A 133,810-nucleotide genomic window follows, 5' to 3' on the forward strand; every position below is an offset into this window, starting at 1 on the left:
AGGAGAGAGAAAAACAAGCATGGGTTACATTGAAGATGGAAATTGAACTTTTTCTAGAGGAGAACGAGCAGAGAATAAGGGGTTTCTTCATAAATTACCTGAAGAGGAGGAGGAGTGTTGGCGCAAGGAGAATTAGGGGGGTGGTAAAGGAAAAATTCTGGATAAGGGTGCATGATGTTTGAAGAAGATGATGATGAAGGGAAATTTTGGTGAAGTTTTTGGTGATGAAGTGTCAGAAGCGGCTAAAGCACAGGAAGGTTTTCTGTGTGATGGGGAAGATGCCAGATAGGGAAGGCAATGAATAAGGAGGTTTTTGACAAAGGTAAAGGCAATTCAATGGCAACAAAGAAATGGAGAAATGACATATTTGCAGGAGACAACCACAAAGACATGATCAATCGATAGTGAAAAAGCAAATTTTGCATAGTCAATGATAAAATTGATGTAATAGGTGTCTTTTAATGCCCTGTTGGTGTATTTGATAAAGCATAATTATTAAAAGATAGGATGTTTCTAGATGGGTTTATTATGTTTTAGAGGAGGAGGGATAAATTAGGAATTGTAAATGTAATTGGATCAAGTAAGATAGCTTTTTATGAAGCTTGTAAGTATTTATGTAATATTTTTATCTCAATAATAAATACAAAAAACTTATTACCAACCAAAAAAAACCCACTAGACACTTTTTAAAGCTTAAAAATCAGTTTAAATAAATCAAAGGAGTTCTTATGTAAAAGCTTTACAAATAATCACAATATAAATCTAATTTTGTCAAACAAAATTTATTAAATTAATAAAATTCAATAAATATTTTATATTGTTTGCATTTTAATGATTATCATTTTCATCATCATTGATATTTGTTTTATATTTATCTTTTGATAATATTATTAAAATTTTGTAATTAATGCAAAAACATGATTTTGAAGGGATCCCAAAACCCTTTACATCATTAGAGAAAAGATAAATGATAAACTCTAGATAACAATAAAAATCTAATAAAAAGCAACACAAGTCCGAGACTAAAACAACTTAATACAAAAAGACCAAAAATTATTGAACAACCAGCAGGCAACAATCAATCAACACAAAGAAAGGACAAGCAAGACATAAAACAGGGAAAATTAGACCAATTGCTCGAGGAACTCATTAGTATCCTTTTCTATATTAGAAATTTTTTGGAGGGACTCCTTGAGATTAGTCATCTCCTTAGGCTCCATGTTGGTTTTCTCTTCAAACTCAACCTAGTATGCTTTCCCATACCAACATCATGACCAACAAAAGAGTGAGTCTCTTGTTCCACATTTATCATAGTCTTATCCTATTGGAATCTCTCTAGAATAGCATGTAAATTTTTGAGGTTGATAGTGAAATCCTTCAAACCTTAATGGTTGTAAAGAAGGAGTTTTTTTTGACCCTATGCCAAGACATATTATCAATTAGTGACAAAACACATAAGTTATCCAAGAAGATCAGTTAATACTGTGAACGAGCTTTCCATCAAACAACATGTTTTAGTGTAGCCTGAATAGTTAAAGGATATACTATGTTAATCAAGCACATAGTATAAATTGAGTTATCTAAGTTCCCAATGTGAGCCAAGTTCCTAGTATGAACCGAGCTCACAGTACTCACTGAGATCTTAGTATGAACCAAGCTACTAGTTTAAGTCTGTATGCTCTAGTATCACCCAAGTACTAAAATGTTACTCGAGCATGCAGTGTACCCGAGTGCTAGAGTATCACCCAAGCTCACTATGTTACCTGAACATCAACATAACATCAATATGTATATTGTGGCCCAAGTATAAGATTTTAGCTAACTTGAAGGTATAATTTGGTTATTATGAAGATATTTCTTGTGTGAGCTGACTTGGAATAAAAATACTATTTCACAGATATATAAGGAAGGAAAATTAGTTTGTCTAAGATGTAACATATGTAATACGTGTGATATATGAATATGTGAAGATAAGAAGTGAATATGGAGTAGATTGAATAAGCAGGCTACAAAGTAGTATAAAGGGAAAAGTAGAGACTCATCCATTACACTTAGGTGATCATATTATTCAAAGGATCTATTTCAGCAAATAGAGCTACAAAGTAAAGATCAACCTATTGATTCATCCTAATAGGTGCATCAATAAAATCCTCTAACTAGGTGGACCTAATAGTCCTTTGTTGAATCTCTTAATAGATGACATACTTCATTGTATTGTAAAATCCTTTTACAAGGTGGACCCAATAGTCCTTCATACTCTAAAAAACTAGACCACTAGAAGTAATCTATTATAAGCCTTAACAGACCAACTTTATTACTGTAGTAGTGAAGCATTGTGAATGTCATCCACGCCCCATTTTTACCTTCTCCTTGGAGGGTTTTTGGGTTACCAAATATTGTTTCAGTGTGTTATGGTATTGATTTTTTTATTTCTTTATGTTCATGCATGAAAGAAAATTAGATAGTCTAAAGAAGTAAAAGGAGAAGTATTCTGAGTGGGAAAAATTTTAGAGGTTCCTGATTCACATGCCCCCCCCCCCACAAACACCCCTCAGACACTTGTTTGTCATTGCATTTCCAACAATTGGTATCAGATCAAGGTTCTCCTATCAGAGGCTTAACAGCTTGAGAGTAAAGATCTAAGGAAATAGAAGTGTACAAGTTAGAGAAAACTATTGAGAATGAAAAACTTGATCTACATATGGCTATGGATCAAGTCAAGAAACTCAAGGAGCAACTCACTCACTCTCTAAAAAGAAGAAAATAATTGGCCATATAGATGAATGACAATCTACACATGGAAGAAAGAATAGAAGACCTATGTAGAGAAAGAAGTTCAAAAGAAGCAAATGGAGCCATATAAGATTTACTAGCAAGGAATGCTACTCTAATAGAAGAAGTAAGAAAATTGAAAAGAGAACAAGAAAGTCACTTGGTCATGCTATGTGAAGTTATGGAACAAAAGAATAAAGTAGTAAAAGAAAAAGAAATGGAAAATGAAGAAAAAAGATTACTTGCTACAAGACTAGAAGGAAGGACTAATGAAAACCAACAGCTAGCAAAACATCAGGCAGACATAGAAAATTAGCTAGATGATGAAAATCAAGGAATCACCAATCTAAGAGCAAAAAATGACAGACTCTAGAATGAACAAAGAGTTGAAAAGGAACTCAATGAAAGAAGGTTGAGGTCACAAGAAAGTATGAATTAGTTTTATGAACAAACTCTGAATAGACTCAAAGGCACTACTGGCTTAGGGTATACTAATCAAGAAGAATCATCACAACAAAGAGCATAGAAGAAAAGAAGGCATTCATGTAACAATTCTAGAAAAGTGGGTCATACATCAAATGTTTGTTGGAGAAACACTTTGCAACCCAAGTTCAAAGGTCATTTCTATAATTGTAATAAATATGGACACAAGGCTAATGAATGTAGATCCAGATCAAAGTTTAAAGGGAATTGTTTCACATGTCACAAGCATGGTCATAAATCTTTAGAGTGCAGATCAAATAAATATAATTAGCACTATAGAACCAGAAAAAGTTAATTTATTGGTTGGGACTATAATACATGGGGAAGATGTCATCTATGTGGAGAATATAGTCACATTGGAGTAAATATCGTAAAAACTCACTTCATGAAGAGACATACTAATGTAAGATACTATGCATGCAAAAAGATAGGCCATTTGACAAGAAACTATATGAATAAAGCCACAACAAATTTTGGTGAGGAAAATAAAGGTTAAAGAGATCAAAACTTAGATGACTCAAAAGTGGGTAAGGAAATCAAAGGAAAACACAACGCATGACAGTGAAGCTATAATCATCCAATCTAATGAGTTGGGTGAAGCATCCACATCCAACTAAGTAGTTAAGGAGATAGTTAGAACTAAGAATTCAAGGAAGATCTTACATCAATTCTAGATATGTAAGGAAGTTCAATCCAAATCTGCATATTAAGATGCACTAGGTTAAGCAAGGGAGCTATTTTTTAACCAAGTTACAACCCAGTCGTAACCGATCTATCTATTATCTTTGAGAAAATTTAGAAATAAATTCTAACTAAGTTGTTCAATGATAAGTTAATGTCGATTTATTCTACCTACCATTATATGATACACTTATGAGGCCTTAAAATTTGAAAAAAAAATTATAAAAGGCAAATTCAAGGGTTTATTCTTCTCCTTGCATTTAGAATTTAGTTTGTGCATAGCATTTTGAGCCCCCAAGTATGAAGAGTGAATTGTCGTTGGAATCAAAGTTGCAAGAAAGGTTATTTGTTATTACAAACTCTTCATTCACCGAGCATGATGGCATCCAACTCCAATTCAAAAGTGAAGAAGGGTTCTAAGGTGTTGTTGAAGAATATAGTTTGCAAAGCACCAACATTCAAGTTCTACCCTACAATTGTTGAATAGAAAGATATGTTGGTACCCACTTAATTATTCCTCCAAAGATATTGTTGATAAATGATATCAGATCATCCTATCATCATACAATTCAAGAGTTAGGTTCATTTGAGATGAATGAAACATACAATACACTATGTGATAATGGAGTGTTGAATCTTGAACACAAACATCTAGAAGTCAAGGGTTTGAATCATGCCCTATGTATGTCATGAAATTTCCAAGTAAAGTGGATCAGATACATTCTTAGTAGGGTTCATAACATTTCCTTCTAGCTTGAGCAACTCGTGAAGATCACTAAGAATATGATTCACCGAATTATGGGTTACCCAATGTTGGACTAACCCAAGACTACCAAAACCTAGCTTGTGGTGACTTGCAAAGAAAACCCTAGCAAACTAGAATAGTAGGGGAATGAGATTGAATAACATAACTAACATGGAGATAAAATTTTGGATTAATGTCATAGCTCACAAGATCTATAGTTCAAGTAGGTAAAATAGTGTTCCCTGGGAGGTAGTTGACTTGGCATATAAAGTGGTGAAGAACAACTTATTCTTTGACCTTGTCGAGTTGTAGCTGAGCCAACTACACAAAAACATGGAGAGTGTTCAAGCATCGGAGAAAAATGTGTGTAAGTTTGGCTCTCTCCTTATATGTTTATTTTTCTATGTGAAAATGTTCTTTCCATCTAAGGGTAGTATGGTCTGGAGTAAGGATAGACTAGTTATTTACCAGATCAATGATTTCATAAATGAGTTGGGAGAAAATTTTGATGGTATAATGGATACATATTTTGAGAATTTCAAAGAAAAGATGTAGAATAGGCTCAAAATTCCTCAACAATTGGTTGAGCAGTATGCATAAGACATTTTCTTCCTAGTTGAATGTGATATCACTCACATTCAAGCAATCATACCTAGGACCACATGGGTAAAACCCTTAGGATATGAGGTGAACATTGATGATACCAAGGATATCATTGAGGCTCTTTTGAATGAGCTAGCTAACCCCAAAGAAAAATATTTTAGCACATATAACAAGGTATCTCTAGAAGTAGAGATTACTCAAGTATTGAAGAGAGGAAAGAAGAGGATGGAGACCATCAAGAAGAAACTAGATATAAAAGATGACTCTCTTCTGATCATAGAGGGAAAAGGAGTAGATTAGGGAGAAGAAGAGGAAGAAGAAGAAGAAGAAGAAGAGGAGGAGGAGGAGGAGGAGGAAGAAGAACCTCCAAAGAAGAAGGGGAAGTGATCAAATTAGCACCAAAGAAAGATACACCTAAGAAGGTAGATACCTCTATGATCACTACTACAAGGAAGCCCATAAAAAAAATGAAGCTTCAAGATGGTGATGATGAAGAAGAAAACACACTTATCATTCAACTGAATAATCCCCCACTATCCTTTGAGAAATAATGGAAAAGATTAAAGGAATGAAGTGGCATGGTAGGATTAAAATGTATCATATATGAATCTAGAGGCAAGGAGGAGCAAAAAAAATTGAAGATGCTTTGGTTGAAAAGATGGCTAAATAGAAATATGATCTTAATAAGCTAAAGAGACAAGCTCCAAATGTCCTACTCAAAGGTGTAACACAAATATGGACTAATGTTGTGAAAATAGAAAGGGAAATTAGAGATAAAACATTGAAGAGTGTCATGCCAAAATTCACAAAAGAATAAATTAAGGAGCTCATGACAAAGCATGAAAAAAAGTAGACTCCTAGATTCAAGGAATTTTATTTTTTATCAAATAATATTGAAGAGGTTGTTGAATCCACAACAAAGTTATGGAAAACCATTTTTGAGGAAGAAATTAAGATAGAAAAATATGAAGAGCCATATGTACAGGCTATAAAAGAGTCTGACACAATGATGTCAGCTACTCTAATTGTCTCTCTACCCTCCACTCCAAGCCAAGTCATTGCTTCATTAAGTGTAAAGAAAACAAAGGAGAAACAAATTCATGCATCCACTCAAGTAGCAACCAAGAAATAGTCTCTAACTACCTCTAGGATAGGCTTAACCAAGTATAAATCAAAAAAGGATGAGGACAAAGTTGACAAAGAAAGTAAAGAAGAAACTAGGAGTCAATCGAGTGGAGAAAAGAAGAAGGATGAAGGTAAAGGCAAAGAATCATAGTTTCTCCAAGTGCCAAAGGAAAGGAAAAGGAAAAGGAAAAGATCTTTGATGAGATTGACCTTGATACAAAGATTGTGATTCCAAATTGGGATCAATCCAATCTCTTAGCTAAACAGATGGAGATTTTAAGTGAGCTATTGAGGAAGAGAGCACAACAGAGGAAATTGAAAGTAGAGAGGGACAGAGGAAAGGTTCTTGAAGATAGAAAGGACATATTTTGGGTATAGTGAAAATTGAGGTAAATAATAAGGCTCCTATTATTCAGAAATTTATTGATATTGTACATAATTTCAATAAGGATGTAGATGGCTAGCATAATCTTTTGCAAAGGGCAGAAAGAAAATTTGAAAATATAGTTTTGGAGAATGTAGTAAAGAAGATTTCTATTGATCAAATGAAATTGTCCACTCTCATTGGCACATTAGAAGGAGTTGTAAATAATGTTGTTTCCTTATTTATAAAACTATGTGATACTTCAATTTTCACCAAGGAAAAAAAGGATAAACTAACTAAGATTGATGAAGACTTGAAGAACATTGCTAGTTAGTTAGCACTTGACCCGAGTTCCAGCTCCAATCATTTTGTGAAGGTCAATTTTTTTATAGATTTACAGGAAGAGTTATTGAGGAATGAAGTTAGAATTAGGGCAATAGTATCAAACATTCAAATTATGATACTTCCTCACATGGATGTGTTGCAGAAACATCTTACACATGCAAAGACACTAGTTCATGACATAAACTTCTCAGTTGCAGATCCCATGATGGAATTATTAGTTGAACTTTAGATTGAACTGCACATTTTGAAGGTATTATAAGAAAATTGGGATAAAACTATATCTCTAATTTTGAAGGTGCATAATGCTTTCCTCACTCATTTTGATTTTACCTTGTAAAGATATGTTTATGGCATTTGTAACAAAAACAAGGGCAAAATATAATAGATATTATTCAAAAGGGAATATATAGAGGAAAATGTATAGATGAATATATACAAGGTAAATGATTATGTACATATAAAATAGTTGACCAGATGTACAGATAAACACAAATAACTTTGAAAAATCCAGAATTCAATTTAGTTGTGACTGAGTCACAATTTTCAATTCAAAACTAGTTGCAGAACCAAGCACATGAAAAGGGGGAGTTTGATAGAAAAAAATTGGTTAAGAAGTTTCGAATTGCTGATAGAACTACACAAGATAAGTGTTTTGGCTAATAATGCCAAAGGGGGAGATTTTTGACCTTGTGGCAAGACATATTTTCAATTAGTGAAAAAATACTTAAATTATCTAGGAAGGTTAGTTAATACTATAACCAAGCTTTCCATCAGACAACATGTTTCAATGTAGCCTGAGAAATTCAAGAATATACTATATTAACTAAGCTCATAGTATAAATCGAGTTATCAGAGTTCCCAGTGTGAGGCAAGTTCCTAGTATGAACCGAGCTCACAATACTCACTAAGTTCTTAGTATGAACTGAGCTACTAGTTTAAGTCAGTATGCTCTAGTATCACCCGAGTACTAAAATGTTACTCGAGCATCCAGTACGACCCAAGTGCTATAGTGTCACCTGAGCTCACTAAGTTTCCCAAGCATCAACATAACATCAAGGTGTATAGTGTGGCTCGAGCATCAACTTTTAGTTGAATTGAAGGTATAATTTGGTTATTATGAAGATATTTCTTATGTGAGCTGACTTGGTATGAAAATATTGTTTGATGAATATATAAGGAAGGAAAATTAGTTTGTCTAAGATGTAACATGTGTAATATGTGAGACATATGAATATGTGAAGATACGCAGTGAATATGGAGAAGATTGAATAAGTACGCTACAAAGCAGTATAAAGGGAAAAGTAGAGACTCATCCATCACAGTCAAGTGATCATATTATTCAAAGGATCTATTTTAGAAAATAGGGTTTCAAAGAAAAGATCAACCTGTTGATTCATCCTAACAGGTGCTTCACTCAAATCTTCTAACTAGGTGGACCTAACAATCCTTTGTTGAATCTCTTAACAAAATACATACTTCATTGTACTATAAAATCCTTTTACAAGGTGGACCTAACAGTCCTTCATACTCCTAATAGAGTAGATCACTAGAAGTGATCAATTTTAAGCCCTAATAGACCAACTTTATTACTATGGTAGTGAAGCATTGCGGGTATCATCCCCACCCTAGTTTTACCTTCTCCTTGGAGGGTTTCTAGGTTACCAAATATTGTGTCAATGTGTTAATTTTTTTATTGATTTATGTTAATGCATGAAAGTAGATTAGATAATCTAAAGAAGTAAAAGTAGAAGTTTTGTAAGTGGGGAAGTTTTTAGAGGTTCCTAATTCACCCGCACCCCCCCCCCCCCCCCCCCCCCCCCCGCCCCCACCCCCTCCCCTCTCTTAGTTGCTTGTTTTTCATTACATTTCCAACCGTCTTTTGAGCATTACCTCATTCCTATCAACCTTATTTTTCAAGATCTACATATTTTATCATCCACCATCACCCTAATTGTTTGCTCCAACTCAACATTTTCTAGACCAAGATTCTCAATCTCCTCTCTACCAATACTATCATCTACCTCCTTCTCCTATTTTTTTCATTCATTCTCTTTAGAAGGTTTTGAAAATTAGTAGCAATATATCGATGTTTCAGGTAGAGGTCCTTCATTTCTTCAACCATCAATTTAACCATCCTAAAAGAGTAGATGTACCATGATTTAGAATTTTGAAGTATGTCTTTTTTCCTATCTCTTTCATCATTTAAATCCTCCAATTTGAGTGGGATGGAAGTCTCCTTCAACATATCACCACCATCTTCAGGGTGGATTTCCTTGAGGCTCTCATGATCATTAACTAGTGGAGAGGGGGGAATTTGCTTCTAATTATTCATAGAGTCTTCATAATCAACTAAAATGGCCATCTTACCTTGCTCCTCAGTGTTTCTTTTATATTTTCTTTATTGCTTCTCATTGTCCATAGAAGGGATAACATTCACCTATGATTGGTACTCACCTTGACACTCCTCAAGCTCAACCTCCTCTTTCTTAGTTCATACATCATCCTGAATCCTCTAAATTATAATAGTAACCTCGTCCTTAGGAATTTGGTTCTCTTTCTCCTTAGTAGAATTCTTACTTTCCATACCATCATCAGTCTCCTTCTCAACATTTTCATCTACAATAGAGGTAGCCTTAACCTCTTTATCTTTACTTTTAACACCAACATTATATTCCTCAATAGCCTTATCAATTGATTTATTTATTTTATATAGGAGTAGAGTCATCCACCTTAACATCATACTCATCATCTTCCATCTCCATGTCTTCAACCTCATCAAACGTAGGACTATTGGTTTGGTTTTGGGCTTCTTTACAAAAGGCAGTGTCTTCATTTTATAACTTCTCTCATTAGAGTCACTCAATTTCCTACTCCCTTTTTCCTCATTAGCCTCTATGAGAATATGCCCCATCCTAGATATATATTATCTACAATGCTTATGAATTAGATAAATGAGCCAACCATGTAAGAAAAGTTTAGTGGGGATTTTTTTATTCTCTTTGATGGAATTTTTTAGAGAAAAGAGGAGACAAAAAGAAAATAAAACACTCATTTTGTGTCTAAAGTGATTTAACAATACAAAATGGAAGTTGTGGACCACTAAGATCTGGCCATAAATAATAAATTACTCCATTATAACCTTTAAAATCTTTACCTCCTTCTTCGAGACTTTCATGTCCTTGAAAACATTCATTCTAGTCAGGGGAAGGACAATACTTTCTACAATCAGCTCCATTGTGAGCACTATCTTCTTAGCACAAAGAATAATAGTGTCATTGTTCCAACTTTTAGCAAAAAAATTTGTGATATAATTGTCAAAATCATGCAAATTCTCCAATTATGACCTTACCCCTCCCTTCTCAAGCCTACTCTAGACCTTCTCTTCTTTCTTCCATTTGCAAGAGCTAGGCTCTTCACTTTTCAAATCACCCCTCATATTGACTATAATAGTTTGAAAGCTTTGAATGCTCTTATCAAAATTAGAAGTCGATATAAAGATGAACTTTAATACCTAGAAATCTTGTGAGAGTGTAGCTTTCTTAATTATGCCTCATTCATGTGGACAATATATAGTACTATTATAATGATTACAACAACTAAATGTTATTTCCATAATTAATCAAAATCACCCCAACTTTATGGTTAATATTTTATTAGCTAATGAGGTTAATAATTTCCTCATTCATTTTCCATTCTCCTTTCCATTTAATAACATGGTCACTTTTTATGCCATAATCAAATATGCTACCAACCACTTTGTTGGTTTCACTATAATCGTGAGTTAAATAAAAATTTGAAAACCTTGGATAGTACTTGTTTATTTTTTCAATAATGTGATGAATGGACCAAGAAGATACATTATTACCTTTGATACACATGATAATATTGTCTGAGTCTCCTTTTAGCCAAATGTTCTCACAACTGAGATCTCTTTCCAACAAGGTCGTGTGCAAAGTAGTCATAGCTTCTACTATGTGGTTTGTCTAATTTCCCAAGGGAGCCACAACAACCCCAATAAAATTTCCTGAGTCATCCCTAAAAATTCCCCCACATCTAGCTTGATTAGGGTTCTCTTTATTAGTTCTATCAAAATTAGCCTTGAATAAACCCTCAAGAGGAAAAGATTAAACTATCCCTTTTATTACTTTTTTCCCTTTTTAGACCAACAATGTTCCATCTCTTCATAACTCTAAGTTCCTCATTGGATGGAAATAACTTCGAGCTTCATTACAAGATAGTTGGAGGTTTTGATTCATATTTCTAAAGATTTTTTTCCCTAAAATCATGGGAGGAGAGTGCAGATCTATAAATATACAATTTATTTGTTCTTGGCAAATATTAAAAATCGTATGGGGGATGCAAGGTTCCACAACATTCTATCTCCATTATGGGAAAGGAGACAAGACCATTGAAGATATAAATCATGTGCAGTGCTAGGTAATGTCTAATAGACATTCCACTTGTGAATTAGGTGAGCCCAAGCCTCAAGGGAATAGGAATAATGAAGAAGAAGATGAGAAGTGGATTCAACATTGTTCAAACAGAGATAACATTGGTTAGGAAGGTAGAATCCTTTTTTACATAAATTATTAGTAATTATAATTTTATTTTATAGAAATAGTCAACACAATATATTAATCTTAGGTATGAGAGACTTCACCCACGCTTTATTCCAGAAGGGACTCTCAAATTCTTTGTATAAAAATGGAAAAAATAGAAGAAACAAATTAACTTCCATCAAGGTTGTGACCCAGATTAATGTGTCTGAAAAATCATGCCTAAAAAACCAAGCCATCAGGGCATGATTGGTTGGTTCCAAAGTAGGGTTCATATCCTTAAGGTTAATCTAAGCATTGTTCCTTTAGTAATCACTTAACAAGGTTCCCACAATGTCTTTGTGATTATCAAAAAGTTGGGTAAATATTGAGTATTCATATAAAGGTTTATCCAACATCAAATAGTTATCTCAAAACTTTATCATCCTACCATTACCTAGATGCCATATTTTTCCTTTAGCAACAATAACCTTATACTCTTGAGTTGATTCCATATATGAGATCCATTTATTCAATGGTGAGAGGAGATAAAGTCTTCAAGCGTTGGTTTAGCTTAAAGGTAAATCCTTTTAATTATCGGATTTTATTCCTTATCCTCATCAAAGATTCTCCATATTTATTTTACCAACAAAGTTTGTTAACCATTCTAATCACTTTTAGACCAAGGCCACCATAATTTTTGGGTTTACAAACATTAATTCAAGACGCAAGTGGGAAGCAATGCTTTGCTTCCACTCTTAACCATAGAAATCTCTTTTGGATTCTTTCAATCATATCAACAAATATAGCATGGATTTTAAAGAGGCTTAAAGCATAGACAAGAATATTATGAAGGATCGACTTCATGAGTTGGATTTTTTCAGCTTGACTTAGCAAGGCTCCTTTCTATCTAAAAAATTTTTGGTTAAATTTATCATTAAATTCCATAAAGTTTCAAGTAGTTTAGTCCCCAGGGGAAGAACCAGATAAGACGAAGGGAGATTAGTAATGTTGCATCCTAAGATACAATATTCCAATTTTTTGGAAAGAGGAACATGGGGAAATCATCCAACTCTAGGGATTTCTCCCCTTCAAATAAAAATACAACTTCCTTAATCTCTTTTAAGGAGGGTATAACAAAAATGGATTTATTATGAGCTTCATCTAGGATAAGAGGAACAAAAGAGACAATAGCCTCTTGATCCACACTATTCAAAATAGATCAGCTGAAAGGAGGTTAGAAAAGTATTGTAATACCTCTCCTTTTCTATCATCGTAGACTTAGTTGTTAAAGTTCTGTATGAATCTTCTATAGATGTGTTAGCCTTTATTTGATATTTGAAATGCAATACCTTGATATGTTGAGTAATTGATTATGTCAGGTTGTAAAAATTTTCTACGTGTAGTGATGATGCTTTAATTTCTCTTAGTTACTTAATGAAATCACTTTTATGATGATACCATTTGACATGTCTTAGAAAGATGTTTATTATGTCCTTACGATGATGAGATATTCATGTTATAATATGATGGGATTTGCTATTATACTTACCCCATACTTGCATGTGTATGGTGTGTGTGTGTCTATTTTACATTTATGTTTGACATGTCTGATATGATTGAGGGAGGGACTCGTAGTCACATGCTAGTTAGGATCTACATGATGTACCACTCCCCACTATTACCTATTTAGTTTAGATATATATGTGCATGTACATACTCATCTTTTATACAGATTCGCATGTATTGAGCATTGCCTTCCCTGAATTGCCACAATGAGCGTGTGCTATTACAATAACTAAATGATAAGAATGGGGAGATAATGTTCAAGTTTAATCTCGGACATAACCTAATTACTTGTCCTAAGAAGGAGGACATGTGTCTAACTTTCCACCATTTTTAAACCCATGAGTTTATCTTTGTCTGTGTTATTTAATTTTGAGTTTTGGTTAGTTTTCGTAATGTTGCTTTTAGGTGGATTTAGCTATGTGATTTATTTGGTAAATGATTTAATTATAATATTTGGGTTAATCATATAATATTAAATAGTATTTGATTAAAAAGAACATATTAAAATATGAGAATATTAAAATAATTTAAAAATAATTTAATGTGTTTTAATTTAATAGACTTAATTTAGAAGTCTAATTTGGAAAATGGGTTAAAGAGAAATTAAAATATGATGATATTTAATTAATTAAATGTGTGCTTCAATTTAAAAGATTTAATTTAAGAAGTCAGATAAAAAGAGAATTAAAATATTAAAAAGATTAAAGATTTAATATTATTTTATTATAATTATTTAATTAATAATAATGAAATTAGAGTTGCATTAAATAATGAGCTTTAATTATTATTATTAACCTAAATAATAAATACTACGTATTAAATAGTACTTACACTAATTAATAAAGTGGAGGAAAAGAAAAGAAAATAATATTTAAATTAAAAAGTTCTTTAAGTATGCATGAAAGGATTAAACAATTAAAATATTAATATTTTTAATAAAATTAGTGATTTTTAGTAATGAGAGAAGAGAAACCCTAGTTAGGGTAATGGTTCTTTATTAGAGGGTTTGTAATTCATTTGAGGGACACACAGGTTTTGAGCGACAAATTTGAAATTGGAGCAAAAGAACTATAGAGGGTTTGGATTTGCATGCATTTATAGATTGTCTCATATTTTAGTTGTTGTTTTGAGGTAGGGTTTGAAAACCCATTGTAGAATTTTATTTAAAGATTTGTCTACTTTTTGTCTTCCTAGGTGCTTGCATAGTAGTTATTAGTTTATTGTATTGATTTTTGGATAAAGAATTATGTTGTAGATTTTGAAAATGAAAACTTATTGATCAAGAAAATTTGACTGAGGAAAATTATAGAAAAATTTAAAAAATTAATATAATTGTATTATTTTAAAATCCTTTCTAATATAAGGAAAATTCAATTATAGAAAATTGGAAGAAAGCAACAAATTGAATAGCTAAGATTTCAACTTTAAATTTATCATTCGAACCATGTGATTATCATGAATTATCTAAATAAAGATAAATATTTTTCTTATATCTAAAATAATTTGGCTGCAAAATTTATTTGGAAAAACAAAAGATTAATTGAAAGGAAAGCATGTTGTAACTAAAATTATACTTGCATGTATATTATGGTTGCATTATGTGAGAGATAAAAAGCATGTGAAAATACTGGTTGCATGTTTATTTTTATTTTATAAAAAATATAATATAATTTTTAGATAAAACAAAAAACATTTTTTAATGATTAATTATTAATTTGAGAAATTTTTTAAAATATATATTAAAATTTTAATTTAAACATTATTATTTATTTATTTAGAAATTAAATAAATAAATACTACTTTTTTTTTATAAGTGAGTTTTTCAATATTAATTCTTTTAAAAACTCTTAGTTGGTTATAACTTATTATATGTTTATTAATGCAAGTGGAGTTAGAAATTAATAAATATATAATTGTAATTTAGTTATATTTTAAGAGACTTTATAGTGGAGTTCATTGTATAATAGTTAGAAATTAATAAATATATAATTGTGATTTAGTTATATTTTAAGAGACTTTATAGTGGAGTTCATTGTATAATCATCTACTTATGAATATTTAATATTATGAGAGAAATTATCGATAATTAAAGGAGAATTAAATATTAATATTAAACTTAAATTGAAGCCAAATTAATATTCTAGAAATGAAATTGATATTAATATTTAATCTAATAATATACATTTATGTTATTAATTAAATCATTTATGTTATTAATTAAATCATTTATGATTTAAGATTATTTAAATTAATAACATGATAATGTTGTATGATATTTTATATGCACAAATAGATTTGACATTTAAATACTTGTTTATTTAAATAAATATATTAGCCTAATTGGTTAAGAAGGGGGATTTCTTTGATCTAGACCAGATTAAGGAAATATGGCAAGATGTATTATCTCATTTTCGTGAGTACTTCATAATGGATGGTCAGTCTAAAGGGATTCATAATTTTCACTTTGTTTTTCTGAACCATTTTAGATATAAGGATAGGTTATATTTTCCTTTTTATTTAAAGTATTCATTATTGAAAAGTCTCAAAGCTCATAGGAAGAAAGCGAGCAGACCCATCATTCATGAAGGACTTAACCTATTAATTGAAGAATATTACAAAAAAAATGTTGTGAAGCCCTCACCTTTACTGGAGAAAACGAAGAAGATTTCTAGGAAAGAGATTAATGAAAAATTAAGCACCAAGAAAATAAAAAGCCATATTGAGGAGGTGAGTAGTGAAAAATGGAAACTAAGTCGATGCCTAGTTCAGAGAGTGGGGAGAAGAAGGTCAAGAAAAAGAAATAGAAGAAATTTATTAAGGGTAAGAAGAAGTATACTAAACCTGTACAAGACTCTAAGGAGAACAAGGGCACAATGGAATCAGATCATGAAGAGGAAGAAGGGGGTGAGACAAAGAGCGAAGATCTTAGCTCAAATAATGATGGGTACTCTAAGCGTCAAGGGATCTCTTTGAAAACTGATGATGATGGGGACCTAGCAATATTAGCTCCCTAAAATCGGAGATGAAGATTCAAACTACTCTAGGGAGCCCCTATGTGGATAAGGGTATAATGAAACAAGGGAAAGTACCTACCTAAGAGGTTACTCAAGAGAAGAGGCTCTGTATTGATTCTGAAAAGGATAAAGATGATGACCATGTTATTAAGAAGTAGAATATTAAAGAGCCTACCAATTTGGGGGATATGAAACAGGGGGGTGTGGGTAAAGAGAGAGATTTGAGATTTGTTGAATTACAGGAGGATATTGTCAATCTTGAGAATTATGTTGATGAAGAGGTTAATAAGGAGCTGAAAAATAGCGGGAGGTTGACATTTCTCCATAAAGAAAAACTAAAAGTAGATTTTTCACTTTAGGTGGACTCTTGGCTTTATAATGAGATTGTTGTCCTTAAGAAAAATGTTAGGGGGCTTTAAAAAAATCTGGATGAAGAGAGGGCCGAAAGAGTTAAGCTAGAGAGTAATGTGAGCAATATCCTTGAGAGGCTAATGGCCTATGAAATGGAGCTATTTCAAGTGGTCAAGGATAGTGGCCAACGTATGGATATGGTTACCTCAAGTCTGTGTGTAGCAACGATGAGTATTAGTAGAAAGAGCAATGAGGAAATTATTGTCCAGGTGATCGGAGGCCCTAGTAGGAGGACAAGCTAGAGTACAAAGAAAGCCATTGAAGTTGTTCTAGGATTGATGGTGGAGGACATCCTTCAAGGGACTATGGACATTGGTAAGGATCTGGCTAAGGTGATTAAGGAGTTGGTTTAAGTTTCTATTGCTAATTTTTGTTGTTGGTTTGAGTAGTTGGTCTTGGTCCTATTGTTCATTTTTTTGTTTCCAACTTTTTTAAGTCTGTTGAACTATTTCTAGGTTCCAAGTCCTTGTAAAACTTGGTTTTGTTATTTTCATGATTTTTTATGTTCCAGGTCCGTGTAAAACTTGGTGTTATTTGTTTCCATGTTGGCTTTGTAGGTTTCATGTACTTGTAAAACCAAGTGGCACATTATAGTTATAACTTGTTTTTGCTTTTTGTATGGGGGTTTCGGGTCCTCACAAAACTTGTTTTTACCATAATCAAAAAATATCTATATTCTTACTTTAATGCTAAAGACATATATATGGCTAAACTAAAGAATAAAAAATGATGGAATTAAGCTATATGGCTGAAAACTATGCATTTTCTTAAATATTTTATTTATAGTCTTCTGATGTTTATTTTTGTGATGGTTTTTCTTTGTGAGTTGTTTAGTTGGCCAAGTTAAGATGTGCACTAGAGGCATTTTTTTAGATTTCTTTTATAATTATTTGACTAAATGTCATGATGTATTTTATGATTCAAATTGAGATTTATTTTATGAGATGTCTTTTGATGAGCATTTATGAGAACTTGGGTTTTGAGAACCAATGTTATTTTTGGGTTTCCTATTAAGGAACCAAATTTGATCAGTATTACTTTTGTGGTATGGGACACAGTTGTGGTTTGTGATTTTTGGGAAGATAGTCTAGGTGCATGTCTATGGGAGTGGCTTGCAATGGAGGTCAAGGCTCAAAGTGGCTGCTAGGGTAACTCATTGTAAGTTGTGTAATAAGTGATAACATAGAAATTAAAATATTTAGAAAATATTAAAAAGATAAGTTAGAGACTTTTCCTCACTTGTGCCTCGAGCGCTTGCATAGGCTAAGAATGAGAATGGAATGATACCTAGTGAGAGGTATAACTGGTTTTTCTTGTCCTTATGAGAGGGTATTATGGTTTTGCATATGTCATGTTGAGGGTCTGGGGTCTAATGAGAGACTAGTCTGGGGTAACTCAAGTAGTTTGACCATGTGATGACACTCCTATTGAAAATAATTGATCAATTATATATTGTCATTGATGCTACACAAAATGTTATATCTTTACCAGACAATGTATGCCAAGCTCACTCGGGCAATGAAGATAGTTTCATGTGTCTACCTAGCATTCCAGTATTTTCCAAGTTTAGAAGGTAATGTCTACCAAGTTCACTTGGGCATCAAAGAGAAGATCGCAAAAGTTAAGTGTTAACTGAGCTCAATTGGTAATAAAAGAGATGTTGGATGGAACCAATGTTAACCGAGCTAACTCAATTACCAAGAAAAGTTTGTGAAGATGCAATGTTAACTGAGTTCACTTGGTTAACACAAGAAAATCATTTATGAGTTAGTATCTACTGAGTAGGGATGACTAATGAAGGATTTTCTTGTTTTGGCATATTGATTTTATTGGATTTGTTTGTTGGTTCTAACTGATTAAGGAGATGAATATTAATTATTCTAAGATGTATTCAAGCCAACTTGACAATGTGTATGATATGAATATAAGGTCAAGTTGCAAATTGAATGAGTACAAGTGTATGGAAGAATAGAAGATGCTAAGAGGAAGCGAATTAGAAGGATAAGCATAATATCCTTGAGGAGATGCAAAGATACATTTGATCAGGAAGGATCAAGTATTCAAGCCAAAATTGAGATCTGAAATCAACAATACAGTTGCATCATAAATCAGGCCATCTCATTGTTACTCTCTAACCATTGTAACAATTATCTAAATCTTTTAACAGAGTTGGCTTAACAACTATTTGTAAATCCTCTAACAAGGTGACATTTCTAAATTGAAGTGTCTAAAGACCTCTAACAAGGCCATGCCTAATAGGGTGATTAAATCCTCGAACAAGGCCAAACTTAATAGTATGTTTTGTAATCTTTAACAGGGTTGGCTCCTAACAGGGCTCACTTCAGAAGAGTGAAAAATAGTAACTAGTCACAATTGATGTTTTTTCCCAAATTAAGTTTTCACATTAAATCTTGGTGTCAGTTATGTTCATGTTGTTTCTCTTATGTATAATGCCTACCCCTAGTTGACTTTTACAATTGTATTGTTGGATTATTTTAGGCATGTTTCATGTTTATGTTTATGATTATCGGTACTTGGTTACTAGATTAGATTAAATTTATTTCATACTCAGTTGATTTATGTGATGAGTTATTTAGTTATTTTAGGATTATTTTGATGATGTGTGTGTGTGTGTGTGTGTGTGTGTGTGTGTTCATTTAGTATTTTTTAGTTATCTCGTAATGATAGTAGATGGATTATTTATATGCAGTTCTATAGTTACTTACCCCATACTTGCATGTGTATGGTGTACTTGTATGTTTTACTTTATGATTGGCATTCCTAATGTGGTTGAGGGAGGGAGCCGTAATCACCTACTAGTCGGGATCTACATGATGTACCACTCCCTGCCATTGTCTATTTAGTTTAGAATATATGAGTTTGTACATGCATGGATTTTATGCAGATTGCAGGTATTGGGTATCGACTTCCCTAAATTGCTAGGATGAGTGTACCCTATTGTAATATCTCAATGGTACAAGTAGGGAGATAATTCTTGAGTCCAAACCCTAATCCCTAACCTAAGCCAATTTTCCTAGATAGTAAGACAAGTATATGAATTCGTTACCTTGACTTTGACCCTAGAGTTTGATTATGTTCTTTGTCTTTCAGTTGAGCTTTTAGATTTATTCTTGTGGGTCTGTGATGAGTCTCTGTTATAATTAAATATAATTAAAAGAGTATTTCATGATTTAATTTAATAAAAAATTTATAGAGAAAATTCAATATTTAATTATATTAAGTTAAAAGAGAAATTAATCAAATAAAAGAATTAAATTTAAAGATTTTATTAAAGCTATAATTTTGGCATATTTATATTTATTTAATTTACTAATAATTTATTTAGGAGTTTCATTTTAATAATAAAGTCTAAATAATATTATTAGTTAAATTAATAAATATTGATTTAAAATGTCTCTCGGTTTAATAAGAGAGAGAAAGCATTAATTTAATAAAGTTTATTTTAATTAAACTAAATAAAGTTTGTGCATTAAAATTAAAATAATAAAATAATAAAGACAAAAGGTTTTTCGTGTGATTGCAGAATCAAAGCCCTAAATTGGGGGAAAACTCTTTATTAGAGATTCAAAGTTCATTTCTTGATAACCGGGGGATTTCGAGGAGCAATTTCTGAGAAGAAGGGTTTTAAAAGAAAGGGGAATACTTGCATGCTCTATGTGTTTGTTGTATTAGCATCATATTCAAGTAGAATCTTGTGGGTTATTTGCACAATAGTTTTTTGTTCTTTGAATTCTTGTCTTCTTCGTGTCTAGATAAATCTATTTTCAGAATTTTAAAATTTGGTTGAAATCTTGGTGTTGAAATTTATTGTTCTCTATTCTTGAAAAGCCTTTGTAAATGAATTTAGTTTTGAAAACCTTGTTTAATGGATTGAGGGTTTGTATTTGAATGGTTAAGATCAGGATATGGGTTTAGAAAGGAAAACCCAAATTTGTTAAGTTCGGTTGTTTATCCCAGGTTTCTAAATTATATCTATCATATGAATTATTTTGGGAAAAAAAAAATTATATATAATAAAATGATAATTTTATGTATTTTAAAATGGTGTTGTTTGAAAAATTGCCAATTTGGAAGTAATTGGGCTCTACAAATGTGAATTCGTACAGGGGATGCGATTGACAAGTTTCATATTTTTTAAGAAAAAATATATTTTAAAAATATAATTTTGTAAAATTGGGCAGGGCCACCAACCCCCCACCCACCTGTGGCTACGATAGTATTGTCGCATGGCAAAAGTTTTTGCCATAGCAACAGGTATTGTCATAAGGTAGTATGTTGTTGCTACTGCTGCAGCGATGCTGCTACGACTAGTATGCCATTAGAGCCGACGGGCTACAAACATTATTAGTAGTTTTGTTTTGTTTTAAAATTTGTCTTTATAATAATTTTAATTTTTGTTTTTTAAATTATTAAATGTTTTAAATATGTTAAATTTTATTAATTATTAAACATTAAATGTGATTTTGTATTATTATTAATTATCATTTTATTATTAGATTAGTAATTATTTTATTGACAATTCAATATAAGTTATTTTATTAATAAATAACTTATTTGAGCAGGAAGGACTCTGCTCGCATAGAGGACTCTGTCAGGGTTCGAAAGGAGGATCAAATGGAAATGGAGGAAAAAGATGACAATGTTCGTTCACCCCACACAGGACTGCTGAAGATGATAGCGATTCAATGTAGAGGGATACCATGCTCACCTTCCTGCATTCTGCAAAGGATAAAGCTGACACCATGCTCAAAGTAGATTCCAGGATCTACAATGAAATGATGGGTTTGAAGAAAAAGGTGAAAATTCTCCAACATAACCTGGATACTATCAATGTTAAACTTAGCCAACTGAAAGGGCAGATGGGAGACATCCCTAATAAACTTAACAACTATGAGCAGAACCTCAGAATGCTAATCAAGGAGAGTGGCACTAAGATGGAACAGGTCACCTCGAGTATATGTGCGGCTACTGCAAGCCTAGGCAAAAGGGCTAATGAAGATATCACTTCGGCTAAGGGTCTGAGCAAAAAAACAAGGCAGGGCTCGAGGAAGAGTGCAATGAAAGTTGTTGTTGCTTCGGCTATTGACACCATTCAAGAGACTGCAACAATTGGTAAGGAAGCTACCAAAATGATCTTGGAGCTGCAATAGTGGCTCTAGGTCAGGTTCCCTGGTTTAGTTTCTGTCTGGTCTGGTTGCTGGTTGGGATCTCTGGTCCTAGTTTTTGGTTTTTCTCATTTTGACTGTTTGTGGTTCCAGGTCCCTGTAAAACCTGGGTTAGTTTGTTCTTGGACTTTTCTAGTGGTTTCAGGTCCCTATAAAACCTGATTTGATATTGTTCTACAGTTTGTTGCAAGTTTTACTTGGTTGGGCTATAATGCTTTATCTTTCTGCTTTTTGTTAAAGGGTTTCAGGGTCCCTTCAAAACCTGTTTTTACCATAATCTAAAACTTATTATTATCTTTAATAATTTAGTGATTATTGGTTTTAATTTTAATAATATTTAATTGAGATCTTGTATTATTTTATTATTAAAAGTGTGGTTATAAGGTCATCCATAAAATTTAGAAAATATAATTATACTTTTAATTAGAGAATTTTAATGGATATTGGTGTTGTTAAATTGATAGTTCTTTTTATACAAAATGAGTTTTTTATATTTTAATGACTTCTATATGAATTGTTAAGTCCTTTTGAGATTTTTGTAAACTTGAAAACCCTTAACAAATATAATACTTTGAAAAGATGAAAACTGTAATGTGCATGGTTATTGAATCTTTTGTTTTGATAACGAATTGAACTATGAAACAATGTTTAAAAGATTTTTAATAATTTGTTGAGAGTTGAGACTCATGTGGACTCGAGAATTTTAGCAAATCTGTAATACTTGCAAAATTAAAAAAAATGAAAACTTGAAACCATTCGTGAAAATTAAACTTTTGTGTTTTTAAAACCTAATGAATTATGAGATCTAATTTTGTATGTACTTTATGTGATGTGTGATTTACTGATGTTGGGTTCAGGTTGAATTAGTGTTTGACCAAATCAGGATATTTACCATAGGCTTGGGGTTTTTTTCTTTGTGATGATGTTATGGCTTATTTTGGTTACAATCTTTTATACCTGACCATGGTGATGTGTCATGTGTGTTGTATGATGAGTTTGATCAGATGTTTTGTTGTGCTTTCCAGTTTCTTGTGTAGAATTGAGGTGAATGGTATGAATTTTCTGGTAGAACCTTTGAGTCATCAATTAGTTATCTTTGGATTTCTTCCTAGTTGCTTGTATAGGACTGAGGTGATTATGTGATTTGTTTTTGGTGATGTCATGGTTTTGTATATGTGTACTTGATTTTGGGTCAGTCCTATTAAGATGATTGTATTCGTGCAATTTGTGATTTTGATTAGTGATATTTAAGTACTTTCTAGTTGCTTGTTTAAGAATTGATGTGTGGTTTATGGTCGTATGAGACATTCTTCTTTTGTTGAGCTTAGGGTAGGTTATTTGTATGTCATGTTGGGAAGTGGCTTGCAATAGAGACTAAATCATTAAGTGGTTACTTGGGTAACCCATTACAAGTTGTTTTAAAAAGTGATAACATTTCATTAAATGGGTTTAAAATGAATTAATAAGATATTAATACCACATAAAGTCACTAGGGGGTCAGAGTCCATAAAGGCTACCAAGGTAACCTTAGAGTTGACTTGTTAGTATGCCTTGTCTATACGAAAGGATATTGATGTCACATAGAGACACTAGGGAGCCAAAGTTCATAGAGGCTGCCAGGGTAACCTTAGAGTCGGCTCATGTGATGACACTTGCCCACTTACATAGTAGATTTCCTATGTGTCTTTGTTGCCTTTGGGATTAGATGATGCTTGTGTCTTGGTACCCTTTGAGGTAGTTTTCTTTCAAATTTTTCCTTGACCTAGATGTTGGTTATGCCTTGTGTTTTGGTATTCATACGAGACTTGAGTTTATCTCCTTAGTGTAGTGGGAGTGGTCCATTTAGATTCCACGAGGTCAGGTGGTAGTGCATTTTCTTGTACAATTGAGATCCAACCATTGGATGACATTGTTGGATGTGCTTGTGTGGATGTTCCTTTCTATCTGATCTTATATTTATGTTGGATGGTTATATTCTATTGTATTGCAATTGTTTATCAGAGATCTCCTTGAGATGTTTTTGAAAAGATAAACAGGTTTTACAGGGATCCTGAAACCCAAAAGTTAAAACATATCCAAGGCTGATAATCTATGTTGTATATTCTTTGAGCTTTTTGTACCCTGTGACTCATACAGTGGATGATCATGCATTCTAGTTATGACAAGTGACATCCTATGTAATTGTATCTTCTTTAAATGGATTTGTACTTGTAATTATTCTATGGCATGGACTTTGGTTATGTGTTAGATTTAATTTTATTAAACTTAATTATGATTCAACGTCATAGGACCCTTAGGAGATGTAATTCATTTATGATGGTTGTATGTATGTGAGTTATTTCTTCCATTATTTTATCTCTTGTTGTTATTGCTTCCATTGTATTATATGTTGTTGTCCATTATCTTTCAAAAAAAAATGTTTGACAAACTTAGTGAAACTTTAGGTTAATTTCTTTTAGGTTCCCTGGTGGGGCATTACATTATGTGTATGCAACTAAGTTAATTAAGGTTAATCACATATAATATCCTAAGATTTTAATTTTAAGCATTTGTCGAGTTACAGTTGTTATTTCAGTGGTTATCCAGTTACGAAATATTATCAGTAATAACTGAGTGCCTGTGTGTTTGTTGAGCTACAATATTTTTGTAGAGTTTATGTTTTATGTTGACATCTAAGGGATCTGGGATTTGTTTTAGTAGTAAATAATTCACCCCTCCCTTCTTAGTTACTCCTCTTATATATTTCTAATAACTCCCTAGTATGTAGCCTGAGCCTCCTCCATAGATTTTGTACTTGCCTCTAGTGGTGTATTTATTGGTGATGCTTTATTGTTGGATGTATTTATTGCTGATGATTTACTTTCATTGATGACCATTGGTGACCTATTGGTTGTTGTACTTTTGATATGTGACTTTTGACTTGGAGTGGATATCTTTCATTGATGTTATCTCTTCATTTTTTTATACTTGGTATTTGTATGTTGACTTGGTATGTGATGTTGGTATTGGATTGAGTGTCCTTTCAATTTTGACTATCTTTCTTCTTTAGTAGTCTGTATACCCGTGGGATATAATTGGCCATCAGGATTCCTTTCCTAGGAATTTTTTTATGGTTTGATTATCTATGCATGGATCATACATTATATCTCCTGCATGGTAGGAGTAGGAGCTTGATTAGGTGACCATGCAGTTGAGAGGTAGTGTCTTCTTACCATTTGGGTCCCCCTTAGATTTACGAATGTTGGATGCTCGTTAGTGCAATTGTACCCTTTATCATTCTTATTCATATCTTAGAGAATTATATTCAATTGATGTATTTATGTTAACATGTATCTTGTAATTGAATGTACTTATATCTATTCTCGCATACCTTGTACCATGTGCAGTGGATGTTATTTATTAGATGTATTATGTCAAATGTATTTATGATTTTCTTATGAGATGATGTATCTATTATTTCCTTGTGATCATGACACTATACTTGAGACTTAAACTAATTAACATAAAATTCTTAATGCAACTCAACGTGAAGGAACCCTCGAGGAATGAAAAATTGTATTTGTAATTTCTTATGTGTACTTGATGTGTATGTGTATATTGCTTTTGCATTGTTATCTATTGTTCTTTAAACTTTTTTTTTTTTTTTAATGTTTAGAAAACTTTGTAACATATTATATTTATTTCTTTTTGGTTCTCAAGTGGGGCATTACAAGTACCTAACTATTTTGACCCTTATATCATGGATCTTTATCAATATTTATACTCTCCAACTCATTATGGGATACTCTACTTGCTACTTTGTGTTTCAGAGTTGTCATATGAAAAAACTTGGTATTATTATCTCAAACTTCAAGCCAAAGAGCACGTGATCTTTGTCTCCAAAATACCTCTTCTTTTTAAATAATATCATGGTACTTGACTGGGATATCATTCTTTTTATTCATAAGTTCCTTAAAATATCCTTCCTTCTAGATTTGATCGTACACATGTCTTAGATCAATTTGTATCTTATACTTAGCCTAAAATATATATCCAACCACCTCCTTGTTCCAGATTATGGATCTCTCTTTAATATGTCTATGCTTTTTGGTCACTTTGAACATAGTTGTTCCTTTAATTTTGATTCTCCACTAATCTTTAATTCTACTTTCTAAGTCTAGATGGGCAAGCCACATTTTCTTGAATCTAAAGCAAAATTTTACTTTCCTGAGAAGAGATCAACCATAAAGGTAATGGGAAAATAGTCCGGTCTAAGCCAAAAAAGAGAGGAAAGAGAGTAGGTATATCTAAACATCTAATCTTGAGTTATGAGGGCCATTTCCAACCTCACTTGAATAAGATCTTTACTAACTCTCCTAGTAGTCTAGGTAAAGTTAATTCATTATAGATCAACAACAAAAAGAACTTGTTGATTGATGAATTCCATAAGGTCCATTATGCTTTCAACCAAAGAGGATAAACCTCCAAGATTTTCATTATCTTTCAAATAAGTATTCAAGTCCCCCATAATAAGAAAACTATAATCAAGAAAAGGTTTTATTGACTCCTCTAGTTATTTCCAAAATTTTATTCAATCGATCCTTAAATTTAGAGCATATATATTTAAAGAGACCAAGATTAAATAATCTCTAATATGGTGGAGTTTAACAGCTACAAGATTGTTATCAATAACAAGAGGAGTACCATTAATAAAATTTTATTTCCAAAAAATGGTCATACCTCGAGAGTCTCCTTCAAAATCGCTGACAACCTCACTATAATTAATGAAAATTTTCTCCACCTTTTCCTTAGGTGTCTTAGCTTACTAAATCATTATAATATCTCATTTATGATCCCTAATATTATTTATCAATACATCCAACTTATGGGGGTTATTAATCCCTATAATATTCCATGATATGATCTTCATTTTTTCCCAAGTGAGGTCTTGGACTAGATGGTCAGTTGTCTACCATCCATAATATTTTGTTTACTTTCTTGTTCCCTCATTTACTTAGTTGATCTCCTCCCTTAATTTTTTTTGGATTCTTTCACATCATCCTTCCTCCTCCCAGTAACAACTCCCCCCTAAAAAGAGAAGGTTTTATATTGGTTTTCACCTTTCTTACTTGATATGTTGTTATCTTCATTATTCTTCTTATTTTTGTGCTCAACTTTCATCTAAGCATTGTCCTCCAATTTGTCTGAATGTTTGTCATGTTCCAAAATTTCATCTCCCCAAAATATTTTAGGGTTAAGTGTTTTTGGGATTTCTAACCCATCTCCCCCTTGAGACTCACTTTTAAGGGGTATTCTTGGTAAAACCCTAGCCAAAATATTTTAGTCCCAAGCTTCCTCAAACACTTTTTGATCTTGGGTTCCATCATCTAAGTATCTTCCACTTAAGAAACTATAGCTCCTCTAGATTCACCATTTTCATGTAATCCAATGCTCTCATTTATTTCCCCTTCTTCGAGCTAAGGATCTATATCTATTCCTATTCCATTGTCCTTTTTCTCATACTCCTAATATTTATGGATAGCCCTTTGCTTCAAATTCTTTAAACTATTATTCTTTTGTGTTTGTGTTACTAAGACCTATTTTTGGGAACCTACACCTTCCTTTCCTATAGATTGAGTGGATTTTTCTTCCCCATTAGACTTTCCTGCCATTGCTTTCAAGGTCTCTTACTTTGCCTCTTCATTATTAGATTTTTTCTATTTCCTAACTTTTTTCTAGTATTTTTTTGCTCCTTATTGTCCTTCGTATCTTTTTGGATCTTTTTTTGACATTGATTTGCCTAATACCCCATATTTTTACAAACAAAACAAGAGAAAGATAATCATTCAAACCATAGGAGTTGTGGCCCCCTACCCATCTTTGAGAAAATATTTATTGTTTGGGGTAACTCTGTAAAGTGGTGGACATTTACATTGATTATGGTGTACATAAGTCTAGACCTAGCCACTTCCATTGGATCAATTGATAAAAGCTCACCAAACAAACTAGCTAACCTCGAAAAGACATCTTTATTCCAATATTCCAATGAAAGTCCAAGGAGCCTCACCTAAACTTGCATTGAATCAAAAAAAAATCATTTGGGTCCAAATTAGAAGCCCATTTTTTTAAGGTCATGGATGTCTTGCCAAATATCCAAGAACCATCGCACTTGACATTAGAGAGATTTTCTTCATTAGAAAGCTTGAATGAGAAGAACCCTTTAGGCATTGTTGTAGTGTCTAGCTACCCTTTTATTTGTCATTTCTTCTTTATGAAATATCTAACCACATCAATATTTGGCCTAGGGCCTGTAAATTTACATACCAGTGTTAAAGCCATTGAAAAATAGAGTGATCTATAAATGGGTAATGGAAAAATCACTTATTTTAGGATTTGAAATGTTGTTTACTTTAGGAAAAGAAAATTTGTTGATCGGTCTAACCCCAAAGAGTGAGGACCATTTATAGGAATCAATTGTCAACTTTCCTTTTTGGTCTTGGATTTTGAAAGCAAATTTTGGTGCCTTTAGGACCTCCTGGGTCAAGGAAAAGCCCACCACCCATGATTCACCCTTGTCTAGGTCTCTCTTTCCATTCACACTTTCTATTGACTTGTCTCGTTTCTATCATATACGCTTCAATGATATGAACAATCCATCACCATTATTTGCAGAACTTGCTAGACAATTCTCATTGCCAATATCCCTGCCATTTCTAGAATTCTTGCTTCCTCCCACCATTATTGTAATTACTTTACAATTTACAAATTAAATCAATATTTTAAAAATGACCTATCACTATAACATTTTTCTTTTTGTTGTATTTTTATAATAACTAAAATATATATTTCTTTTAAATTTTAAATTGTCAAATTTATTTTTAAACTATTTATTGTTCAAAATAATTGATCCATTTTCCTTATGAATAAATGTCAAAAATATTAATGATACAAGCCAAAAATATTTCACCTTCACTAAAGACAATGTGCAAATTTCATGAATATTATACCTTTATAAAATTTATTTATAATAAGATTTTCTATTTTTGAATCAAATTATATTTTATGGTCAGTTATAAGTTTTATATTTTATTAATATATAGAGATTTTTACAATAGTAAAAAGGTCCTTTTACACCTTCCCTATAGGACCTTAACTTCAACTATAAATGTTTACCTCCTAAAACCTCCATTGCATAAGATCATCTTTACAAGTTTATAAATGTAAACATCCTATATTATTTCAAATACCTAGCTTCCCTTCCTATTGACTAGACCTATTGACATCATCATCCATGTTCGTCACATTCTTCCTGATTACATAAAAACTACCAACCATTTGCATTTCCTGTTGCACAAGAGGTTTTCAAAACCACTAGCTAAAACCATCTTGAATCACCTTCCTCCTTCAACTTCTATCCTTTCTAAGTGGATCACCATCACCCCAAAAATATTAACATTTTCTTCTAGTTTTTCTTTGAATTCCTTACCCAAAAACTACACTTCCACTTACCTTTGTGCTATTACATCCTTCATTACCAAAAACATAGTTCTCTTCCATAAAAAAATGGGTTCACACCCCAAAAATTAATTAATTGGAAAAACAACATGCACCACCATCTGCTATCGATGAGGAATCACATGTCGAGGACTCTGTGTTGGGGCAACCAAAAAACCAACCACCCTACATCCATTATTTGCTTGAAACAAGAAAATCTCCTCCTTCAATTATGCTTACACTTCAATGATTTCCTTCTTATAAGCCCTTTGGTCAATTCTTTTTGGCTACCATAAAATAGAGAAGCACCATATTGCATTTCTTTCCTCTTCATTAGCAAAGTATTCACTATAGTTAAAATTAAAATTCGGGAAGGCCTATTCCAAGAGTAAATCAAGACCCACTATTAAGTCTTTTGGAAACAAAGCCTCCATCACCCAATTCACCATTGAGACTTGTCCTCATTCAACTCCAACCCCCAAGCCATTATCATGGTTCCAACATCTGCTTGAACTTTCTAGTGATGGGTTGAATCCTAGAAAGTCCTCCCTAGCATTCATTGCACAACCTTCATCACCCCTTTTGTTGGACACAAAAAGATTTGTTGATCGGTCTAATCTCGAAGAGTAAGGACCATTTATAGGAATCAATTATTGGCTTTTCTTCTTGATCTTGGATTTTGAAAGCAATTTTGGTGCCATTAGGACCTCCTAAGTCAAGGAGAGGTCCACCAACCCATGATTCTATTGGAATGTTCAAAATGGGAAGAGTACTTTTGAGAGTGGGGGGTGAATCAAAAGTACCACACTTTTAACCTTTTTCAACAATTTAAATCACATAACTGAAAAGTAAATTGCATGCATGTAAACATATAAATAAACATGAAATAAAAGCATGCATCAACACATAACACAAGAGAATTAGTGACCTAGAAACCCTCCAGGAATAAGAAGGTAAAACTGGGGTGCAGATGATACCCACAAAAATTACTATAGCAATAAATGTTCAACCACTTCTGATGGTTTGCCTTGTGAAAGGCATGCCCTATTAAAGGCTTTACACTATATCAATAGTGACCTGGTTAGAGGATTTACAAACACTTTACATGAAGTGTCACCCTATTAAAGGATTTACAATAGGCTGTTAAACCCACCTAATACATAGGATTTTCAATCACCTTCTCCAAAAAGTTCTCCTACCTAGCTGTTAAGCTAACCTATCAATATAGGATTTCAACATCTAATACAATGGCAAGAAAGTATTAGAACAATGAACTTGACTGTATACAAACTCTAATTGCTGAATTTAGGCACTTGATTTGCACTCTCTGATCTTGACCCTTGGAGATCTGATGTCTGATCGTGTTCCTTGTTCCTTATACTATTCTGATCAATTGGATATGAAATTGCTACTCTATTCCTCTAAGTCTTTCCTTCTTCACACTGAAATTTTGCTATAATCTCCCCATACACTATTCTCATCCACTTATGCAAATGGGGTATTCGACCTCCTTTTAAAGCTTGTGAAGACTTAGGGTTAGGTATGGATCTACGATCCATATTGAATCTTCAAATTCTCGCTCATACCTTGCATTTTTCTCATTGGTTGCATGCCTTCTCCATTTTTCTGATTGGCTGCATGCAGATCACATAGGGAATGTAAATGATTCATCCTTATCCTTTTTCTTTTTCAAAATCTCTCTATGTCAGCTCCAAAAATGGTTTTCATTTGAGTTTGTGAGGGCACAAACTCATATGTTGATTCTCTATTGCTCAGCACATACTAGACTACTGATGCTCGACACATTCTATCTTGGATTGCTCGGCACCTGTTACACTCAATCTCACTTGGCACATACATGATTCTGGCTCACTCAACATATACTACATTCTGGCTTGCTCGACATCAACTATGACTCAACACTTGTGTATTACTCAGCACCTATTGAAATACTAAATTGGCACACATTGTGGCTCAACATACATAGTGTACTCAGCTTCAACACAAAAAGTTCTTAAGTGTGTTGACACTCAAATGTCAAAACTATCTAAGGGCTTAACAATCTCCCCCTTTGACATGAGTGTCGAAAATACTTAACTAGACATTGTTAATCTATCCTTATGAGTACCTTATCCACAAAATTTCAAAATTGTTCATAATTATATAAGAATACCTTAACTCCCCCTAAGCTGATATGTGCCTTGTCATTTTTGCAATCAAAATTTTGTGTTGAATGTGCCTGACTCTCTTTGTCTTCTATCTTGTACCCGTGTCTTTGTATCTATTTTATCAGAGCTTATGAAATTTTTGCATTTGCATCAGAGCAATCTTCCATATGATTACCAAAATTGTATCTCCTCCTCTTGGTTATCAAAATTTATAGGTATCTTCTCCCTGTCTTATATCTTCATCAAAATGCTATATCTTCCTTAAACATATATCTCTTTCATTTTATTAATTCTCCCCCTTTTTGACACTTATGTCAAAGGGATCTAAGGAGTAATACCATACTTAGCCAAAAAAGTACTATTTACCTCCATTATTATTTTCAGAGTTGTATCCCAATTCTCCAAAGCTATGTTAAGTGACTTGTGGTGGATGGCAGTCTCTACAGAAAGGTGTACAAGTCCATCAAAGGTAGAAAGATTTGGATCTTTCTTTAAGACTATCTTAGCATGAACTTGTTCCTTGTGGAGGACTTCTAAATGAGGGGTTATAGAGGATTAGATCTACATTAATATTGCCTTAATATTTTCTTCCTCTGTTGTTTGTACAACTAACTCCCTTTGTGTGTGAAGCGATTGTGCAAAATGCTTCTCACTCTGAGCTGGATCTCTAGGTAATTGCATGCTAGATATTTTCAAGTTCCTTTCCAAGCTCACTATTCTTTGATTAGTTCCTTGTGTGAAATTTGAAAAATCACACAACTTCTATAAAATGAAAAAATGTTTTCAAGAACAATTTTGGCCTTATCTATTGTCTTGGTCAACTCTACCTGTTCAAGTGCAATACCACTTGATATCTTTTCATTAACCTTTCCTTGAAACTTTCTTTCAGACCATTCCATTAGTTTAACATTAGTGTCCTTGTCTTCATTTGTCACTTGGTCAACTATGTTTGATAGTTGCTCAATTATTGGCTTTCCTTCATCTGGTGACTGCAAGCTGAAGGCATCCATGAAGATGTCCTTGATGTCATGAAGTGCTTTCTTATGTTTAAATTCTTTCCTCAATATTTCCTACCTCATCCTTCTATCCAATGCATTTTGCATTGCAGTTAGTTGTGCCATTCTATAGTTTTGGAATCATAGGAGGGTATCACAATCTCTTCATCTAGTTCATGGTCTCCATAATGAAGTACCTTGGCCACTCTTGTTGAACTCGAGCCTGGTGCTGAAAATTGCAAGGGAATAGCATCAGTGCTCAACTTCTGAATGGTCTTAATAGGAGTGCCATTCTTTGGTAGCTCTACCAATGTCTGAATTGTGACCTGCTCCTTTTCTTTTGCTACTTCTTCCTTTTCATCTGATTTACTCTCCTCTGCACTCGACATCTAATCATTATCACTTGTTGCACTTGGTGGAGGAGGTGGTGGTAGCATCAAAACTTTAGTTCTAGTAGCAATGTATGTGAAAGGTTGTTCCTTTGGCTTCACCTTTCTGTTTGTGGTGCTGCTACTGCTCTTTGTAGTTCATCTACACTCACCAATATAGGGCTTGTGCATAATTGTGCCTATAAAGTAGATTAGTGCAGGATCTTTGAGAGATCCTCTGCAGTAAGTGGATTGATGTTCTATGCTATCTTGTTAGTAACATCCTTTATGATTATTGTCTCTGCAGGTGTAGTGGTTGTGTGAGGAGGGCTGGGAGGTGGCAATTGTGTGTCTTGCACACTTTGTTCTTCTTCTTGTTGCTCGTCATATGTTGCCATAGTTTCTTCTCCCTTAGTTGATTCCTCTTCTTTCTCCTTATTCTCTTCCTCACTTTTCTTTTCCTCCTCTTTCTTTTCTTCTACCTTCTTCTTTGTTTCCTTTGCTTCTTCTTCTCCTTTCTGCTCTTCTGCCTTATTTTTGGCACTCGTTTATGCATTATTGGTTTCCTCCACCTTATCATCAATAATCTTGTATATTGTTTTCCATATCTATGTGGATTTAGTCACAACATCTTCAACTTTATTTTGAAGAATGCAAAAAGCTTTGTATTTGGGTGCAAATTTCCCACTATGCTTCTTATTTGCCTTAGTTATTTGAGCCTTCATCATATAAGGCTTCACTTGAGCTAGGGTAGATTCTTTGATCTCCCTTTCCATTTTCAAACAATAATGCCACTTATTCTCCACTATCTCATATAGTTCCTTTGGCATAGTGTCATCAAGCTCTAGAGGTGTGTTCTTAAATTCTGCCATCATGGCATACACAGATTCCTCTATTTTATTCTGCTCTTCCCTACTAAGCTTATTAAAATTTAAAGACTTTAAATCATTCATTTTTAATCTTATTACAAAGCTTATCAATTATGGATTTTGAAGGATGGCTTACCACTTTAAATTGGCTTAAGTCCTTAGATTCTATCCTTTCATCATCTGTATCTAGTTGAGCCACATATCTTCTTCTTTTCTTGGGCTCTTCAGCTGGCTGTGCAATAGCTTTCTTCTTTTCCTTTACTGCCTCTTTGGCCTTTTGAGTTGATGCTCTTGTTGTGGCTTTGTTTTTGTTGGCTTAGGTAGATCTGGCTTGGTTTGAGCTTGTTTGGTGACCTTTTTAGGCTTTGGTTGAGCTGTAGGTTGTGTTTTCATCTTTCTCTTCTTTTTCTTGGCAAGTGTAGGTGTTTCCTTGGCTTCTTCTTCCTCAACACCCTCCTCTTCATCTTCTCCTTGGCCTTGTGTCAACTCTTCTGGCTCTTTCCCTTGCTCATCTTCTTCTTTACTATCACTTTCTACTTCTTCTTCTTCTGCTTCACCTTCAAGGTTGGCTCCAAATGTCTTCTTTATTTTTCTTACCATTCTGCCTTTCTTCTTGATAATTGAAGTAGTTTTCAATTCAGTCTCTACTTTGGATTTAACAACATCATATGTCCCAAAGTGAGGAGCCTTCTTATCAATTTCTTCTACTAGCAATGTTGTGATTGTTGCCGAGGCTTCATCAATATCTAGTTCATATCCTAATGGCCTTAGCCATCTTACCCTTGGTATTGTTGCTTGAATGTAGGTGAAATCAATATCAACCAAGAAACATATATCATTGACATATTTCTCGCCTAATGAGACTGGTATCCTCATCCTTTACTTCACAGACTTCTTGAAATCTTTAAAATAGCTTGTCATATATGCCTCAAAGTTATCTCCCATTTGATCAATGAATTCATTAATTTGGGTGACTAATGTCTTGTTAGAATTCCAGTTCACCTTCTCAATTGAAGGAAATTCTTCCATCACATAAAAGAATATGCACATGAGAACTAAGCCAAATTTGCATTGAGCACCTTTTGATCTCCTTATAGCTCCTAGGTTCTCATTGATTTGCTGCAACATGAGTTCAGCCAGATCATAGGCATGATCTTTCTTTACCAACTTATAAGCCACATCAACTGTTATGCAGGGTATGCTATTCAGTCTACTGGATTGATAGAATTTATGTGAAATTATCCTCACAACAAAGTCGAGTAGGGGTTCAATCACAATGTCAATGGTCATTCCCCTATTGTTCCATTTTGCACCAGTATTCTTTTCAATTACTTCCTTCCTGTCACTTCTTAAGGTCTTTGGCTGATCTAGGGTTGGAAGACCAGTAACCCTATGCACAATCCTCTTTGTAATCTTGACAGGTCCTATCTCTAGCCAAAGATATCCATCATGACTTCAGCTTAGAACAATACGAATCCATTCTATTTTGAACATTGTAGGGAAAACTAGGGTTTTGGTCAGACCCTTCTTCTCAACAATTTGAAATTCATCCTTCAATATTATGTTGTCACATAGCTTATCATAGGCATTGCAGATTTCTAAATTACCTATGGTGCCAATTTTGCAATTATAGCACTTTCTTACGTCTTGGACCATGACAACTTTGGGTGGAATGATAGATAATGCACTAGCTGGGTCATTTTTATAGGCAACCTCGAGTATTGGTCTAAATTCAGGTTGTTTGACTTCATTGCTAACAAGTTGAATTTCATGATCTTCCTTTGCCTTGGGGTTTCTAGAGCTAGAGGCCATTTTACCAAACTAGGGCTTTAAAATGTATTAAAAATTGTAACTCTACGTAGCTCGACACTTGATAAATACCTTTGAATCGATGAGTTCATGCTAAATTTTTGTTGTATTCGATGCAAATGGCTATAAGGTAGCTACTTGATCACCTCTTTGCTCTTCTCATCTTTGCTCTGTGTTTGAATGACATGAAAATAAACAAAATTTGACCTTATACCTATTAGAGACCTAGCATTAAATGCTTTGTGCTTACAGCTATAAAACTTGGCACTTGAAGGTTTTAGTATAACTCAACTTCCATTGTAGTTCATTTACTCAGCCTCCACTAGACTTCCACTTCACTCAACTTCAACTATCAGCTCGACAACTATTGGAAACTCGGCATCCATTAGACCTTCACTCAACATCTAAGGGTAACTCGGCAACTTCTTCAAGTTTTTTGCTTGGCATCTTCTCTCATGCAGATTTTTTCTTTGCAGTACTTCATTTGTTCTTTGGAACTGATGTATGAAATAGTTTTGTATGTCAGTTCCATATACCTATCTTGTGCTTAATTGGATGAAGTGTGATCACTTGACCTCTTAGGTGAAGTGATCCCTCCATTGGATGTGATACAATCACCTTTCTTCTTCCAAGTCTTGTTCATTTGCTCTCTCATTTGTTCAACATCAACCTTCTCTTTTCCTTTGTTGACTTATGTCTTGGGTGCTCTTGACTTTGTTGGGCAATTCCTGCTGATATGATCTATCTTCAAACAACTAAAACATGTGGTTTGGCTTAGCCATCTTTTGTATCTTCCTCTAAAATGTGTCCTTATGCAGTTCGCAGGGATGTGTCCATACCCCTGACAATAGTGACAGCTATACTTGGTGTTGTAATCCCAGTTGTAGTGATGTGCATGATTAGTTCCTCTTGCAGGCTAATTAGGTGTCCTCATAGGCTTTGATCTGCATTCAAATGTTCTATGTCCATATTTTTGGTAGTTGTAGTAGTGACCTTCAAATCTTGGTGTCCTCATAATCTTTGTTTTGCATTCATGTGCTTGATGTCCCTACTTTTTGCACTTATGACAAAAGCTTGCATTGGTGAGCTTATTATGCTGATGATTGTTCTTGCTCCTACACACATTAGAGGTGTGTCCCTTTTTACCACATAAATGACAAGTAGGTTTAGTGTTCTTACCTTTGTTATTCCTTTCTTCTGCAGTCTTGGATGATTCTCCCTGTTCAGTGCTGGTGTAGCCAAGTCTTGAGGTGTCATTACTGGCCCTTGGTAATTTCAGTAATTGTTCAAAGTACTTGATATCCTCATTAGGTTTGTTGTAGCATTCTGCTATCTCCTTTTCTCTCTTCAATTCATTTTGCAATTGTTCATTTTACATCTTCAAAGTGGAAATCTTAATGTCCTTCATGTTTAGCTCATGATGAGCATTCATCATCTAGCTTAAGGTGTCTAGCTACATGTTTGAAATTTTCTCAAACTCAATTGTTTTCTCTTCCAATCTATTGGTGAGATTTCTTTTGTCATCTTCTATCATGGCCTTATCTTCAATACCTCTTTTCTTTTGTTCAATCACTTCACAAAGCATTATAGCTTGTGATTCTTGTTCCATTTTAAGAGATCTTATCTCTTCTGCTTGAGCTTTGTTTTTCTCCATCAATTCTACTATTGCTGCATCAAATTCCTTGGAATCTCCATTGGAAAACACCCGTGTGGTATCAATCTCCTTGTAGCGTATATCATTTTCAGCTATGGCTATCTCCTTCCTTCTTTTTAAGGATTTTCTTAATTCTTCTCCGGCTTCTTCCACTTTATGTAGAGCTAATTACACATCAATCACCTGATTGTCAATAATCTTCCCAAGTTTGAAGACTTCCATCTTCAGACCTTTTCTCTTAGCTATTAAGCTCTTCCTTGTGAGAACCAAGCTCTGATACCAATTGTTGGAATGTTCAAAATGGGAAGAGTACTTCTAAGAGGAGGGGGTGAATCAGAAGTACCACACTTTTAACCTTTTTCAACAATTTAAATCACATAACTAAAAAGTAAACTGTATACATGTAAATGTATAAATAAACATGAAATGAAAGCATGCATCAACACATAACACAAGAGAATTGGTGACCTAGAAACTCACCAAGAATAAGAAGGTAAAACTGGGGTGGGGATGATACCCAAAAAAATTACTATAGCAATAAATGTTCAATCACTTATGATGGTCTACCCTGTGAAAGGCCTGCCTTGTTAAAGGCTTTACACTATGTCAATAGTAACTTGGTTAGAGGATTTAAAAACACTTTACATGAAGTATCACCCTATTAAAGGATTTACAATAGGCTGTTAAACCCACTTGATACATAGGATTTTCAATCACCTTCTCCAAAAGGTTCTCCTACCTAGTTGTTAAGCTAACCTATCAATATAGGATTTCAACATCTAATACAATGGCAAGAAAGTATTAGAACAATGAACCTGACTATATGCAAACTCTAATTGTTGAATTTAGGCACTTGATCTGCACTCTCTAATCTTGACCCTCTAAGATCTGATGTCTGATCATGTTCCTTGTTCCTTATACTATTCTGATCAACTGGATATGAAATTGTTGCTCTATTCCTCTAAGTCTTTGCTTCTTCATATTGAAATTTTGCTATAATCTCCCCATACACTATTCTCATCCACTTATGCAAATGGCATATTCGACCTCCTTTTAAAGCTTGTGAAGACTTAGGGTTAGGTATGGATCTATGACCCATATTGAATCTTCAAATTCTCGCTCATACCTTGCATTTTTCTCATTGGTTGCATGCCTTGTCCATTTTTCTAATTGGCTGCATGCAAATCCAATAGGGAATGTAAATGATTTGTCCTTATCCTTTTTCGTTTTCAAAATCTCTCTATGTCAGCTCCAAAAATAGTTTTCATTTGAGTTTGTGAGGGCACAAACTCATATGTTGATTCTGTGTTACTCAACACATACTAGACTACTTGTGCTCGACACATACTATCCTGGATTGCTTAGTGCCTGTTATACTCAGTCTCGCTCAACACATACATGATTCTGGCTCACACGACATATACTTCATTCTTGCTTTCTCAACATCAACTATGACTCGGCACCTGTGTATTACTCGACACCTATTGAAATACTAACTAGGCACACATTATGGCTCGGCATACATAGTGTACTTGGCTTCAATACAAAAAGTGCTTAAGTGTGTTGACACTCAAATGTCAAAACTATCTAAGGGCTTAACAGATTCACCCTTGTCTGGGTCTTTCTCTCCATCCACACTTTCTATTGAATTGTGTCCTTTTTATCATATACGCTTCAACAATACCAACAATCCACCACCGTTATTTGCAAAACCTAGTAGAAAATTCTTGCTTCCTCCCACCATTATTGTAATTACTTTACAATTTATAGATTAAATTAGTTAATAAAAAAATGGACTAGTCACTATAACATTTATCCTTTTGCTATATTTTTATTATAGCTAAAATATACATTTCTTTAAAATTTAAAGTGTCAAATTTATTTTTAAACTATTTATTGTTCAAAATAATTGATCCATTTTCCTTATGAATAAATGTCAAAAAATTAACAATGCAAGCCAAAAATATTTCACCTTCATTAAAGATAGTGTGTATATTTCATGAATATTATAGCTTTATAAAATTTATTTACAATAAAATTTGTTAATTTTAAATAAAATATGTGTCAGTAATTAGTTTTATATTTTATTAATGAAAAAAATTACAATAGTAAAAAGGTCCATTTATACCTTCCCTATAGGACCTTAACTTCAACTATAAACATTTATCTCCTAAAACTTCCATTACATAAGAGCCTCTTTATAAGCTTATAAACTTAAACATCCTATGTAAGTTTAAATATCCAATTGCCCTTCTTATTGACTGGACATATTGACATCATCGTCCATGCTCACAACATTCCTCCTCATTACGAAAAAATCACTACCCATCTTCATTTCTTGTTACACAAGAGGTTTTCAAAATCACCATCCAAAACCATCTTCGACCACCTTCCTTCACTGGCTTTTGTCCTTTTTGATAGGTTCACCATCACCCCAAAAATCTCAACATTCTCTTATGGTTTTTCTTTGAATTCCTTACCAAAAAAATATCCCTCCACTTACCTTTGTGTTATTACATCCTTGTCATCAACAAAAATATAGCTCTTTTTCATTAAAAAAGTGGGCTTACACCCCAGAGATGAATTGTTTCAAAAGGCAATACACACCGCCATCCTTTGCCTGAGGGGAATTACAAACCAATGACTCCAAGGTGGGGCAACCAAAAAACCCACCACCCTATGCCCATTATTCACTTGAAGCAAGCAAATCTCCTCCTTCAATTGTGCCCACACTTCAAAGATTTCATTCTTGTAAGCCCTTTAGTTAATTCTCTTTGACCACCATAAAAAAGAGAAACGCCCTATTGCATCCCCTTCCTCTTCATTAGCAAAGTATTCACTATGATTAAAATCATAACCTAAGAAGGCCCATTCAAGCAGTAAATCAAGATCCACTAGTAAATCTTTTGGAAACAAACCCTTCATCACCCAATTCACTAATGGGACCTGTTCTCATTGAACTTAAACCCCCAAGCCATTATCATGGTTGCAACATTTGCTTGAACTTTCTAGTGATGGGTCGACTCCTTAAAAAGCTCCCTTCATCACCCCTTCTATTGGACACAAGAATATTTGTTGATTAGTATAACCTCGAAGAGTGAGGACCACTTACAAGAATCAATTGTTGACTTTCCTTTTGGATCTTGGATTTTAAAAGTAATTTTGATGCCTTTAGGACCTCTCGGGTCAAGGAGAGGCCCATCACCCCATAATTCACCCTTGTTTGGGTCTTTCTCTCCATCCACACTTTCTATTGACTTGTTACCTTTCTTTTATATACGCTTCAACAATACCAACAATCCACCACCATTAGTTGCAAAACCTGGTAAACAACTACCATTGCCGAGATCCTTGCCAGTGCAGGAATTTCTACTTCATCCCACCATTATTGTAATTAATTTACAATTTATAGATTAAATTAGTTAATAAAAATAATGGACCAATCACTATAACATTTTTCTTTTTATTTTATTTTTATTATAGCTAAAATATATATTTCTTTAAATTTTAAATTGTCAAATTTATTGTTAGACTATTTATTGTTCAAAATAATTGATCCATTTATCCTTATGAATAATTGTCAAATATATTAATGATACAAGCCAAAAAAAATCACCTTCATTAAAGACAGAGTGCATATTTCATGAGTATTATAGCTTTATAAAATTTATTTATAATAAAAATTTCCAATTTTAAATCAAATTATTATTATTATGGTTGGTAATAAGTTTTATATTTTATTAATTATAAAGAATTTTATAATAGTAAAAAGTTCCATTTATACCTTCCCTCTAGGACCTTAACTTCAACTGTAAACATTTATCTCCTACAACTTTCATTACATAAGAGCCTCTTTACAGGTTTATAAATTTAAACATCTTATGTAATTTTAAATACCCAGTCATCCTTCCTATTGACTAGACCTACTGACATCATCATCCATGCTCGCAACATTCTTCCTTATTATGTGAAAACCACCAGCCATCTGCATTTCTTGTTACATAAGAGATTTCCAAAACCACCACCCAAAACCATCTTTGACCACCTTCCTCTACTGGCTTCTATCCTTTCTGACTGGTTCACCATCACCCCAAAAATCTTGACATTCTCTTATGGTTTTTCTTTGAAATCCTTACCAAAAAACTACCCTTCCACTTAACTTCGCACTATTACATCCTTTTCATCAACAAAAATATAGCTCCCTTCCGTAAAAAGGTGGGCTCGCACCCCAAAGATTAATTGTTTGGAAAGACAACATGCACTACTATCCTCCGCTAGTGGATAATCACATATCGACAACTTTGTGGTGGGGCAACCACAAAACTCACCACCCTGCGGCCATTATTCCCTTGAACCAAGTGAATCTCCTCCTTCAATTGTGCCCATACTTCAATTATTTCATTCTTATAAGACCTTTAGTCAATTCCCTTTGGCCACCATAAAAAATATAAGTTTCCCACTGCATTCCCTTCCTCTTCATTAGTAAAGTATGAACACTGTATTAAAATTGTAATCGGAGAAAGCCCATTCCAACAATAAATTGAGACCCACTATTAAGTATTTTGGAACTAAAGCTTCCATCATCCAATTCACCACCAGGACTTGTCCTCATTGAACTCTAACCTCCAAGCCATTATCATGGTTGCAACATATGCTTGAACTTTCAAGTGATGGATCGAATCCTTAAAAAGCCTACCTAGCATTCATTGCAAAACCTTCATCACCCCTTTTGTTAGACATGAAGATTTCTTGATTGGTCTAACTCCAAAGAGAAAGGATAACTTACAAGAATCAATATCGGCTTTCCTTTTTAGTCTTGAATTATGAAAGTAATTTTTGTGCCTTTAGGACCTTTCGAGTCAAGGAGAGGCCCACCACCCAATGATTCACCCTTGTCTGGGTCTTTCTCTCCATCCACACTTTTTGTTGACTTGTCTCCTTTCTATCATATATGGTTCAATGATACCAACAATCCACCACCATTATTTGTTGAACCTAGTAGACAACTACAATTTCCAAGGTCCCCACCATTACTATAATTCTTGCTTCCTCCCACCATTATTGTAATTACTTTACAACTTGTAGATTAAATTATGTATTAAAAAATGGACTAGTCACTATAACATTTTTCTTTTTGTTGTATTTTTATTATAGCTAAAATATATATTTCTTTATATTTTAAATTGTCAAAGTTATTTTTAGACTATTTATTGTTCAAAATAATTGATCCATTTTCCTTATGAAATAAATGTCAAAAATATTACTAGGCAAGAGCCTACAACACATTTGTAAATTGCAAGCCTCTCGTCAGGGAGATCTTGGGTTTGAGATTAACACATAATAATCATTAATCTAACAATAATAATAAAATTAATAGTAAATAATCTAGGCTTTGGTCGATTACCTATGAAAAGATTAAAATGTCAAAAATATTAGTAATATACAGTGCTAAAAGTATTTCACCTTCACTAAAGACAATGTGCATATTATAGCTTTATAAAATTTTGTTTTAATAAAATTTGCTAATTTAAAATAAAATCATTTTTTTTGGTCAGTAATAATTTTATATTTTACTAATATATAAATATTTTTGCATTAGTAAAAAAGTCCATTTACACCTTCCCTATAGGACCTTAACTTCAACTATAAATATTTATCTCCTAAAACTTCCATTACATAAGAGCCTCTTTACAAGCTTAAAAACTTAAACATCCTATGTAGTTTTAAATACCTAATCACCCATCCTATTGAATGGACCTACTGACATCATCATCCATGCTTGCAACATTCATCCTCATTATGTAAAAACCACCAACCATATGCATTTCCTATTACACAAGAGGTTTCAAAACCACCATCCAAAACCATCTTTGACCACCTTCCTCCACTGGCTTCTATGCTTTCTAACTGGTTCACCATCACCTCGAAAATTCGAACATTATCTTTTGGTTTTTCTTTGATTTCCTTACCAAAAAACTACCCTTCCACTTACATGTGTGCTATTACATCCTTCTCATTAGAAAAATTATAGCTCTCTTCCATATAAAAAAGTGGGCTTACACCCCAAAGAATAATTGTTTGGAAAAATAACCCACACCACCATCCTTCATTAATGGAGAATCACAGACCGATGACTCCATGTGGGGAAGGTGGAAAACCCACCACCCTATGCCATTTATTTGCTTGAAACAAGTGAAACATCTCCTTCAACTATGCCTACACTTCAAAGATTTCATTCTTATAAGCCCTTTGGTCAATTCTCTCTAGCCACCATAAAAAATAGAAGTGCCCTATTGCATTCGCTTCCTCTTTATTAGCAAAGTATTCACTTTCATTAAAATCATAAACCAGGAAGGCCCATTTGAGTGGTAAATCGAGACCCACTATTAAGTTTTTTGGAAACAAAATCTCCATCACCAAATTCACCACTACGACCTATCCTCATTGAACTCCAACCCCAAGCCATTATCATGGTTGCAACATCTGCTTGAACTTTCAAGTGATGGGTCGACTCCTAAAAAAGTCTCCCTAGTATTCATTGCATAATCTTCACTCCTTTTGTTGGACACAACAACAAAAGTTTCAAATGATTCTCTATCATAGGCCAACGAAATGCCTTCTACTTTCTACATATTCTGAAGGTAAACATTAGCTCCATGGTTGTCATTCACCCACCTTCTCAACATGAATTGCAAAACTTTACTTCCTTTGTTATTTAATGAAAATGTCATTATTATTTGATAGCCCTTTCACTATCACCATCACTTCATTCCCTTCCACCATTATTTTTTCCCAATCATAACACCACCCACTAATAAACCTTGATGTCTTTCTACTCACACAATTCATTGTCACTCCCATCTTTGCACATCTTTATGTTACCTATCACCTCTTTTTATTTTAAAGTTCAATCCCTTCTAAATTATTATTTATCATAATCAAACAAATCATTCTTAAATTATTCAAATAACAAATTCATCCAATAGTCACAAAATTCAAATTGTCCCCTACCAACCTCTTTGTAATTTGCAGCCCACTTTGACATAACATCTAGTTCCCCTTTACCTTCTCTAAAAATATGGCTTACCTTGAAATTGTAAAGCTTTGCAAATTTTCTTTGATTTCCTTTACATAATTTTCCAAGTGCCAAGCATAAATCTTGTTCAAATGAATAGCTTCTACCACCACTAGTGAATCACCTTCTAAATAAAGCCTTTGCACCCCCATCTTTCTAATAGATTTAACCGCCAACAAAGTTGCCTTCATCTCTACAATATTGTTTGACCCATCCATTAATATAATCCATCCATAGGCCAAAGTTTCCCCAAACTAATTTCTAAGTAGAGACCATCCCTTGATGGGTTTGAGTTACCCTTGGTAGCACCATCAAAATTTAGTTTCATCCACCCTTCATAAGTTGCCAACTGAGTAACCAATTTCCTTGATTCAACATTATGTTTATCCTTCTTCCTATTTCCCAAACATCTAATTCTTATGCCAAGACATTTCTTTTGAATAACTCCATCATCTTTAGTGAAACCTACTTCCTATATTTATTCCTAAAGGAAGATCCACTCATCACCTCCTCAATGGAGTGATCAATTCTCCTTAACAATATTTCAATAGTTTCTTCCTTTTCTTGAAAAATTCCCCTATTCCTCTCCTTCCAAATCTCTCATATTACAATGGAGGGAATAATCTTCCATACATTTAATTCCATTGAGTCCTTTTTAACCCTCAATTAACTAACTAAGAATTCTTTCAAAGTAGGCATACATGAACCCTGTCATCCTAATTAACCTTGCACCATTTTCCAACATGTTGATGTTGTTAGGATTAAACTTAGACATAAATAAAAGTTACACGAAAATATAACCAATACCAGAAAATAGTAGATCGCATAAAAGAGAACACAAGACACCAAGATTTAACGTGGTTCACCCAATCCCTGGGCTACGTCCACCAACAACAAGTCCAATATTATTATTATCTAGGATTAACCTCAGACAAAAATAATAGTTACATGCAAATATACAAAAAATAGTAGATTACATAAAAGAGAACACAAGACACCAAGATTTAATGTGGTTCACCCAATCCCTAGGCTACATCCACCACCAAAAAGTCCAGTACTTTTATTATCCAGTGATTACAACCTAATTATAACCCGTAATCCTTTATAGCTCAATACCACTGCAAGAAGCTACAATAACACCATTACATCATGAAATCCAATAAGAAAAATAACAGTTGATGCCTTTTATAATATAGGGGCATTTTTGGCTTCAGGGGTACTGCCCTTGAAAACCCCTGTGGGGACATTGCACCTTGACCTTGCCCTATACTGTGACAGGGAGCACACTTGGGATGTTGCCCTAGGAACCCATAGGGGTGCTGCCCCCAAACCCTCATAGAAATAATCTAGAGGGAAATCACACTGAATAATCCTCTAACTCTAATTAGGCTCCACATCATAACAGATGTCACACCATAATTCAAAAGTAAATGATCCACTATCCCTTCATGATAATAACACATAACATACCTTTCTAGGGCATGAAAACCAATTATTTTCCTCATTTCCCTTGTAAGAATCCTTCCTTGCACTGCTAGCCAACCAAAATTTCTTACCTTCGGAATCCAATCCCTATTCTGACACAAATTGCTTGCCTCAAATGTTTCTAGCCTACCCCTCGAGATCAATTCATACCTAGCTTAATTGCACACTCTCCTAAAGAAGAAGCACATCAATGAGATTTATTGTCTCTATTAATCAATTACACTTTCCTATTCTTAAATATATTTCTCAAAGAAACACGTTCTTGTTCTGACAACCAATCAACTCTCCAATCCTTCCATCTACATTCCTTCCCTAATAGGCCTTGAACCTCATTCATATAGTCTACCACCTTTACGCCCCATCTTTCAGATAAAATCTTTTTAATATTTCCATCCCTTACAACCTCCCCCCAGTCTGGATATCCATTCCATGATTCCTCCCAAAAAAATCATTCCTTCCATTTCCTACTATTTAAGAGACATGGTCTATGATCACATGCTTGCAAGACATAATAAAATTCCAAATTGTTGATCCATTCAAAGGGTTCCTTTTTGTCAAAACAAAAATTACTTCATTTGAATTCAAATATTTAGCCCTTAGAATTTTCATGCATAATTTCTTTGGGATTGTATACAAATCCAAGACTAACTTTGCTCCAACAACAATATTCATCATACTCCAGTCCCTTAACCCTGCTCCACCTTTCTCTTTTGGCTTGCATATTCTCTCACATGCTAGCAATGGAAGTTTATCTGCTTCCCCTGAACCATTCTAAAAAAATACTTCACCTTTTGTTCCATCGTTGTAATCACTTTTTGGGGGATATTAAGGCACATCATTGAAAAAATAGGGAGTGCAGACACAATAGATTTCAACATTAGAATGCATCCTGTTGAGGTTAACCATCACCCTTTCTATCCCTCCCTCCTCTTCAAATATTCTTCCACTAGTTCTTTCCATAATTCATTTGTATTCCTTCCTTGGAACAAAGGAATCCCTAAATATCCACTTGGCAAAGAGCCATTCCTAATGATTAAAATTCTACTAATGTCCCTCTATTTACATAGAGGGGTATTAAAAAAGAAGATTCCAGACTTGTGCTAGTTAATTTTTTTTGTCTTGGAGCTTTCCCATACAAATCTAAAGTATTCTTCATAACCCTAGCCTCCCTTTCAGAAGCTTCACCTATTAGAAAGCTGTCATCCACAAATTGAAGATGGGAAACTACCCCCACCCCTTTAGCAACCTTCACACCCTTCCAAGAACCATCTAGCCTTGTTCAAGTAATCAATCTTCCCAGCCCCTCTTCCATTAGAATAAATAGAAAATGGGGAAATAAGGTCCCCTTGTCTTATCCCTTTCTCCACTTCAAAAAATCCTTGAGGGCTCCCATTAATCAAAACAGATCAAAGTGTGGAGTAGAAATACATCTACTCACCCAATTCACCCATAACCAATCAAAACCAAACCTTTCTAAAACTCTCAGAGGAAAACCCCTATCCACCTCATCATAAGCCCTCTCGATGTCAAGTTTAGCCATCATTTTTTTCCAACTTCTTTAACATAATGGAATGGATCATCTCGTGTCTTATGATCAACCCTTCATAAATAGAGCACCTAGGAGAGAAACCACTTTGTTCAATTGATATCACATAATTCAAAACCAAATTTAATCCATTTTCTATTACCTTTTCTATGGTTTTATATAAAGTTTTACAAAGAGAAATGGGCCTAAAATCCTCAAAGTTAACCACACCATCCTTTTTAGGCACCAGGGCAATAAAACTATTATCCAAATCCTTCAACATAAAGCCTCTACATCTGGACTTCTCCACCACTTCCGAAATTTCACGTGCTAATAAATCCCAAAAGGATTGAAAGAATAGTGCTAGAAAGCCATCAGGACCAGTTGCCCTATCTTTTTGTAAACCCCATAAAGCCTTCTGCACTTCCTTTTTGAAGACCTTTTCCATAAGCATCTTATTTTGTTCCTCATATATCTTATTAGGAATGCAATTTAGCACTCCTTTCCCATCCACCCCATCCACCTGTTCCTTCATCCCTTTCCTTTTGAAGAAAGCCACTACTTCCTCATTAATCTCCTTTCCATCCTAGAGGAGCCCACCTTCCTCATTTTTGATAGAATTTGTTCTGTTATGTGCTCTCCTCATCTTTACCAAGTTACGCAAAAAAAATGGTATTATAATCCCCATCATTTAGCCATATCTCCCTTGGTTTTTGTCTCCAAAAAAACTCTTCCCTTGCAAGAACCTCTTCATATTCCTTACTAAGGGTTTTTTTCTTCCTCAAAATCTTCTTCCTGCATCCCACACTTAATCACCTTATCATTTAGTTTCTTCAAAGATTCCTCAAGATTAAGTTTATTGTGAAAACTATTTTGGAAATTATCTTTCAATTTTTCTTTTAAATATTGTAGCTTTAAAAAAATAATAAAAGCCTTATTCTCTTCAAAACAAGGGACAAAAAGACCACTAATCCTTTCTCAACTCCTAAAAGCCATCTTCTCTCAACCACATTGCCTTGAATTTGAAAGGGCATCTATCCAAAGAAGAATTCTCCTGCAAACGAAGATGTATCAGAAAATGATCTGAACCATGAATATGTAGGTTATTAGCTTCTAGAGTCCAACAAAAGTTGGCCCAATCCCCTGCCAACAAGAATATTTCCATCTTCTCAACAATGTTGGCAAACCCCGCTCTTCTATTTGTCTAAGTACATTCACCAATTATCAACGACAAAATTAGTAAAATCAACTTGGCTTGAGGTTCTCCAATCCCTTCCACTCCTTTTTTTCCAAAAGATTTAGGATTGCATTAAAATCACCCCCAAACACTACAATTTCCTCTTCTAACATCTATAGCAACCTTGAAAGAGATCGCCATAACACTCGTTTCTCACAATCTTGAGTGGGCCCATAAACATTTATCACATTAAACTTTGTCCCTAATTGTTTAGATCCCACCTTCATCCATTGCCAATGCTAAGATTGTTGCATAACAACCAAAGTAACTAGATCCTATTTCCACATGACACCTAAAGCTCCTAAAACTCCTTGAGCCCCCATCCATATAAAAACTTCCATATACTAAATCAACTATTCATGATATCAAAGTCCTCTTGCTTAATCTTTGTTTCCTGCAAAAGATCAACATCCAACCTCTCTTGATCAAACATACACTTGATTAAGAAAATCTTGTTAGGGGCATTGCAACCCCTAACATTCCATGATAGGAGCTTCATCTCTTTTAGGAAGAGATGTAGCATCTTCCCAATCTTAGTTTACTCTGACCCTTTACACTTCCTTCTATTTGGATCAAATATTTCTTTGTTTTGTGATCTCTCTTTTGCTTATCACCCACCTTGATCTTTGATCGTTCCCATCTGTTTGTGAGAACATCCTCTTCTCACATAGCATCACATCTTCTGAAAGACCAATAAAGTCTTCCTTGACTTCATTCTCCATTTCCATCTTTGAATCTAATTCCACTAAATCCCCACTAGAGTCTCTTATAGAGTTGAAAAAGCCCTCTAGATTTCTTATTAGAGAAATTTCAATATTACTAGTAGGAGAATCCCCTTTCCATTCTTCACTTTGCAAAGACATTTGACACCTTCCAAAACTTTCCTCATAGCACATCAAAGCCTCCTTCTCTAGATTCTCCAACTTGCCCAAGAGTGTTTCCTCTCTACTTCATTCTGCCTCAAGGTCTAAAACCTTCTTTGAGGTTCTCAGTAGACTTTCCAATATTCCATCCTCTATTTGAGTTTGGGCCTCCATCATGTTGTTTTAATTCTATCCAATCTTAACTAAACTGTCCTCACTTGGTCCCTCCTCCCTTATAGAAGTTTCCACCTACACTTTCTCCATTTTAATTTAATCTATCCACCAAGGCTTCCTCTAATTTTGAAGAGTCATCTTGAGAGTCTGAAACCTTCCTATCACCATATCCTCACCCCAAGGATCCCTCCTATCATCATCCATCTCAATATGATCTTTAATCACTATAATACATTCCCAATTTGTTGCCATCTGTAACCTTTATTTACAAAAAAACTTCCTTTTTATGTGAAAGAGATTCTGAAAGAGTTATTTCCCTCAACACAAGTTTATCCTCCTTCAACTCCTTCCCTTTCCCCAAATTATCAAAAACATCTTATTCATGATCCTCAATTAAGAAACTCACACACACCACCAACTCCTCTTCTATAGAGAGGGCTTGTCTCCAAACTCCTTCCAAAGAATGTAGTTCAGCCAACTCTGGTAAAGGGTAGCATGCATTTCATTGAATGAAAATACATGTAAACATTTGTAGAGAGACCTTATCAACCATCTCTACAACTTTTACAAAAGAACCTAATTTATTCCCTATGAGCTTATAAGAATCCTCATTCTAATACTCCTGAGGGAGATTTCACAACCCAATCCATATTGGATATGTGTGAATAACCTCCTTTGTGGGGTCAACATTTGGCTCCCACTGCTTCCAATAAAACCTTTTCCCTCCAAAAAGTAGGGGCCACTATTCAAATCCAAATTTCTATCATGAACACTGTCAACAATGACCATGCAAAACCCATTTTCCAAGGTTTTATATTCTCTAACATGTCCCCAATTCCGATCACACCAGATCTTGACCTTCCTTACAGAAAAATAGGTGTGACTTTTTAGAAAACTTACCATTTCCATCCATGAATGATTTGCTACTTTTAGGATGTTGATAGTGCATCTCACCTCTGATGGTTCAAGGATCATCTCCTCCACCTGTTTCTCCACAACCTTGGGTCTCCAGAACATTTATACCATCGTGCTAAAATCCACTTGACCACCTAGATTAGTTGAAATAAAGCATTGCACTAGGTGATTTTTCTACTGATAATTTTGACCTCTCCCAACCCCATTCTAAACGGAAACTAACCCATTTGTTTGATTCTCCCTTCTCTTCTCTAAAGCCCCATGTCACATTAAGGATTGTATACTCTGATTCAAAAAAGGCCATCGAGGCTTCCATTGAGGTGTAGGTAAACCCCTGGTGCCTTTGAAATGAGCCATGACTCACCTCTTGGAAATCCTTCTTGTAAGCACCCCGAGAAGAGCCACTATAGCCATGCTTAAACCCTAAACCTCGCCGCCCACCATCACTCATAATCTCAAACTTCTTATTGTTAATAAACTTAATCAAATTATATTTCATTTGATATTATTTGTACTTTTTCATTCAAAGACAAGTATATTACTAATAGATGTCATTATTTAATATATTTTAGATGTAATAACCCCAACTAGTTATAACTTCTTCAAACACCAAAATCTTTTATACTTCAGTTCTTTGACATTTTGTCAAACACTTTGCAAGCAAGCTCTGATATTAATGTAATATCCTCTTATAATGAACTAATATGCAAGTGCAATTCCTTTGATACTTTCAATGCATATACATAGAAACTAGATATGGAATGCATACGTACAACTAACTGACATTTTGACAAACAATTGATATACAATAATGACTACAGTAATGCCAAAATTTGATTCTAAATTATCACAACAAAATCACATGCTTATAAAGTACAATGATAACTACTCATAGTTGATAGAGGAACCTGATAATAGTGATGCCCAAGAATGGAAATGAATCAAACATAAATATTGTAGCGCGACATCGTGCATGCATACTGTAGTAGCCAAAATCTATTCTCCAATTTAAGCACAAATAAAACTCCTAAATTAAAGCTCTCCCGAATACCAAATTTAGTAGATATTTCATTGCCTCAAATGGTTGCAACACTAAAGAGTTGACATTCTCCAATGGCTGACTGAAATCAAAAATCTTAGTTTCTTATCCCAATTTAATATCAAATGCAATTCACAATAATCAGATGATAAACAATGAAGCTCTCACCTCTATTTATTCTTTTCCTTCACCCTTCTAAAATGAAATAAAATATTTATTAATTGCATTCTCTAGAAGCTTCCCCCTTTCCAATAATTAATGCGCTTCTAGAAAATTAAATTACTAGAAGCTTCCCCATTCCAATAATTAATGCACTCGCTAGAAGCTTCTCCCTTGCAATACAATAATTAATTGTTCTTCTAGAAAATTAAATTACCAGAAGCTTCCCCATTCCAATATTTAATGCACTCTCTAATAAATTAAATTAATTAAATATAAAGTCACATTTATTTTATTTTAATTTATTTAAAGACTTTATAAGAAATTAATTTAATCAATTTCTCTTATCTCTCCACTTAGCCTTCGGAGGATGTCAAGGCTAAGAACTCCACTGAGATGCCAAAAAGATGGGGACATTACATTAGGTTTTTAAACAATAATATGTATGTTAAATCATTTAAATTATTTGTCATGTTTATTAAATGGTAAAAATCTACTTATATATATATAATTTTAAAAAAAAAGATTTTATATTTATATTTTTAAGCTAATGTTAGTTTTCTTTTCATATAGTTTTTCATTTTTGCTGATGAAAAATTGCAAATTACCTTATTTTTTCTTTAAAATTCATGAGTCCTTTTGGATTTAGTTAGAAATTTCCCAATTTATGATATTATATGTCTTTAGTTGTGTTGGAAGTTTTCATTTTTGGGAGAGTTTGCAATCAACTCGGGAACAAGAAACATGTTTGTCTAATAATGAGTTGGGATTTCAAATTAAAAGCATTGTCTCTTATTTTTCTACTGTCTTGTTTGTTTTTGCAAATGGATATTATGTATGAATACACAATTTTTGATTATTTAGGGGATAAATTTTGGAGGTTATAGGATTTGGTTTGTGGTCATGTTTTCTCTACTACTTCTATCAATTGTGAGACAAATCAAATTACATGATCTCTTTCTACCCTTTTTCTCCTTCAGTTCATTATTCTTTAAAGTCTGAAGAAAAGTTTATAAATTGTTTGCATGAATTGGAAACCCTATTTTCTCTAGTTTATAGTTGCATAAGATATATTTTTTAATCAATTATTATTCTCTATCTTACATAAAATAAAATATTTCACTTTCTTGAAAATCAAAACTCCTTATTAGTACTATTGTAATCACTTTTGTATATTAGTTATTAATATTTCTTATTTCTACCAATAAGAATCAATTGTTTTTAAATACTATTATACAATTAATATTTTACAAAAGATAGATGCATATTTCTTACATTAAAAATAATTTAGCGTCATCTTATAAATGTCAATAAGCATTCTACAATGGCAGAATGGGAGTGGGATGGTGTGAGCGTGTTAATGTTAACTTTTATTCTTCTAGGTTAAATTTGACAACCATCTACATGTCAAAAATTTAAATCTTATTATAAATAGAATATACTTCCAAAAATAATTTAATAAATACCACATAAAATATCCGTTTAAATTATAATATTTGGAGATATAAATCATCCATTTTTAAAGAAATTAAAATAAAAAGCTTAAGTTAGTAAAAAACTAAACAAATGGAGATAAAGGGATTATAAATAATTTTAGATGTAGTAAATTAAATTATAATTATTTTGTAGTGGATATTTATTGACATTTCTTTAGATAGATTTATTTAAGATATCTATACTAGTTAGATAAAACATTTGGGGTCTTATACATGGATTTTTTGCAACAATTATGCCTCTTCAATTTTTTTAGGTGACTTTAAAGAGGAGGACCCAATATTTGTAGATGTTAGCTTATATAATATTTCTCTTGTTATAAATAAACACAATTTTTTTTGAATGAATTGATTATTATTAGATGGGTGTGAAACAAGTGCCACATAGTAGCATGTATTTGCTGTAATTTATAATAGCTTAATTAGATAGAGTAGTAAAGTTTAACATTTGGTAAAATTTAATATAATTTTATTAATATTATAAAATTGATTAATTTTTAATTCTTTTAAATTATACCTTTACATTAAAAATCTAATTTTTTATTTATAAAAAATATTTTAAATAAAAAATTACAATTAAAAACAATTTATAATTAAATATAAATGTCATTGTACTATTATAACTAATTAAGTTGTATCTTTAAGTATTAATATTTTATTTAAACTAAAAATGATAATATAAAATATTATTCATAAAATATAATCACAAGTTAATATAAAAGGAAAATATTTTATTAAAATAATTGTATAGTAACATATTATTGATACAATAGTTTTACATAACAAAATATTTTTACATTCTAAAATATCAGGTAGTGCTTCCTTAAAATTCACTCCTATAAGACCCAATTTATAAGCCACTGAAATTCAAGTAAAATAATTTTATTAATTTTTAAAATTAAAAATCTCATAAATTAACATTAAAAAAATTAAAAGTTAAAATTAAAATGAATAATGCTTACATCTAATTCATTTGAGATAGAAAAGTTTAATAACTAGTTAAGTATACTAATTGCAATAGTATAGCCTACGACAAATACAATAAGTAATTTTATTTTTGTCATTCTCTATTTTTTAATAATTTTAAAAAATGTTTGTCATATATTTACTTTTCAAACAATTTCAAATTTATTTTTTTTACATTATGATTATTTCAAATTAAAATTCTAAAAGAAATAGTTTATAATTAACATTTGTTACAAATTATTACAATCATAATTATTTAAAACTATTGTAAAAATAAATAAAAAATAATAAAATAATATATATATATATATATATATATATATATATATATATATATATATATATATATATATATAAAATTTAAAACTTCAATAATAATAGTTATTTAAGATTATAAATATGTTAGGAATGTTAACATGTTAATTATGTAAAAATTAATATATTTATTATTTATAATAAATATATAATAAAATTATGATTAAATTTACATAAAAAATTTAAACTATTAATTAAAAGGTAACTATTAAGTTACTAGCGATTATGATTATTATCACTTTAAAATAGATTATTATATTTGATTGATATTTAAAATTTGAAATAAAGGGGTAAATACTTTATTAAAGATTAGAAGGCACTATTACAAAGAGAACAAGGACCTAAGGTCCCGAGGAGAAACAAAAGCACAGCCCCAAACAGAGATAAAACAACCAACACCATCATCTGTCACCATTCTCAACCCTATCTTCATCAAGAATGTTCCTTAAGTCAAGATGGATCTCCTGAGGGACCAACTCCCATTCCTCAATTCTCCATCCCTCAGCATGCTCAGAAGCCCATTTTGCCAAACAATCAGCTGCCCTATTCCACTCCCTTGGAATATGGACAAAAGTCACCATTTCCATCAAAGAACTAATCTGCAAAATTTGTTGCACAATCCTAGCCAACTGCCAATTAACATCAGCCACTTTATGTTCAATAAGTAGGTTGATGAAAACCTGAGAATCAGATTCACAAACTATTCTTCTCCACCCTAAAGTGTAAGCTTTCTCAAGAGTGACAAGAATAGTCAACCCTTCAACCAAGTTAATGGTTTGAATCCCATCATAGATCGAAAAGATAATGATCACTGAGCCCAGAGAATCTCTACCAATCCCATTGATACCAACCTAACCTGGATTGCCCTTTGAAGAACCATTAGTATTGATCTTCAAGACACCATAAGAGGGAAGCTGCCATTTTCCAACCCTGTCAATTTTTTGCTTCTCATGATGTCATCCCTTAGTTCTGGTTAAGGCCAAAGAAGACCCCAAAGTCCCCAATCTCTCCACCAACGTTGTATCTCATTTCCCCAAAGGTAAATCCATTTCACACTTAGCCTCCGCTGTCTCTTGAAACATGCTCGATAACCTCTGCCAAATTTGTTGCACTAGTCTTTGTTCTCCATGAGAAATCCTTCGATCGTGCTCCAGCCAAATCTGCCACAATAAGAAGATAGGCATCACAAACCATGCTTCCTATAGAAAGGGAGCTATAGAAGGGGGCTGACCCATCCCTTGCCAAAACTCAATCAAGGAGGAAGCATGGACACAAGGAGTTGTCCAAACACCCCACCAAAATTGCTAGAGTTGTAGGGTGAAAGAGCAATGAAAGATCAAATGGGTAGAGTCCTCCTCATTAGCCCCACACATAACACAAATAGAAGGGCCATGGAATCCTCTCTTTCAAATATTATCCCAAGTCAAGCACTTATTCCAAGCCAACATCTAAATAAAACAGTTACATTTTGGCCAAGATAGCTTGTTCTAGATCGTCTTCCACCATTGCATTTCAGGCAAAACCATCTTGTGAGACATCAACCTATTGTACCCAGATGCTACCATATAGGTCCCCTTAGGATTGGGATACCAGGCAAGCACATCATCCTCCCAGAGAAGACAACATCTTCTACTGGAGAGGATATTTTGCAGCACATCACATTCCTCCTGTAGACCAACAACTGACCATTCATCTAGGGACTTCCATTTAGCCATTTCCATCTGACCGTAGGGGAAAAAGGACTTAAAGTCACTCACCCGTGACCAATCAACCTCTAAAAATCGTTGACAAAGAATCACCAAATTAGGAAACTAAGAAGTGATTGGGGGATATCCATCCCAAGAATTTGACTAGAATTGGGCCCTTGCCCCTCTCTTACAGATCCAAAATAATCCATCCTTAATAAGCTTAGCCCCTTTCTTAAGAGTATCCCAAATCACAAATCCCTTCCCCCCAAGTGGATACCTGGAAATATCGAGATGAGGGATCCTCGAGAGATATTTTTGAGAAAGAACCTTCACCCATCTCTTATCCTGCTCATTACACCACCACAGGTAAAGTTTAGTAGCCAACTCCTCCCTAGTTAAAGCTGACTACCTCAAGCCTAGTCCCCCATATTGTTTTGGACTACACACCACTTCCCATCTAACCAAACTCCATTTGGAGGTGTCCAAGCAGCCAGCCCGTAAAAATTGGCACACCACAAAATCTAGATCCTTAAGCAAGTCCATAGGAGCAACCTAGAACATGCATCTATAAATGGGCAAAGCCTGCACAACTGACTTAATCAACTAGACAAGACCAGCAAAGGATAACCAATGATGAGTCTAGTGATTAACTTTCACCCAAAATTTGTCCAAAATAATCTGCTAAGACTCCCTAGGAAGCCTACTCACTGAGATGAGAATGTCAAGATACGTCAATGAAAGATTCTCGATTTGAAATCTCAAAGTGTGAGCAATCCTTTGCTGAATAGGGCCCGAAGTATTAAAGAAGTAGATGGAAGATTTTCCCTCATTAATCTACTCACCTAAAGCCACCAAGAACACATCCAAGACCCTTCAAAGATTAGATGCCTCCCTCATTGTAGCCATCCCCGTCAAAGCAGTATCATCTACAAATTGTAAGTGAGTCTTCGGGGGTAAGGCTCCACCCCACCTCCAGCCTTGAATAAAACCAGACTCCACATTCTGTTTAATCCATCTCCCCAAGCCTTCAGGAAAAAGAATAAACAAATAAGGGAGAGAGAGGGTCTCCTTGACGAAGCCCCCTTGAAGCCCCAAAAAGCTCATAATGACTCCCATTAATAAGCACCAAGAAAGAAATTGAAGTAACACAAATCCAAACCCATTGAATCCATTCTTCCGCAAAGCCAAAAGCACTAAGAACCCGTCGAAGGAAGGACCACCTAACTCTGTCATAAGCCTTGGCCATGTCTAGTTTGATAAACATCATTTTTTCTTTTGATCTGGCCATAGAATGGATGACCTCAGTTGCAATGACAATCCCATCCAGAATTTGCCTACCAACCACAAAACCACTTTTCTCCTTAGAGATCAAATCTACAAGCCCCTTCTTCAACTTATTTGCAATAAGTTTAGAAATAATTTTGTAAATAACATTGCATAAAGAGATGGGCTGAAATTGGCTCAACCTATTAGCCCCCTCATTCTTGGGCATAAGAGCAAGAAAAGTAGCATTTAGAGCCCTTAACATTTGCTTATTGTGTTGAGACTCATGAACTACAACCAGGAGATCAAATTTGATGATATCCCTGAAATCTTGAAAAAACTCAATTGGGAAACCGTCTGGGCCTAGTGCCTTCCCCTTTTTCATATTAAACACAATCCCTTCAAGCTCTTCAAGTGAGATATCTCTCATAAGTTGCTAATTCATATCTCCAGAAACAAGAGTAGGGATACAAGAAAGAATTTGCACTTCCTCAGGAGACCCCCCTTGCGAGTCCTCTCGAAAGAGAGACTCAAAGTATTGCACTACCTCGCTAGAAATTTCTGGGAAGGAAGAAAGATGGACTCCCCTGTCATTCACCAGTCCAGAGATAGAATTGCCATGGTGCCTAGCTTTCACAGAGTTGAAGAAAAAAGTAATATTTTTGTCCCCTTCCTAGAGCCACTCAATCCGAGCCTTTTGTTTCCAATACATTTTCTCATGTAGTTCCCATTCTTCCAGCATTTTCACAGCCCGAGCCTCATCCTGAAGCAATTCAGTTGTGATCCCATCCTCCCTTATCCTCGTTGTAATGTCATCCAAATCTGCTTGAGCCAATGCCTTTGCATGGAAGACATTCCCAAAGTACGTACGATTCCACCATTTGAGCTCAAATTTAACATATTGAAGAAGCTTAGCAAAAACATACATTGATGTACCGCAAGCTGGTCTCCCCTTCCTCCACCAATCAAAGACCAAATCATTCAAAGACAGGTCTCGTAACCACATGAGTTGGAACCTAAAAGGAGGCTTATGAAGCACCCTATTTGACTCTAAAGTCAACTTGATAGGCCAATGGTCCGATCCTCTCCAATCCAAAATCTTAGAGCAAGATGACCACATCCCTCCAACCTAGTAACAAGAAACCAAAAACTAATCTAATCTTTCTACAATACAAAACTCACCAACCCGACGATTGTTCCAAGTGAATTGGCCATTGTTAGGTTTGATATCAACCAGATTCAAGGCATTGATGTTGTCTCAAAGCAGCATTGCAGAGGGCTCCAACCTTCCAATACCACCAGGCTCCTTAGCCAGCTCACAAATGGCATTGAAATCCCCAACCAAAATCCAAGGATGGAAAGGCAACATGCTATGGACCAATCTGATGTGGGACCACAAACCTTGTTTACCTTGGAAGTCAGTAGGAGCATAAATATTGGAAAATAATATGACATCCCTTGTCTCAAGGCTGGTAGCAATCATAGACATGGAGGATTTAAAGGAAATCCACCAAAGAGGCTAGATTCTTCAAGGATTCCATAAGCACACCATACCTCCCAAAGCTCCATGAGCTCCAATGCACTGACACTCCCCATTTCTCCACGACTTAGGCATCAAACCTTGCATACTCTCAACATATAACTTAGTTTCTTGCAAAAAGATGACATGAGGACCTTGCCTTCAGACTGACTCATGAACAACTTTTTGTCTAGGGCCGTTGTTCAAGCCCCTTACATTCCATGACAAAGCAATCATTTCAAGGGGCATGAAAAAATAGAATCCAGAGGCTTAACTGCCCCTAACTCCACCAAATTCTCACCGGCTAGTTTAATCTTTTCCATATCCTTTTCTCTGCCAGGTTTAACAAATTTCTCTGCCCCACCCTTCTTAATATCATTCTATAAAATGCCCAATTTGGGAGGAGGCTTAGTCTTCACTGCCAAGTCTAAACCAATGTTTTGCCCAATAGACGAAGAATCTGCTCCTACTGTAAAAACAATGGCCAAGGGTTCCTGCATCTCAGAGATTCCCCTTTGCTGATCCGCTTCCAATTGCCAACAATCATCCCCTTGTGGGTCCATAGAAGCATCAAAAGTAGGATCCTCTTGAGCTGACCCCACAAGCCCTTGATCCAAGTTGATCAATCCCAGGTTCACCTCCTGGTGGCTGAGCTCATCCAAAATCTCAAATCTGTTGAAGGTACCCTCATCATGCCTTTCTTTAAAAGGCCTCTTTTGACCCCTACTTTGATTTTGAGCCTTGACCGGGGCAAATCCATCAGAAGCCCCAACCTCATCCAGAGAAATACTCTTCCCCTTATTTGTATCAAGAAGATTACTCACAGGTTGTGAAGGTTGGGTCTCCCTAGATTTGTATCTTGGGCATCTCCGCTACAAATGGCCATATTCTTGACAAAGCCGACATTGAAAAGGAAGAGTTTCATAATCCAACTACTGCATCCAAGAATAAGAATATGCACACATCTCTATTGCATCGGGTAAAGGTCCACTAAGATCAATTTCAACACAAATGCACACAAAAGTCATTACCTTTTTACCCAATCCTCCAAAAATTGCAAGGAAACCCTCATCCCCCAAAACTTACAATATATTGAATGATGTGAATAATACTCAACATCTTCAGCAATCATCTCAATAGGAATAACCAGTTTTGGTCTCTCCTTGCACCTCTCCAGACATCCATTTGTCTTCGTAATCCTTGAGCCATTAGATAGCCCCAAATCAAAAATCCCAAAACTCGGTGCAAACAAATTGTTATCAAAGGTCTTCATCCCTTGATTTGAAGATTTTGAGCCTATCATTGCCTAGAAATCCAAGTGAGGACTCCTCACCGATGTCTCACCCCTAGAGTCTGCCATTAAGCCAAGAAAAATAAACTCCAAAGGGGTGGAGAGGGATTCCTCCCCTTACCCTTATTCAGAACCCCGCCAAAACCCACACCTTCAATCCCTCCTCCCCATGCAACAGAGAAGACACCAAGGGCATGATAATGCAGACCGCTAGTAGTAGAAAAGACACCACCCAAAGCTCAGCCACAAAAACTAGAAAAAATGCAAGTCTGACCCCGTGCACGACAAAGAAACCTGCCCTCCAACGACTGATGCAAATCCCCACTTAGCGAACACCAATCCTCCACTAACGCAGCACAGAGAGAGCCGAGATCAGATAGGGCTAGGGCACGAATGCCCTAGCATTTGATGCAAAGCTTCGCCCATCCATATTTCATAAACATCCTCTGATATTTAAAATTTAATATACTCTTTAATACCACCATTTTTTTGATAACTCTAATACGACTATATTCTATATTATAATGTGTACAATCACTAATATTCATTTTTAATTAGTAGGTCTTTAAGAATATTTTTCTTAACTAATCAATTCATTATTGTTGTGGCAAGTATTAGGGGCATTTGTTTTAGTAGTTGTCTAAATCACTTTTGATGTTAAGGTCATCAACCTAATTTTACTCCTCGTTAATATAAAAGTATATATCGCAATTGCATTATATGCTTTTTCCTCCAACCCCTAGGGTTTTGAGAATTATCCATCTACTTGTTTCACATCTCAAATAGTGAGACATGGTCCTCAATTGTACAATTAAGATTTTTACCTTTCTCTTTGTGAATCTTAAATAATTTTTTTCTAACGCACTTTTTTACTTCAATATTAGTACTTGAACACTCTCCCTATTTATGTTCTATTTGTTCAACCACTTGCTATTATTCAAGTGAATGTTAAATTGGGAATAAAATGATAGTTATTAAGGACATTGACTATGCTCAAAACACAGCAAAAGTAAAATTTATTTTTCCTCCATATTTTTCTTATTTTTTTGCTATAGATTATGAAAACAAATCTTAAAAATTTCAACAAAATCCATTATGTTATCCATTTTTTCAATTTTGATCAACACATTTTTATTTGAATAACCGCGTCCGCTATTAAGTGTATTTTGTGAGTAATTTGGTCCATTCGCTGTGGATATTGTCTAGACGTCCTCTCCATTGGGAGGAGAAGTGGAAAGGCAAAGCATGGCGAGCATGATATTGGCTGCTAACAGAAGTTGGGTGTCCAAGTCCTTACCAATCTGCAAACAGGATAATGGTCGCCTTCAACACAGGAGGAGGAAAATAAAGTTTGCAGCGGAGGCAACGAGCATTAGCAACTCTTCCGGAGAGGGCGACCTGGAACGTCCACGCTGGACTGGAGACACGCCCATCTCTCGTTTTGTGGCAGCCCTCATCGCTATTCCCCCCGTATATAAACTCATGAAGTGGGGTGCCAGACAGGTCCTCATCAGGTCACTATGCATCTACATTAATCTATATCACTCTACTGGATTTTTGCACTTGTTAAACTGTAACTTAGGCATTCTGTATTAGATATATTAGCCATGTCAAAATAAAATAGAAATCGAAGATTATAAAATTCTGTTTACAATGTTATATGCAAAGCTATTTGGAATTCTGTTCACAATGTTATATGCAAAGCTACTTGGAAACAAGCCCTCTAAGTTTTTTGGACATCGAAGTTTTGGATCACTCGGAATGATAAAATATAAAATTTCCAATTCTACTATCAATATGATACTTCAAAAAATAATTATTTCAAGCTTAACAACGGCAAGTCGCATCTTGTGAATGGTACATTGACATTTGGCTTTTTCTGCTATCTGATACGTGCCTCCTCTAAACCTGATTTAATTCTCCACCCATTAGTCTTCTTATCGAAACTTATGTTTATATGAAGAAATCCTCCAAGTTGTAGTTTGAATTCTTTCACTTTTCTATCAGCTCCAACAGCGTTGCCTGAGCTCAATCCAAAGGGTGCGGATTGTTTGCTCCAGCATTTTTCCCCCTTTTTATGGTAAACTCGTGCTCTTCATCTCCTTGAGTTGTATTTCCTGTGTTTGATTTGCTTATTCATATGTTTTCTTGCAGAGATTTAACCTTGTGATTGAAACTTCTGTTATCTAGATTTATGCATTCTTCTTCCAGGAGGGTTATTTCTGGTACAAGGGAAGGCAGAGAGAAGACATGAAATTTGTGAGCTTCTCTGTTCTTGCTTTAGAAGACTTTTTGGTGGAAAGAAGAGGACAATAGAGAGACAAACTTACATTTAGAAACTAGAAGAGGACAACGGGCATAGGGGTGGGAGGTCAGGAAAAGTACATAGGATACTTGAAGAATCTTGCATGGCATATGGTGGAAACAAATTCTTAGGTCCTCTCCCACTTTGTTGTCATTACCTAATGGATATTTACTTAGTCAATTTTAGCTTGAAGGTTGCCTTTTTCCACCTCCACATTGGGTATATCCTTAGTCAAATTTTTCTTGAAGGTTGCCTATTTCCACTTCCACATTGGGTATATCCTTAGTTAAATTTTTCTTGAAGGTTGCCTTTTTCCACCTCCACATTGGGCTTTTCTTAGTCAAATTTTGCTTGAAGGTTGCCTTTATGGTCACCACATTCCTAGAACAAGTTGATGTTCTAAAAAATCAAATATTTCTATGTTTGAGGGCCCATTGTTATTTACTAAGAGTTTTGACTAAGTTAGGTGTAAAAGTTGCAAAATTTGTATGTTCATGAACCTTGTGAAACTTTGACAAAGGAAAGTGTCAAAGTACAAGACATTACAAAGTTTATGATTAAATGAACTTTGTAAAGTTTGACGCAATTCATATGGTCACATAAGTGTGACAAAATGAACAAGGAAAGTATAAGAAGTTGTTCGAACTTTGAAGGTTAAAGAATTGCATTGTTCATGATTTTACAAAGTTTGTGATTTTGCAAATTTTGCAAAAGTGGGATGCGATTCACTAGGTTGCAAAAAGTGCATTCATGAGAACAAAGAAAGAAAGAGACAATGAACAAAGTGATGAAGTATCTCATGTTGCAAATTTTGTGGGATTGCAAACTTTGTGAAAATGCAACACAAGGTTTTGAGTTTACCAAAAATATGACATGACAAAGAAAACACAAAGAGAAGGGATGGGAATGAAAGAAAAGAAAAAGAAAGGGAGTAGGTTCAAAAGTCACAAAGATTGTGAATTTGTGAACCATGGTAAAATGCGATATGTTACTAGGTTCATTTCAAGTCTTGACTCGTGTATTTTCCCCAGTTTGCTCCTACAATATTTTTTGTTTTGCGTGGGAGGTATCCCCACGACCTAGCCCAATGCCCAACAACTTGTATCTTGAGTACTTGTGCAAGCTAGGGCGATAGATATGTTGGTTTGTCAAATTGTTGGTTAAAAACCTATGAGCCTTGCTTGCTCAATGCTGGGTAATTCAACACAATTTGGCCAACGGCTAGGATTGATACTTGATCAAGTCCTTTTCTCTTCAGGCTCTACCAACCAAGGCAGGTACCCCTTAGGAATCAACTTCCTTTAAACTGATTATCTTACTTATGCAGATTTCTTAATTGATACTCTTGAGATTGTAAGTTCTTCTCAAGGAGACATCAAAACTTTTGAATATATAGAATGCCTTAATGTCTTTGAGATTTGAAAATACAAAACACTTGAGCATAATAGAGAACTTCACCAACTTCAATCAATAACAGACCTTAATGAACTAACCAAGACCAGCTCCTTATTCCAAGTGCGTAAAATAGAGTCAGATTAGTATCAACTTCACGATTATCAAAATCCTTCAGAGAGTGTGCGCATACCATCAATTACCAGACAAACAACTTAACACAAAACCCTAGTTCAATTGTTTTTAACTTCAACACCGGAAGACCAATTGATAAAAAAACACAATGCTTGTGATTTTTGATAATCAAGAGATTGTATGAAAGTTCAATCTATTAATGGTAATATGAATCCAAGAGGACAATCTGCTGAATACTAATGAAGATTACTATGCACAACTTTTGGAACAGAAAGTAGAGTATTTAATTATTTAAAAAAAAAAGTGTACAATTGAGATGTGATTGGTTGCAATATCTACTCAAAATCTACGTAGCTCATTCACTTCTGTGCTATGCCCTGTTCTTAGATTGTATATATATATCTCTTGCAAAAATCTATCTATATCTATCCTAGGGTCCTGGTAACTCTTCTTATAGAAAACGAAGAGGTACAACAATTAGCTTCACATTCGTCAAACTAACTAACTACAACTAATTGCAACCAGGCACAAAATATTACAATAAACCTTAGTTACTTGGGTTCATTGTTTTGCCCCCAGGACCTTGCTCAGGTTTGAACTAGTTTGAAATACTGGTCTGGTTCGGCCCAAGTTCAAATAGGGTTCAATTTTCTTGGGCTGATTCATCCCACAGTCCAAGAATTCGGACCCGGGCAAATTTCAGCTGCCTGGATCAAATTTGGTGCGAACTCGGGCAAATTTCCGGCAACAAACGACTTTCAAGGCATTTTTTATAACAAATTTGATATTGTTTTGAGTTCCGCAGCCCTAAAAAGTGAATGTAAATAGGTTATTTTGGCTTCTAACATTATTTGTGGTGTGCAAATAGGTGATTGAGCAAAAATAAGTTTATGCAAGGTGGAGTTGGAAGATTGGATTGTTAGCTATATTGAACTTGTTATGATTTATGGATAATGATTTAATTTTCATGTTTTGAATCTTTGACGTTGAACTTGAAAAACAAAATATATGTATGATCTTGATTCATGATGCTGTGTTTACAACTTACATGTTTAAAGTTTATGCCTATGGTGTTTTTGCTGTTTAAATGATTAAATCATATGATTTTATGATACTCTATGCTGCTATGCTTCATATATATATATATATATATATAATTTTTACATGTTTTTGTACGAACAAACCCAAACGAACCCAAAACCGTTTTGAAAATTTTGCCATACCAACAAATTGGTTCTTCGAACACGTATTTTGAATTGAATTTGAACCTTTAACTAAGAAATAAACAAAAAAGAAAGATCTTCTTAATCATCATGGAAGAAGGCCACGAAACATGTCCAACATGTCATTCCGGTAGGCATGCTCATCTAGCTGGTTCCCATGCTCTGCTAGCATCTTCTCAATCTCCATCCTATCCTCTTCCAATTCGAGTTCATGATAGTCACTCACATAATTGGCATAAGTTTTCCTCAGCTCCCATGCAATCATGTACATGCTGTTGATGATGTCATATTTATCCTCTTCCTCTGGAGAAAGGTTTGGCTGTGTAATTGGCTTTGGCTTACTGGATGCTCCTGTACTGGTAAATCCATCTTTCTGATTGCAACTCTGCAATTGGAGAACTTTCGTAACCCTCACACTTCAAAATTTCACTATGTCACCACCTCATGCAAATGGTTTAATAAAACAATGGTTGTTAATGAGCCACTAATTCAAAAATCTTGTCGAAAATATTCCACACATGTTTGGCTCTTTCCAAGATATCCTGACAACGGTCATATGGCCTTTTAGCATGCTTATCTGCCTACCCTCTCCGAAAACTGCGATGAACATTAATGCTATTGAAGCCATTTCGCCATTTTGAGGCATATCCTAGACACTACCCGCAAACTGGTGAAGAATCGTTGTTTCCTAAGGCAGTTTGATCATGCTCACCAAAACCTTGAAAATTGCCTTATCGCAGTGACCCTAACAACATCCCACGCGAAGTTCCAAAATTTTGCCATTTTGCAAAGCCTTGTTATGTCTCTTTTCCGAAATTGCGACTTCACACTATCCACATGAAATTCCTTTTGAAATAGCGAAAATCACCTTTTTGGATCACATCTTGATTGCCCTTTGCAATCCGGTGAAAATATGCTGTTTCGCACCACCCTTCATGCTGTGCCTGCAAAGCTTTGAATTTTTGCTGTTTTGCTGACCTCTCATAGCTGTCCTTCCAAAATTTCGAAAGTCCTTCATTTATGAACTTTTAATGCCAAATTTTGGATAAATTTTGAGGGTTCTGCCAAGTAATCCCTCCATGGGTGAGATACTGTGCCCACAAGCTGCCTATTTTGGAGTGCTATAAATGATCTGATCTGATCCTGTAACTTCCAAACTGGAGTTTTCTTGCCTAGAAGTGCCTATTCACTGCAAAGACACATTTCTTAGCAGTATTAGCAGTGAAGCAGAAGACAACACATGCAATCATTAATGTACTAATTAGGTTTTCAAGGCCCAATGTCGCTTAAACCTTCCCCTAGCCATTGTTCTTATGTATTTCTGGAAATTTTTCTTGGTTTGCATAATAAGATTTGGTGGTTTTAGGTGTAAGGATAAAATGTGATTTTCTCTAACAAATTTTTTGCAATGGCTAGAACATAATCACAATTTCCATTTGTGGGGTTCACAATTCCAGCTTTGGGCGGTTTTGTTTTGTGATTCATCTTGTTACTTCTGATTAATTCGTGTCACACATCTAGAGAGGTTTTTTTTGTAGTCTTGTATAGAAGGGATGAATTTCTTCATTAGTAGAGGTCGGACTCATGAGGAGCAAAAACCCTCTGTATTGTATACTAGAGCCTTTTTTTTGTAAGAAAAACAAAAAATTCAAATTTTTTATGCAATTTGTAATGGTACAAACTTTTTGCTGATTTATATGAATGATGGGTTGATTTGCATTGTTGTCTCTGTTGTTTGGATTGTTTCTTCTTTAAGAGAAGTACAGCGTTAAGGAGGGTAGAAATATTTTATTGTACATTTGTTTCAAAATTTTTCTGTTCTAGTTAGTATGTTTTCAAGGAGGGTGACAAATATTTCTAGGAAGCAAGTGGGGCTTATTTTATTAGGAAAGTGATTATTAAGTAGTGTTGGATAACGACAACAATAAAGGATAAAACAAATCTTATCTGTATTCTTATTGCTCAGAGAAAACAGCTACAATCTTCACAGCTTTTGCTATCATAATTACAATAAGTTTGCTTCAAGGAGAAATATATATTGAATATCTTCAAGATAACAACCACCATCAAATTTAGGAAAATCAATTATTTTCTTTCAAGAAAATAAAAATCATCTCTTAAGGGAAAACAAATTATCTTTCTAAAATAAACATTAAAACAAATCAAATCTTCTAGAAAAGCAGTTTTTTCCCTAAGTGATCATTTTCTATTTTCTTGAAAGATTTATTTTTCCTTCAAAGTTTGACGATTGTTCTTATCTTTAAGATATACTATATATCTTTGTTGCCTTGAAGGTATAGTTATTGTAAGTGTAATGGAAACAACTGTAAAGATTGTAATTGTTTTTTTGAGCCATAAGAATACTAATACCTTGGCCCATGGATAATTTCTTGGCTTCTTGTCAAAATTTTACCATGAAATTTGTCTTGTGTGTTAGTTTGTTATTCTATTTTACTTTCTTCATTATCTATTCACAACTAATTTGTGCTACAGTATTTAATTTTTTTGGTTTAAGCATCCACTTCCACAACAAGAAGAATTTTGTAATCAAACTACATTTATAGGTTCATGTTGTTGTAAGGCAATGGCACTAAAAGCAAATGCTTTATTTTCTGAAACAATTGAAGAGCTCTGGTTACAACATGTTAATAGAATTATCTGAAGACTATGTTTTCTTAAAGTAGAACTGGCAAGTTAGAGAAACTATTTCTATTCCATGCAATTATTTTTGATCGAAAAACCATTAGTCGAATTATTTATTTTTGTTAATTTATTGTATTCATACATGAGCATTAAGGGTACAGGGAACACATTAATGATGTGGGGAATCTTGTGAGTCCTTGTCATGTTTGTATGAATATGTTATCTGTTGTACATTGTCATGAGCCTATTGTATCCATGTAGAATTTGGCATGTTAATAGGGTGACACCCTAAGTCTTGCAGAGTCTAAAGTGTAGGAGAGAGAATAGTTTATTCTTTTGTTTATTGGTCATCCTCCCAATAACTTTGAGTGTAGAAATGATAGCTTTCACACTAGTGTGTCCCCCTTCTTGGAGATATTTTTTTCCTTTTCTAAAATAACATTTTTAATAGAAAAATTAATGATTTAAGCCTTTGAGGGGTTCCATCTAAAAGAGTTTTTAGTTGAAGAGAGTTATATTAGACCCCCTTAGATTAAACATCCTTGGATAGAGCCCTTTAGTCTTAAATCATACCCACAATGGATCTCCTTTGCATTCACTTTCCCTTTACCTTTTAGAGGATCCAATGAAGTCACTTAGAAATTTATTTTGCAAGTATGTAGCCTTTACTATAAGCTTTTTTAAAACGTAAAATTTTGAAAATATTTAATCTGATTTTTGTTTTATGTTTAAAGAAAAATGTGAGAGGTTTGAATCCAAAATTGTTTCTTTGAGGAAAGAGTTGGAAACGACAATGGCTAAGCTAAACATGACCCTCAATTTTGAAAAGAACCTGAGATTTTGGATGATATATTAAATAAATAAAGGTCACCAACTATAAGACTGACCTTGGATATAGACAAAAACAAACGGCCAACAAAGAAGACTCCAAGAAGTGCCAAAGTTAAATGAAGTAGAACTAAAGAGTTTGTTGAAACCCTAAAAGGCCCTATCTAAAGTAAAAGTAGCGAAAAGGAAACTAAGATTCCATGCACTCCTACAAGAGTTAACAAGGATAAATTTAGAAAGTCCTTCCATCCAAGACAGTCATGTATGACCAGGCTTCGACATTCTTTTTATGGTTATAACTTATCGCTATTCTTGTGAGTGTTGGTCACAAAACAAGAGATTGTAGAGCACATGTGATGTATAATTATGGTTGGAATTAAATTAGAAGTTCTTATGAGTGGACAAATAGGAATTATAACTCATTCGCTCCATTAATAGATTATAATGTGATTTGCCACAAATGCAGCAACTATGAGCATAAAACAAGATTTTGTGGAAGTTGTCTTCTAGAACCTAAAAAACACAAGATAAAGGAAACCATCAGTAAGCCAAAGAAAAGACCTTCAAAAGTCTGGAAGAGAAAGAAGAACAAGAGAAGGAGAAATAAATACTTACACAAGCCACACTTCTTACACAAGAGGTATCACTAGGTAAATAATGAGAAGTACTAACTAGGGGGAACTAATGATTGTATTTTAGCTGCATGTGGAAGACAACTCAATAGATGAAGTCCCATGGTATATTAGAGTATACAAAGATGTTTCCTGTGATTTGTTTGTGGATGGAATTATGATGATATTGTGTGGAGTCACGTGGCTATGTTTGGCTAGAAATTGTTCTAGCATTGTAACAACAATATATTTGATGTAACAGCCATGCATGTTTTATACCAGAATCATATCAATAGGTTTTTTTTTTAATAATCACTTATTTCCTTGGAAATCTGTATCGTTTCCTTTGCATGTTGTTATTTTGCAATGAAATGAAACAAAAAAATGTGAGACAATATCCTAGATCGGGATAGTTCACGCACAAAGACAAAGAAACTTGTTGGGTGGTTATTTGTAGACACACCTTAGTCAAACCCCTATTTTGGTGTTTAGACTGCTACAACAACTAATTTGGGCAAGATGAAATGGTGATAGATAATTGTAAAGACAATAGATATGTAAAGATAAAATAACAAGAATAAGATGAAGATAATATAATATGTTCAATAGAACATAGAAAATGAAGGCGAGAAACTTCCCCTCAAGACCATGAAGCCTACACCTTGATGAAGGCAAAACAAGCAAGATAGTTGAGAAACAATGTTGTAGAGGCTAAGTGATTGTAAGTATGCTGTCCCAATACAATGAGAAGAGCCAAGCTGAATGGAAAAAAAAGAGGTGTAGCCTAGAGAGATTCAAATAGTGAGTCTATAAGACTGAATGAGGTTAAAAAATGGGAGTATAAACATGGTGAGTCGAATTTGGGTGTTGGTGAGCAGTGGAATCAGGCACTACATTGTGTTGGTTCCCAAAACCATAGATTAGAAATCCAAGAGCTTGCCAATTCTCCAACAGGATTCCACAATCAATTTTGGCCAACGAGCGAGAATCACCTTGATTCCCCTGCATTTTAGACTCCACTACATTGAGGTGGGTAGACCTTCACCTCAAATGCTGACTACTTGGTTCAAGGCTTTTTTATAGCGAATTTAAGCTTTGGTGAGTTTTCCATTTGGCAAGGTCCTCAAACTCGGTCAAAATGAAATTGAATGCTGAGTGCTTAAATTGGTTGAATGCTTTGTATAATGTTATCATTAATTGATTTGACGTTTGTAAGAATGAAGGTATAGATTTTATGACTTGAGAAAATAAACTCAATAATAATACTTCAATGATTCAAAAGACCAATGCCTTTTCTTATTCGGGCAATAGAGTCAACTACGATGAAGATTTTCACGTTCAACTTTATAAAGTTCCATGTACTTATAGTTTCAACAATTTAATAATCAAGATGCGGTAGATCAAACATATACACAATCTTAAAATAGTCCAGATTGAACTTTAACTCCTATGGTAGGGAGACAATCTGGACACAAATACAAAAACAATTCGATAAGTCACTATATCTATGATGATCATATTTAAGATGCTAAATATTTTAATGTCAGATAAGTGGACAGAGTCATTTATGGCGTTTTAAATGCGATCATAAAAAATATAGTGAAATATCTAATTGTTTCCATATCTGTCTAGTTTGTCTCTCTACCTTACGAGTTAAAGTGCAATCTGGACTAGTTGAAAATTGCATATATATATTTGATTTGTCACTTCTTGATTATTAAATATTTATAGTTTAAGTGCATAGAAATTTATAAAGTTGTATGTGATAATCTTCATTGTAGTTGACTCTCTTGCTCGGATAAGCAGAGGCACTGGTCTTTTAATTATTGAAGTAAAAAATCTATATCTTCCTTCCTACAAGCATCTAATCAACTATTGATAAATATTATATGAAAAATTAACCATTTCAAGCAAGCACATATATTCATTTTGATTGAGTTTGAAGACCTTGCCAATTGGAGAACTCACAAAGCTTAAATTTGCTATAGAAAAGCTTCGAATCAGGTGATCAGGTTTGGAGTGAAGGTTTACTCGCCTAATTGTAGCGAAGCTTAAAGTGCAAGGGAATCAAGGTGATTCTCATTCGTTGGCCAGAACTTATTGTGAATACTATTGGAGAATTGACAAGCTCTTGGATTTCCAATCTATGGTTTTGGGAACCAACAGATTAGCGACTCTACTAGGGAGAGTTGTTCACAGTAAGTATTGTGAAGTTACCTAGAGTTTCAAATTTCATAGATCAGAATCAGAGAACAGTTATATCAGTTTGTTGGAAGCAAGAACCTGAAAAATCAACACAATCAATACATTCCTCAAAAGAGGTGGCAACTATATGCAATAAAAATTCAGTTGGTAGCTCTGCTAAGGGAAAAGACTTAGAAAGAAATGATTTTTCATCTACTATGGAGAATATGTATTATGAATAGGAAGGGGATCTATGTTACACCATGGAGGGAGAAACACATACACCCCTTAGATGCATTTTTCAATTTGGAAAGATATAAAGGCGAATCCACAGCACATTTGTTTATAAGGATGATGAATATTTTTCGGGAAGTACCTTTAGACATCATGCCTCCATGCATGAAATTCATAAGAAAATTTTATGAGTTGGGAATCTCGCCATATGACTTGGATTTGAAGCTTCTCTTTTAAATATTATAAGAAGAGGATGAAAGTTAAAGTTATATATCTCCTTTGGATGCCTTTCTGAACTTAGAAAAACAAGAAGAAGAATCAATAGTACAATAGTACAATTCTTCATGAGGATGTTTAATGCCTATCAAGAAATACCTTCAGAATGCAGACCTTCATCCTTTGAACTTCTCAACAAAATGCGAGAACTAGATCTCTTATATGATACATCATTTTCTTATCTTTCTCAAATTTATGGATAATGAACTGGTTGTAGAGGAGAATGAATGTAGGACTGAAGTAACGTATGAGTCAAATGATGTTTCGGACTAGAATGGAGAAGAAATTTATGGACAGTTTGAGGAGGAATCCAATTATGATGATATTTGTATGACAACAAATGGCAGCGAATGTAAATATGAGGAAGAGGATTCTCTTAGTGTAGAAGAGATTTAAGCTTTGTTATTCATGTAATATCAGAAACATATTGAGAAAAATGGACCATTTTTTTTCTCAATTCACTGACATGAACAAGTCAATGGATCGGCGCATATGTAGGAGGTGCTAGATGAAATAGATGATGATTACGAGAAGGATCAATTTAGTAAGATATGCTACTTGCTAATAATATATGTAATGGAACATCTAAGGAGTTGGAGAAAAGCTCTCATGATAGTATGCCTGAATTTTCTATGTTTTCGAATCCCTTGTTTGATGAGGAAGTAGATAAGAATATGTCTCAGTTCTCCATGATCTTAAATCCCTTAAAACAGAAGAATTTCTATGCAATCAAATCCATCATCATCATGATGAAGATAGCAGTCCTAATTTTGAAGTTGATGAAATTCAGGATATGCATTCAGAAAATGAGACTTCTTTCAGTTCATCCTATGAGCCGGAAGTACAACAAGCATGTGAAGATGACATTAAATCAGCTAAGCACAATGAGGAGAATGATTCTGAAATTTTTCCAAGTGTCATATCTGATGGAATTCTTGATGAGAAAGAGTTAACATTTTATGAATATGAGCTATCATTAAAGCCTTTTTGTGAGGATAAACAATATCCAGAATGTGGTGGTGGATCAGATTGTGTGCAATAAGACATCCGCGTAGAAATAATTGATCTAGATGCTGGTATGACTGATCAAGTAAGTACATAGGGAGCCTCCATTCAGTAAAGAGTACAGTGCACCTGATGATCTCTCAAAGGCTAAACAAAAGTTAGATACCAAAGATGACATTGATGAAGTAGAAGTAAAGAAGCATACCATGACTAGAAGAAGCGAGTTGCTGCATGATCAGAATCGGGTGTTTGGTAGAGGAAAGAATCAATGTTAATTTTTCGGGGGTCTAGGGCCACCTGATTTCACCTTGTATCATGTTAAGCATGGATGCTTGGTCTGCTTCACCCAGAGATAGCTGGAATCTCATTATGCCCAGAGGGGGCATATGTCCCCAACAAGAGCCACTGATGAAACTATACATTTTGGCAAATTTTAGAGTCCCAAGCATAGTGGCAAAGAGAAAATCCTCTACTTATATTCAAATAATATGTTTCAAAACGCTAGAAGGAGCCTGCATAGCTGAAACTTCTTTGACTATAGATGGAATAAAGTATGTCTTATCCACCGGAGCACTATCACTGAAGGAGGTCCCAATAGAAAGATTGAATGAATATTTGCTGCAAGGTAGCCATAGTTATTGATGAAATTCATTGGAACATCAACGCATTCCTGGAAGTAGATGAGAATAAGGGAGGACAACAAAGTTATTGATGGAAATAAACAAAACTGGATATGGTGCGAGAATATTTGAAACCATTTCATCTACAATTAAGGAATTCCAAAATGCACAAACAAGTATAACTGCCCCTGATATAAACATTACAAATGAGTATGTTGTACACCAACAACAAATATGTGAATATGCTTCAAACTCTACAAATCATGTACCGTTGTAGCTTGTTGCTCAGCAGGCAAGGACTGATACAATTTTAACTTCAAACCATGCCATATATGGATGCAAGTAATGAAGTAACTGTAGGAGATTTGACATCATACTCTTGTGATTCCCAGCCTTCCACGAATGGTGATTCTTTTCTAAGCAGCAAGTTGTATGTTTCTCCAAAACACTGTAGGCTATCTTCTCCCAGCCGAGCCATATCTATCATGACAGGAATGCTAGTAGCAGGCTGATGGACTGATGCTCTTTGACAATACCCACAACATCTGTTACACTTGAAGCTTTTCAGTAAGGCACCTTGTCATCCCGAGTCGTGAACTGCTGTATCAAAACATATGTTCAAGTCACACGCTATTATTGACAAAACCCACTGATGGAATTAGCATGCTACTGGAGCACAATAATCCTGTGGTGGGAGAAACATGAAACCGAAAGCATGCTATTGGAGCATGGTAATCTTGTGGCGGGAGAAACATGAAATCAAATAAGTATGAAGTTATTAAATTAACAATGATGAAGAAATATCATATGCCAGGAAATTGAATTAGTTTGTAGACATGAGCAAAGTTTGAGCTAGAATATATTCTCAGCAAGTGGAACTCTCTGATGTTTTAGCATCATTGGGAGCAGCTTTAATTGTAATCAAAATATATTATACGCTGTCATCATGGATTCCCAGCCAATATTTGCGCTAGCAAATATAGAACAGTTGATATATTGGTAACACAAATCGATTATAATATTCGTGTCAACAACGATAACAATAACAAAGGTCTGCGGACAACAAAATATTAAACCTGAATGTGCTATATTGTTTAACGACAAACAAGATGGAGACATCATCATTATTAACACCAAAGTCATGAAGCCATCGTAAATTTTATACAAAAGGAGCCGTCGAGTATGAAGAGAGACGGAAAATATAAGAAAATGATGTGCTTTGTCTTCGATAAATATCTGATGTGGGTCCAAGCATTCCAAGGTCATCCCGATAGAATGGTTTGAATTTTCTTATCTTTTCGTGGGAGCAGTTTGCTATTTCATAATATTGGTGGATAGTAGCGGACACATCAAGAAATATGAACTGGAGACGCGTAATTAATTAAAACATTGCATCTATCACCTCATGCTTCCATGGCAAATAAAAATTCAGATGTCATTTGGTATTGCAACCTGCGATAAACAAAAGGGACATTTTTTGAATAGTTTATTGTCATGCCCGATAATGGAATGAGATAAGTGTGAATTTTTATTAACAATGACGATTATGTGGTAACTGGGTCTGAAGCGGTGCAATTACAATCTGAAGAGTTGTTTTATAAAGAGGTGACTTAAAGATGAAAAGACACGCTGTTTATATCCATGTTTATAAATAGGAGTTCCAATTAGAACAAGACACATTCAAATAAGCAATTAGAAGAAGAACATTTGTACGGAGGGATAAGGAGCTTAAAAGCATGACTTTGTAATATGAATTCAAATATTTTATTTTAATGATAAATAAAATACATTTTTGCTTTTTGTTTATTTAAAAGGCATGGAGATTGAAATTGCAGTTGATTTTGTCTTTTATAATCATCTTTAAAATTCGTAAGTACTTTAAATTTCAAAGAAGGGGACAGGGTCATTTATGGCATTTTAAACACGACCATCATTAATATAATGAAATATTATTTGTTTTTGTATCTGTGTCCAATTTGTCTCCCTATTTTTGGAGTTAAAGTGCAATCTGGACTAATTTAAAATTGCATATATATACTTGATCTGTTGCGTCTTGATTATTATACATTTATAGTTTAAGTGCATAGAATTTTGTAAAGTTGTACGTGATAATCTTCATTGTAGTTGACTCTGTTGCCCGAATAAGCAGAGGCACTAGTCTTTTTATTATTGAAGTTAGAAATCTATATCTTCCTTCCTGCAAGCATCTAATCAATTATTGATAAATATTATACAAAACATTTAGCCATTTCAAGCAAGCACATAAATTCATTTTGATTGAGTTTGAAGACCTTGCCAATCAGAGAACTCACAAAGCTTAAATTCACTATAGAAAAGCTTCGAATCAGGCGATTAGGTTTGGAGTGAAGGTTTACTCGCCTAGGTGTAGTGAAGCCTAAAGTGCATGGGAATCAAGGCAATTCTTGTCTGTTGGCCAAAATTGATTGTGGAATCCTATTAGAGAATTGGCAAGCTCTTGGATTTCCAATTTGCGGTTTTGGGAACCAACACATTGCAAGGGTGGTGATGGAGCTCAAATTTTTTGCAAAATTTAGGATCTCCATTTAAGAAATAATGTTGAGAATGATAAAAGACTGACAATGTATGAAGAAAATGGAGACTGGAAAGAATGTGCAAGATTTCAGGTATATATCAATTTGGCAAGAGCCCAGAATAATAAATTGTAAGCCTGGATGTAGTTAGAGACCCTAAGGAACAACACAGAAGTTCATCAAACTGTGCACTCTTAAGGAAGCATATATTTGTTTGCACTAATATCATCCTTCATTCTCTTGGTGTTGAAGATATTGGTCCACATCTTTTTGTCTCTTTGCACAGGTTGTGTATACAAAGCACCGTACACTGTATATGTTGTATGTAACTGAGGGGAGGCAAACAATTAGACACATTAGTAATGAATCCAGTGAAGGCTTACATCAGATAGCACTAACATGAGTGATAGTCAGTGATGTTTAGGTCTGATTTTGCAGTGACAACACACAAATACCACATGTTTATACATTAGTCTTCCTAAGAGGTGATAGAGACCAGACATTCAGGGCAGAAATATACAAAAGAAATCAAAATTTCACAATGTTTCATGGCAGAATATCCATCCGGCATAGATAGGAGAGAGACTAAACATGACAAGTTTCTAAGTGGCGAATACAGACTATATAAAATAAAATAGAGCATGTGCCGTGAAGGAGGGCTTGATGAATTAAATAAAAGAGCAAACACAATTGAAACTAAGATGGAGGTGTATATATTGCAGGCAAAGAAATCAATGAAGAAAGCAAAATGATACCCATACAAAGAGAATGGACTTGCTAAAAAGTTTCACAGATGGTAATAATAAGGAGACGATATGATAGGAGCCGTTTGGAATAGTACGACTAAGGTTCGTATGATGAAAAGGGTTGCGTAGACTCTACATCTTGATCGTTTGAAATACCATTTCCAAGTCGCATCAAGAATGGGCCTTCTTTATATTATACAAACCTTTCAGAAATACATTGCTAGGGTTATACACACAGAGATTTCAGTTCAGTGACATGCATCCACCACATCCATTCTCAATTAGTCGATACATATCAAAGTTTCAAACTATAAAATCGGTAGATATTATCATCAATTCGTATCATATTGAGGAAATAATATTGAAGTTGCATCGATAAAGTCTAATAATAATCGTTGGTGCTCATAAAGATGCAATTATATTATAAGAAAATGAGCTCGATAAATTGCAAGATTGAAGAAATAAATACATTAAAGGATAATAAACAAGATGTATAAAGTATCGATTAGTTATTAATAATGAAGTGGTGCGGTTTTAATGGAAGAGGGCAATAATATATTTTATTAAAAAAATATGACTTTTTGAAGAGTCACATTCCTATTTGCAAAGGAGTATAAATAAGGGTCAGATATTTGGAAATGAAAAAAAGGACATATCTGAACATTTTTATATTCTTTCAGAAGGAGTATTTTACATTTTATTATTGTATGGAGGAATAAGGGGTCTATTATGATTTTATAATATAGAGCCTATTATTTTATTTTTAAAATAAAATAAAAATGTCTTTTGTTTATTTTTAAATGGCGTAGAGATTTGAACTGTAGGCGAATCGTCCTTTGTAATTATATTTTAGAATTCTCTATATGATTTTGATATCAGATAAGTGGACATGGTTAGTTAGCATTTTAAATTTGATAATCATAGGTGTTGTGAAATATTAAATTGTTTCCATACCTTTGTCCAGTTTGTCTCCTCAGCGGAGTTAAAACTCAATCTGGACTAATTTAAGATTGCATTATAATTGGTTAGTCGCATCTGGATTATTAAAATTGTTGGCAATATAAGTGCATTGAACATTACGAAGTTGTACATGAAAGTTAACCAAAGTTGACTCTATCGCTCGGAAGAATATAGGCATTGGTCTTTTATTATTGAAGTCAGAAAATCTACATATTCCTTCTACAAGCATCATTTCCATTATTTACAAAATTTATGCAAAACATTCAATTATCAAATATTCGGCATCCAATTTTAGTTTCATCGAGTTCGAGGACCTTGCCAGTCGAAGAACTCCAGAAGTTTAAATTTGCTATAGAAAACCCTTGAATTGAGTAGTCAGTGTTCAAGGTGAAGGTCTACTCGCTTGGGTGTAGTGGAGCTCGAAGTGTAGGGGAATCTAAGCGATTTTCATTCGTTGGCCAAAATTTGATTGAGAGATCCTATCGGAGAAGTGGCAGGCTCTTGGATTTCCAATCTGCGGTTTTGGGAACCAACAGGTGGCAGGTTGTAATACTCTAATGACATTGCACGTCTACAGATTCATGGGACAAGTGCACAACATATGAACAACTTTGTTGTGCACACATGTCTTGGGTTGTCTAGGCTGTATGGTCTTGGATCTTAAGTATATTGGCTGGAAAATTGGCAACAGTTGGGTTCTATGTGTTTTCTGGTTACAAGTTCTAGCCTATATAGGTCTCAATCCTTATCTTTGTCTTAGATAAAGTTGAGTAGGAGGTTTCCGTACAAACACTGAAGATGAATGTTTTATTCTCACCTGTGTGATCAACTAGAGTTTCTTGTTTGTATTTGTTGGACATCTTAGAGACACTGCCGTGTACACGGAGAGTTATTTTGTGACTATTCGAGTTAGTTTGAACAATTAGTTATCACCACCTAGCAAATGACGAGTTTTTCACTTGCATCGTGTATTTTGTTCTTCATGGCATGTAATTTTTGGTGTTTTGTCTTTGGAGGAGTTTTGATATGGCACCGTGTTTTATTCTTGTGCTACCGTGTATATTTAATGGAGCATCTTAATTTATTAATGATGAGCTGGCACATGTGTATCTGCAGTTGATTCTTGCCACAGTGTTTACTTGTGCCATGATATTTGTGTAACCATTAACTGTTCATATTCATGATGCTTAGAGAGCATAAAGAAAGTGAGTTTCCATTGTTTTTTTTTGTGGTCCTATAATTTGTGTGTGCTCCTTTGCGGAGGATGAGTTTTTGGTTTTTTTTGGAGAAGCCATTTTTGGTTGGTGTTGATTGTTGTTCTTAAAAGATAGTAAGATCGTTGATAGTATCACCTTACAAAGGTGGTGAAATCGGATCAGTTAGAAGGAATTAACAGGTGCGACATTCATATCCCCTGCTTTGAATCCTTTCAATAGATTTTGAGAAATTGAGTCGGAGTTGGAGTTGAGCAGATTCGACCTCATGATTCGCCAAACAAATTAATGAGGTCTTCCTTGAGGAAATTGCGTGGTTTTTCCAACCAACAGGAGATTAATATCAAAGGCCATGATGTTTAGAGATTCCTTTTTTCCTTTCACAATTTCTAGTATTCTAGCGTATGGCAGAGTTTGCAATCTTCATAGTTATTGCCTTCATGCCGTATCCCCCTTTTGAGTGATATCGGGTTGATAGCTTGCATAGTGGTTGAATATAGCGAGATCTGAAATTTCAATCTAGACATTTTGTAGTTGTAGGGCAGCAATAATTAGTAGGAGCCATGTATGGAATTGTAGTGCTGATATTTAATATTCATGGAGGGTATCTAGGGGCTATTGTACATGGGGATCGTTCGGGCCTCTTAACAATGCCAAATTACAACAATTTATGCCAATGTGAGACTTGACGACATCAAAATGCATCTCTCTGCCACAGACTATGGCCCCTACTTGCAGAACGGGAAGGAGTTGTACAAGGAGCGTAAGACATTTTAGAGGAGGATTTCTGCTTCAGACAAGAACATATGCATAAGCTCGAGCACGAGCAAGATCATGTAGAAAAATTTGTCAAAGATTTCTCCATGTCTGGGTCGACATCCTTTTAATATTGTCGACAATTTCAGTTAACATAATATAACATGAACATTTTTTTTCTCTGAGGAAGTGAGGTGAAGATTCAAAAATTTAGCATGCAAAAGTTTATAGTAGAAGCTGTTCGATCTGTAAATGAAAGCTCATTGCTATTGTGTCACTAGTTGTGAGGATTCTTCTTCCTTGCGTCATTGGTGACATTTTCTATTAAATTAGGGATTTGCACATATTGGGAACTGACAACATGAATTTCAGGTTACCGTTCATTGTATATAAGTCGGGCTCATTCATCAACATAATAGATTCAAATTGTAGAGATGTGGTTTGGTCTTTGCATGTTCTAGTTGAAAGTTCACTTCTAAAGGGAATTGTTGTACATTTTCATCACGCTTCAACAAGACTATGTGAAATAGTCTAAAGAGCCTGTAGTAGATGATTCACACAGCTTTTGGTGTTGGCTGTATAATAGATTCAATCTTAATTGTTCTATCAGCCGACTGATAATGATGAGTTTGTACAGGTCCAAACTACTAATTTGGAAGGTGTTAGAAAGTCTGGAATGAATATTTATATTTGGCTGAGGAAATTTCAAAATGACACTCATTTGTAGAGGAGCATTATGTTGGTTCTTAAAACCACAGATTGAAAATCCAAGAGCTTTGCCAATTCTTCAATAGGATTACTCAATTAGTTTTGGCCAACGAATGGGAATGATCTCTTGACTCAATTCCCGTTCACTTTAGGCTTTGCTAAACCTAGGTGGGTATACCTTCACCTTAAACCCTGATTACTCGGTTCAAAGCTTTTCTATAGCAAATTTAAACATTATGAGTTTTTAAGTTGGCAAAATCCTTAAATTCAATTAAAATGAAAATTGTATAAATGCTTTAGGATATTTGTGGAATGAATATTTTTTAAATGAATGAAATAGTGTTTATGAGTCATGGATATGGCAGGATAGTGAATTTCAAGACCTCAAACATCAACTTTTAAAATAAATTGCAGACCAGTCCCTTATCCAGCCTTGGGCAAATAGAGTCAAACTTTCTCCAGATCCTTATATACAACCTGAGAGACAATGCTTATACCATCCACTACTTTATAGACTGAAGCTTCAATTGGCAACACAGACCTTAGTTTAAATGAATTTAATTTCTTTAGGAAAACCAATTAGACAAAATTCACATAGACAACATTTCATATGCAAATTCTGATGATCAAGGACTTGTATTGAAATTAACTTCTTCACCTTGAGTAGCAATTGACTTTAAAACCAATGATCACAGGAGATAAATCTGAACAAAATAATTTTAACTTCGATCTTCAAGATGAATAAGAAAAACAAGGCTCTTGCATTAAATTTGAAAAATGAGTACAAATAGCCTGTGCTTCATTTACAGTATTCGTTCTTCCACAACTGCAAACAACATCTATGCCCCCTTTTTTAATCTATATCTGTCTTTTTATCTTCTCTTCTCTTACTGCTTACTTTTTTAATATTTTAAATAATTCATCCCTTATATCTTTAATATAAGGGGACGTGACTTTTAGATATGAAAGGTCATATCTCAATATCATATAACATATGATTTGTTCAACTCATATCCCTTAATTACAAATCACCGATCTACAAAAAATATTATAATAAATAATAATCAGAGAATCGTTGTGGAACTTCGTTATTAACTCATTGCTAACTATTTCTGGTGGAATCATATGCACGATATAATTTTTTTTTGTAATAAATTCGTATAAGAAAACTAGCAGCATCATTGGCATTTAGCAGGGTTCCCACTTCTCCTCAATCATTACTTACTTATCATTGATGCCGACTTATTGATCGCTATCTTTCCATTGCTTTGTTCTTTTTAACTTTCATCTTTGTGTTTATTTATATCATGTTGACTTGTCCACAATATGATCTTCTTTTATTGTATCTGGCAGTCTTTCGAACCTGAGAGAGATGACATCAGCCGTAAACCAATGTTGCATCTTTTCTATTATTGTTGCTACACATCATCGCACATTTTATTTCTTCCATCCATGTACGCTTTCCAAACTCTGATGGCTCCTCTGTTTTTGCCATGTATGAAGAATTATTGCCGCGTATCATTGGGCCTGTATATTTTTCATCGCCAAATTCAATCTGTATAATTGTTATCGGGATATGTTTTGTTACTGTTTATCATTTCTATCCATGATGCTTGTGTGTGTCTTCCATTTCTGCTTTGGCTCCTGACAACAGGCTCTTGAAGTCGATTATATATTTTTGTCTATTTGACAGTATGGAAAACTTCATTTCAAATATTATTACCATCACCTGCATCCATGTAACTATATTTTATCTGCCATCTATGTGTTTATTGCTGTTTTATATATATTCATTTTATGATGATTCCATGATCTTTGAAATTTTAACATTCACGATATCTTTCATTTATTCAATTTGGTGATTTGCTTTTATTTTATTGAACTCCTCTCTTTAAATAATATGTAGTTGCTGCTTTATAGTTGCTCCTTTGTTTACCACAGTTCATTGGTCTCCGTATCTCCGTAAGTTTTCTGAAGAGTCTTTGTTATTTTTCCATAGGAAGTCTGTGTGGATCTCCTCTCTGCAATGGCCGTATATGATTGTGCAGAGTTTGATTTCCAAGGGTACACGTAACTTCTTCTTTATGGGTGAATTGCTGCTTATCCTCCTTACATTTTTAACTTATCTTCCATTCTTCTTCATTCCTCAGGATCAGGTGCATATACCATGATTTGCTGCACGACTTTTTGACTCCCCACGGATAGTCCAGTGAACACAGCAATTGTTTCATATTGCTCAATATGCTCTTATTTGTTCACTTTGACAACGTTGAAGTTTACTTGGAAGATTCTTAATGGTCTCACTAACAACTGTAGCAGCTTCCACAAACACATAGCCCCAAAGGATAGCAAGATTTGCTCCAATGCTGATCAAGGATGTATTTTCTAGAATTTTGTTGGCTTCATCATTATCCAACAAATGACAAACAGATCCAACTTCTTTTCCGGTGATGAGACTTGAATACAAAAGCCCACAGTCTGACAATATTTCTGAAAGTTGTATTATGGAAGTAGGCACCCTGGATCGATCTGTTATATTGACTCCACAGGTTCATTTCACAGAAATAATTAAGTCAATATTCTACGCCTCTTGTTATTACTGAATTATATAGTAAACAATAAGACTGAATTACACAGTCCTGTAATCAGTAAGACAGAGATATGGTTTATGCCTCGGGGCTTTCGTTGTGAAGTTTCCATAATTGACTATCTTGCAAGAAACCATTTCCTTCAGTGGATATGCTCATTGCTGTTCTCAAGCCCTATTTAAGCTCAACTTTCTCCATAGCTTCAGCATACTGTTCAACTAATTTTCCAACTCTCTCCCAAAAATCAGTAGTTAGCATATGCATCTCAGCATTTAGAGCAACGGATCCATAACCTTGACCCACAGGTTTTGCAATAAAACTTAAGGAATGATGAATGAATTTATCCAAGTTTTTAGCAGTTCATTATTTTGTTTTGCTTGCAGATCTGCTTCTGTAAAAAGTGTCCAACACCTCAGGCTTATTTTTCATAAAATAATATAATCAAATCTTCAACATTATTTCTCAAATGCAAGTCCTATTTTTTTGCAAAAAAATAGGGCTCCATCAGTGGCTCTTGTTGGGGATATATGCCCCCTGCGGGCATAATGAGATCCCAGCTATATCTGGAGAAGAAGACCATATTCAGCCTGATGCAAAGTGGAACTGGATGGCCCCAGGCCACCCAAAATGAACCTCTGTCCTTTCGTCTATCGAACACCCAATTCCTAATCATGCAACAACTCATTCCTTCTAATCATGGTATGCTTTCCCTTCATCACTTGCTTAGGATCAGAATTTGCCCTTTCCTTATCAATGTGAATATTTGAAAAGAAACAAATTCCATAATCTTTTAGCCTGAACATCTGATCCTTTGCTATATTAGGTGCATCATCCTTATGGACAATACTTACTAGTTCCACTTGATCAATGTGATCTTTGGTGTTTGACTTTTGTTTTGCCCTTGAGAGATCATCGGGTGCACTATGGTCTTTGCTGAATGGAAAGTCCCTAATGTCATGTGTTTGATCAGTTATACAAGCCTCTAGATTAATCTTCTCTGCTTGGGTGTCTTCTTGCACACAATTTGCCATATCTCCATACTCCAGATATCGTTTCTCCTCACAAAAAGTTTTTGAAGGTAACTCATATTCAGGAAATATTTCTTCTCTTTTATCAAGAATCTGATCAGATAGGACATTTGGAATTTTTTTAGAACTATTCTTCTACACATTCTCCTCATTGTGTCTTTTTAATTTCACCTCATCTTCACATGTTTGACATAATTCTTTGTCATAGGATGAAATGAAGAATGTCTCACTTTTTGAATACACTTCCCACTCATATCTTGAGTTTCAGCATCTTCAAAATTATCATTAGGCCCACTATCTTCATCATGATGCTGATGGACTTGATTGCATAGAAATTCCTCTTCAAATAATGGATTCAAGAACATAGAGAACTCAGGCATATCTTCTTTTGCTTCCTCTTCAAACAATGGATTCAAGAATATACAGAAGTCAAGCATACCTCCATGAGAGCTTTTATCTGGATCATCAGGTGTTCCATTACACAAGATATCAGCAAATTGTATACCTTTGCTAAATTGTTCCTTATGAAAACCATCATCTGTTTCATCCAATACCCCTTGAATATGCAATGATCCATTAACTTGTTTATTCCGGTGGATCGAGCATTTTTTTGGACCATTTCTCTCAACATGTTTATGATATTCCATGTCTAATAAAACTACGATTTCCTTCGAGCTAAGGAGATTTTCTTCATTTTTAAATTTATTGACATTGTTGTCACATGTGTCTCACTATGGGTGGATTCTTCTTTAATTTGGTCCAAAATTTCTTCTACGTTTGAAGCTGAAGCATCATTTGGTTCTTGCGCCCCTTCTATAACCTTCTCCCTAGATTCATTGTCTTTTGCAACTATTTCATCATATACACATTTGATCAACTAACACACCTGAGAGTCATAATAGATCCTAGCTGATACAATTTATTGCGCATTTCATAGAATGAAGGCTTAACCTCTGAACGTATCTCCCCGTAAATGTTAAACATCCTCATGAACAATTTGAGTGGAGATTCATCTTCTTATCTTTTTATTTTAAAAAATTCATCCAAGGAGACATGTAGGCTTCTTCTTCCATAATGCAACTTTGACTTTCATCTTGTTCATCGCACATGCTATCTTCCTCACTTGCATCATGAAATTCATATTAGAACCATTGTTCAAAGTCTTTCCAAGATGAAATACTTTTTGTAGGTAATGATTCATATGCTTGTCTCACATTGTCTTTTGATGTCCCGACAAATAGCTTTGTCACCTGATCTTCTGCACAAATTTCATAATTTCTATAAATATATAAAATGCATCCAAATGTTGAAGTGCCAATTCATCCCATTCTCCATGGAACTTTGGTACAAGTTGTGAAAGCTTCGAGAATTTGTTAGGTTCACAATCAAATCTTCTGAGAACCAACGACCTGATGCCATCTGGAATAAAAAGCTTTCTTTGAAATGATTGATACATTTGAAGTAAAACTATCTACCATTTCCTCCAGAGTCTTCTCTCTCAGTAGAGCTACCAACTTAAACTTTATTGAATAGAGTCGCCACCTCTTTTGAGATATATATTGATTGCTGGGTTTTTTGGGCTCTTCTTTCTAGCAGATTGGACTTTGAAAATATCTTTTGATTCTGGTATGCAAAACAAGAACCTTTGGGTAACTTCACAATACTCATTGTGAGCAACTCTTTTTAGTAGAGTTGCTAATCTGTTGGTTCCCAAAATGACAGATTGGAAATCCAAGAGCTTTGCCAATTCTCCAATAGGATTACTCTATCAGTTTTGGCCAACGAATGAGAATGATCTCCTGACTCAATTTTCCTACACCTTAGGCTTTGCTCAACCTAGGTGGGTATACCTTCACCTTAAACCTTGATCAGTCGGTTCAAACTTTATGTGTTGCACAATTCTTAAACTCAATCAAAATGAAAATTGTATGAATGCTTTAGGATAATATTTAGTTGTGGAATGAATTTTTTTTAAATGAAAGAAATAGTGTTTATGAGTAATGGATATAGCGGGATATTGAATTTCAAGACCTCAGACATCCACTTTCACAAAATAAATTACAGACCAGTCCCTTATCCAGCCTTGGGTAAATAGAGTAAAACTTTCTCCAGACCTTTATATACAACCCTAAGAGGCAGTGCTTATACCATCCTCCACTTTATAGATTGAAGCTTCAATTGGCATCATAAATATTAGTCTAGTAGAATTTAATTTCTTTAGGAAAACCAATTAGACAAAATTCACATAGACAACATTTCATACGCAAATTCCGATGATCAAAGTCTTGTATTGAAATTAATTTCTTCACTGTTAGTAGCAATTGATTTTAAAATCAATAATCACAGGGGATAAATCTGAACAAAATAATTTGAAAATTGATCTTCAAGGTGAATAAGAAAAACATGGCTCTTGCATTAAATTTGAAAAATGAGTACAAATAGTTTGTGCTTCATTTACAATATTCACTCTTCCACAACTGCAAAGAACATCTATGCCCCCTTTTTATCTATCTGTCTTTCTATCTTCTCTATTCTTAGTGTTGACTTTCTTTTTTATTTCAAATAATTCATCCCTTATTTATATCTTAAATATAAGGGGTCATGACTTTTAGATATGAAAGGTCATATCTCAATAGCATATATTTTTATAACAAATGATTTGTTCAACTCATATCCCTTAATTACAAATCACCGATCTACAATAAATATTATAATAAACAATATTTAGAGAATCATTGTGGTACTTCATTATTAACTCATTGCTAACCATTATTGGGGGAATTCATATGCACGATATAATTTGTTTTTGTAATAATTTCATATAAGAAAACTAGCGGCATCATTGGCATTTAGCAAGCAGGCTCTCACTTCTCGTCAATCACTGCTTACATATCATTGTTTTCTTTCTGTTGCTTTGTTTTTTTAAATTTTCACCTTTGTGTTTATTCGTATCATGCTGACTTGTCCACAATATGATCTTCCATTGTATCTGGCAGTCTTTTGAACCTGAGAGAGATGACATCTTCCAAAAACCAACATTGCATCGTTTATATTATAGTCGTTACACATCATCGCACAATTTTATTTCTTCCATCCATACATGTTTTCCAAACTCTGACGGCTCCTCTGTTTTTGTCGTGTATGAAGAAGTATTGCCGCGTATCTTTGGGTCCCTATATTTTTCATCGCCAAATTCAATCTGTATAGTGGTTATCAGGATATGTTTTGTTACTGTTTATCATTTAAATCCATGATGCTTGTGCATGTCTTCTATTTCTGCGTTGGCTCCTGACAATAGGTTCCTGAGTCGATTATATATTTTTGTCTTTTTGACAGTTTGGAAAACTTCATTTTAAATATTATTACCATCACCTGCATCCACGTAACTATATTTTATCTGTCGTCAATGTGTTTATTGCCATTTTATATATATTCATTTTATGATGATTCCATTGATCTTGGCAATTTTGACATTCACGATATCTTCCTGTTATTCTATTTGGTGATTTGCTTGTATTTAATTGAGCTCCTCTCTTTAAATAATATGTAGTTGCTTCTTTATAGTTGCTCCTTTGTTTACCGCAGCTCATTGGTCTCCGTATCTCCGTAAGTTTGCTGAAGGGTCTTTGTTATTTTTCCATAGGAAGTCTTCATGGATCTCCTATCTGCAATGACCGTATATGATTGTGCAGAGTTTGATTTCCAAGGGCACACATAACTTATTCTCTATGGGTGAATTGTTGCTTATCCTCCCTACATTTTCAACTAATCTTCCATTCTTCTTCGTTCCTCTGGACTGGGTGCATATACCAGGATTCACTGCACTACTTTTTGACTCCCCACGGGTTGTCCAGCGAACACAACAAGTGTTTCATTTTGTTCAATGCTCTTATTCTTTCACTTTCACAACTTTGAAGTTTATTCAGAAGACCTTAATGTTCTCACAAACAACTGTAGCAATGTCCACAAACACATTGCCCCAAAGGATAGCAGGATAGCAAGATTTGCTCCAATGTTGATCAAGGAGGTATTTTCTAGAATTTTATTGTCTTCATCATTATCCAACAAATGAGAAACAGTCGAAACTTCTTTTCCAGTGATGAGACTTGAATACGAAGCCACAGTCTGACAATATCTCTGAAAGTTGCATTATGGAAGTAGGACTCTGGATCGATCTGTTATATTGATTCCACAGGTTCATTTCACATGAATAATTAAGTCACTACTCCTACGCCTCTTCTTATTTACTGAATTATATAGTAAACAATAAGACTGAATTACGGTCTTGTAATCAGTAAGACAGAGATATGGTATATGCCTCTGGGTCTTCATTGTAAAGTTTGTATAATTGACTATCTTGCAAGTAACCATTTCCTTCAGTGGATATGATCATTGCTGTTCTCAAGCCCTGTTTAAGCTTAACTTTCTCCATACCCTCAACATATTGTTCAACTAATTTTCCAACTCCCTCCCCAAGATCGGTAGTTAGCTCATGCATCCCAGCATTTAGAACAACGGATCCATAACCTTGACCCACAGGTTTTGCTATAAAACTCAAGGAATGATGAATGAAGTTACCAAAGTTTTTAGCAATTCATTATTCTGTTTTGCTTGCAGATCTGCCTACGTAAAAAGTGTGTCTGCTAAGTCACAGGATTTGCCGAATTTCATCCATGAAGTTCGAATTCTAGCGAATTTTTACCCTTTCTGAACCTCATCCAAATTCTATGATATTTAATATGATATTGTTATTTATAATAAGATTATTTTATTTTAACAAAATATTGAGTTATTTAGTTTAATTATTTAGCAATGTCAAACTATTTTGACAATTTTGTGGATATATTACTTATAATTGAAAATTACAAGAATATATACAAGTTCAATTTAATGTCGATTTTTTTTCCGAATTTTTATTGTTGCCAAATTTCATCCGAATTTTATGACTGACAAACTCGAATTCGAATTTCAACCTTGTGACTTGGTGTGTCTGACAGCTGAGGCCTAATTTTCGTTAAATAATATCATGTAAACTTCAACATTATTTCTCAAATGGAGGTCCTAATTTTTTGCAAAAAGTAGGGCTCCATAACATTACATTTCTCGTATTCTGCTAAAGTTCATTGCCCTGGGGAAAGGTTATTGGACCAGAAAACGTTTCAGGTGACCATTTGAAGTCTCCTGAAGACACTACAAGATAATCACCTTCTTGTGGTAGTTGTGGGGGTATTTGAAGCCCAAGGAATTGCCCATAGAGTGCATTATATCAGAGTATTTACTTGGAATGTTTGGTGATGAGCTCATACAGACGTTGCAACTCAAATTTGTAGATCAATGGAGTTCTAAGTATTACAAGGATTAACGACAATATTGGAGACTTGTCATTCCTTCAGGAGCTATTCAGGGGTGCTGTGAATAAACCAACAGGTGCTGTTATCTGTTGCTATTAAAATGATTTGGAGAGAAATCAGGAAAGAGCAATTGGTGGATTGTGAGAGCTAATTATTTCATACTTTGAATAATGTTAATGAATCTCTTATGTAATTTATAATGAATCATGTATGCTTCTAGCATTGATCTTTTCCTCCAGAATAGGTTGTTTCTATGTATTATTAGCAATATCTCTTGATTACATGACCAAATCAAGGAGCATAAGGATGTTAAGTAGATTGCTATGGTTGGAAGGGTTCTATGTTAGCCCAGCTTTCTCAGGCCATGATGGTAGATTTGACAAATAGAAATGATAACGTCAATCTGAAGGTCAGCATGGATGAAACAGCCACAAGTCTAGCTCATTTTTGATGTATCATCATAAAAGAGATAAGATGAATCAAGGATCCCTGAAAGGGAGGAAGAGCTTAATACACCCTGTAAGTAGTCAAGTAGGCTAAAGTATGAAGACAGCTTGCAGTCATTGGACTGATCTGATATCTTATAAAAGGTTGCATATTTGAATGAGACTATTTTGAGCAAGTATTGAAGTTGCTGTTGGAAATCTTGTTGTCTTGTCCAGGATGCTAAAATTGTTGCAGCAGACATGTTTCAGTTTCTCTAGTAACAGATCATTAGTGCAGAGACTGAATTATCCGACTTCAGTGATCTCAAAGTTCATTTTTCGAAGGTGTCTTCTTGGTAGAAGCCTAAAGAATGAAGACCGAGACTATTTTGTGACCAGTTTCTTTTAAGAGGAGGAGATAACCCTCAAAGGTTATTCATTTCTAGAGGACTTTGTAATCTCTGAGAGAGCAGGGATCTAGAACAAGTTTTGTGTAGAAGAGAAGTTGTCAATTATGTGACATTACAGTGTTGCAAGGTCAGGTGCCAAAGTCTACAGAGAACAAACTCTCAGTTGATTTGTTTTTCTTACTTTGGTAACTTCATAATCTTATAGAATAATCTGAGAGGATATCAAGAAGGATAGTGCTGGACTCTAGCATGTAATAATGCTCAGAGGTGTGATGAAAATCATCACTCTATGGCATGCATGCAGGGAATCTTGGATAAGACTATCAGGAGGTTGTTGCAAGTACTTGAAGATTCAGAGGGAGCTTGATCATTAGAGGGAGAGTACCAAATCCTTTTGTTGAGGATCAATAGGCTTGTTTAGCATTGTGGCTGCTAAAGTCCCTTGGTTGGTCAAACTTGGAATCAACTCTCTTATTGTGAAAATCAAAGCAGCGTGTACGCTACCCCTACTGAGAGGGAGTCTCCATTCATTACAAGCAACCTTGGATGAGGAGCTTTGAAGGTTGATATTGGATTGAGAGGGACTCTTGACTGAGAACAAGTCTCAACAGTCAAATAACCTTTGTGTTTAATGCATTCCTCTCGGGGAGAAGTTTGAGGTGATAGTCCTTGTTCCACCCTTTGCGAGCAGGTATGGTGGGCCATCCTCTGTGAGTAGGCATGGCGGAAATGCATTCTTCTTTGGGATAAGTTTGAGGTGAAAACCCTTGTTCCACCCTCAACGAGTAGGTACAACGGACCACCCTCTGCGAGTAGGCATGGTGGAAAATTATTCTTCTGTGAGAGAAGTCTGAGGCAAAGATCCTCGTTCCACCCTCTGCGAGTAGGCATGGTGGAAGTAAGTGAATTCTTATCTGGAAGTCATGTGTGTGACTTCATCTTATTTGCTTATGAAGTAACTAATATGAATTATGTTATGCTGAGATAACATGTTTTCTGTGAATTTCATTGACATCTTTGGTTGCAGCTATGTGTGTCTTCTATACTAAAGATCTCTCTCTTGCTAAGAGGGAGTGTTGAAGATTGTAGCTGCGATACAAATCTTTATCTTTGCTCTTATAAAATGAAGATATGTTTGTTGTGACCGTTATGGTCCCCTGTGCAAATATTTAAGTTAATATTGTATAAAAAGACGTGTCATATGTCTTGCAAAGAGGCATGTGTATGGAAATACCGAGTGTTGAATATTTGGAAATATGAAGGGTCTTGTATTTGAAATTTGAAGAGACCCTCGTGTGTAATATGAAGAGTCTCATTTTCAATCTATATATGTGATTGCTCAGTGTATTGTACGCAATCAAGTGAAAGATTTGTATTGGAACATTTTTATCATCAATAAAAGAGATATTTTGTTGGTGTCGCTGGTTTTTTCCCTTCAAGTGGAAGGGTTTCCCTAGGATAAATGTATTGAGTCTTGTTGGTAAACAGATTTGCTACTTGAGAAATTGCCCAACGGAGTGTATGTGGCAAATTGTTTACAACAGTTGGATAGGCCCTTGATATCCGGCCTTCCTCTGCATTTAGAGGGGCAGCTCCCTCGTAAGATGAAATTTTAGATTTTTCAATAAAGATAAGAAGAACTTAGAAAATAGGAAGGAAAACCATTGATAGCGAATGCACCACACGCCTTCAACGTTTTCATAAAAATGACGTAAACTATTAATGAGAGCTATCAAGGACTACGCTTGAGAACTTTAACCAACACAATGCTAATTCAAACATCCACAAATACTCGCATCATACCATGAAAGTAATCATAGATGAATCAACACTTTAACAACCCAGATTCCTTGGAAAGAGAACGCTAAATGTACTTCCTTTTATTTCTTGCACCAAGAAAGAAAGAAATAACTGATTACACAAAAACAACAATTGTACACACTTTCCAAAAATTGCTTTATGATCAGAGCATCAGTGTTCCCCTGTCTCCAAGTCCCAAAAAGTCCCTTATTACATTGACCTCCAGGAATTTATAGCCAATCTAGAATAACCAACTTCTCGGGTTCGTAACTACCCAAAAAGTTGGAGTTTGGGCTATTTGAAGATGATTCATAACCAACTCCAACCCTTGAAGCTTAACTATGGTTAGAAAAATGAAAACTAGAGTTAATTCTAAAGTTGACCTTCTTACAAAATACATCAACGAAATTCTAAGACAACTTTGGACAAAAATACTTCTAACTTTTAATTCTTTGAATTTGCTCCTTGATCTGTAGGCGCTACCAACAACTGAGTCAAGTTTGCCTTGTATGCTTTGAATGATTTGATGACTTGAGCCAAAGTTTTGTTCTTAATGACGATTAAACTCTGCATCTTCAGCTTATACAGCTCATGCCTCTTTCTAATTTCATCCAATTCTGTAACACAACCTGACAAGTTTTGAGTACAGGAGTTCAATGCTACTGAGAGACTGCTCAATCTCATCATAACACTAGCATCTGAACTTTGTTTACTGCCAAGTTCGGTGCTGATTTTTGCCTCTATGCATTCCAAAATGGAAGATATGTCTGGATTTTGAGTGTGCTCGCTAATAGGAATACCTTCTATGATCGTCGGTATATCCCCCAAGGTTTTCTTTTTCAGTAACTTGCATGAGTTTAAGAATTGTTCTCCTTCACTCAATTGTTCATTCATACTATCATTCTTCCACCGGATATTTTCCAGCCATATATCAATTTGCTCTTCTTCTCCAGTGCTGATTAACTTTAGTGACTTGACTATATTGCTGTCCATGCCTTTAATTTCTACTAAATTGGCATCAATTTCTTTCCAGAATGTTCGTTGTTCCTTGAGAGTTGTCAATTCTTTTTGAATGCTTTGTTGTATATGATCCGCTTTGGTAAATATACCTTGAACATCTCGAAATAAGCCTGATGCCTGTTCTTTCATGCTTTGTACCCATGCTTTCACCATCTTACCATAAGTTTGGCATTCTCCTATGTTTCGAATGGTTTCTTCATCAAACATCTTCTCCGGATCTTCTATAATTTCTATGGATGAACTAGGGCCTGGAAAGGAGTCACCAACCATTGATTTGATGCATGAAGAAAGAGCTTGGACTTGACACTTGAGTTGATTCTTAACTTGCTTATCTCTCCTTGATTGCTCTATTAGGACAGCAGCTGACACTTGAAAATTGTGTTCTTTCCCTTCATGGGTAGTCCGGCCTAGATCTACTTTAGTGATGCTAAAGTAGATTCATTTGCCTCATTTATGTCCTTTTCTGTGACTGGTTGTGCAATTTCAGCAGATAAATTACCTGTAGTGGGGCTCACTGCTAGTCTGGAATCCATTTTAGTCTTCTTTATCTTTGTACTTTTGTGCATCAAGTCAGCTACAACATCTAGATTGGGCGCTTCCAATTGAATCATTCTTTTCTTCTTTCTGTCCAAACTCTGTTGTAACCAAGATGTAGAGATACTAGCAGATGGACTGATTACTGAAGGAAGTTGCAAGACTGTAGATGATAAGTTCAAGTTATGCACATTTTCTACAACTGGCTCCTCTTGGATTGCTTCTGTGCTTTCGGGAGACAATGAACGTGTAGGAGATACTATAGATTGAATCATCTCATCTACAAATGATGGTAAAGTATTCATCTCAGGAGCTTCATCAATCATTTGTTGAATTGGTTTTAAGGTCTTCTCTTCGGGTTTTGATCTCTTCTTCCTGGTAATCATGTTGAGTTCACATGCTGATGCTAGATCAACTCGTTTATCTGGATCTTCACCATCATCTCCCCCTTGTGTGCTATGCAAAGAGCTTGAGGATGTAGGAATAGAAGACGGGATGGTTGAAATTGATGTTCCTTCATGAGAGGTATTATTATTATTTACACTACTCCTTCCTGTTGACTTAGTAGTATTGGCTTCTTGGACTTTATTCTTTAACCAAGTCTCAGTTCGTTGAATCACAAAGAAAGTCCTTTCCTTGAGGTCTTTTAATTCTGGCAACGACCAATTGATATATGGCAATTCTAGTAATTGTATCCGCTCAAAGAAGTAAGGATCAATCAAGTTTGACCCGTCTTCCGTTATGCCTGTCACATCCCATCCCATTTTGTAATCAATGATTTGTTGTATTGTAAATCTCATCCAGTCCCTTTTTCTAACTTCGAAATCATTCTCACAATTAGCCCAATAATCTTCCAATGTGGGGAAATGAAGATAGCCAGGTCCAAGTGCCAAGTTATTTTTAACATACCCACTGTAATCAAATGGAAAGCGACTGTAGAAAGAGTGTAGAGTTATGTTCACCATGGATCTCTCAATATTTTGAGCATCCGAAGAAGACGAACAACTATAATGTCCAATGCCAATTGGGAAAGGGATTGATCTTTTGTTCTTGCACTTTTTGTTTACTTGACCAATTTGCCTGCAGACTTCTGAAAGTACCAACTTATCATCTACGAAGCGAGGCAACATGAGAGGACAATCTCGGAAACCTCCAATGCGGATGTAAGTGAATCGAGGATATTGTATGAAGAAGCTACCATAAATACTAATGAGATTGGCCGCTTCAGGAGAAATTCGAAGCCCTATGTCTCCTTGTAGTTCCCTGGCAGTGAGCATAGAAAAAGCGTCATTCACCCTGCGGAAGTGTGCATTGCTTTGTTTTAATTGCAGCTGGGGTTAATAGTTATAGATTTGAGTGGTTAAGCTATATTCCCCATAAGGATTTAAGCCGGGCCATGACTTCATACTTGCAATTGCGTACATTAGATATGAGGACATGTAAAATCCTTGATTTGCATTGAATCCTGTCAACTGGTAATGGAGGGCATCGCTGATCATTTCTCCCCAATCTATAAACTGTTTCCCAGTGGTGATGGTATTAATATACAAAAACATCCAATCTTGAAAATCTTCAGCCGTCTGATTTCCCACCACTCTATTGAGAACTATCATATCAGAAATGTCTTCATTAAAGATATTCCTGCGTAACATTCTGGGCAACTGCGATTGTCCTCGTCTGGGTTGATCGAGCCAACTTTTAGCAATAACATTGAGACATGTTTTCTTATTCTGATGAAAATAAGCCTGGGCACCTTCTTTAGAAATTTCTATGAACTCCTCTCTTACTGGCAGTCTGAAAGTGATGGATATAGATATGGGGTCCAATCTTGCTACGATATCACCTCCTGCAGTCTTGATGTCCCTCGAATTCTGATCATATGCCTTGATACATTCTAAAACCAATTCCACACATTGAACTGCAAGCGGATGTCCTCCTGCATGGGCCAGACCACTTTCAAGCGTTTGACGTGCCAGGGGTGATTTATCTTCTTTGCTCATCATCTTCCAGAAGTCTGCAATTTCTAAATGCCCCATCTTTGTGTCAGATATTTCGGGGAGCGTGCTCTTCAGTATTACAGGAGGTTCCTTACCTTGAAATTGATACCTCATATTGTCACCTGTCAAGGGTTGTCCTGGCAAATTGTGCGGAGTCAATAGCCACTTTTCTTTATATCAAATTGATGTTGTATCTTCTTCAATTAAAACTTCTCCAAACCTTTATTTCACTTTGAGAATTCAACTTTTAGATGCAGCAGAGGCATTTTGTCAAACAATATGAGCACGCTTGGACTTGGTATTTTGTCAAACCGTTTTCATGCACATATATTTCCATTGGACTTTTGCCAGCTATAGACTATTTCAGATTTTCCTGCTTAAAAGAATCGATTCTCCAATCTTCCCTCTTCTATGTTTCGATTGGCAATGAGTATGTGCACATTGATGTTCGTCCCAGCCGTAATGTCGTAGATGCTGTTGCTATCCTGCCTAGCGCTTGATTAATACTGTGTGAGTTTCCATACTTTGTGTTCGATCTCGATGAACATTTGGTCAAACATTAACTGCGCATGCTGTATTTTGTAGTTGATACGGAGAATGGATGCCTGATTGAATTCTTTTAGGCAATTAATCGTTCCTTGGTTTCTATCCAACCACGGGTCTGGATTTCGCATGCATGGTTGAGGATGAGTGAAGCCGCAGGTCCGTGTTACTCCGTGTCATCGTGGGACAAGGCGACTGAAAGCCCTGAAAGCAATGATCCCACCTCCGCCCTACTATTCTATGGGCAAGCAGTTGAGTTGAGCGGAATTGAAAGGCAAACACCCAAGATGCATGCAGAGTGCCGGTGCAGAAGGGACCGAAGGGACTTACTTTAGCTTCTATCTGTCCTTCTTGCTTTTGGTTGCTACCGATGAAGACCTTGGAATCGATGTAGGTTTCTGAGCTCGGAAGCTATCAACCCCCATTCTTTTCTATTATTCGGTGTGGCTGGAATAATAGAATAGAAAGGGGCGCCTTAGAAAGAATAGTAGGCTAGTTCCCCTACTATTGATGGTGGCTAGTGGTGCGTCTGCATGAATAGGGGGGTTCAGCAGATTCCCTATTGCCAAGAACAAGCTGAAATTAACCATGCGAATGTTCTTTATTTACTCTGCTTCACTATATGGTATCACCTTCAACGTTTGCGTGCTGGTCTTTGCCTGCCAACCTGCAGGTCTGGTCTTGCAAGCGTGGATGAGGATATAAAATGGATCAAACTATCCCCAGGCCTGGTCTATGTCTATGAGGCTGCAGATCGATAAAGAGGATCTTTAATGAGACAACACACCCGTCTTGCATTATCTTCTATGTTCTCACCATGCCTTTTTTTTTTTTTTTTTCCTCGCATCTGTCATTACTTTGAACAACTCGCATACCTTCCGCTAGCCATCACGGGTGGAGAAATGTCACTTAATTCACATGCATCATTACTGTTGCTGCCGTAATTATCACTATGAAACCACAGACATTTCAAAGATTAATCTCTCCATGTTTGATCATTCCCATGAAGTCGTTAGAAGTGGTGTCAAGACAAACATTTTTCGTACTCTCCTTTATCTGTGACTGTGCCTTCACTCAAATCTCATCTTACTTTGGCATCGAACATGTTTTCTTTGTGGACTCCAGCAACATGAAGTTAGAGAATTTTAGAGTTAAAGTGAAGCTAATCATATGGCCAAGGGACCCCTATAATCTTGAAATAAATTGATACCTTCATATCGGGACGTGGGTGATTGGCTTTAAAACATTCAGAGAGTATTAATTTTAGGCATTTAATCAAACAGTTTGATACTTCCCTCCATCACCTATGCGCATGTTTCTTTGTTCTGTTGGCAGGTAAATAAGTAGTGCATAGATTTTCAAGTGACCGGGGAACCATCGGCAGCAGGCTTAAGGCTAGAACATTTAGTCAAATGGATTTCATGCGGCTTGTCTGGCTGTGGGTGGCTGGGCATCCGCAACATTTCTTACTATCCAACATTAGGAAGCTGCCTCTAACCTTCTTCCTCTGTAGCTTGCAAGATATTTGACCAATCACCCAAGTGAAAACTTCTATGTTTTTGAGTTTTCATGGAATAACTAACACTGGGGAAGTTCAGGTTAGGATTAGGTTAAAAAGTTGGAGTACGGGGAGAGAGAGTATGTTAGTACGTGGAGAGAGAAAAAGTGAAACTCAAACCCAAAACCTTAACCCGTACTTCTCTCTAAAAGGTTCTAGTACGTGGAGAGAGAAAAATGGGAGGAGAGAGAGTGAAAACTCTAACTTAAAACCTTAACCCGTACTTCTCTCTAAAGTTTTAGTACGTGGAGAGAGAAAAGTATGGGAAGAGAGGAGGTTCGAATTTTCTTGAGTATTTTCTCTTCTCAATTGATTAATATAATTAAACTCTCCGTGAAAAATGTTGGGAAAACAAGTCTATTGAGTATTGTTTATGCTCTTTTTATTGCTGTTTATCGCTATTTCTGGGTTAAAAATTTAATAGAGAGATGCACTCTCGAAATCAATCTACAAATCTAAGTCTTGCTTATATTATGACATGAAATGAAGTGCAAGAAGTATAAGGGAGGAGAAGATAAGAGGTGCACTCTCGAAACCAATGTACGAATCTGAATCCATCGGTCCACAACGGTGGTTGCAATGCTACCCTATTTGGAATTGTAATGGCCCCAAAGTTCGGTGAAATAATAAATTGAATTAATTATTTTAAAATTGTCCAATTAAATTAAATATTGAAAAGATAACTTTAGTTTTAATTAATTTAATAAAATTAATACATTTAAATGTCACTTTAATTTATAAAGTTCTGTAGCTTGTTCAAGAAGTTGCTCCATCAGAGATGTTTGGAAGGTTCACCAAATCATTATAAAAGGAGGTTTTGCAATGCATTTCTGATGTTCAGATGTTATATTGGATTTGAAAAATTGAGTGGTGCTTTGCATTGGGGAATTGCAGGAGACGAAGGCCTTTAATGATGATAGGAGCTGAATGGAAGTCCAATCTTCCTGTGAGTGGATTTGCGACAAGTTCACACTTGTGCAAAATTGGACCTGTATTGAATATTGTTGCCCTGAGAAGTTGATGTGCTGGGTTTGTGAGTTTGCATGGATAACATAATGAGCCGATTAATGCTATTTTCCGTGTTTTCCCCTCTTAAGCATGATTCCTACCATTGGGAGCTTGTGATTATATTGGTGCAAATACTCGTCTCTGGTGCTTGCTATTCTTTACCCAGTGTGGCTTCTCATATTCATTACAGGATAAGTTCTAGATGCTGTTCTTGGTGCTAATCATTCAGGGATCCTATTCCCTTACCAACTTTTGGCATTCCTTGTTGGTGCGATCATTTGGTGTGAGAACTGAAACCTAGGAGTCACTTAAGCAACATCTGCATTGTAAAAATGAAGCGTTCATGCAGTTCGAATAGGGTCTGAGTATCTGATGAGCTGGGAATCAATAAGGTCTGCATATCATCCTTATACTCCAGATTTATTGGAAGTTGTTGTTGGTTTCCTTCAGACACGAATGAACAGAGTTTGCTCGTACATATGAAAAAGGTCAGAACTATTTCTCTTGGTTCAGTACTGAATAGAGGTTCGGAATGAATGTATTGGTATATGCACATCTTGAGCTAAGTTCCTTAAAAGTATTTTGCATTTTAAGGCAAATCTCTGTTAACAGAATTAGTCTGTGTCATGTGTGATGAATTTTCTCTCACTTGTCTACAAATTTATATGATGCATTTGTAAATCTGATTATAAGTAAATCTGAAGCAATCCTAGATAGCAAAAAAATCCACTGTTATTCTTCCTTCATCAATTTAGTAAACAGCTAACCAGATGATTCCCATAAAAGGACAGTGACTGCTTGTAAATCAAAGAGAGTATGCCAAGTGTTTGATGGAATTTCTCTGGAGAATAAATGTAAATTCTGGATATTACGTTCGTCCAAGTGTTTCACCAAATGCCCATTGTATGGACTTGTAAAGTGTGATGCAATTTTAGGTTTCAATTCTAGTATGGGTTCTTACGGTGGTATTAGAGCCAAGGTCCTGCCAGCCTTTGGGTCTACTACAGTTTGATGCAACCGAGTAACATCCTGACATCCAGGTCGATTGGTGTTAATCAGAGTTCAACCTCTAGCAGTATAGGGCAGATTTTGGGTATGGGAGATATAAGTGGTATTGTGGTAATAATCCACCACGAGCTGAGGAAAGAGAAGCTTGTGATATCATGTAAGGCATACAAATAGGGCAGGCACAGGTGGCTAATGTATTACAACAGCTTATTATAGCCATTCAACAGATGACTGCTGCCCCAAGGAGATCTTAGCATAGTCATAGCGATGGGGGTAGTGCAGTTTGCTCCTCACGGAGTGAAAGATCTCCCACACGCTCTTCTGACGGGCCTTTGATGCCTACTTTTGTTTTCAGTGATGATAAGGACGAAGTGAAAAATGCTGAAGCAGATGTGGCATTTTTTTGATAGTGTAATGGCTATTCATGATGAATGGAGCCTACTACGGAACATGTAAGAGCAGATTTAAATTTCATACAGTTTATAGGACAATGAAGAGTAAGCACGAGAACCAGGCAATAAAAGAAGGCCTAAAATTTAAAACAAAAACCTAAAGCATGCTACAAACAAGTTGTCACATCCTACATATGATGGCAGCAGTATGACAGCTACATGATTTTGGATGCATAAGCTAGATATTTTCTTAACACTCACGCCCTAAGTTACAGGGTTCGCCGAATTTTCTGCTCCAGGTTCAAAATTCAGCGAACCCATAAAAAAAAAAGGTTTTCTTCAAAGTTCGCCATAAATTCGTTCGACAGGAAAAAACAAAAAAGTCCTGTAGTAAAAACTATTCTTTACTACTGTTTTCTTTAGGGTTTTCGCCTATATATTTTATAAATAAATTCAGTCTTCTAATGGAATGCATCAGTCGATGACGGCGGCTAGGTCTGGAAGATTTTTGGTGTTTTTGTCTGCAGTTTAGTGACTGTGGTTGAGAAGTTTGCTGCTGCAGTGACGGTGTCTGAGAATTTGCTGCTGCAGCGGCGGCAAGTGAGATTCCTATCTGTTCGTTTGTCATTGCTGCCTGTCCGTCCGTCATTCCTGCGCGTTCATCCGTCCTTCCTGCTTCTTCATTATTCCAAATGATTTTATTTTATTTTATATGATTTTATTTTGTTTTCTAAGGTGCTCGATTATTTAGGTTTCAAAATTTATTTTAATTTATGTTTTCGTCATCTCTTTTATAAATTAAAACATTAAAATTAATTTATTATGATAGAATTTATTTTATAATTTTTTTTACAAACTATAAAATTGTTAACTATAATAAGTTATATTTTATATTGAAATCTTTCTATATATATATATTAAAACATTATATTATTAAAATATTAGAATTAATTTATTATGATAGAAGACATTTTTTAATATTATAAACTATATAATTGTTAATCGTAGCAAGTTATATTTTAATATTTTATATTGAAATCATTCCATATATATATATATTTTTATATATTAAACATCGAGAGTTCAAAATAACAAAAATTACAAAGGTATCCCAAGGGCAAACAACTAGCCCAAGAGACCAAATTGTAGAATCAATATCTTATGATATATAACACGAATATACAAAAAAGGTAGGAGCAGCCACAAGCAGCTAGGCGAGAATATCATCCCGATCATCCAACTAGGTTGTCCATCCCTGCGCTCCTTCCATCCAAACAACCTTTGTTCTGTCTAAACACTGAGCATACACATCTAGCTTGTTGTACGAAGGAGCACCGGTGCATCTAATTTTTTCAATTAGGTTGTCCAGGGCTTTATCAAAAGCACTCTTGTCCTCTAAGATATTGGCCATTTCATATCCATGCTTCATCTCGTAGATGAACATCATAGCGTGTCCATCTTTAAGGAATCTAAGCAACTTATCACGTTCCAAATTCATGATGCAACAAACCTGAGAGGCAATCTTAAAATGAGTGAATTTTCTATAAAACCTAGTAAGACTTCTATCTATGCCTTGAAACTTGGCCTCATTTCTACATTTCCAAATGAACTAAAGAATGAAAGATGAAAGAATATGCCAAAAAAGGTTAGAATCTTTTCTCAATCCTTGAATATAACCAGTAATAATTTCAATAGTATAAACATGTTTAGTAATTGAAATTCCAAACATTAACCAGATTTCTTTAACAAAATTACAGTCAAAGAAAATATGTCTCATGGTTTCAGGAACTCTGCATATAGAACAAGTGTCAAAACCAATGAGTTGATTCCTAACAAGAAGCTTATCAAGAAGGAGTTGCCATTTAAAACATTTAACTTTAGGAGGAATAGGGGACTTCCATAATTTATCAAAAGATTTCTGCCACTTAGTAGTACTGCGGTTACAATACCAAATGCTATTAATATGGTTAGTCACATAAGTATTAGAATTGAGGAACTTATATATATCTTTAGCTTTAATTTTGGTAAGCATGGTCCCATCCCTCCATCTGAAGGATAGAAAATAGCGAGAATCCACATCAGTGTTTCTAGGGAGATTCAAGGAAGCACAAGCATTCTTAATTAAATTATAAGTTCTGAGTTGAGAATTAGGGAGATCAAACCTAGAAGCTAAATTGTTCCAACTTATAAGAGAATCATGCTCCATGATATCCATCATGTATTTGATACCTTTAGAATTCCAGGCTCTCACAGAGCATCCTTTGGTAAGAGCAAGAGGCTTATCAGCATTGGTAAGGTTCCACCAAATAGAATGCTCCTCGTGAATGGAATACTGGTGATCAAAGCTAGTGTTATCGGTGAAACTTCAGATAGTCTCCTAGGCCTTCCAAATGGATCGAAAAACCTAGGTCCCTTGAACAGAAACAACAAATCGGCTAGCCACCAGGTCACAAAAAGGAAGACCCTTCCAGGATTTAGCATGCTTTGGGGCACCACACTGTATGCTGTTTCTAATGAGGACTTTCCAGGGCTCGTTACCCTCAAAGGCTTGGAAGACCCATTTGGAGGCAAGAGCAATTCCCTAAAGTCTGAGATCTTTAAGACCAAGGCCACTAGCATTTTTGTCCACATGGCACCATTTCCATTTCACCAAGTGGGCTTTTCTTTTGCCTTTACCATCTGACCAAAGGAAGCTGCGAATAAGTTTTTGAATTTCAAAGATCTGATAATTGCTAAACATCTAGGCATAAGAATAGTAAATACTATAAGAAGATAAGATTTTTTGACAAACTTGAACCTTCCCAGCAAGAGAGAGTTTTATGATTCCAATTATTAAGTTTAATGATGATATTGAAACAATATATTTATTTTTGTAAGCAGTAAATAACATATATTTTTTTGAAAATGGCGTAAGGTGAATTTAATGTCGATTTTTTTTCAAATTTTTTGACTTGTCAAATTTCATCCGAACTTCATAGTTGTTGAACTTGAACCTGAACCCAAACATTGTGACTTAGCTTACACCCACGAGGAGGCAAGCAATTAAATTTGTTACTATGCACTTAGATCGAGCAGCCTATGATTTGTAGCATCATGGACTTGTGACTCAAGGCCATGGATTGATTAATTCATATGAGTTCAATAATAAGTTAATTGCTCATTTTGATAGGAAGGATATAAAAATATACTACATGGAGTTGGCTCAGTTGAAACAGAGTGGTTTATTGGAATCTTTTATCAATGAGTTTTAGAGAATTTTAGTGATGGTTCCAGATATGTTAGAAAGAAGGAAAGTCATGTTATTTATTAAGGTTTGAGCGATAAAATCAAAAGATTTGTGAAGGTACTCAAACTCGGCTTTCTACAGGATGTAATTAAAAAAACAATGGACTTAGACACTTTATCAACTTCTGAAGAGCAGCCTAAAGGAAATTAAAAAAGTTCTAAACCCATTCAGAATATTTATGATCAGCCAAAGTCTATCCCTCCTAAGGTGGATTATGAGACAAGAAATGAGCTAACGAGAAGGGAACTATGTTTTGGTTGTAAAGAACCATTTACTCTAGAACATAGGTGCCTTGGACAAGGTAAAATACATTACATTGAGGTAGTTTGAGAGGATGAGGAAGAGCAGATTAAGGACAACAAATATGAGGACAACAATAATGAGTAGCTCTCAGTGGGAAGAAATAAACGTAGGACTGATTAGCCTAAAGTCAACATCGCTACATTGTTAGGAGTACCCTGGTACCTTCCCTTTCGATTTAAGGGACTAATCAAGTGGCAGATAGTAGTCTGTTTGTAGACAGTGGTGCTACATAGAACTTCATTGGTGAGCAGTTAGTGGCAGGATGTAGATTATAGGTTGAGAAATTCCTAGGTTTCTAGGTAATGGTTGCTAGTAATGAAACCTTGAGTTTCAAGAGTTCCTCAACTTAGTATTCAGTTGCAAGTCTATTGATATGGTTCTCGGCATGTAGTTGCTTCAATTTGTTGGTAGGATGTATATGCCCTTTTTTGGACATTAGAAAATTAAATGCCAACTTCATAGAATATTTAAAATGACTAATGGGAGTTTAATGCAAATTGGTAAAAGTCAATTTAATATTAAAAGTTTGAGGAGGGACAAAAGAGGGAGAAGATGAAAAGACAGGAGTTGGAAAACAAAGGTTCAAAGGGGTGCTCCTTAAAAGAACAAAGAGAAGCTCATTTGTATGTGCTTGGTTCATGATTTGATTATTGATTGTCTTGGACAATTTGGAACCTTCAACTTTCAACAGGTTTTGAGGATGGAAACTATCGAGCTTGGAGGTAAAACGTAGGTATCTCACTTAGTGTTTCAGGTTTCTATTTCAAGTTTCCAATCTTGTTGTAAAGTTTTGTAACTACAATTGGATTTTTGTTATTGTTCTCTTGAAGATTTAAAAGGAAAACCATTTCAGAATATATATTTCAGCTGGGTATGTACGTTGTGCGTGCAAAATTATTTGCTGAATTAGTGTGTTAAAATTGGGTATAATATCCATTGGGGATATCATATAGGTACACATTGGATCATCACAAGATGTAGTTGGAGTACTTAGAGGATGAGGAGGAGGTGGTGTTGAAGGCTTCATCAGATGGCAAGTCGAGAGTAGTGTCAACACATAGATAGAAGCTAAGTTGAGAGTCTAGAGCATCATTTTTCTTGATTTTGCATCTGTGAGAATTTGTCTTTGTTTCATATGCAGGCGTTGAGGTTGCATTTATTTCAATATCTGTTCATTCTCAAAAATTTGAAAAAATTAAGCCGTGGCACAGTTTCACCCTTTGCTATGACTATGATACAATCTATTATAGGCTCCCAACAGTCTTTATGATGGAAAATCAACATTGCAAACTATTTGTTGAATCTTAGCATGGAAGGCTTTGAATTCAAATTGGACTTCATTTTTTGTATGCTCAAGCCAGTCCGTTTTGTACACAGTATTACAATAATAGATAAGTCGTCTATTATTAGTTAATGGTGATCTACTGTAAATATCTAATAAGCTTTAGTTTGCTTTCGTTTTTTGCGTTCTCTAGAATATAATGTTTCTATTCTTTACAATCGTTTCCTAAGGAAACATTGTCTCATTCTTTTGTGTAAATCGACCTTTTGGTCTTTGTTAATAACAAGCAAGTATTTTACCAATTACTTCCATAATATGGTATCAGAGCCAATGCTTCAAATTTTTTTGAAAAGTTTATAATTTCTATTGAAATTATTTGTTAAGATTTTTTGAAATTATTTATGATCTTTCACAAAAACTCGAACTAAGGTCTGCAAATTGCGGGAAGATTTTTTGGAGTTTTCACTTGCAAGGTCTGCAAATCGCAGGAAGTTATTTTTTGCGTTTTCACTTGCAAAATCGCGATTTCCTTTTGCGTCTACTTTTGCAAATCATGTATTGAACAAAAGTCAGCAAAACGTTTGCATTTCGTGGTTGTTTTCCTCTGCAACCCATCTGTGAGGAGCTCGCATTTGATCCCTTGAAAAATCGTGGACGTTCTTTTCCTTGGAATTTTTTCCCTTCAAAAATTGTGGAAGTTCTTGGTTGATGTTTTCAAACGGCTCTGCTCCTGCCAAATCCGCATTTTTTGAGGTCAAACACAGTTGTTTTCAGACGACTCTGTGTTTTTTAATCACAACAAATACCTGCTTGCAACCTGCCACTACTAAATTGACCATTTTTTAAAAGAAAAATTGATGATTTTTGCCATTTCGACCTCCATGGCTGCTGACTGGTTTTATTTGCTCAAAACCCTAATTTTTGGGGTCAATTTTTTTTTGTTTTCAAATTCTTGGTGGGTTTTTTGAGAGCTCAACTGGGTTGTCGTCAATTTTTTCTAGGTGCCTCGTTTTTTGTGCCTCAATTTTTGATCCAGGGGATAGAAACCAACATATTCCTTCTAGGTTTTTCGAGCTCTCTTCTAGGTCACTCTCTGATTCTTCTGGGTTTTCCGTATTTTTGCCTTGAAGAAAGTGCCTTAAAAGATTTTCATAGTTTTTCATTGAAAAATGTGCCATGGCATCTTTGACAAATATTCTGCTGAAGCATAACTCCAAATTCAATGGTCAAAATTATGGCACCTGGAAGCAATAGATCGTCACAATTTTTGAATATCGGAACATCGATCAACTTGTTCTCTTGTTACAAAGCGTCCAATTTCTCCGGGTCCTGACCACGATACATGAGATCTGAATAATCGAGAGACAATGATGCTTCTCAAATTATCCGTGGCTGATGATCGGCTTTCTTAGATTCCATCCGGCAAGACAATAGCCAAGATCTGGACACATCTCAAAGTTCTTCATGAGACTTCTGACAAAAGTAGAGCCTTCTTGCTGAAAAACACTCTATTTTCTATTGTCATGGATGAGCACACCTTGCTTCAGGAATATCTGAATCAGATTTAGGAAATCCTTAATTAGTTACTTGCCATCAGTCGCAAGATGGAGGAAGAGGATATTGTGGTTATCACTCTTCGGAGTTTACCAGAATCCTATGAGCATTTTATCGAGACTCTCAACATCACATCTTCTGGTGTTGATTTGAAGTTCATTGATCTCTACACAATGCTGCTTCAACAAGATCAGTGGAAACAATAGTTTGGTAGCAGCTCCAATTCCACCTCCATAGAGCAAGCCTTTGTTGCAAAATCCTTTCAGAAGGATAAGGGCAAGTTTCAATAGCCATCTCAGCAGAAGTCTTCTCCTTTAGCACCAAATGGTTCTAGAAAGAAAAACATTCAATGCAACTACTGCCACAAGTTTAGACACATGAAGGTTGAATGTCGGAAGCGCTTAGCTGCACAGTGTAAGCAATTAGGTTTACAGTCGAAAGCGAACAGTGCAGAGCACACTGAGTAGGCAAAATTTGCCTTTTATGCCTTCATGCCTGGTACATTGATTTAGGTGCGTGTCATTTCACTCACCGCAGAGACTGGTTTACTGACTACTAGCCTTATTCAAACTTTGTTATTTTTGGTGGCAAAGAAGAGTACACGGTTGTCGGTAAAGGCAACATTTAGATTCAGTCTGTTGGGAGGAATCTCATATTCCTTGATGTGTACTACGTTCCAGGGATGGAACTAAATCTACTTTTAGTGAGTCAGTTGCTGCGACATTCTCCACACTTGGCAGTCACCTTCAGTTCACATCAGTGCACCATCACTGATCGAGCGACTAAGTCTACTGTTGCAGTGGGTCTTGAGGATTATGGTCTTTTCATACTTACTGATCCTGGTGATTCTTAGGACTTAGCTATGGCTACTCGATGATCTTCTGTCAGCACACTTTGGCATCAGTGATATGGGCACTTAGATGTGCATCATCTCTCATAGCTTGCTCGAGATGAGCCTGTTCTTGGATTACCAGAGATTCAGACTCAATAGCTTGGAGTTTATGACGCATGCCTGACTTGGAAGCAACATCGCACACCTTTCACCAGTGGTGATTCTTGGTGAGCTTCTCAGGGACATCAGCTTGTTCATGTCGATATTTGCGGCGCTATGGCCACTCCTTCTGTTGTTGATGATTTCAGTAGAAAAATGTGGGTGCATTTCCTTAAAAAGAAATCAGATGCATTTCCTATATTTCAAAAGTTTAAACCCTTAGTTGAAAAAGAGTCTGGGAAATCTATTATTTCTCTTAGATCAGACAAGGGGGGGGGGAGAGATTTTGTTCTAATGCTTACTCCAGCTTCTTGGATACACATGACATCAAACGCTAGTTAACCACACCCCACACGCCACAACAAAACAATGTAGTATAACATCAGAATAGGACAATCATTGAGATGGCTTGTTCCATGCTCGAACACAGACATGTTCCAAAGCAGTTTTGGGCAAAAGCAGTTAACACTATAGTTTATTTGTTGAACCGGTCACCCACAGTGACGATCAAAGGTAAAACTCTAGAAGAGGTATGGTCAGGTCGCAAGCCCAGAATTAGTCACCTCAAGGTTTTTGGTTCCCTTGCTTTTGTTTGGATCCTTGATGCTTCACGCACCAAGTTGGATGCCAAGAGTTAGAAATTGATGCTTACTGGATATAATAGTCTTCACAAAGCCTACTACCTGATTGATGTTGAGACATCTTGTTTCATCTACAGTCGTGATGTAGTCTTTGATGAGTAGCGAGCCTGTTCCTGATCCAACAGACCAGCCTATGATGGCTCATGATTTGGGAGTTTGGCTTCCATTAGGTCCACCTAATGGAAGGGCTCCAGTAGCTCCTGCAGCTCCAATTATACCAGTGATACCTGTACAGACATCTCCAACTTCTCCTGCAGGATCACCTCGCTTTGTAGATGCTTCACTTGAGTTTAGTCCTGATTCTTCTGACGAGGATCTTGCTAATCAAGCATCTCCTAGTACTAATGTTGGTCATTGTCCTATTCGGCCTAAGTGGTGAGCTAGGACACTTGTTGATCTTCGTGATGATGAGCTCATTGATGGGAGAACTACTCGAAAAAAGAGCAAAACTACAGATTCTGTTAACTTTGCTCTTATGGCCAACATTCACAGTGTGTTTGAACCTCAAATATGTTTCGAGGCTAAAGGAATTCTAGAGTGGGAACAGACCATGACATCTGAACACCAGAGCCTGTTGAAGAACAACACCTGGGTCCTTTCTGACCTTCCACTAGGGAAGAAACCCATTGGTTGCAAATGGGTCTACAAAATCAAATACAAATCGAATGGTACTTTGGATAAGTACAAAGCTCGTTTAGTGGTGAAGGGCTTTTCTCAGCGTCAAGGCATTGATTATGAGGAGACCTTTGGTCCTACTGCAAAGATGAGCATCATCAGATTAGTCTTAGCCATGGCAACACAGTTTGGCTATAAGGTTCATCAGATGGACGTCAAGAGTGCTTCCCTGAATGGTGATCTCCATGAAGAGGTCTACATGACACAACCTCTTGGTTTCAAGGTTGTTGGTAAAGACCATCAGGTTCTCGAATTGGTAAAAGCTCTCTATGGCTTGAAGCAGGCCCCTTGGGCATGGTACATCAAGATTGATAAGTATTTCAGTGATCAAGGCTTCAAGAGGAGTTCTTTAGACTCAAATATGTACATCAAGACTACTGACAATGACATCATCCTTCTAGTTATTTATGTGGATGATTTGATCATCACTAGCAAACAAAATTTATGCCAGTCTTTTGATATGATTGACCTTGGGTTCATGCATTATTGCCTAGGTGTTGAAGTTTGGCAACAGTCTTCTGGTATATTCATCTCTCAGTCCAAATATGCCAGGGCCTTGTTAGACAAATTCCAGATGCAGGATTGCAAACCTGCATCTACACCTATGGAGAAAGGTCTCAAGTTATCAGCAAAGTCTAAGTCTCCCTCCGTTGATGATACTACATACATACAACTAGTAGGCAGCCTCATCTACCTCTCTGCTACTAGGCCTGTTATCAACTTCACAGTTAGCTATATTTCACAATTTATGGCAGCTCCTAAGGCTGATCATTGGATGGCAGCAAAGCGGGTGCTTCGTTATGTGAAGGACACTTCAGATTATGGACTTCTGTACTCGCAAAGTTCTAACCCTAAACTCAGTGGGTTCACAAATTCAGATTGGGTAGGCTTTATTGATGATAAAAAGTCAACATCTGGATATGTGTTCAATTTGGGATTTGGTGCAGTCACATGGACCAGTAAGAAGCAACAAACAATTTCTTTCTCTTCTATAGAGGCAGAATACAAAGGGATTGTTAAGGCAGGATGTGAAGCTATTTGGCTTCGTCGGATGCTTGAGGACATGCAGATTTCACTAGTAGGACCGACTACTCTGTTTGTTGATAACGAAGGCGTTATTAAGTTAGCACGAAATCCAATCTTCTATTAATGAATCAAGCATGTGGATGTTCACTGTCATTACATACGAAAGCTGGTTGAAGACGAGACTATAGATTTGCAGTATGTTTCTACCACATATCAGATTGCAAACATTCTCACCAAGCCTCTTGGTCCTAATAAGTTTGTCAAATTCAGAGGACAACTTGGTGTGTTAGATAGATTAACCATTAAGGAAGGGTATTAGAATAATAGATAAGTAGTCTATTATTAGTTAATGGTTATCTATTGTAAACATCTAATAAGCTTTAGTTTTCTTTCGTTTTTTGCTTTTTCTAAAATAGAATTTTTCTATTCTTTACGATCGTTTCCTAAGAAAACATTGTCTCATTCTTTTGTATAAATTGAGCTTTTGGCCTTTGTTAATAACAAGCAAGTATTTTACCAATTACTTTCGTAATACACAACACACTTAATTCTTCACACTTTCATTGGAGGTGTTGGTTCCCAAAACCATAGATTGGAAATCCAAGAGCTTATCACTTTTTCGATAGGATTCTGCAATCGGTTCTAGCCAACGAACGAGAATCATCTCAATTCCCTTGCACTTGGGGCTCCGCTACACCCAAGTGGGTAAACCTTCCCCTCGAACTTGATCACTTGGTTCAAAGTTTTTCTATAGTGAAATTAAGCTTCGAAGTTCTCTGGCTGGCAAGGTCCTGGAACTTGATTAAAATGAAACTGAATGCTAAGTACTTTAGAATACTTGGATGTTTTGTATAATGTTTGTCAAAAATGAATTTGATGCTTGTAGGAAGGAATATATAGATTGCTCATCTAGGCAATAGAGTCAACTCCAATGAATTTTCACGTACAACTTTATAAAGTTCTTATGCACTTACATTGTCAACGATTTAATAATCAAGATGCAATGGACCAAATATTATGCAATCTTAAATTAGTCCAGATTGAATTTTAACTCCTCTGGTAGGGAGACAAACGAAAACAATTATATATTTCACTATATCTATGATGATTGAATTTGAAATGCTAAATGACCATGTCCACTTTATCTGAGATTAAAATTGTATACAGAATTAAAAAATAAAATTATAAGGTACAAATCGATTATGGTTTAATTCTCCATGTCTCCAACATAAGCAAAAAAAAAATAGAACTTTTATTTATTTATTGAAATATAATAAATAAATTATTTTACAAAAGTCATATCAAAGGACCTTATCCCTCTATACAAAACAAGGGGCACATGCGCCAAAGTTCCTGCCTTCATGTTTTTATGGTTGACTGAAGTAGTATTTGCATGAAGGAGAAATTAAATTAGTAACAATTTTTAGCAAAAACTTGAAGAGCTAAAAGAGAGAATGATATGTTATTATAAAGACAAGTAAAGGTAGAATAATAAAGAGTTGAAGAGAATTTGAAAAATATTAATAATTTTATTATTTTAAGAAATATATAAATAAAAATAAAAACCATATTATATGAATGAACTACTCATTTCTACCAATTCAATTATAAGTTGAAATATTTAATTAAAAATAATAATTGTTGATTACTTAAATCAAAGTACCAAATTATGTAATAAGTTTGAGGGGTAGTATTAATGGTATAATTTTTTTTGGAGCAAAATTGTAAAATAGTAGCTAGTAAAACATAGTCTAAACTTTAAAAAAATAACATTTTATAATTGTCAAAAATAAACATCAATGTAAACTTAATAGGAGACATATATAAAATAAGAAATAAAAAATATTTAACTCTATATTTGAATTTGGTAAGATGGCTAGTAAAATATAGTGTAAACTTAAAGAAATAACATTTTACAAATTACAAAAATAAACATAAATGTAAAACTAATAATAAATGAATTTAAAAAAAAAAAAAAAAAAAATTTAACTCTATATTTGATTAAAATATCTAAATTATACAACTTAAAAAATATTTAACTCTATAAATTCGTGACTTCTTCTTCATAAACTATCTTAAATAATAAATGTATTTAAAATAGGAAATATAAAATATTTAACTCTATATTTGATTAAAAATATCTATATTTAAAATAAAAAATAAAAAATATTTATCTTTATATTTGATTAAAATATCTATATTTGAACTTGGTAAGGAAAAATAGATAGGGATAATTAATATTTGATTAGACATTCATTTGTGAGGTGGAAGATAAAAATGATTGTTTTTAAAAAAGTTAATCTACTTGTCACAAATGTGGAAAAAATAAAGTTGTAATGAATGCATTAATGTGATTTATAAATAATAAAAAATTAGAAAAAGATATAAACATAAATTCCTTTTAATCTTTTAGAGCCTATGAATTGATTGGTTAGTTAAATTGAAAAATTGAATTGAATGAAAACAAATTGAATTGAATTGATTGGTTAGTTAAAGGGAGGAACTAATAAATATATTACACTCCCTCTTGAAAATACGGATGCTTGAATAGGTCTTCATACACTTTCTTCAAAATGAACTCTTTATTTATATATCTTGTATCTCTTTAAGAATCATGTCTTTTGAATTAACAAGACACATGTCTTCTTTAAAACATAATTTATCATTTTTGATCATAACCCTATGGTTTCCTTTTAGTCGTAAGTTTTGGTGATAATTAAAAAAAAAAAAAAAACCGTCGGCTTTATATTTACATTATCGGTCGCTCAGAAGCTGCATTCAACGCAAGTCTCTGTCTCAGTTCATACCTTCCATCATCACCATTGTCTATGAAGTCGCACATAGACGTGGTGATTGCATTTGTTTTCTTTATCATTTTATCTCTTCAGTTCGCGCGCCTAGATGATGTGCAGTACATTTCTCGTGAGACATTACTCCTGATGTTAGCTTGATGTGAGTTGCTTCAGTTTTCCCGCATAAATATCTACTGCATATGCACCCACATATTCAGTGCCGTAAATGATATTTGATATTCCGTGTATTGGATTCGGATGCCTTCCTTCTATATTGTCATTATCGGGCTTTATTATGCCTGCCTGTAGTAGAAGGTTTATGTGCATATTTTTATTCAGAGACTCCTTTCAAATTGCTCTCTGGCAGATATCAAACCTCCGGTGGAGATTTTCCTGTCCTCCTCACGCTACTCTATGTGTCGTGGTGTTAATGTTCAACATCACTGTTCAGGCACGATACAATATTTCAGTCCACAGAATATGATGATGTTTCTTTGCCAGCGGTTGATCTTCAGACGTCACACGCTCTTGTTTGTTTATATTTAGCACTGAGACCTCATTGTATTTGCTTCTTTCTAGTGTATGTTTGTATGCGTAAGAAAATCCTGACGGCATCCTTATTTTGTATAGATAGTTTGGTTCGAACATTTTCTTTATACAACTATATTCGATGCACAAAGGGCTTCTATTCCGTCACTTCTCAATTGTTACCATCGATAATTATATTATTGTTTAAATAGCTGTATAACCTTACCACTGCTGCATGTTACTTATTCCCTGACCTGTAGGCAACACCTGATGCAAATCATGACACTGTTGTTTATATACATCGCTATAGCTATTCGCATCATCATTGGTTCCTTCAACAATAGCTTTGTATTTATGTTTTTTGTTACTGCCTCTTTGGACAAAATCTCTATGACATATGGGCGGCATACAACAGACGGGCATTCTGGTCTCCCAACAAATATCTGGTTATAATGGCTTGATTTTACAGTTGGCTGCGATGGTTGAAGTGAAGAATCTGAGCTTTTCACATGCACAAAAAACAAGAGGAACGTTTGGAGAATTTCATGGCAAAGCCATCATGGATAGATCGTCCAAGACTCGCATTGTGTGTGTCTTCTACTTCAAGTTGCGTGTGTCTTCTATTTCAAGCTGTGCTGACTGGGATTTGCAAATGTTATGATTTTTCCTCTGATTGAGATTTAAAAAAGCTAATCTTGCAGGACCTTTCCCTGGGCTCTTTAGAAAGATTAGCAAATGAAATCACACGAGTCCGAAATAAGCACTTTTTAGCACATAGAATATGTAGGAACAAATAGGTAGCCATAAGAATTCATATGTACAGAAATATTGGGTCATTTAGGATTATTTTTATTTGCAAATGAGGTAAACATGTGTACTCTTGAGATTTCGACATATGGTATATACTTCAGAACTAATTGTAGGAAGTTCAAAATGAGTGAACACATTTATCTATTGGTGACAAACATGATGACACAGAGTTTTTTCTCATTTGGCATAGGATTCCAAGGGCTGAAAATATGATTTTTCTCTATACGGGGCTCTTAAGTATTGCCAAAATTTAGAGTCCCAACAGGAGGTTGAAATTGCTTATAAAATTTGATATGTACATGAAACAACTAAAAATGTCCCGAGGAGCTCCAAATTTGATATGAAACAACGATGATAATTGAGCTTTAGTTGGTATTCACTTGGATGGTAATTTAGATTTTAAATTGATAGAATGAATCATTGCAGTACAGCTGAGAAAAATGGGATAGCATGGAGAGAGATGGCAAAGGAGATTCTAGCCTCAGAATGTTACAAGGAGAAGGATGCCATTGAGAATCCATCTGTCATATACCCAGAATGTAAGATTTACACAATGATATACATTTGGATTATTCTGGTCACTAAGATTTCCAGATGGCCAGCATGGTAGAAAATTTTTCTTTACTTTTTTCAGAACATATAGCCAAGTGGATTGTCTCACCTAGTTGCTTTGTTCAACATATCTTTTTATTTAGATTATCTGAAGCCATTCCACGCATACAAGCAAGGCAACTTATCTTGGGAGGTAATGTAGCCCAAGGTTTAAGTTAATATCTTTCAAATATAAAAATTTAAGAAATGCAATGTACTTTAGATATGAATATTTGTCAACAGTGACAATTTAATCACATTATGCAGGCATCCTGTGATAGCAGGCAGCTGCAGAGGTAGAAGCGGCAACCATGTCTATATGTAGGCGCGCAATGCCTTCTGCTGTATCTCTAGAGGAGGCAACTAAAGTTGTGCGAGGAAACTGGCTTCAGACAATTGAAGATCATCATAATCAAAACTCAGGTGGCCTTGCTGTATCTGAAATTCTTGATATCGGCTGTTCATGTGGAGTCAGTACAAGATTTCTAGCAGACAAATATCCCTGTGCTAATGTTACAGTGAGTATCACTATGGCACCCGATTTTAAGTTTAAATGTCATGGGCAGCAGAAATATGTTTATGTGTTTCATCTTTATTTGATAGGGACTTGATCTTTCTCCATACTTCCTCGCGGTTGCTGAATACAAGGAAAAATTAAGGCCTTCAATAGCTAATCCCATCAAGTGGCTTCATGCAAATGGTGAAGAAACTGGTCTGCCTTCTTCGATGTTTGACATCATTTCTCTTGCCTTTGTGGTGAGTTATTTTAAACAATGTGAAGGTTTTGAATCCGTTTACTCTCTCTAGTGATTTACATGACTCTTCTGATTGCTGATATTGAAGATCCATGAGTGCCCCCAATATGCAATTAGAGGTTTGCTTAAGGAAGCTTACCGACTTCTTAGGCCTGGAGGCACTGTGGCCCTCGTAGACAACTCGGTCGGTAACTTTGTTAGCTTCTTTATTTTCGAACTCCATAATTCATTATAACTTTTGTGTTTGTTTGTTTATGTGAGACTGAGAGTATCTGACTGCCTTTTATGCCTTTGTATTTGTTGTGCTTATTTGATCCACAGCCCAAATCCAAGGTCATACAGGTAAGAACATCTTTTTTGTTCTACAGTTGTATGATTTGCCCCAGATACCATAATCCTGTATCATAATGGTCAAAGCTTTTATAAATATGTATTATTTGTGACACTTTATTATTCTGCAGAATCTATCACCTGTGCTTTTTACTCTAATGAAAAGCACGGAGCCCCATTTAGATGAATACTACCTATTGGACTTGGAGAAGGCAATGCAGGAAACTGGTTTTGTGAGTGTTCGGTCTATTCTTACAGACCCAAGACACAGAACCGTAACAGGTTCCGTACCCATGCTATAATAATCCCATTCTTTTCTTTTGTTCTCTTTTCAATGCTGAAATAACAAAACACAGCTGTTAAGAGAACAGCTTTCCTTAACAATATTCTTTTTTAAATCATCAATTCATCTTTCAATGGTTCTTCGATCACAGCTTTTGCAAGAATTGCTACTTGTGAATTATGAATAAGTACACTTTTATCGAAAAGACATGCTTAATTGTAGAGGACATTAATTTTCAAATCCAATTTTTTTGAAACATAGTTATATTGAGCAGATATAATTTTGTTTTCTCACTTTTCTTCTTCTGGAAATAGGAGTGGAGTATTTGGTAAGACTCTATTAGCTTTACCATATATTTGTTAGGCACGCCAAGCTTGACCTTCGTTAAAGAACCTTACTAAGATGAAACTCTTTAACCAATATTTCAATTTGTATTGATTCTTTAAGAGCACCTTATGTACAAATTACTCTATATACTTGCACCATTTATTTTAAAGACATAATTTGAGGTAGGTTTTCTATAAAGAGGTTCATTGAAATAATCAGTAACACAATGAGCAAGTAAATTTTATTCTTGGTGAAAGAATATTGAATAGAGATTATAAATTGTTAATTTTGTAGATTCAATCGGATTGAATTGACCTAGAGATAGCCCTTTTATGGTTATTAGTTAACCATCAATTAGACCCAAAAAATATTTAAAAAAAAAATAAAAATAAAAAATATATATATATATGCTTTTATTATTGTTAACATTGCCTAATTGGTTATTAACTTATAAATTACTGTTCGCCAAAATGCCCTCTCGCCAAAAATGAAATTCAAATGCCTAAGCGTACCCTAATGTTCATATATTTGAATATTCAAATATTAGGGCACACAAAATACATTTAAAAAAACCTTAGGTTATGTTTATTTCCTAAGTTTCCAAGTGATCGCATATTTTAAAGACCTCGACGGGCCCATGTCTTTCTCAGTCATCCGATCTTAGATGGATCAACAGTCAACGCTTTCCCGCATTTTCAAGATGCAAGGTTTTTAAACAATGCGGGGAAGCGACAATGTGCCACGTAGCTTGCAACTAGAAGAGTTGTCAGACAAGGTACAACTAACGATTCTTGATTTTCTCTTTGCATTGTGGGCCAATTTCTTGATTGCAGATCTTGTTCACTGTCAGATCAAAGATGATCTACGGTCGACGCTTTTGCGCATTTTGAAGGTGCAGGGTCTTTAGACAATGCGGACAAGTGCCTTGTTGCCACGTGGATCAGTGGGTCCAATTCTCATTATTGGCTACAAGCAGAGGGCTGTCAGGTTGAGTTGGCGTACAGAAGGCTTTTGGTTGGCTGAGGTACTGACATTAGCGGTAAGATGGTTGCATGTTTCTGGGCCGTTAGATGAAACAAGATCTACGATGGATGCTTTCTTGCAATTCCAAGATGCAAGGTTTTTAAGCAATACAGGCAAGTGCCTTACGAACACGTCCTTGCAGGCCTGGGTGGAGGGTAAACAGTTAGCAATCTCGGTTAAGTTTTAAAAGGAAGCAATCAATGATTGGTAGGATCATAAAGAAGGATGGTCAAACCTAAGAGGCCACGACAGACAGAAAGGTGTTTTGATCTTACGATGAGCCATTTGGTCGTAAGATCACAAGGGTAAAATGTTAAGCCACCGAAGTCACGACAAGGGTTAAGCTAACCGCGATCATAGGATCGTATGGGTTATTGTTGCAGCTGCCAATGTTATGATAGACTGCAACTGTAAGATTGTAAGGTCAAGTAATTGTGTCGTAACATCGCAAGGAAAGATAGAGGGTCCCACAACTAGACAACAAGGCAGATCGTAAGATCTCAAGGCAAATTGGTGGGCTTCCAAAGCTATAAGGCAAAGGTTTTCATGTGGTCGTGATATCGTAGGATTATAAGGCAATGTTGCTATCGAAGGATTGTAAAGAAGGGTAAAAGGAGGGCCCGATGCTAAGATAAATTGACGATCATAAGATCATAAAGAAGATTAAAGGTGCCTTCGACCTTGAGATATGCTGATGATCGTAAGATCGTAGGAATCAAGTTTTCGACTGGAGATGCTCCGAGAGGTTTGACTTCATCAACGATTGTAAGATTGTAGGTTCTTGAGTTGACCATATTATAAAAAAGGTTTCTACTTGTTCGAGTTGGAAAATAAAAGGGTCTCTGACCAATGAAATTGCAAGGAAGGTACAGGTTGACGGTTGAATATCTTTGACTTGATTTATCTAATTTGGCAGCGTTCGGAATGAAACCAACAACTCTTAAATGACTAGATCAATCTTTTGATCATCTGCAACTACTTTTTCTGCTTTCTCTAGGCTTGGTTAATGAATTTTTTTACCTTCATATAGCTGTAAGTTATCCATCTACCCAATCTTCAGTTATGGCCGCCGTTTCTGTCCCTTCCAAGTTTGAATATGTGCATGGGAATCAGATTTTTGCATATGGGCACACACTTGATCAAATCCTTCTGTCTCAACATTAATGTCTCTCTGCAACTTGATAATAGTGGTTGATTTCCTGACTTCCAGTAGAAGTTTCTCAGTTATGCTTGAACTATAAAAACAAGTTTTGTACCCTTTCAAAGGGTTGATCTTTTCTCTGATTCTATAGCATTGTATTCTATGCTCTGCTCTTGTAATTTCCTTTGCCTCTAAATCGATATAATTATCTGTTGTATCTCTTTCTTCCATTAATGTACTATGCAATACCTTCTTGCCTTGTGTTAATGTATTGTCTTCATTCTTCAACTGCACGATTGTATCTGTTTGGCCCCTTGAGTGATATAGAGTGAAGCTTCTTCCTTATAGCATTCTTGTGGTTCCTGATCTGCATTTAGTTGTTGAGCTAAGCAAGGATTGAATCTGTATATTTTGAGGTTATATTGATGAACTGTGCGTCCTTTGGCAAAGATAAGGTTGAACATACTATTTGGTGTATCACCTCCTCTTAGGTTAGATTAGGTAGTTTGCTTTCATGCATTCCTTCTCCCTTTTCCTCTCAAAGACTAGATAGGTGCATCCTGCTGGTAAGGAAACCGACCTTCTCCGTAGACTCAATCTCATTGTTGTCCCACAACTTGGAGATTGTTTCCATGTTTCACAAGGTTGCCTTTAGGTCAAGACTTTAGGCAAGGGTGTAAGCTTTTGTGACAACAATTACTGTAGAGACATGTCTCTTGATGTAAGGACAAGTCTTGCTCCTTAACCCTACCTTCTCCCAGGATCTCTTCTAGGCCACTTCTCTAGCCTATTAGGGTTCTTTTACTAACCCTAAATTGGAGGGATTGCAATCCCAATCCTCCCTTCTTTCAACTTGTCCACACCAATGCAGAACTCAACTCCATCCAATCAACACTCCCTAATTGTTATGTTGACTCATCCGCGCCAAAATGTCCACACATGAACACAAGCTACCCAAAATGGAGAGAGAGAGGATTGTTCCTAGGGCATTGGGGCCATTCCAATACACATCCATAAAAAAATCATAGAATCCTCTATCGATTTCAAGAAATTGCTCCAAATTAGGCCTAATATGGCTACAAGGAATTAGGCCTCCAAACTCACCAAATGACATATAACTTGGAAAAAGGCTTAACAAGGGGGTCGACAAACTTCATATCCGGATGCCCTTTTGGAAGACCTTTGAGATTCACCTAGTCGCACTTCCCCAATCCGTCCGTATAGTGGGATGCTGATTTTAAGCCTAAAATTGAGGGTTTGCTAATTTGCTGACATAAATCACAAGGATTTGCTCAAATCCCCATTGAAACTTGACACCAAGACTTCTTGGGCACAAGACTTTTCCATTGTGATAACCTTCTCTCCATCCACTTTGGTTGAAGCTACCAATGCATTCAACCCCATTAAATGCTGTTTCCATCACTGTAATCCCTAACCATGCTCACTTGGCTTGCCTAGGGCATCACTACAAAGAGGCCAAATTTGCTTGCTTGGACCCACACACTTGCATGCCTATAGTACAGTCACCTCACACATTCTAAGAGACCGTACAACTGCCACGGTGGAAAGGTGAGTTATGACCCCATCTTCAAAAACTGCCTGGTTTAGACCAACAACAATGCACAAACCAAACTCTTTACAAAAAGGTAATGAAAATGGGATCAACAACCTGTCTAATCACTCACAAAACTAGAAAACAACATCTACCAACTTATGAACAAGGTACAATATGTGATTCAATCCATCAAGTACCCATAAGAAGTAAAAAGTCTTGTACTATGGTAAAACAACAAAAAAAAAAACCGTACAACTGCCACGATGGAAAGGTGAGTTATGACCCCATCTTCAAAAACTGCCTGGTTTAGACCAACAACAATGCACAAACCAAACTCTTTACAAAAAGGTAATGAAAATGGGATCAACAACCTGTCTAATCACTCACAAAACTAGAAAACAACATCTACCAACTTATGAACAAGGTACAATATGTGATTCAATCCATCAAGTACCCATAAGAAGTAAAAAGTCTTGTACTATGGTAAAACAACAAAAAAAAAAAGCTTACTTAATTAACCCAAATTCCTTCACAATGCCATCCAACCCCTCTTATAGGTCGAGGGAGGCCTTATATAGATCCATTGCACCTCCTCCAACTGCTTTGAGGTAGTTATTCAACCTTCTGATTGAAATTGCACTTTATGCAATAAAAGTTGTCATGACAACTTTTGCAATTTTGCAAAATTGTCATGCAACTTGACAACTTTTGTCCTAGTTAGACCAAGCTTGGTCAGCACCCTATGAAACTCTACCAAGTGCTTGGATATGTCACTTATGACAAGAAACCAACATTCCACCCCTCAGTTGCCTAATCTAGCCCTCTAAATGCACAATTGTCATCCTTAGTAATGATGACAACAATTTATACATCCCCTGGCAACTTTGGACAACCAAGTAGTAATGAGGACCCAATTAGACCTCCCAAATGGCTAAGGCCTACCCTAGGACTCACCAACCTCCTTTATTTCACTAGTGGCTTGGCTAAGGCCACTACAAGCCAAAACTCAACAAGGAACCCTAGGTTACTAAGTTACCTTACCTAGGTTCTCCTGCACCATGCTCCCCACAAGAGCAAATCATGCCACTCCTGTAGACAATACATTATCAATTTGATGACTTATCACTCTCCTAAGAGGTAAAGTTGCAGGTGTCCCATCACTGACAATATCCCTATACTTCACAAGCATCTCTTGGATCTTAGTTGGTAAGGGCTCTTATTTAGTCTTTTCTTCTTCCTTAGGCTTAAGAAGAATAACATACCCTTCATTGTCTTCATGCTTAAGGGCATTAATAAACTCTTTTCCACTACTCAACAACACAACAGGAGTCTTGGACTGTGATTCATCTTCTTCCAATAAGGATTGAATTCTGAAAGTCCTCCCATCTTTCTTGAAAGAAACGAAATTTTCCTTCCCATCATAGATAGAACCTCTATCATATTTCCAAGGTTTGCCCAATAGTAGATGACCTGCATCCATAAGCAATATATCACAAAGCAATTTGTCTTTATAGCCTGCAATTGAAAATTCAACCCAAGTTTGTTCATTCACCAACACACTTTGTCCATTGTTCAGTCACCTTGTAAGGGTTAACATGAGGTACCTTTACCGACTTGAGCTTATCGATTGCTTCCTCTAATATGATGTTATTTGTGGAGCCTGAATCCACAATAACCTTATATACCTTGCTGAAAACCTTGCACCTAATTCTGAACAAGGCCCTTCTATGCTTAAGTTCTTCCTTGACTGGTTGTCTAATCAACACTCTCTTGAACATTAAGTTCTCTCCTCTCTCTGACTCAATATGGTCCACCTCAAATACCTTAGAACTCATTATGTCCTCATGAGAATATGCAAATCTCTTATCACCACATGAAGAAGAAGGCTTGCTAGGACATCTATAGGTAGGGTAGCCCAAATGACCACAAGTATAACACTTCTGTACTTGCAAAATATGAGTTACTCCTCCTTGTACCCTCCCTCTATTGGAGCGTCCTTGGTTGCCTCTCCCTCTAGTATAACCTCCCCTTGAAGTAGTTTCACTACCTTGCTCAACAAGCTTAGACTCACCTTGGTTCCTCTGATCATTACCTTAGCCTTGGGATCCACATCTATGCCCTCTTTGATCTCTTCCTCTTCCTCTACCTTTGAAGTTTGAATCTCCCTTATTCCTATTCTTCTCTTCCACCTTAAGAGCCAATTGATGACACTTCTCAACAATGGTAGGGGTCCATAGTCTAAGTTCTTCTTGGATGCTCCATTTTAGTCCACCCAAGTATCTCGCTACCTTGACAGGTTCCTCTTCTTGAATCTTAGATCTTAAGCATAAGTTTTGGAATTCCTGTGTGTAAGAGGCCACAACCAAGTCTTTTTGCTTCAAATCTTGCCTCTTTCTATGCAATTGGACCTCATAATCTTTTGGTAGATAATGCTCCTTCACGTTGGTCACCATGGCATTCAGTTAGCTATAGGCTTTTTACCCATGCTAACTCTTTCATCTTGCATGTATTTCCATCAGGTCAATGCCAAACCTCTAAGTCTTGATTTGGCAACCTTTACCTTTTGTGCCTCTGTGACACCTTCACACTCAAAGTGATTCTCCATTCCCTCAATCCATTCCATCATTGTATCAGTGTCCATCTTTCCACTAAACAATGAAATTTCTTCTAGGGCTTTTCCTCCTAGTGCCTTGATGGCTTTCAAGAAAGGTTCTCCATTCAATGGAGGGTCTGGTTTAGGTATGATGTCCTTCTCATCAATCTTTGCCTTCCCTTTGTCACTACTTTCACCTTCCTTGTCTTTATTCTTGGCTGCTTCAACAAACTTTTCTAGCTTTGTCTTCATTTCTCCTAGGGCTTGTTCAAGGATCTTGTTTTTCTCCTTTTGCTCACCCATCTCTTTGGCTAACTCCACATTAGTCACCATTTTAGTTTCACCTACTGACTCTTCTGTAGTATGAAACATTTATCCACAATCCAAAATCTTTTGGGGCTCTGATACCACTCTGATGTAAGGACAAGTCTTGCTCCTTAACCCTACCTTCTCCTAGGATCTCTTCTAGGTCACTTCTCTAGCATATTAGGGTTCTTTTACTAACCATAACTTGGAGGGATTGCAATCCCAATCCTCCATTTTTTCAACTTGTCCACACCAATGTAGAACTCAACTCCATCCAATCATCACTCCCTAATTGTCTTGCTGAGTCATCCATGCCAAAATGTCCACACATGAACACAAGCTACTCAAAATGGAGAGAGAGGATTGTTCCTAGGGCACTGGGGCAATTCAATGCACATCCACCAAAAATTCATAGAAACTTCTATCGATTTCAATAAATTGCTCAAAACTAGACCTAATAGGGCTATAAGGAATTAGGCCTCCAAACTCTCCAAATGACATATAACTTGGAAAAAGGCTTAACAAGGGGGCAAACAAACTTCATATCTAGATGCCCTTTTGGAAGACCTTTGAGATTCACCTGGTCTCACTTCCCCAACCCATCCGTATAGTGGGATGTTGATTTTAAGCCTAAAATTGAGGGTTTGCTAATTTGCCGACGGAAATCACACGAGTTTGTTCAAATCCCCATTGAAACTTGACACCAAGACTTCTCCTTGGGCACACGACTTCTCCACCCTCATAACCTTCTCTCCATCCACTTTGGTTGAAGCTACCAATGCATTCGACCCCATTAAATGTTGTTTCCATCACTGTGATCCCTAACCATGCTCACCTGGCTTGCCTAGGGCATCACTACAAAGAGGCCAAATTTTCTTTCCAAGGCCCGTGTACTTGCATGCCTATAGTACAAGGAGTCATCTCACACATTCCAAGAGATCGTATAACTGTCACGATGGAAAGGTGAGTTATGACCCCCTCTTCAAAAACTGCCTGGTTCAGACCAACAACAGTGCACAAACCAAACTATTTACAAAAAGGGAATGAAAATGGAATCAACAACCTATCTAATCACTCACAGAACTATAAAACATCTACCAACTTATGAACAAGGTACAATACGAGATTCAATCCATCAAGTACCTACAAGAAGCAAAAAGTCTTGTATTGTGGTAAAGCAACATAGAAAAATGCTTCCTCATTAACTCAAATTCCTTCACAATGCCATCCAACCCCTCTTACAAGTTGAGGGAGGCCTTATATAGATCCACTACACCTGCTCCAACCGCTTTGAGGTGGTTATTCAACCTTTTGATGGAAATTGTACTTTATGCAATAAAAATTGTCATGACAACTTTTGCAATTTTGCAAAATTGTCATGGAACTTGACAACTTTTTTCCTAGTTAGAGCATGCTTGGTAAAAACTCCATGAAACTTTACCAAGTGCTTGGATATGTCACTTATGACATGAAACCGACATTCCACCCCTCAGTTTCCTAATCTAGCACTCTAAATGAACAATTGTCATCCTTATCAATGATGACAATAATTTATACATCACCTGGCAACTTTGGACAACCAAGTAGTAATGAGGACCCAATTAGACCTTCCAAATGGCCAAGTCCTACCCTAGGACTCACCAACCTCCTTTATTTCACTAGTGGCTTGGCTAAGGCCACTACAAGCCAAAACTCAACAAGGAACCCTAGGTTACTAATTAGCCTTAGCTAGGTGGCCTTGTACGATCTCCTCTATTCATATTTATATAAATTTCAAATCTGCACTTGGAACACACAAAACAATGATAGTTATTACATTTTCGGTGATCCTCTACCTTAACATATTATCAAAGCCAACTACAAATATATGAAATCCTTACCTAATATATTAGGAGTTTCTTAACTATCGAATGGAGACAATGAACAAATCGGTCACGAGTAGAAATTATATAGAATTGCAATCCCAATCACATCCTTGATTGCTTCTATTATGATTATGCTTTGTCGGTCAAATGTATGAAGTCTTTGTGAATAAAATCGAATGGAATTCAAGCGCATATTGTAATGCGAGAATCCCATTGAAGAAAACTCAATCAAAAGTAGCATGCCATTTGATTGGGTAATGTGCAAGGCTCAAGAATTCTTGACTTTATTAATTCTTTGGCATTGACATTCAATCTAAGAAATGGATGTGCATTCAATTGACATCATGTGCCCTATACAACATTTCTTGGAAATACTTTTGACTTTAGAAAGACACGAATTACTTCGGTGCATCACCATTAACCCTATCAGGAGAAGAAATATTATGAAGGCTTCAATGTATAATACAATATTGTAATGCCTACCCCTAGTTTACTTTTCAGATTGTAGTGTCAGATTCTTGTAGGCTTCCAGGAGTAAGCCTAAGTCTAGGGGGAGTGGATGTAATGCCTAACCCTAGTTGACTTTTCTGTTGTATTGCTGGATTCTTTTAGGCCAGTTTTATGATTATGTTTTATGATTATCAGCACTTAGTTATTGGATTTGATTATATGTCATTTCATACTCAGTTGATTATATGATGAGTTAGTTTAGTACTAGTTATTTCATGTATGCATGATTGTTCTTCAATGACAATGCTTGTATACAATGATTCTAGTTATTTCATGATGATAGATGGATTATTTGTATGTGTTTTCTATGGATACTTACCCCATACTTGCATGTGTATGGTGTACCCGTATATTTCATTTTATGTATGATGTTTGTGATATGGTTGAGGGAGGGATTCATAGTCACCTGCTAGTGGAGATTTACACGATGCACCACTTTCCATCATTGCATGTTTAATTTAGAATATATGTGTATGTACATGCGTGGATTTTATGTAGATTGCAAGTACCAGGTATCAACTTCCCTGAATTGCTAGGATGAGCATACCCTATCACAATAACTCAATGGTAAAAGAGGGGAGATAACTCTTGAGTCTGAATCCTATCCTTAAACCATTTGTCCTAAAAAAAGGGGCAAAAATCTGAGTTGTTTACCTTCCAAATTCATCAGGTGGCGTAAATTCGTGATTATAACTCTGGAGTTTGATCTAGTTTTTTGTACTTTATTATGGTTTTCATTTCAATCTTGTGGGTCTGTGATTATTTTCTGTTATAATTAAATCAAACTAAAAGAATAATTAATGATTTAATTTAATGGAAATTTTATAAGGAAGATTCAATATTTAATTAATTGAGAAATTAATTAAATAAAAGAATTAAATTTAAAGATATAGTTAAAATCTAATTTTGGGCGTAATAATATTTATTTAATTTAATAATAATATATTTAGAAGTCTATTTTCAAAATAAATGTTAAATATTATTATTACTTAAGTTAATAAATATTTTTTTATCAAAAAACGTCTCAATAATTAATTAAAGAGAGAAAGAAAATTATTTAATAAAGATATTTTAATGAAATGACAAAAACATTGTGCATGAATATTAAAATATAATTAAATAATAAAGGTAAAGGGTTTTTTGCGTGATTGCACAATCAAAGCCCTAAATTGGGAAAAAACTCTTTATTAACAATTTAGAGTTCATTTCTCGAGGACCGGGTTTTGGTGGAACACTTTCAGAGAAAAAGGGTTTTGTTTGCGTGCTCTATACGTTTGTCATCTTAGCATCAGATCCAAGTAGGATCTTGTGGTTTGTTTGTACAATGGTTTTCCATTTTTCAAATTCCTGTCTTCTTTGTGATTGAATAAATCTGGTATCAGAATGTTAGATTTGGTTAAAACCCTTGTGTGTTGAAATTTATTGTTTCTTTGTTCTTGATTTCGTCTGTGAATGAATTAATTAAATTGAAACCCTTGTAGGCGAGTTCATTGTTCTTGATTTTGAAATCATCTGTATATGGATTGTTAATTTGAAACCCTCATTTTAAATTTTTTTAGAGAACCATAATTTGATACCATTAGGGTTTGGAAAAGAAATCAAGAATTGAGTTGTAAAAGTTGATTGGTTATCCGTATTTTTCCTATCAGATTTGTAGTGAAATTTATTGATTTTTTTTCTAAAATAATATAATTACCATGGTAATTAGTAACTACTCTGGTAATTACATTATTAAATAATAATAAAAATTGATTACGAGATTTCATGTTTTTGGGTGGGTGGCTTTTGTTTTATTTAAAAAAATTAAAAAAATTAATAAATTGGTGGGCGAGGGCCACCACTTGCCCACCCACCTTTCCTCCTCACCCTCCTATTTTCTAACCCTCGATGGCTTTGAAAGCCACCACTGCACGCAACATGTGCTGCTACAGCAACAACAGTCTACTGTGGCAGTAAATAGCCATAGGTCAATGAACCTCTAGTCACGTTGATTGTTATTATTTTTATTTTTTAAATTTAACTTTATTAAAATTAAATGTTATAAATTATATTTATTTTAAAAAAACTTAATTAAATATAATTTATATTAATAAATGTTTTTAAATTATTTTAATGTTAAATTAAATTAAATAAATAATTAAATTCATTCAATATTTTAATTAAAATTTCAAATCATTAAGATTAATTTAATTAATATCATTATTAATTAATTAAGCTGTTATGGGGTATTAATTGGTATTTTAAAAATAATTTTGTTTTATTATAAAATAATGAATAGGTTTATTAGTAAACTTGTATTATTTTATTAATAATTTGTTAGTTATTATTAAATAATTATTATTTAATTTTGTCTTATAATCTTAATAGAGACGTTGATTTTGTGAGTTAGTGGTAGTTGTGTGTTCGATTAAAAAAAAAGAAAATGGATTCAATTATAGGGAAAATTTATAAATCTTTCTAAAGTCGAAAACTTAGAAACAACAACATGAACCTTATTATTAAATCAAACTACGTGTTTTCAAAACCAAATAAATTATGAATCTACATTCCTAGTTGTATGTTTTTTTTTTGTGTTGGGTTTGGAGTTGGCTTAGTTCTTTGACTAGTATCAAGATGTTTACTAGAGGCTTGGGGTTTGTTCTGTGATGTCATAATGATGTTTTGTATACAATCTTTTATACCCAACCTTGGTGATGTGTCACGTGTGTTCTCTGATGAGTTCGATCAGATGTTTTGATGTGCTTTCCAGTTTCTTATGTGAGACTAAAGTGAATGGTGTGACTTTTCTGATATAACCTTTGAGTCTTAAATCAATTATCCTTGATTGCTTCCCAATTGCTTGTATAGGATTGAGGTGACTAAATGATTTTTTTTGGTGATGTCATGTTATGATGTGGATTTGGTTTATGTGTACTTGATTTTGGATCAGTCCTGTTAGGATGATCGTATTGGTGAAATCTGTGATTTTGATCAGTGATATTTTAGTGCTTTCTAGTTTCTTGTTTAAGAACTGATGTGTGATTTATGGTCATGTGACCTTCTGCTTTTGTTGAGCTTAGGGTAGGTTATTTGTATGTCATGTTGGGAAGTGGCTTGCAATGGAGGTTGAGGCCCTAAAGAGTGGTGCTAGAGCACCTCTCCAAACACCTAAGTCCACCTTGGAATCAAATGGAGGTAGTGGATCTAAATAATTCCTACAAGTAAATTGGGATATATTGAGGCCAATAATGGCAATATCTAATAAACAATTTAATTTAAATATTAGAAGTCCTAGAAGTCCTGGCAAAGGACTTAGGACCAAAACAATGTAAGGGTGGCCAATAGTGCCAAATGGGATCTAAAGTTGTTTAGGGGAGTAATTAGGTCTTAGAAGAAATAATAAATTAATTGGGATAGAAGTTAATAGGTTTTTAATATTAATATGCAATCAAATGTAAATTGGAAATTCAAATATTTGAATCCCAATGATTATGAGCATTTAGGAGGGAAAATGGTGTTTTAATGTTCTTAACTAAGCCTTCCAACCAACCTAGATTGGTTGAGGAAGTTGATAGGAAGTTTATTTAATGCTTGGAAGAGAGAATGGTACAGACTTGAGATGAATTGTATAGATTTCTACTCAAAATGGCAATAAAATTCAAAATTTCATAACTTTGCATGTTTTGATCTCTATTTCATTCCATTCATTTTGTTGATGCTTGGAAGATATATTAGGGCTCTATAAGACATTTTGTTGATGTTTTGAAGTATTATTATTTCTATTTCAATCAATTTGGACTGACTGTAATCACTAAATCTCTGTTTTTCTTAGTAGATTTGATAAATTCTTCAATGTGAAAGCATCATTCCATGAATGTGATTTCTATTTCTCATGGAATGATACATATTTAACATGTGCAACATTGTATTAACATTATATGTTGCAGAAGAGTTGATTTGATATGGTGATCACCAAGAATAGTCAAGAAAACCTCATGAAAATGCATGGAATTTGATGCCATAAGTGTAGCAGTGGGAGATTGGACTTAAGGAGGGCATGGTTTTGTTTGAAACAACAAAAGTAAATGTCAAATAAGTGGTGAATCATGAAGGAGGGGTTTTGGAAGTGAGTTTTGGGTCATTTTCTAGAAGGCCCTATATTTTGGATCCATTTGGTGAGGGATTTTGAGTTTGACCATATGGGAAGTTGTTGGGTGAAAAAAAATACCATAATCCTTTGTTTTGGGGTATAAATAGGGAGTGCTGAAAGTTATAGTGTTTGGGGTTAAGTTTATGATATAGTTCCTTTGTAAAAGTGCCCATTTTTATGCATTTTTGGGGTCCCAATGTTGTAATAGTAGGGGTATGGTCCAAAACAACCTACCTATTGTTTTATATATGTTGTAAAAATTGATAAAGGGTATCCAAAAACATAATTTATTTTCCAAGTCATTCATAAAACTTTGGAGATATGGACTCTGGAAGGTTGCTGCTGTCCTAATGCAATACAAATTAGGCGTCTTGGCAGAATTCAAGTCTTTTGTGCATAGCCCATAGAATTTGACTCCATAGAAATTTGTTTCCTTATGAATTTTTTTGAATTTAGTCCCTTGTGGCTTTAGAAACTTTGAGTCAAGGTGTTGGGTTGAAATTTCCTTTTGACTTATTTGGGAAGGGTGTCTTTGAACCTTTTATTTTCCTTATATGTTTGATCCCACCATTTTGTCAAGAAGCCCACTATGCTAGCCACTGCATCAATTGGTATCAGAGCCTAGGAGCATCTTAGGTGAAGGTTTGAGGAGTTTCTTTTGAGATCTTTGCTTCAGAGATGTCGAAAGAAGAAGGAGAGGAGATCTCACAGAGGGTCACTAATGCTGAACTTGCTAAGTTGGTAAGAGAGCAGATGCTAGACAATAGAATTTTAAGAGCAGAAGTCAGGAGGTTGACAAACCTTGTGGACAAACAAGGAAATGAAGAAGACCATGAAGATGAGGAAAGATTTGCAGCAACAAGAGAGGAACCTATTGATCCTGAGGATGCAAGATTGGAAGAATCTTGAAAGCAGTAAAACTTGGAGACTCAAAGGTAAAAGTTGAACTTCCCATGTATGATGGAAGGATGGATGATGAAATTTATTGGATTGGTTTAGTGCTCTTGAAAGTTACTTTGATTGTGATGATGTTGGAGATAGAATGAAAGTTAAGATTGCTAAGTCTAGAATGAAAGGACATGCATTATTATGGTGGGATAACTTGCAGGCTGACAGGATGAAGAAGGGTTGGTCTAAGATCCCATCATGGCCACAAATGATGGAGAAGATGAAGGAAAAGTTCCTTCCTGAAGACTACAAAGTTCATATATATAAGAGGATGCAAGGACTGAGACAAAAGGACATGGATGTCTCAAAGTATATAGAGCAATTCCACAAGCTTGACATTAGGCCATCTCATGATGAAGATGTGGAAGAGGTGGCTAGATATCTTGGAGGATTGAAATACAATATCCAGGATGAGATGAGCATGGCTACACCTAGAACCTTGGAGGAGTGCTTCAAATTGGCTATGAAAGCTGAGGATAAACTTAGAAGAAGGCAAGAGAGGCAAGGTAATCCAAGAGGACAAACAAGTAAGGAAAAGGGAGTGAATCCAAGCCAAGGGCAAAATGACAAAGGAAAAGAGAAAGCCTTAGATGAAAGAGGAGAACAAAAGGATGGTAGAGGAAAGAATTATCCTAGGAAGTGCTACAAGTGTGGTGAACAAGGGCATTCATTCTACAAATGTCCTAAAAGAGAGGCTAGGAAGAATGAAAGGAGAGTCAATATACCTCAAGAAGAGGAAGATACCAAAGACAAAGAAGAAAATGTTGTTCTAGAACCTTGTATAGAGGGAGATTTTCTCATGGTGAGGAAAGGAGCATACATGCAACAACAAAAGAAATCAGAGGTATCAATTTTTAGAACCAACTGCCAAAGTTATGGTAAGATTTGCAAGATGATAGTTGATTCTAGTTCTTTTGATAATTTTGTGTCTTATGAGATGGTGAATAAATTCAATTTTCACACATTTCCAATTGATAGACCATATAGAGCATCATGGGTCAAAAATGATCAAAACTTGTCTTAAAGGAACAAGCATATGCTGATTTCTCTATTGGGATATATAATGATAGGGTATTGTGTGGTGTGGTCCCTATGACTTTCTCTCATGTCATTTTGGGAAGACCATGGCAAACCTCAAGGCAGACCATTCATTATGAATTGGAAAATGTTGATGTTGTGCACAAGGATGGAAAGACTTATACTCTCACACCCCTACCCAACCATGTTGCTGATGAAAGTAGGAACATAATTGTGTTTGGTTCTAAGACTTATGTTGATTTGTAGAGGAAAGAAGTGCAGGGATCTGTAGCATCAGATCATAAGACAAGGATCACTTTCCTGGTCATGAAATCAGAAATTTGTGACAGTCACAATGCATTGACTATTAACCAACAAATAGAGAAGAATGGAGGAGTTATGGTGGGGACTATGTGGTGTCCTATGGCATCACCAAGGAAGGGTGATAGTGCCATTACCATTGAGAACAATAGAAAGAGTCTAATTGATCTTGAGATAAAGATGAAGGGGCAGTTTGTGCAACCACAAGTTGACTGTCCTCAATCAACAACAAACAAAGTTGCCTTGGGTGGTGACAAGAACAAGGAATTTTCTTTTGTTTCTAATGCTTTTAATGTAGGTACTACTCATATGAAAGGTGCTAGGTTGCAGATGAAGAGTTGCAGACATCCATCTAGGAGAATGGGTGGCAAAAAGACATCTTTCATTCACCCTTGGGACGAGTCATTTTAGAGGTGGGGTGTATGGTGCACAAGCATCTATCCAAACACCTAAGTCCACCTTGGAATCAAATGGAAGTAGTGGATCTAAAGAATTCCTACAAGTAAATTGGGATATATTGAGGCCAATAATGGCAATATCTAATAAACAATTTAATTTAAATATTAGAAGTCCTAGAAGTCCTCGCAAAGGAATTATGACAAAAACAATGTAAGGGAGGCCAATAGTGCCAGATGGGATCTAAAGTTGTTTAGGGGAGTCAATTGTGTCCTAGAAGAAATAATAAATTAATTGGGATAGAAGTTAATAGGTTTTTAATATTAATATGCAATCAAATGTAAATTGGAAATTCAAATATTTGAATCCCAACAGTTATGAGCATTTAGGAGGGAAAATGGTGTTTTAATGTTTTTAGACTTAACTAAGCCTTCCAACCAACCCATATTGGTTGAGGAAGTTGATAGGAAGTTTATTTAATGCTTGGAAGAGAGAATGATATGGACTTGAGATGAAATGTACAAATTTCTACTCAAAATGGCAATAAAATTCAAAATTTCGTAACTTTCCATTACATGTTTTGATCTCTATTTCATTCCATTCATTTTGTTGATGCTTGGAAGATATATTAGGGCTGTATAAGACATTTTGTTGATGCTTTGAAGTATTATTGTTTCTATTTCAATCAATTTGGACTGATTGTAATCACTAAATCTCTGTTTTTCTTAGTAGTTTTGATAAATTCTTCAATGTGAAAGCATCATTCCATGAATGTGATTGCTATTTCTCATGGAATGATGCATATTTAACATGTACAACATTGAATTAACATTATATGTTGCAGAATTGATATGGTGATCACCAAGAATAGTGAAGAAAACCTCATGAAAATGTATGGAATTTGATGCCATAAGTGTAGCAGCGGGAGATTGGACTTAAGGAGGGCATGTTTTTGTTTGAAACAACAAAGTGCATGTCAAATAAGTGGTGAATCTTGAAGGAGGGGTTCTTGAAGTGAGTTTTGGGTCATTTTCTAGAAGGTCCTAGTTTTTGGATCCATTTGGTGAGGGATTTTGAGTTTGACCATATGGGAAGTTGTTGGGTTAAAAAAAATACTACAATCCTTTGTTTTGGGGTATAAATAGGGAGTGCTGAAAGTTATAGTGTCTGGGGTTAAGTTTATGATATAGTTCCTTTGTAAAAGTGCCCATTTTTATGAATTTTTGGGGTCCCAATGTTGTAGGTATGGTCCAAAACAACCTACCTATTTTTTTATATATGTTGTAAAAATTGATAAAGGGTATCCAAAAACATAATTTATTTTCCAAGTCATTCGAAAAGTTTTGGAGATATGGGCTCTGGAAGGTTGCTGCTATCCTAATGCAATACAAATTAGGTGTCTTGGCAGAATTCAAGTCTTTTGTGCATAGCCCATAGAATTTGACTCCATAGAAATTTGTTTCCTTCTGAATTTGTTTGAATTTAGTCCCTTGTGGCTTTGGAAGCTTTGACTCAAGGTGTTGGGTTGAAATCTCCTTTTGAGTTATTTGGGAAGGTTGTCTTTGAACCTTGTATTTTCCTTATATGTTTGATCCCACCATT

At 35.1% G+C, this 133,810-nt stretch overlaps 1 protein-coding gene across 2 annotated transcripts; it reads left to right on the forward strand.

The window, feature by feature from the left end:
- The first annotated feature begins 61,256 nt into the window (after positions 1-61,256).
- LOC149542812 (uncharacterized) lies at positions 61,257-116,335 on the forward strand. Of its 2 annotated transcripts, XM_089797701.1 has the most exons (8): positions 61,257-61,690; positions 114,545-114,657; positions 114,814-114,863; positions 114,994-115,227; positions 115,313-115,465; positions 115,553-115,648; positions 115,786-115,806; positions 115,926-116,335. In XM_089797701.1, exons 1-8 carry the CDS (start codon positions 61,422-61,424, stop codon positions 116,094-116,096), a joined length of 1,107 nt encoding a protein of 368 aa, XP_089653827.1. In that variant the 5' UTR covers positions 61,257-61,421; the 3' UTR covers positions 116,097-116,335. The 2 variants fall into 2 exon arrangements, with proteins under 2 accessions (XP_089653827.1, XP_089653828.1); XM_089797702.1 differs by lacking the exons at positions 114,545-114,657; positions 114,814-114,863 and having other exon boundaries at positions 61,321-61,679.
- The last annotated feature ends 17,475 nt before the right edge of the window (positions 116,336-133,810 follow it).

The sequence above is a fragment of the Cupressus sempervirens genome, chromosome 8 (genome assembly GCF_028749045.1).
Source record: "Cupressus sempervirens isolate cs-2001-9-10 chromosome 8, ASM2874904v1, whole genome shotgun sequence".
Taxonomy (NCBI): domain Eukaryota; kingdom Viridiplantae; phylum Streptophyta; class Pinopsida; order Cupressales; family Cupressaceae; genus Cupressus; species Cupressus sempervirens.

Coding starts and splice junctions, on each gene's coding strand:
- LOC149542812 (XM_089797701.1), top strand. CDS start 61,422: ATGGCGAGCATGATATTGGCTGCTAACAGAAGTTGGGTGTCCAAGTCC. Junction 115,466..115,552: donor TCATTTCTCTTGCCTTTGTG/GTGAGTTATTTT, acceptor CTGATATTGAAG/ATCCATGAGTGCCCCCAATA. Junction 115,807..115,925: donor CCAAATCCAAGGTCATACAG/GTAAGAACATCT, acceptor ATTATTCTGCAG/AATCTATCACCTGTGCTTTT.